Below are 144,179 nucleotides of genomic sequence, written 5' to 3' on the forward strand. Positions count from 1 at the left end.
CAATTGCAATGCTTTTCTTCTAAGGCCTTAAGCCGTAAAAAAAGAATTGTTTCTTGTCTGGTATTTGGCCTTCAGCCGAGTTTCAGTCTTTCTAAATTAAAAGTTGAAAAATTTTGTCTAGGCCTTAAGCAGTAAGACATATTTTCTAGTTTGTATGTGACCTTCAGCCGAGTTTTCCTGCTTAAATTAAAAATTGAAAATTTCTTTGCCTCGCATTTAAGCCATGAGATTGTTTGGGTTTCGTATGTGGTCTTCATCAGATGTGAAGCTTTTTAGGATAAAGCCATTAGCCTATTTTAGTTGAAATCTAGAAGCTCTTCCCTTTAGGCCTTAAGCCGTAAAATTGTTTTCTTCATGGTGTGTGGCCTTCAGCCAGTTTTAATCTCTGTTACATTAAAAAGTTGAAATACTTGTCTTGCCCTTATGTCATAAGATTGTTATCCTTTAGTATGAGGCCTTCAGCCGAGTTTTACACGAAATGTTTTAAGATAAGGTTCAAATGGCTCTGAGCACTATGGGACTTAACTTCTGAGGTCATCAGCCCCTAGAACTTAGAAGTACTTAAACCTAACTAACCTAAGGACATCACACACATCCATGACCCAGGCTGGATTCGGACCTGCGGACTGAAGCACCTAGAACCGCTCGGCCACTCCGGCCGGCCTTTAAGATAAGGTCTTCAGCCTTTTCAAATTGCAAGCTCTTCTACCTAGGCCTTAAGCCGTTAAATTGTTTTGATGATATGCGGCCTTTAGCAGAGTTTTCAGCCTTTTTAGATTAAATATTGAAAATCTTTGTCTTGGCCTTAAGCCGTAACACTGTTCTTGATTAACGTGAGGACTTCAGTCGAGTTCTATGGGAAACATTCAAGCTAAGGCTTTCAGCCTATTTATATTGAAGATAAAAAATTTTATCCTAAAGAAGTGAAACCTGGAGCTCCTGTACCTCAATTCCTTGCTTAGGCCTTGTGCCTTGGATTTTCGATGTGGACTTCAGCCTATTTAAATTAAATCAAAGGAGGTCTTTCGTTAAAGTTTTGAGAGTTTTTGATTCTTGCTTGTGTGATTGTGTGTTTTAACAAATAAAGTTTATTGTTGAGTGCAAGTGACTGTAACTTACTTTGGCCCCTTTCCACAAACATAACCTCATCCGCTCTGTCCTGCTAGCTCAGGGATTTCAATACTAAAGCCAGTATTTGACATAAACGGTCACACTGCAGAAACAGAAATATAAAAGAAGTGTTCGTACAACATCCGTCAGATATGAATTTGTATGTCTGTGTAGACGAAGAGCACGTTTCGTGATAGCAAACCACGTGCAACGAATCTATTTTTCTCCTACTGCGTTTTCCCATATGAAAAAAGAAAAATAATTTTTATAATTCGTAAATAAAAACAGTTTTTAATAGAAGACCAAATTTCGTGCCCTTTACAGATACATAGGACAAACCCGTGACTATAGCGAACACCCGCCAGAAATTACAACATACGACAGAAGTAAAGCCCGGTATTTGAACATAAATCGGGGCTCACATTAAGAATAGCAGGCTATTAATTTGACTGCTGCACTAAAGCCTCTGAGCGTAAAAAGATAAATTCCCTCGTACACGGGAGTTAAACGCGCTGTGCACACCACACACTCTCAACAAAATAATGAACTAAAGTCATGTACGAGCTCGCACCTAAACATTTGTTACCAACTATCGAAACCAGAAATTCGTAGGGTGACGAAATCACCCGAGCAGGACGCATTAAGGTCCCTTACCTTATGTATGATTTTTCCGTATGTGTTTTAATTTCAACGCAGTCGTCTTGTGAATCCAGGAGGTGCTTAAGAATAACGCAGCACTCAGCTAAAAAGCATATCAGACGCTCTTGTTTGACACTATATGTATGAACGCAAAATAAAGTTTCTAGTGATACCAATGTAATCGTTTATTTTAGAACCACTTCACACTATTACAGACAAGGAATAGTGATGCATGCTCACCGTAAGACAAGTTATCAATTCACCGACGGCAACGTTGCACTGGACTTCCATAGAAATTAGTCTTTTTTCTTATTCTCCCTAGCAGATGTCTTTCCCTTGTTTGTTCAGTCTGTCATGTCAACACACTCTAGTGGTTATGTTCTTCACATAAAATCACTCAAAAATGCACATCAGGAACGCCATTTTAAAATAAAAATTAGAGATAATATTGAATGTGGTGCGACTGGAGCGCGCAACATTATAATCCTTTGTCGGGTTGTGTAGCGCGGTGTTCTTAGAGCAAAGGTCAACGAGCTGCCAGTGGATAGACTCACGTAGTGGATAACATTACCCGGGGAACAAGTGCGAGTAATAAGCACTAGGAACAGACAGAACACAGAGGTGGCGTTAGTTCACGTGACAAGCCACAGACACATTTGAAATTTAATCCAGACTCATGACACGCATTTGCGGTGATGAGAATCAACTGTTGCACGCGTTTAACTACGTGCTCGGTTTCCATGTGCTCTTTACTTTATCTGTAAACAAGCTTTATTTTTTGCTGTAGAAAATTTGTTTTGTAGCTCTAGAAAATTACTGAACTCTGCTGAAGTAAATGGTGTGGCCACAGCAGGCCTTGAGAAACTGACAGCGGTGATGGCAACATAGCAATTTTTTTCTTCTACAAATTATTCTGCTCAATTTGTAACCCAACATTACACAATAATGAGCTGTTAATTTAGTTATTAAGATTCCTATCACTCGTTACTTTACACTACTACAGACAAGGAATCGTGATGCATGCTCACCGTAAGTCAAGTTATTAGTTCATCTACGATAACGGTGTACTACTCTTGCATAGAAATTACAGCCTTAGTTCTTATTTTCCCCAGCGGATTTCTTTCCCTCCCACATTCATGATATGGGATATTTGGATGCCTCGTCATTGAGCACAATAATGGCGGAGCATTTACGAAGCTGACTAAATCCTATTACTCATTTGGACTTACTGCTCGATTTTTCTTCAATGAAATCTGTGAAATGCGGACGTATATTAAGTGAAAACAAATCTACCAAAATTCGGCCTAAGGAACAATTTCTGTTTCTTTTTGTCATTAGCTTAATTTTACAATATGCGCGTATGTAGAACTATTTGCATATTATCCATGTGAGAGCAGCTTGTCATCTATGTGTGCGTCTTAATTAATCATGAGAAAAAAGGAAACAGTTCTGCAAAAGCAAAATGTAAGTAGTAGCAAATACATAGACGGAAAAAAAATCGCAGCACCAAGAAGTAGTTGTGCGACACAAACCAAAGTTGGCAGGCGTGTTTCTACATCTGAAAGATGATATCTCTTCGAATTTCGAGCCAGTCGCGTTAGAGTGACGCTAGTAGGGCCACTACGAGGATACAAATCAGGTTGGCTTTAAATACACTCTGTAACAGACGTGAGCGTTAGTTACCTTTCAGACTGGACGTGGTGAGCTGGTGTTAGTCAAGAGAGACTTCAAAGTTACAAAGACGCCATTATCAACACCTCATCGACTTTGAACTAGGTTATGTAATAGGGCTACGAGAAGCTCGATGCACCTCTTTGGTTAGTCTTCCCGCAACATTTTCTGTGTGTTCCTTCCTATTAAAGTTGTTCGTAATTGAAATAGCTAGGTATTTAGTTGAATTTACGGCTTTTAGATTAGACTGATTTATCGTGTAACCGAAATTTAACGAGTTCCTTTTAGCACTCATGTGGATGACCTCACGCTTTTCGTTTTTAGGGTCAACTGCCAATTTTCGCTCCATTCAGATATCTTTTCTAAATCGTTTTGCAATTTGTTTTGATCTTCTGATGACTTTATTAGTCGATAAACGACAGCGTCATCTGCAAACAACCTAAGACGGCTGCTCAGATTGTCTCCCAAATCGTTTATGTAGATAAGGAACAGCAAAGGGCCTTTAACACTACCTTGGGGAACGTCAGAAATCACTTCTGTTTTACTCGATGACTTTCCGTCAATTACTACGAACTGTGACCTCTCTGACAGGAAATCACACACCCAGTCACATAACTGAGATGATATTCCACGAGCCTTCCGGAAATCCAGAAATACGGAATAGAGCTGGAATCCCTTGTCAATAACACTCCATACTTCATGTAAATAAACAGCAAGTTGTGTTTAAGAGGAACGATGTTTTCCAAACCCTTGTTGACTGTGTGTCAATAGACTGTTTTCTTCGAGGTAATTCATAATGTTTGAACGCTACGTATGTTCCTGAATCCTACTGCATATCGAGGTCAACGATATGGGCCTGTAATTTAGTGGATTACTCCTACTAACTTTCATGAATATTGGTGTGACATGTGCAACTTTTCAGTCTTTGAGTACGGATCTTTTGTTGAGAGAACGGTTGTATATGATTGTTAAGTACGGAGCTAATGCATCAGCATACTCCGAAAGGAAACTAATTGGTATAAAATCTGGACCAGAAGACTTGCTTTTATTGAGTGATTCAAGTTGCTTCAGTACTCCGAGGATATTTACTTCTACATTACCCCTGTTGGCAGCTATTCTCGATTCCAGTTCTGGAATATTTATTCGTTCTTCTTTTGTGAAGGCATTTCAGAAGGCTGTGTTTAGTAACTCTGCTTTGACAGCACTGTCTTCGATAGTATCTCCACTGCTATCGCGCAGAGAAGGCATTGATTGTTTCTTGTCGCTAGTATACTTCACATACGACCAGAATCTCTTTGCTTTGGATTTTCTGCCAGATCTCGAGACAACGTTTCGTTATAGAAACTCTTACAGGCATCTCGGATTGAACTCCGCGCTAAATTTCGAGCTTCTGTAAAAGATCGCCAATCTTGGGGATTTTGCGTCTATTTAAATTTGGCATGTTTGTTTCGTTGTTTCTGCAACAGTGTTCTAACCAGTTTTGTGTACCAAGGAGGATCAGCTCCGTCGTTTGTTAATTTATTTAGTATAAATCTCTCAAATAAATGTGTGTGAAATCTTATGGGACTTAACTGCTAAGGTCATCAGTCATAAGCTTACACAATATTTAACCTAAATTATCCTAAGGACAAATAACACACCCATGCCCGTCTAACCTCCGCCAGGACCAGCCTCCCAGTCCATGACTGCAGCGCCTGAAACCACTCGGCTAATCCCGCGCGGCATAAATCTCTCAATTGCTGCCGATAATATTTCTTTGAATTCAAGCCACATCTGGTCTACACTTACATTATTAATTTGGAATGAGTGGAGATTGTCTCTCGGGAAGGCGTCAAGCGAATTTTTATCTGCTTTTTTGGATAGCTATATTTTTCGCTTATTTTTGGAGTATTTGGGGATTACAATATTCAGTCTCGCTACGACAAGCCTGCGTTCACTAATCCCTGTATCGGTTTTGATGCTCGTTGCTAACTCAGGATTATTAGTTGCTAAGAGGTCAAGTGTGTTTTCACAACCGTTTACTATTCACGTAGGCTCATGAACTAATTGCTCGAAATAATTTTCAGAGAATGCGTTTAGCACAATTTCTGAAGACATTTTTAAACATGTATTTTCGCCAACATATCGAGGGTAAATTAAAGTCACCACCAACTGTTATCGTATAATCCAGGTAAGTGTTTGAAATCAAACTCAAGTTTTCTTTGAAGCTTTCATCAGCTGTATCATCTGAATTGGGAGGTCAGTAAAAGGATCCTATTATTATTTTATTCCGGTTGCCAACAATGACCTCTGCCCATACTAACTCACAGGAATTATCTACTTCAATTTCGCGACAAGTTAAACTACTTCTAACAGCAAAAAACACGCCACCGCCAACCGTGTTTAGCCTGTTGTTGCTGTGGTCTTCAGTCCAGAGACTGGTTTGATACAGCTCTCCATGCTAATTTATCCTGCGCAAGCTTCTTCATCTCCCAGTAAATACTGCAACCTACATCCTTCTGAATCGCTTAGTGTATTCATCTCTTGGTCTCCTTCTGCGATTTTTACCCTCCACGCTGCCCTCCAATACTAAATTGGTGATCCCTCGATGTCACAGAACATGTCCTACCAACCGATCACTTCGTCTAGTCAAGTTGTGTCACAAGCTCCTCTTCTCCCCAATTCTATTCAATACCTCCTCATTAGTTATGTGATCAACCCATCTAATCTTCAGCATTCTTCTGTAGCACCACATTTCGAAAGCTTCTATTCTGTTCTTGTCTAAGCTACTTACCGTCCACGTTTCACTTCCACACATGGCTACACTCCATACAAATACTTTGAGAAACGACTTCCTGACACTTAAATCAATACTCGATGTTAACAAATTTCTCTTCTTCAGAAACGCTTTCCTTGCCATTGCCAGTCTACATTTTATATCCTCTCTACTTCGACCATCATCAGTTATTTTGCTCCCCAAATAGCAAAACTCCTTTACTACTTTAAGTGTCTCATTTCTTAATCTAATTCCCTCAGCATCACCCGACTTAATTCGACTGCATTCCATTATCCTCGTTTTGCTTTTGTTGATGTTCATCCTATATCATCCTTTTAAGACACTGTCCATTCCGTTCAAGTGCTCTTCCAAGTCCTTTGCTGTCTCTGGCAGAATTACAATGTCATCGGCGAACCTTAAAGTTTTTATTTCTGCTCCATGGATTTTGATACTTACTCCGAATTTTTGTTTTGTTTCCTTTACTGCTTGCTCAATATACAGATTGAATAACATCGGGGAGAGGCTACAACCCTGTCTCACTCCCTTCCCAACCACTGCTTCCCTTTCATGCCCATCGACTCTTGTAACTGCCATCTGGTTTCTGTACAAATTGTAAATAGCCTTTCGCTCCCCAACTTCAGGATTTCAAAGAGAGTATCCCAGTCAACATTGTCAAAAGCTTTCTCGTGATTGGGTAGCTCAGTTGGTAGAGCTCTTGCCCGCGAAAGGCAAAGGTCCCGAGTTCGAGCCTCGATCCGGCACACAGTTTTAATCTGCCAGTAAGTTTCATATCAGCGCACACTCCGCTGTAGAGTGAAAATCTCATTCTAGAGCACTGTCTTGTCTGTGTAGTAGTTGGTGGTGGAGACAGGACGGAGAAAATAAAAAGTCCGGTGTCCGTACAGAGTTAGAGAGGACAAGGCGCTGCAGAGTTTGCAGTACAATCTAAGGAACGCTTCACAGTCAATAAGGTCGCATCCCACCACTCCGCAAAAGACTGCTGAGAAGTGTACGATTTAACAGAGAGTACAGGAGGAAAATGTGCACCTAAGGTTCTCCCCCAGTTACTGGCTAAATTATAGGAACTATAGTTCCTCCGCAAGCAGATTCGAGTCTGCTACCTTGGACTAAGTGGACATACGCTGAGTAAAGAACTTCTACACTGCACACGAACATAGCAGCTACGCTCTCTGCAGGAACATGCTGCAGGTCAGTCACAGTCTGTGACTGAGAATGGCTTTGCTGGGTCAATATTTTATCACTTGTACATGTGAAGTAACAGTAGCTAGATTACAGACATGGGTTAGTTGCTGAAAATACACAAATTTATAAATAACTATCGTATCACATGATCCTAATTCACCGGTAGAACGAGAACTATTAAACAAATGGCAGTCAGAATTTAAAAGACTGTAGTAAACATTCTAAAACGTTTCAATTATTTCAAACAATGTAAATGTTTTTACAGATAAGTATGTCTCTCAGAGGGAAACAATTCGACGACATAAAATTGTGACGACCGGTGCTAATGTACATTCAGCTGTCACGGTGGAAACACTTCCGGCTTCTTTTCTTAGACAGCGGTCGTTCGTCTTGCTTTTCCTGGTGTCCTAATTAGTGTGTCTGGATGTTGTGCTGCGTAATATGAATCAAGTGCTTGGCTGCTGTTTCACGAGAGTTGGATTCCATTCATGAGTTCTACTAATTAGAAACTGTAACCTTTTACAGCAGGTGCGACACAAATGTAGAACCAGAGACACGGCACTGGGTTCAGAGCCATCACGCTTTTTTGCCACGGTGTCCTCGAAAACATAGTCTGTACTACACGTGAGTGAGCGGCTTGGGAGAATCGCTTTGCAACGTTGTTGACGGGAAACTGCAACCAGTAAAAGTTTTTTATATATTTACAGAGAAATCTGCTAGGCTATGACTTTCACTTACCTTTTTGTAGAGGGTATAAGTTACACGTTGAAATGCTGCAATTCTTTCCTAGTGGCAATTCACATCTGTTGCAGAAATTACTAATTGGGGCTGATATGGTCTACAGTCTACTCGATGAAAAGACAAATATCGAATACCCGGTGGTGAGAATATTTTCGTTAGCGGTATTGGGTGAGGTATGTTTGTATGGTCAGACCTGGTGTTAAACCACAAACTACTCTCGATGGAAGCATATAGGAGGCAGCTGGGCGTGACCCGCTCGTCGAATGGGAACGCAAAGTCCGCCTGCTGATGCTAAGCGTCGGAATTCGATTTTACGGTCTCAATCTGCTGTTGTCATTGTTAATACGAAGAGGATCATTATCAAACTTTGTGAGGACACATTTTAGAGCGGTGAGTTGGGAAAGCTATTTGTTACAGTACGGGGTAATTTGCATACATTTTCACTATTTTAACTTCTGTGATAAAGCGGAACACTTACAGCGGTCCTTACGATGTTATTTATTCTATGGCTGCCAGTTTCGGTGCTCCAGTGCACTATCTTCAGACCTTAACTGAAGCTGAGGAGAGTAATTCCAATCGGACACACAATTCCATCTGTGGCCAACATCTATGAACTGGTTTTAGCATATTGCCTGTAACAACGATGTTGTGTCTCCAACAATCAATAGCAAACTGACTACCAGCTGACAGATGTCTGTTAAAAAGCAGTTCATAGATGTTGGCCACTGACAGAATTGTGTGTACGATTTGAATTAACCCGTTCATTGTCAGTTAACCATTTCTCTGAATCACCACAGATATCGCCAGGTGAGTATTTACTGTGAAGTACTCACTCAGTCATAGCAACTTTGCTACACATTTTGTATCATTTAAAGGTTATTCATACACTGAAGAGCCAAATAAACTGGTACATCTGCCTAATATCGTGTAGGGCCCCCGCGAGCACCCACAAGAGTCACAGCACTACATGGCATGGACTGGACTAATATCTGAAGTAGTACTGGAGGGAATCATGAATCTTGCAGGGCTGCCCATAAATCCGTAGGAGTGCGATGGGGTGGAGATCTCTACTGAACAGCAAAAGACATCCCAGATATGCTCAGTGTTCATGTCTGGAGAGTTTGGTGGCAAGCGGAAGTGTTTAAACTCAGAAGTGTTCCTGCAGACACTTCCAAACTTTACAGAAGCTCTCCTGCGAACCTTGCAGAACTAGCACTCCTGAAAGAAAGGATATTGCGGAGACACGGCTTAGCCATAGGTAGGAGACGAGATACTGGCAGAAGTAAAGCTGTGAGTACCGGGCGTGAGTCGTGCTTCGGTAGCTCAGATGGTAGAGCACTTGCCCGCGAAAGGCAAAGGTCCCGAGTTCGAGTCTGGGTCGGGAACACAGTTTTAATCTGCCAGGAAGTTTCATATCAGCGCACACTCCGCTGCAGAGTGAAAATCTCATTCTAAGAACAGTAAAAATAATAAAATAACGTGGATACTTCCCTAGCATCGTGTCTTCTGAAAATATACATCCACATCTCCGTGAGCAGATAAAATAGGCTAAATAGAATGGCATATGTTTTCTTTGGGTTTTGGCAGCATCTCACTAATGTCCTATGCGTACAACAGCCCGTATATCTTCATGAAAGCCACATAGAAACACAATCTTAAAGAGATGGGACTGCAACGAAAGTAGCCATGCTATTTTACTACTTTTATTGCTCTTAATTATGTTTTATATCGGTCGCTCTTAGAGGTACCTTGTATAGTAATTCTGAAGACAAAGGACTGACCTTCGAAACGAGTAATTCTAGTGCCTTTTACGTTGTAGAGCCGCTATTTTAACACTGATAATTATTATTTATTTTTGTTGTGGTTCCAAACTTTACTGGTATACAACATTTACGAGTATACAATATTGGAGAACATTTTATTAAATTATACTGAAATCATAAGTTGTCCTCACCAATAAGACTTTCAGGGTCGCTTCGCGGGATGTATTAATTACCTCGATTCTCAGAAGATTACAGGTTTGTTCACTCATGTCCGCTGTTGGTACTGATCATACGTCAAACCGTGGCTCTGGCAACAATGAGGCATGAATGTGGAGACGAGTAGGTCGTCTTTGGCGGCTCTAATGGAACCGTCCATAGCTGAAGTCTGCAGCAATATGTCCAGAAAGCAAGTATCGAACGGTATCTTTCTATGAAAAGTTCCTGGTGGGCGTTCATAGAAAAAATGTCAGATTCTCTCCATAAGACAGGATCCGAAGTCGGTTTCAGTAATGTCCAGCCCAATCCGTTCTGACTGAGCAGCTTCTGTGCCTAGCGGTGGTAATCCTAAAATATCCTACAAAAAGATTTCTTTCTGTTGAACGTTTTTGAGTCAGTGAATTCTCCTATGGCAGTTCAGGAAATGCGACATGATGATCATCATAATCTTTTACAAACACCGCTTGTCAGAACGTTTCAGTATCCTATGTGAAGCACGGCCAGCTGACGATTCGTCACGGGCAGTTGCCTGTCACTTCCTATATTCAGTACCTTCCTCCCTTCCCCCAACCTTCTATCGCGACAAGTACCGTCACACTCCTGAGTCACAGTCTGACAGGTAAAACCCGAGGTCTTTTATAATGCATCCCTCACCCTCACTTTCCTATGACAAGATCAATAAGAAACAATTTACTGTCTGCCATGCTCTTCTGGGCGTCCCGCAATGTAGTAACATGCGAAATTATTCATCTTGGTGATGTATTATGAAGTAAGCTTTTTAAGCGTCTCAGACTTCCCCAACCATCAGGTATTTTCCCGCATCATTAAGCAGTAAATAAATTCATGACAAGTCTTGATAAGAGGCAACACACTTTCTACACCAGTGCTGTCAGCGGGAGCAAATGATGGCCAATGAGAGCGCCCACGTGGCGATACAAATACACTATATATTGCAATAAGCAGGGACAATACAGTAACAAGTTTCTGGGAGAGCACATAAATCTGTCAGAAAGTACACATATGGGCCCCACCATTATGAATACCTCCTTAAGAGAGTGTTGGTTCTCCTCGCAAAGCAACACAGAGCACTTCCGAGTTGATCATTGCACCACGAGGGAGGGTCTCGAACAGAATAACCATCAGAGTCCCAAACTTTACTGGCTGAGTATGCGGTTTTGTTTTCTTTGCAGGTGAAGCGTACACCATTGAGTAGCCCAACTGATACACGAGTGTGTCAGCAACCAACTCAGATGTCCAGCTGAGCAGCGAAGTGTTTGATTGTGATCCACCGATCTCCGCGAATGAGAGTGTCCACACATTACAACATGCCACGTCTCCGTAGACATTCCCCAAGAACCTATGAATATGTGGGGTACTGCGGTTTTCCTCCATGAAAAAACTTAATGGCAGCTCTCTGGTTGGAACACACTTCCGTTGTAGACGCCATTTTGCAGGCTACGTATAGCGTCGTTACCTATCGGAACTTCATGAAACTATAACGGCTGAAGCGGGAATATTCCACGATGTCTCGCAACGGATTCCACAGTTTTTCGACAGAAATTGTCCGAGTAGCACAACTTATTGGACGACCCTCGGGGTTTCCTTTCTGCGACGCGTTCCCCCAGCAGCACCAAGCAGCAGTCTATCTTACAGTGGACAGCGGTCATAGGGCGCAGCATACTGGCTCTGTTCGGCCATTCACCCTCCGCCAACGGTGTCATCCGGATGAGGTGTGGAGGAGCACGGACTCAGTACACAGCTCTCCCGGACTTAGGTTCCCAGAACTTGGAGCCGCTGCTGCATGCTCAAGTAGCCCCGCAAATAGCATCACGATGCTGAGTGCATCCCATTCCAAATCCTTCACCAATGAAAAGTTCTTGACGCTACCGGGAAGCATATCTACGGAGTCGGACAATGTTTCTGCTCCTCATGAGGAGAAGGCCTCCGACACGGCCAACCGATTCGGCTCGCATTTGGCATGTTGCTTCTATACAACCTAAATCGAGTCTCTCAGATATCGTAGTTCATCAGCCCCTCGTTTTTGAGAAATCCACCGCTAAACTTCATGTCCTGCAACCGACTCGTAATTAACGGGAACGATTGATAAGTGAAAACTGAGCATTTTTCATCATAATGGAGTCTGCAAACACTTATTTTCCTAGCAATCGAGGAAAGAAACTTTTACGGCTACCGCTTATGTACCCATAAGGTAAACGCCATTCAATGGAAGCGCCACTGGCGTAGCGACCAAGTCTTCTGACCGCAGAGCAGATAACAATTATTCGATTTCCCTGTGCATTCTGAAGGTATTTCTAGCATTCGTATTTTTTCCATTTCGAAAATGATAAAAATTGGAAGATTTATAAGTGTAAGTAAATCAATAAGGAATAACAACAACGTAGGCAAATAAATTTCTCAGACGAATTTGATTGGTAAATCATTAAAACTTCAATCCTGGTAACTTTACAATAGCTCTCTGTTACACGTAATCAATTTCCTTCGAACATCTAGATGGGTGATATTGTCATATAAACATCTGAAGCAAATATGCTCCCGGCACCAAGAAAATCTAATGAGTGCAACATTTCGATACTACATCGTTCCTTCCTAATATTCAGCGGAAAACAGACTTCGTTTACATTTAAAAAAATTTCTTTTTCGGGAATTAATTTTGATACATACTGGCCACGGTTGTGCAATTCTCCCAGGGGTTTCCAGAAGTAGACTGTCATTTTAAAGCCTCGAATAAAGTTTTTAACTTTGCGATAAAAACCTACATCATATGGCTGGCACGCAGGTGTGCAGTTTGGGGGTATTGCATCCGCCGTGAAAGTCAGATGACTCGTCATTTACGAGTATAAACTTTTTATAATACGTGACAGTATTAGTTTGTCTACCACCGGAATCTAGTCTCAGACAAAATTTGTTAGGAGCAATGTATGGTTTCAAAATTTTCTCTAGATATGTTTTGAAAACGAAATTTTTCATTTTTCTTTAATTGGAACGATTGACGTAAACGCTTTTAACGTGTCGGTTAAACGATCGGCATTTACTATACCCGCTAAATCAAATTAATAACTAATTTCTTATAAGCACTTACAAACTTTATGCAATAATTTTCCAGACGCTGTTATTGAATATTGCGCCGTGTACGAAAGCATTATTTTACATTCACTACCAACCGCGAGAAGAGTTCGTTTCTCCTCCTTATATGAAAACATGCGTCGAATATTAGTCTTTGCAAATATCTTCAAATGGCTCTGTGCACTATGGGACTTAACTTCTAAGGTCATCAGACCCCTAGAACTTAGAACTACTTAAACCTAACTAACCTAAGGACATCACACATATCCATGCCCGAGGCAGGATTCGAACCTGTGACCGTAGCGGTCGCGCGGTCCCAGACTGTAGCGCCTAGAACCGCTCGGCCACCCAGGCCGGCCCAACAACCTTCCTCGGAATTGTTTTCATACAATAAGGCTTAAAATTTTAATTATTTAATAATCTAAGTCGTTTGAGAATTTTGTTTGCCTGCCTTCGCATTATTCATTATTGATACACTTAACTTTTCAGTACTCCTATTCCTACCAGTTTCGATGCGGAAAACACAAATAAAAAAACTGCAAAATCCGTCTGAGGACAGAACACATGTTCCCTGCTTCCTCGGCAGCGGTCCTTGTCCTTATGCCAGCGGGGCTTTTATTGAACAGCGTTTAACGTATGTGTTCATAAGTTTATTTCCTTGATTTCTATGAAAATATGCGTTTGAAGACCCCATCCCATAAATGATGTTAAAAAAAACTCATTTTTCAATTATCCGTCAGTTCCGTCAATTTTCGAGTATATGGCACGTCACGAGCTTTAGGGTTGTTTTTCTCAGAAACGGGAGGATGTTGAGCTTCAGTGTCTCCGAGACTTTCATTTTAGGTTGTACTCAAGCGACCTGCCAAATATGATCCGAATTAGTTGGTCGTGTCTACGGCTCTCCCATTGTCAGGCTAAATATTCATTTCGCCACGACACCGTATCATATTTCGATCGTTCCGTGTAGTTACAATTAAAGTTTCCGCCCCAACAGCTGAATGGTCAGCGTGACGGATTGCAGTCCTATGAGGCCCGGGTTCGATTCCCTGCTGAGTCGGGATTTTCTCCGCTCAGGGACTGGGTGTTGTCTTCATTATCATTTCCTCCCCATCCGGCGCGCAGGCCGCTCAATGTTGCGTCGAATGTAATAAGACCTGCACCAAGGCGGCCGGACCTGCCCCGTAAGGGGCCTCTCGGGCAATGACGCCAAACGCTCATTTCCATAATTAAAGTGCAGCTACTCTAAGAGGTAGTGAGTAGGCTGTATCATCGTATGGAAGCGAAAATTGATAGATATTGTAATCCGTAAATGTAGAACCGACTTACGCTCTAAACAAAAATACTTTGTTTGGCCACAGATGCAAATCTGGCGCTGTACAGCATCTCGTCAACGTCTCTGGTGCTCATATTGAACAAACTGTGTACGTGGTGGTTAATAACAACATCAACATTATGCGTTTCTCACTTGTTTGACAGTTTTTGCCCACGGTTCTCTCCTAATCCATTACATATGGAAACATTTATATACGTCTTTCTTACATCCACAGCGCCAGATTTGCAACTGGTTGCCAAAACTTGAACTAATACTTTTTCCAGTGTAAATCGGTTCAGCATTAATGCATTAGAATATATACGAAGTTTCGCTGGCATACGATAATTACAGCCCACATTGAATGTCTGTGAGTAGTTGCACTTTAATTATAACCATCCACTACCTTGCCACGGATGCTCCAACATGAGTTGTTATTATCGTTATTGTCGTTACTCCAGAAGAAATATGAGCGATACAATTTTTTAGCGAATGATCAGAAAAAAATTCCTGGGCTACAGCACAGTAGTTGCAAACTGGTATAACAGCAGTGCTAACGTCACTGCACGGCGGCTGACACATCGTATGTTATTCTACAGGTTAGTTAAGTACTGCACCTCGATTGGTCGAAAGCGCATTGTATCACAGCAGCATTTGTTAAGCCAAGTATGTAATACAATCCTGTGAAAGACGAGTAAAATTACTGCTCCACTGGATGTATGCCTCCATTGCTGGCTGAAGTGCCTCATCGTTGCTACTTTTCCTGTGACATTGAAAACTGTAATAAACTGACATATCCATTGGTTTGCCATGGGCGATGGTGAATGATCCCCAACAGCACGCAATATCACAGGGCACCTAGCGGGACACAGCTTGTGGATCTCGCGGCGGGCGTGCGCCTGCCGCAGCAGCAACGGCAGCCCGCAGCACACGCCAACCGCCGTGCTTTGCTTAACGCGGGTGTACCAGTTAGCTTCTACTCGACATGACACGGGTGATGTTTGTCTACAAATGAGGCGCCTGCCGCGCCTTTTACGTAAGCTGCACTAAAAAAGGCACTCCTGTGATCCAGATACTGTCTTTTCCAATGCAACACCATGTACGGACAAACGAAACTAATATTTTATGCTATACATGATTACAATTTGGAAAACAGCCATCAGAAATGGTATTTTCTGAGTATGTAGACAAGTAAAAGAACAGTAATTGACCTCGGGAAGCCTTTAGTAACGAGAAAAGTAGCTGGACGTAATGAAGAAGGGAATATATGAATGTACTCAACGCTTTCAGACATTCGTACAAAGAATAAAAATAAATAAAAAATAAAATTAAAAAGACAACAGAAACATCTGTTTCTCAAACTTCGTTACAGCAACCGACAATGAGTGGTAGATAAACACTGAAAAATTTCAGTCATTTGTTTCATCATTGACATTAACATTGCTATTCTTGTTCATGTCTACAATCCAAGAACTGTTTTGATACAGGTCTCCACGTTTGTGTAACCTACATTTACATCTACAACTACATCTAAATCTTCATCTGAATCTATATTCTGCAAACCACTGCGATATGCGTGGCAGAGCGTATTTGCCATTACATCAAGTATGAGGAGTTCTTCTAGTTGTAGTTCGGTACTGAGCATCAGAATAATAACTGCTTAAATGACTGTGCAACAACCTTAGCATTCCATTCAGTGTGGTTTGTCCTCGTGGACTTTCTGGCATTCGTTGGCAGCTTCAGAGACGTTTTTGAGGTTGAGAGGAGATACTAAATATTACGTATTGTATAAAATTGAGGGATGGCAGAAAGTTGGGGGACCTAAGAGAGGTCTACGGAATGGAGAAAGAAAATATTTTATTGTAGATGCTGTGTGGGACAGGTGAATATGATACACCAGAGGCAAGAGAAATTGCTAACAAGTTTCATAGAATTAAGAAACTCAGTGCTAAAACTTATGAGCTAACCAACAAAGTCATAGTACATGTTTCAGAGCAGAGGGTATCCGATATCTTCTTACAGTGGTCACTAGGCGAAGTGTCGCGGAAAGTGAGATCCGAGTTTCCAAAGACCCTTTGTGATATTATAGCAATCCCAACGGTTTTAGCAGAAGTTGACGCCTTTACCCGACCGAGGGACAGGAAGGAAATTTTCAATACAAAAACCACTTACTATCGGTGTTCATGACCGGATCGTATATGGCGGGAAAGAAAGTAACCGTAATGCAGGACACTCTAAACGGGAGTGTCGTCAAGAATCCATAGAGGGCGAAGTAGGTGTGTGTTAAGTGATAAGCAGAACCTGGGCTCCGTTTATACTGGACACGAAATGACAGGTGTCAGTGGAGAGAATAAACATCGTGGAGGCTACGAAGCTGGACCCGCCTCATTGCAGGTTGACTGGGGTACGCGGGAATAATGTACATACGCTGCAATCAGCGGTTTTGAATGTTTGGACAGAAAAAGAGGAACTTCTAGGCTTGTGTGTAAGCCCTGCCACGAGCAGTCGTATTACTCTGACTGGACTTTCTGCCTAAGCATCACACCAAAATTGAGCTCTGTTGACGCTCTGTGTAGCTCAGTGGGACATCGTTCTATTTAGGACAAACTAACAGAAGTGCCGGAATGCCGTAAGGTTTACACAATGACCAAGGGAACCGCTTAAACGGCAAGTACTGCCACTGAAAGCCGATAAGCAAGACATCACTGTCTCAAGGAACAGGCAACCAATTTTTCTGTGAATATTTTAAGTCTAATGGAGCCACTAGAGGAAACTGAGGATCTCGACAAGGAGTTGTGTTCGTGCACTCGAGGGAGGTAAGCGCACCAGATGTAGACGAAACTCGGGTGGGGAGCCTCGGAACTATGGACGTCGACTTAACTTAAGAAAAAACTGTTCATAGCAAATGTAAAAGTTTTATGGGAAGAAGATTGGTCAGATGAGATTTGGGCCCTAAGTTGAAGCAAGCCACCACTTTAGTGGGAGCAGGTAGAAAGGACATGGAAGAATTGCTGGTAAAGGCAAAGTCCCGTGATACGAGACTCGTTTTATGAGGGCAGACTTTGAAATCGCTCGTCATTGCAACATTCCCACCTGAGCCATTTTCATTTATCGGTGACTCCAGCAACACAGCACAGAATTCCTAGTGGGAATGAATTACCCGTATTTTGGATATCTTACCAGGTATCCTCACCTCCAACTTATGATAGAGGAGTTTATCAAGAAGCAGTTATGAGATGGGGAGACTGAAGAAAGTACTAGTCCGTCGAGTGAATTGGTAGTAATTATATCAAAAAAGAGAGTTTGCGAAACGGTGGCCTGTTGCTTCTTTTATGATTTCTGGTACCTGAATAAGTGGAGAATTACAGGCGCGTACCGTACCCTCATCATACAGAAATACGAAATGGAAATCTCTACCAACAATAGCGTACATCATTCACAGGAGCTGATGGTTGCGTGCTGTTGTACCTATATCCTGGATGGCCAGGGCCTCTAATGGCCTCTACTCTTTCTATTTCTGAAGGTAACTGCGGTGTTTCTAACACTTGTAGTATCACGAAGATCCAATTATTATTCTTCATCATGTATAAACCAGCATCTCTCTCGCAGAAGCGCTACATCTACGCTGTCTATGACGCGGAATCTGTCACTAGGACTATCTCATCGCCAAATGCCTCACGTACTCCTCAGAGAGTTTATACGGTACGGCTATTTGCCCGAATTTAGCACTGTAGCAATTTTCGGAGCTGCCGAAGACGAAAATCACAGTACTCAGATTAGGCAGCGAATTGTCCTCAACATTACCTTCGAGCCAGAAATCAATACGTTCCGTCATGCACGTTTTATTCACTGTTATTCACAGCTGTGGAAGTTCTGTAGCTTCCTGAAGTCAGAGGGCCGGCCGCTGAGCTATTGCGGTAATACGTGACTCGTTTTATGAGGGCAGACTTTGAAATCGCATGTCATTGCAATATTCTCACCTGAGCTATTTTCATCGCGTACATTCTAGAATCTCTGAGAAGACCACTATTCACATACACAGTATATCGTGCCCCTCGATAAGAACGGAAGTATAGTGTCGAAAATCTAGACATCCGAAGACGGGAAAAATCACTCTAAATGAGTAACAGCAAAAATACTCCTAAAAGTATTTGTAAGATAATGATTGGTGGTAGTTAACTTACAGAATGCTTCAACAAAATACAGACCGGTGTTCGATATGATGAACAAAAATATGTCAAATGTAACTCAATTGAAAACAAAAATGTAAACTTTCGTAACGGTTGGCTTTGAACTTAAAATTCATTTTTGTTACGTACAGCGTCTTTCTTTCCAGAATATCTGGATTTTGTTGAGGCCTTTTTCTAGGAACTGGGAAACTGGTTGGAAACAGTGGCGCGCTGCCCTACTTTCACAAATTTAAGAAGATTTTCACTCGCTTTTATCGGCATAAATCGACGTTCACCTCTGTATCTACATCTATACTCTGCAAACCACTGTGAAGTGCACGGCAGAGGTTACATTCCATTGTACCAGTTGTTAGAGCTTTTCCCCGTTCCATTCACGTATGGAGTGTGGAAAGAATGATTGATCAGATGTCTCTATGCGTGCTGTAATTAATCCTCCTCTCTTCGCCATCCCTATGGGAACGATATATAAGGAGTTCTAATATATTCCTAGACTGAACACTTAAAGTTGGTTCTAAAAACGTTCTATGTTTTTACTGGATAGTTTGCTTCTACCTGCAAGAATGTGCCAGTTTAGTTCTTTCAGCACCTTCGTGACACTCTCCCTTGCGACAAAAAGCTGTGAACATTGTTGCTACCCTTCTTTATATTCGTTTAGTTTTCCCTGTTGGTCCTATTTGATAAGGATCCCAGGTACGTGAGCAATATTTTTGGATGGGTCACTTGAAAGCTTGAGACCTGCAGATTGACTGTTTTTCCTATTTTTCTACTCGTGAACCGCATTCTGACAACTGCTTCACCTACGACTGAGCCTATGTGATCGTGATATTTCACATTCTTACAAATTGTTACACCCAGATGTTCATGAATTCACAAATTCTAGTTGTGAATCACTGATATTATAGTCACAGGATACTACGGTTTTTCGTTTGGCGAAGTGCACAGTTTTACGTTTATGAACATTTGGAGCACGTATACAGTCTTTGCGCCACTCTGAATTCTTATCAATATCTGACTGACTATTTTTGCATCTTCTTCCTGTCAGTATTTAATTATACACTGAAAAAAAAAATCGCACAACCCCGCCCCCCAAAAAATTAATGTAGAGCAACGCAATTTAGGGAATACATTTGTCTAGGTAACATATTTAAGTGATTAAAACTGCAGGATCGCGAGTTATGTAAGACTGAAATACGCGACTGCAAATGTGAAGTACCGCTACATTAATAACCAGTGAAACCACCAGAATGTTGAATGCAAGCTTGCAAACATGCATCCATTATGTTGTACAGATGCTGGATGTCAGTTTGTGGGATGGAGTTCCATGCCAGTTGCACTTAGTCTGTCAATACGAGTCGGCCGGTGTGGCCGAGCGGTTCTAGGCGCTTCAGTCTGGAACCGCGCGACCGCTACGGTCGCAGGTTCGAATACTGCCTCGGACATGGATGTGTGTGATGTCCTTAGGTTAGTTAGGTTTAAGTAGTTCTAAGTTCTAGGGGACTGATGACCGCAGACGTTAAGTCCCATAGTGCTCAGAGCCATTTGAACCATTTTCTGTCAATACAGGTACAGTCAACGCTGTTTGCGGATGATGCTGGGGTTGTCGTCCGATGATGTCCCATATGTGCTCGACTGGAGACAGTTTTGGTGAACTGGCACGCCGAGCCAACGTGTCGACACTCTTTAGAGCATGGTGGTTCAAATGGCTCAAATGGCTCTGAGCAGTATGGGACTTAACATCTGAGGTCATCAGTCCCCTAGAACTACTTAAACCTAACTAACCTAAGGACATGACATACATCCATGCCCGAGGCAGGATTCAAACCTGCGACCGTAGCGGTACGTCGTTGAAGGGCAGGGTGTCTGTTTTGTTTTCTGATGGGAGCTGGTTCTGCCTCGGTGCCAGTGACGGCCACGGAGGCCAGGTGAGGGCCTGCAACCAACCTGTCTGCGTGCTAGACACACTGGACGTACACCTGGAGTTGTGGTCTGGGGTGTGATTTCGTATGATAGCACTAGCACTATCGTGGTTATCCCACGCAGCCTGACTGCAAACTTGTACATCAGTCTGGTGATTCGAGCTTTTGTGCTGCCATTCGTGAACAGCATTCCACGTACGTTTTCCGACAGGATAACGCTCGCCCACTCTAGAGAGCGTTTGGCTCGGACCTGTTCTTGAAGTAAACAATTTGTAAAAGTTCGTTGTGTCTTCATAGTGCTAACTTCTGCTCAGATTGCTGTTGCAGATGCAGTGCGATGCGACAGAGCTATACGCGGAACCAGATGGTCTTCCCTCACGGTAGTGCCAAGTGGCCGTCCGTTCTCCACCACTGCTATCAGAAGCCATATACAGTGCCTATATTCCTGCTAAGTCTTTCGGAAATATCAGAGAAGGAACCTCCACCTTATCGTAGCACTATTACACGACCTTGCTCAAACTCAGTGAGGTGTTGATAATAGCGTCTTTCTTGCCTCAAAGGCATTCTGGACTAACAACTTCTCATCACGTCCAATCTAAAAGGTAACAAACTCTCACGACCATTACAGCGAGTATTTACAGCAAATCTGATTTGCATCCTAATAGTGGCTGGCACTTTCAACACTGCCCTCTTTACACCCGGCACTTGGTTCTGAACTGGCATATTTAATGGATGTTTGAAACTATATTGCAAAGAACAGAAAAATGATATGAATATGGCTCTTGCGTCATTTAAAAGGAAAAAGTAAGAGCTTTACATAAAAGTGTGTTTATTTTACAATATAAAATACAAATGGTTGTAATCATTAAAGAAGAAACCAAAAAATATCGTCGATAAAAAGTTTTACATGATCTCTCTCTTGAGTAATGCCATTATTACTGTATCTAAATTTAAAAGAAATTGTCACTGGACTGTCTAACTGCACGTACCTGTAAACTAGTGTATTTTAATAGTTCAGATGAAGTTAGCCTTTGTGTGAAAATCCTGGAAACACTGTTGGTCGCAAAGGCCAACGCCACAGTCTTTGCACCACCATCTACTTTCCTTCCTGATGCGCTTACCTGTCTCTTTCTTCCCCCTGTCTGAAGATACTTTGCAGTACCTATTAGTATTCACCTTGTTAGCAGTGGCTGGCACCTTCACTGGGAAGTGCTTTGCAAATGTCCTCTCAATTTGTGAGGATGAAGCGGCTTGTTGCTGAAAAATATTTCCGCACTTCTCAGCCAATTTCTTCCCCACTTTGTGAATAAAGTCTATTGGGATACATTATTCCTAGTCTTCTCTTTATATAAAATATAACTGTTGACAGTTGACACGATAACCAAGTGGAAAAACAGCTTTTTCCACCACTTCAAAGTTTTTCGGGCAAACGGATAATAGCTGGAGAACTGATCTGCTCTGTCAACCCCAGCTTTATTCTTATTGTAATCAATAACAACGTCTGGCTTTACAATTTCTGCCGTTCCACATTTGTCCCTCACTTGAATACTAGTGCTGTTAGTCTTATGCTTTGTGGAAAGACAAAAAACAATCTCGTTTTGACTTCCACTTCACTGCCAGGGGATGGAGTTTCCTTTGAAAAACTGTCTTTTTTTTTCAATTTTAATGTTCTGAATATTCGTCGGAAACCTTTCCAGTTTATCATTACAGTTCCCACTCCAAGAGCTTTATTTTCTCACAACATGTCCAAAAGAGATGGACTGGTGTAGTACCTATCCATATAAATGCAATGTCCTGTGCCAAACTACTGTGAACACAACCTTTTTATAAGGCCCTGGATACTATTGTCAACACTGCCTGCAGAACCTGTATATACATCACAGTTTAGCATATAACCAGTTGATGAATCGCAGAGAGTATACAATTTTATTCCATATTTATTGGGTTTGTTTTCATGTATACCCTCAAGCTTGTTCTACCACGAAAGGGACACATTGCCACATCTATTGTCAGATTCATGACTGGACGAAAACTAATTTTGATTTATTCACAAAGAAATCAAATAAAGGCCTGACTTTGTTAAGTGGCTCGTCCTTTTCTTCGCCTCTGCTAATGAACGTAGCATTGTCATTCATGTGTAACATCGACAATGTAGCGCAAAATCGATCGCGACTCAACAATTTACTCGCAAATCCAGTCTGCGGCAACGGGTTTGTTGACCAATAATCACTGATTTTTGGCAATTTGACGACGCACATACGCAAAATAATACTGAGAGGCCAGTAAATCTGTTGCAATTTACTGCAGACCACTTATGCCAATCAGAGTTTATTTTCAGGTTACCTTTGCGTTTCATTGTCGTAATAACGTTACCAGCGTACAGATTCGTGTCACTTTTGATGAGCCGAATAAGGTCGTCATCAAAGAAATAACTAAAATATTGAAACTTCTCATTGGCATCTGCTCTTTGTGCTCAGTGGGCCACACACGACCAGGTACCACAGATGGTGACTGATGGTCTGTACCAATGTCTGCATAGAGAAAAACAATGCTAAGATTGGTACTAAAAGGTACTAAATTCAAGTGAAGTAATGAACATTACTCACAATACAAAATGCGGTAATGAACTCTTCACTTTATGAACGATTGTGACTTATAAATACCAGAATCATCACTTGTACTTTCGTCTGGAGATTACAAATCCTCTTTGTCAGAATCGTCAGTTTCAGATCCTGTATCTCCATAAAGAATATCTAAGATATCTGCCTCCGTCAACTCGTTGGGCGATATTTTCACAATCGTGGGGTACGAAGTGTAGACAACCTCCTAGATGGTGTACCCCGGGCAACGCTGTAACATGGTACAGAGGCGAAAAGTCTACACATCCACGGCGGCCGGACGCGACAATGCCTCCCGGCCCACACAGAGGCAAAAATTCACAATCGTAAACACGTGTGAATGAACTGCAGGCAACTTCGTCTTTCCAGTGCTCCCAGCCGCTCGCAGGATGAGATAGTCGATAAGTGCGGAAGAAGAATGAAATACGTCCACATTAATTGACGAAACTGCTTCGGCGACGCGCTAAACGCGCTTACGGAGCCTAATAAAGGCTCGCCGGTACGGTATACGGGCGCCGTCGCCAACGTCAGGGCGGCCGCGCCCGTATGGCGTACAGGCACCGTGCTGTAAGTGCTAGAAATCTGAACAGGTATCGTCTTTCAGATGTAGAAAGACAACTAACAACTTTATGTAGTACAACTCCTCCTTGTTGTTGCGACTTATGTTCCGTCAGTGCAGAAACTGCATCACCTGCGAAAAGTCTAAGATCACCATTAATATTGTGTGTAATGTCACTAATGTACAGCAAGAGTCCCTACACACTTCCCTGGTGCACACTACGTTACTTCTACATCTAGCGGTGACACCATCCAAGGTAACTTGCTGCGTGTTCCCTACTAACAGATCCTCAATCCAGTTAAAAATTTTGCTCTATTGCGCTTAAGACTGTACTTTCGATAATTAGCTTAGATCTGGCACTGACAAAAATGTTTCTTTAAAATAGAGAAATACTGGATGTATTTGATCGCCTTGATCCATGGCTTTCAATAAGCAATGTGAGAAAACTGCGAGTTGACTTTCATATGATCGATATTTTCAGAATGCGTGTTAATTGGCTTAAGGTGGTCATTCTGTTGGAGAGACAGGTAAATATCGTCATAGCGGCGTTCCGTGGAATCACCGCGCTAATCAGGAATCATTTTATATGTAAAATACAGAGATAGGTACTGGTTTACTCACATAGTAAGTTTAAAATAGCTGAGTTTCTTAGTCTTTTTACCAAAAATAGTAATTATCATCTTTCTAAAACGCATTTTAACGCAAACTTTTTGTTGTTGTTGCGGTCTTCAGTCTGAAAACTGGTTTGATACAGCTCTCCACGCTACTGAATTCTGTGCAAGCCCCCTTCATCTCCGAATACCTACTGCAACCTACATCCTTCCGAATCTGCTCACTGTACTCATCCCTTGGTCTCCCTCTACGATTTTACCACTCGCTCTCCACCGCTACACACACATACGCAGTTTCCTCCCGTATTAAATTGATGACCCTTTGCTCTTTCAGAATGTGTCCTAGCAACCGTGCCCTTCTTTCAATCAAGTTGTGATACAAATTTCTTTTTCTTCGTAATGCTGTTAAGTACCTCCTCATTATTTACGCGACCCACACATCTAATCTTCAGCATTATTCTGCAGCACCACATTACAAACGACGCTACCCTTAAAAATGTAACACTGATTCACACAGTAATAAACTAAAGTAATTTCCATTCAGTCATGTACAACGTATTTAACCTCTGGATCATCTACCTAAGAAAAATCTGATGGTACTATAGCCAGTCCAGTTTCCGTTACGGATTTTCTTGTATGCAAATCCTTTGTAGCTGAAGTGTTCTCGCTATATGCTTGACATTCTTTTGAACTGTTACACTGTTTGGAGAGAAATGTTTAACTCTCGACTGTGTGGTCTTCTTTGCCAGTTGATTATACAACTTTTTTGTAGCATTTAATAGACTGTGCAACTTCTGTTTTCACCATTGCTCTCCTTATTTCTTCAGGTAGATATTCAAAACTGTCAGTGCAGCGCCTGTCATTACGAAGGCATCGTCGTTGGCAGGTCTGTAACAGGCTGAAGTTCCTCGACTTCTGTTTCTTCTTTATTATTGTTCTCGCTGAAAACTATAAAATTTTCCAATAATTTTTGTAAATATCATTTGAAGAACAGCGATGTACATTGAATATTAAAAAAATTAAAACAGTCATCATCGCCATAAAAATATTTTTGAAATGATGACGGGGTTTCAGTCATTTTAAGCCCAGCTTCAGGCCAACTTCAGACTTGTCATCTAACAAACTGAAACAGAGTTAAAAATGATTAAATGAAAATATACCCAATGATGGCACGTCAAGATTGTGAACGTAGCAGATACCGTATGTTGAGAAACGAACGTCAACTGATGGATAGCGTGGTAAGCTACGGGGTAACTAGGAGAGGCTCTACCCACTGCCTTCCCCATGACGTCAACAGCAACCAGTAGGGCGCACACTGAGTAAAGACGTTACAAAAGTAACGTACATAAAAGTAATAGCACAAAATTGTAAAAAAAGAATAAAATATGTGATAAATAACATCATAAAATAATTGCTCGAGGGAGAAGTTAACAGAAGCAAAGTTAGTGACAGTAAACCAATAGCAATTCTAAGAACGAGGACTGCCCTCTACGTGCACTTCGTGAACTCGGCGTCCCTTTGTTTTGCGTGGCACTATCACAGCACAGGCCTACATTGATGTTTTAAGCACCTTCTTGCTTCCCACTGTTGAAGAACAATTCTGATATGGCGATTGCATCTTTCAACGCGATCTATCCATGGCCTGTGGAGGAGTGGTTACACGACAGTAACATCCCTGTAATGGAATACTTTTGGGACGTTTTGGAACCCCGACTTCGTACCAAGCCTCACCGACCGACATCGATACCTCTCCTCCGTGCAGCACTCTGAAGAATGGGCTGCCATTCCCCAAGAAACCTTCTTCCAGCACCTGATTGAACGTATGCCTGCGATAGTGGAAGCTGTCATCAAGGCTAAGAGTGGGCCAACACTATATTGAATTCCAGCATTACTGATGGAGGGCGCCACGAACTTTTAAGTCATTTTCAGCCAGGTGTCCGGATACTTTTGATAAGATAATGTACATCCTCTTTTAATTATTCTTACGTTTATATGTTTCAGTTTGTTAAATGTTACTCGAAGTCTGTAAATGTACTTATATTCCAGAGATCGGCCTTGTACGAAACAGAAACATGGACGATAATCAGTTCAGACGTGAAGGGAACAGAAGCTTCTGAAATGTGATGGTACAGAAGAGGTGGAGATCTGATGAGTAGGTTGAGAAACTAATCAGGTGGTTCTGAATCTAGTTAGGGAAAGAAGAAATTTGTGGGACAACTCCACGAAAAGAAGGGATCGATTGATAGAACATATCTTAAGGCAACAAGGACTTGTCAATTAGCTAATCAGCGGATGTGTGTAGGAGTGGGGAAGGTGGGGGCGGGATGTAAAAATTGTACACAGAAAGAGAGAGAGAGATAGAGAGAGAGAGGGGGGGGGGGGAGAGAGGGACTGAGACCAACGATGAATACAGTAAACGGGCTGAAATGGGCGTATGTTGCAGTAGTTATTCGTAGATGAAGACACTTGCACGGGCTTGAGCAGCTTGGAGAACTGTTTCAAACCGGTCTTCGGACTAAAGGCCACAACAACAAAAACACTACTAAGTAATTTACAAGAAAATGTTTCCCCAGAATGTCAAGTTTAGGGTGTTTTTGTGGAGGGATGCAAAATATTTAAGCAGTGGTTGTAAGGATAATTTTAAACTGAAATGCCCATTCAAACATGGCCAAGTTTTCTGTTACTGTGGAGATGCAGCTGCTCGAAGATGATGGACACGTCCCCAAGAGCAGAGCCTGAGACATCCAGTGTAATTCTACAGCGACTACGTTTTCGTTGATAATTCCTCACCGCTGATAAATTCATCGATAGAGTTCATGAGCGGCTGTTTTAAAAATCCCTTAGTTCACATTAGAGAAGTGAGAAATATACACGGTGTGGGTAATTTGTCAGTGTTGCTTCTCAGTAAATACATGTTGCGCTGTGGTAAACAATTGTTCAATTAGATGTGTTGTCTTACCGATACAGGGCTCAAGGGTGGAGAAATGCTGCTAAACGAGGTGCAATTGACCGAGAAACTGTACATTCTTTTATCCAGATACCATGTACATTAAATCTTGCTTTGTCTGGCCTGGCCACTGGTTTCTAAAGTCACCACGCCTTAGTATATTTTTGTCTTATCGATCGTTAGAAAGAGAAGTCAAAAACAAAAACGAAACATAAGATAAGGAACAGTAGCATACTGAAAGGTGCAATCCTCATAAAAGTACGCCAGCAAATCCCCAGTGCAACTACACGAAATATTACAAAGGATAAAAAAAGTAAAATTAAACACATGGTGTGATTTCTTTTTAAACTTCATATAGACGTTGTGAGTTATTGGCACGTTTTTACATAAATTTAATGCAACAAAATTTTATTTAGGTGCTCTTGAAAATTCCATGGAGATTTTTTACCCAATTCAGACGAAGCACCTAAAACTAGACATAGGTTTGCTTGTGCTTTTCAGAAGTTTCTATTCTTCTTCAAATACAATGTATAAATCATGTTTAAGATTTATCAATCGTCACTACGAAATTCTTTGGCAATGAAATTTAGTTATTAAATTGTGTCAAAGTTGAAGCGAGAACGTTGTAAGTACTAATCAACATCAAGTCGCTGTTTTCTCTCTGTTCTGTCATCATGTTAAATTATCTACTTTGGGTGTTTCACTTCCAGTTATCACTTCGAAAAAATCTTCAAGTTAAAGATCAATTCTAAAGAAAATCGCATTCAGTAACTGTGAAAATCATTGTATTTCGCACTCCTTAGCCATCCATCCCAAGTTTCCGTTCGTGGATACAATCAATGGCCGATATGAAATCGTTTACGGTGAATCACAACTCGTAATTGGAAACATGTTTTATATTTTCTGAAATTCGTTTTGAACTGCCATGTGTTGCGTGTTTACTGTAGGAGAGTTAGACTTGCAGGACCCGCGCGCGGCAGCAGGTTTCTCCGCATGCAATCAGCGTCCTCCCCTCGCAGTTTGTTCCCCCTAATGTCGCACACGTGGCCAGCGCAACTGAGCCCGCACCGGTGCGCGGTTTCTCTCACTCGCAGGCCTTGTTGGATGAGGCGCTGCAGGCTCTCTGTAAGAGATTTACGGAGTAGTCGCAGAAACCTAAAACTGTCAGCGAGAGCCCGATAAAGTAAGGAAGTTGTTATATTGTCGTGAGGCATGCTTCATCGAAAATAGTGAATTATTGAAGGAAGCTCAGTAGCTAGTTTAACTAGACAAACGTAGACAACAGTGAGGAATAAGAATAAGGGATTGCAAACATAGCAGCATTTCTAGTAACTACAGCGAACTCCGAAGATTAACAGTATGTACGGCATGTAGCACAGAAGGGAAGTAATCAGTCTCTTGAGAAACTAGTTTAAGCAACTGACGAACTCAGTGGGAAAATAATGTCACAAAACTGTGGGCGAACTTGCTCAGAAAAGTAACTTCAAAACTCAACTACCAGAGAGGAAGATAGAATTGCAGGATACAGACAGTGAAAGAATAATAGTATTCCATTTGCGAATTGGTTACAGAAGTGTATAAAAAGATGAAACTTATAACGAGAGCCTAAAAGTGCTATGTCTTCAAGTTCGTCTTGGTTAGAATTCCTTGTTTCCGTATCGTGTCGCTATGGTTCCGGGCGTTGTTCCCGAGGTGTGTTGTCGAATTCCTCTAATTGTCCTTTCTGCTAACTAGGGTACTTCAGAAGACGATGTGATGCCACAGACGTGCCTGTGATTCTTCTTCTAACTGAACTTCTGGTTATGGACACTAACACAATTAAGATGTAAAGAGCATAAATAAAATTGCTCCTCCTTGAGCATCACCTCCTCAGCATCCGACGAAAATAATAAGTAAACAAATAAAAAAAAACGATAAATCTTCTTCTGAGACGTTTCCAGTTATTATAAATGTCAGATACATATCGCACTACTGCGTATAAGGACTTCCACTGTAATATCGAAATTTTACTATCATAATCTAGTGTATTGTGAAACGAACCTCAGTCTGGTGGCAACGTACAAATAAGAAAGTTTTGGAACACTTTTTTTTATATTTCGAGTGTTTCTTCAGATTGTAACTTCGTTCCTCAATATAAAGGATAGGTTGACAGGTTTTTGCATTACGATGTAGTAAGCACAGTGTCCAAGGAGCCAGACACTGTTTTTCGCCATTGCAAACAAATGGCAGTCTGACAATAAGACATCTTCAACATTAATCGCTTGCCTTGTCGTTCTGTTGATACTTGCGAGCTTTTTTTTTTCTCGTGCCGTTCCAGATCAGTATCCTCTCACTACAAACCAAAGTATGCTCCATGGTATCGACAAATTGGCAATGGTTCCAGTAGGGATGAGAGCGTAGGTGAATGATCATTTCATTAACAATATCATATCTTGCTGAAATATATTTGACGTGAGGATGGGGTTGATGATGTTAGTCCAGATCTGTTTCCAGTTTTTATCAGGATCTTTCTTTTCAGTTTGATTCCGCTGCTGTCCTTTTATCATTCTAAGATAAACTGAAGAAGTTGCGAACTGTTGACATGGCTGGGGCAGATAGTTGATTTCCACATAGTATTTGCTGACGTGTCTCAAGGAGGCACTGACGTGTCCTACGTTCATTGGTGCCCCAACATCCTCAGGTTATAATGTGACGAATATGCTCTTTAACACTCCAGTCTGATTGCTGCTGGTTATTCTTGATTTTCCATTGAGAAAGGTAGCGAGTCACTGCGTCCAAACATCATTCGTACCTAAGCCGCCAGCCTGTCAAGCCAATGTTATTGTTTGAACAGAGGTTCTGAAGATATTTCCTCTCCACACATACCAATGTAGTGCAACAAGGATACTTTGAGCAATAACACGGGATATCGGTACTGAGGCAGCAATGTGGTGGACTGTATTGCACACACATGTGTACGCTTGCGTCCGGGAACGAAGAAGGATACAAGAATCTACCAGTCCTAGTCCATCGGTTAAAAGATGTAAGTCCTTACAAAATCTAAAATTCGGGCACTTATCTCCTCGATGCAACACGCAATTAAAATTTCCATCTAAAATTATGTTAACTCTGGCATTTGTTATTTCTCCTCTAATAAAGTCGCTTTTGGTACGTATGCCATAGGATCGAGTTGGGGCACACTGACTGAAGAGCCAAAGAAACAGCCTAATATTATGTAGGGCCCCCGTGAGCACGCAGAAGTGGCCTGGACTCCACTAATGTCTGAATTGTCCAAGTTAGTCGTAATGCGCAATGGACATGAATGGAATCACGTGAGCAGATGGGATGATTACGTACGTGTCACCTGTCACAGTCGTATCTAGACGTATATCAGTGGTCCCATATCACTTCAACTGCACACTCCCACGCCAAAACAGAGACTCCACCAGCTTCAACAGTCCCCTGTCGACATGGAGGGTCCATGGATTCGTGTGGTTGTCTCCATAAACCAACACGTCCATTGGCTCGATACAATTTGAAATGAGACTCTTCCGACCAGGGAATATGTTTCCAGTCATCAACAGACCAAAGTCGGTGTTGAAGGGCCCAGGTGAGGCGTAAAGCTTTGTGTCGTGGAGTCATCACGGGTACATGAGTGGGCCTCCTCCTCCGGAAGCCCGTATCGTTGACGTTTCGGTGAATAGTTCGCACTCTGACGCTTGTTGATGGCCCAGCAATGAAATCTGCAGCAATTTGCCGAAGGTTTGCACTTTTGTCACGCTGAACTATTCTCTTCAGTCGTCGTTGGTTCTGTTCTTGCAGGAAGTTTTTCCAGCTGCAGCGATGTCGAAAATGTGATGTTTTATCGGATTCCTAATATCCTCAGTACACTCGTAGAATGGTCGTACGGGAAAATCCTCACTTCATAGCTACCTCGGAGATGCTATGCCCCAACGCTCGTGCGCGGACTATAACACCACCTTCAAACTCACTTAAATCTTGATAACCTGCCATTGTATCAGCAGTAACCGATCTAGCAACAGACACTTATTGCCTTATTTAGACGTTGCCGACCGCAGCGCTGTATTCTGCCTGTTTTTATATATCTGTATTTGAATGCACATGCCTATACCAGTTGGCGCTTCAGTGTGGCTAAAAGCAAATCATGCAACTTCACCGCAATTTCTCATCCAGTGTCAAGTATAATTTCAACTTCAGATTGTATGCCTACTTTATATATTGTGGCCGTCCCACATTCGTACCCTAGCTTCAAAATGGATTCATATCCGTTGATAATTGCTGTTTTATTTAAAACCACTTCCTGAAGCATGTCTAAATCGATGTCTGCAGTACACAAGTAATGGTTCAAATGGATCTGAGCACTATGGGACTTATCTTCTGAGGTCATCAGTCCCCTAGATCTTAGAACTACTTCAACCGAACTAACCTAAGGACATCACACACATCCATACCCGAGGCAGGATTCGAACCTGCAACCGTAATGGTCACGAGGTTCCAGACTGTAGCACCTAGAACCGCTCGGCCACGCCGGACGGCGTACAAGTAATCCCGTAGACTTTTGCACTTTATGTCACATCCAGTGCTGTTATGTTGATTATTGCTATCTTGTACGTTTGCGTCATCTTAGAGGATTCTACTACTGATCAACGTCCCCAGACTACGAAGTGTTTGTCTCGGACACATTTACTTAGGTTCCTCTGAACGACTGTCGACATTCATGGAGATTTGTTGCACTTGTGGTTGACATTGACTTTTCTCCTTTCTTCTAGTGTCAACCTCTTACGGAGTGTTTTTCTTAAGGATCTTCTTCGTGTGTGCCAGTTTATCTTCTTCGTGCGTGCCAGTTTCCTTCTGAGCTCTCGCGTTGTTTCTGCGCTCTGCTTCCGAACTGCTCGTTTATTTTTTGAGGCGTCTCTCTTGGAATGGCTTTGCCGCCAGGTATTGAATCACAATGCGACGAGGTACTTGCGCTCCTCTCTCGAATTTTCTCCTTGCTGGGAGCCGAAACTAACAACACAGACGTTACTTTCGTTGTGGCGGGAACCATACTTCCGACTGAACCTGGGTATGGAGCCGGTCAGCATGAAGCTCTTCTCGGAGTTACACCTGTTTATTAGCAGTCCTGTCAGGCGGATTTTCCTGCTGCTGGTCGTCGTGATCCACCGTCTCTTCCTGTTTACTGGTTTCCTCAGCGCAGGTTTCCCGCTGTTGAGCGGTGTTGTTGACATGCGGGCCAAGTTCCGTAGCGGCCGCTGTTGCAACTCGACAACGGCGGGTCTGCTAGCACCTGAGCATACGTCACCCTGTCCGCCGCGTCGCTGCCTTCCGTACAGGGGAGGATGCGAGGGTCTCTGAGTTGTGATTTAATGTGTGGACACTGGGCTTTCATATACTCAGTGGCCCCACAGATAACACACTTTCGGGATTAACCTTCATATACTACTAGTGCCTTCAATGCCTATTCGTATTAATGTTGACATTCCTCGCGCCATTGTTAACACTGAAGCGTCGTGATACCTGCCACTTTTCACAATGTGTCTCTATTAGCGACTCGAACGATTCAAGAGTATGTTTGATTGTTCGAACTCATTTTCGAATGGTAAATTAAATATGGGAACTGTCGCACCCTAACCCAGTATAAGTAATGCTGACATTCAGTACTTCCCCTTCCGAAATACGAAAATTCCGAGGAACCTTTTGTTTTCATCATGACTTTGTGACACAATTCATCGGCTGTTAGACAAATATACAAAGAATTCCCTAAGAAATCTTACTGTAAACCTTTAACTTCGCCTTCTTGTAAACTTAAATCACTGAAAAGCGACTCGTCAATATCAAGCGCGTTAGGTCGTTCACAGCCAAAAGGAAAGACAACTTTTAGGTTGTGGCACATTATACACTTGTAGAACTGCATTCACTGATTCCACTGTACCGTGAATATCAGGAATCCCGTAAAACATCAAATGTCCGTCATCGCTGCGGCCGGAAAAAGATCCTGCAAGAAAGGTACCAACAACTACTGAAGAGAAGCGTTCAACGTGAGAGACGTGCAACCCCTCCGCAAACTGATGCATTTTTCAGTGCTGGGCCATCAAAAACTGTCAGCGGCCGAACCATTCAACGAAATATCGTCGGCGGCCGGCGGTAAGGAGACAGCCTGACGGCCGGCCGGGGTGGCCGAGCGGTTGTAGGCGCTACAGTCTGGAGCCACGCGACCGCTACGGTGGCATGGATGTGTGTCATGTCCTTAGTAAAATTAGTTAGGTTTAAGTAGTTCTAAGTTCTAGGGGACTGATGACCTCAGATGTTAAGCCCAATAGTGCTCGGAGGCATTTTTTGAACAGCCTCCGAATCCAAGGACCCTGTATGACAGTAGCAGACTGTTCAGAAGAGATCTCCACCCCCTTGTACTCTTACAGATTGATGGACAGTCGTGCAAGACTGTATTCCATCACTACTTCAGAAATTTGTCGAGTCCATGCCTCGTCATGTTGCGACGCTTCTGCGTGCTCGCGGTGGTCCTACACGACATTAGGAAGGTGTAACACTTTCTTTGGATCTTCAGTGTAAATGCTTTCACCCAGTCTCGCTTCGAGCTCAGCATCTTTCTGTAACTGTCACCATCTAAATACGCCTTTCTCCCGCCGTCGCCTTTTTCTTCCATTGATTTGCAGCGTACTCCGCTGCCACTGTCTCATCTCTCAAGTATACTGCCTCCTTTTGTGTTTATTTCCTACTGCGACTGTCTGTACCATACCCCGGCAGATCAAGAATCTTGGGGGGGGGGGGGGGTCAAGTCATTTTATCCCCTTTACCCACGTGTTTTAAAATTCGTTCCGAAATGTGCCCTCTCTTATGCCTGCGTGTTACAGTTCACTGATCTAGGGGGTCCAGACTCTACTAACATATGTATAGTTTTCATTCATCTGCGTATTTCATTTCCACTGTCTCTCACTCTTTTGCTCCCACTGCTTCTATTTCATCATTTTTCTCTTTTACTACCACTGTCTCTCACTGGCCATCAATATCTCCTCTCTCTTTGGCTCCGAATGTTATTGGCTTCATCCATCTCTTTCTCTCTCTTTCACTGCCATTTTCTGCCAGTACCACTGTCTTATCTCTCCCTCTTTCCCGTAGGCACTGACTCGTCTCTCTTTCACCGTCGCTGTTTCTCTGTTACTCTGTTTCAGTATCAAAAAGGGTGGGCCAAAATTTTTGGTGGGGAAGGCAGAATGAGGATTGAGACAACTGGTTGCTCACATTTCTGTCAGAGTTTTTTGAAGAGGAATATACGTGCCTTTTTTATATTCCGACAGGGGCGTTTTTCCACTTTTCCTAGGTACAGAGTGTGCTGGTTATGTAAAACGTTTTTTATAGGTCAGTAAAGTTTTATGAGATTATTTATCTGCTTCGACACATTCATATACTTCAACACAAAAAACAACTAATAAGCACAGTGTAACGTCACAATAGGTTTCATTACATAGTTAAAATCAGTGTTATGTTGCTATCAGCTGATAAACATTATCAGCGTAAATTAATGAACAGTGAAATAATCTTAGCCCCAAATTACATGTATGTAGAAACAATTATGGATCAAAGTCTTATTTTCGTTACAATATGCACGTCCTGTGTCCCTATTTACATTTCCCCACCTCTCCTTAAAGACGTGGTCAGGTGTGAATGTTTTGAGTGTGGTAGCAGACAAACCAGAGATGTAGTGGGTCTCAGAAGCTTCTACCAACTTTAACACAGTCAGTGAAAGGCAAAGAGCAGGAACAGGATGGTTCGACCAGAGGTGAGAAAGTCTAAAAAAAACGTTTTGTTACCAGAGGTTGGCCATGGGTCTCCCCAACCACCTCGAGCTGCTCGGGAGAAAGAGCCGCGAAACGGTTACGGGGAGTTTTTTTGGAAGACAGGTAAGCGACCAGACGCTCCTTCAGAGCGATGCGTCGAAATCAGGACAAAGGTATTTGAATGTTTAAATACGTTTAATGTTAACAATTTATTTATCAGAGGCTTTTTCACGATTGATTAGTTAAGAACCATTTACTGATTTTTGTTCAATTTATCCGATATAAGAATACTCTTCTCTGTTCGAGATTTCCGTTACGACCCGCCACGTAGTGCATAGTTTCAAACTGCAACCGCCGAGAAAGCTAATAGAGGGAGTTGTAGCCAGTTTTTGCGATTGCTGAACATTTATGCTAGCGTGTGTCGATGTTTAACAACTTATAGAAAATTTAGTGACGAGTGTACCTTTTCTAAGATGAATCGTTTCGTATTCTAGCACTTCGCGCTGGAGATACCAGCCACGAGTCCTGCTCGATGCCAGCCACTGTACATAGAAAATCTGCACAGAGAAATAGTTCGATATTTGCATTTCAGCGATAACTCAGTGCATGTGCATGTATCAGCATAGTAGTAGTGATCACGTGCTCTCCAAGATTTTCCTTCTCCCCACAGGACGATGCAAATCAAAGGCAACACGGCTTGTAATTCAAAGGAGAAATAATCTGTGTGCATATTTAAATAATCTTTGTCCATAGTTAAATGAAAATTCAAAGCAGAATTACTGAAATGTGTATTCAAAAGATTGTTAAGAAGTAACTTCGTAAATTTGTCCAATCTTGGTTAAAATAAAATTAACTTTGTTTTTCGAAGTAATTTCCGTTCTCGGCTTGCTCATTTAAACCGTACCTAAGTTAAGAAAATCATATCAATCACGCTGCCCCTTTACTAAAATTATTGGCACAAGACTACATTCGTGCAGGTTGTAGTTTTCTCTGACCATCCCCAAAATTACAATTGCGTTATCCGTTGCGACTTCAAATTCAGTCGATAAGATTGTATTCTGAACTTTGATGGGCCTAAACATCAATTCTAAAGCGGGCAGAATGGTCAGGGAAGGTTATGCTGCCGAGAGAGAAAACGTGTGCATAAGATTCTTCCCCACGGCAGGCTTATATAAAAATGAATAAAAGTAATTCCTGCTGATAAAATTAAGCAAACTCCCTTCTCAGCCTGCCACAGAGAGGGAGAATTAACGACATTTACGATCTAAATACCAGTCGTTAGGAGCTTGCAACGGATAATATAAGATTAACACATTTTTTTCTGGATACTTTGCTTATTGCTCGCAATTCATCGAAAACACTCTGCTTATGATTTGTATCTTAAAAGAGTAAAAATGTTATCACAAATATTTTACTGAATCGGCGCTCATTCCAGTTTTAAATACGTTTTGGGGATGGTTTTACTTTGTTTTCAGTCATGCCAGATCCTTTTTAGCCCATTTTTTGTCACTTCAATACCACTTTGGACATAACTGTACAGGCATGAAGTCTTCATTACACAGAGGCAGCGCGTCATAAAGTTCTTATTGGCAAAAAATGCTGACTAACAATATAGGTTGGTTACCTCAGAACTCTTGCAATGACCCTAGAACCCTTACCATATATTCATTACGTGAATAAATATTGCATTTATGCCTCAGAATGGATTTCATGTACGTATTTTACTACCATAAGTACGGTAATTTTGAACTTCTGCATATTGATAACGGATAATTACTTCGAAAAATGTTACACAGTTCATCTAGACAATCATCTTAATTTCTATGATTTGCCTTGAATAAAAATTATAGAAGTGGCCCTCACCACAATTGGTACCTTTCGTAACCCAAAAGCATGGTTTCACGGGATTTCACAGTAACCTCCCATGAAAAAATGATGCTTTTTGAAGCAACCTAAGTTTAACCCTACTCCACACCTAATGCAAAGAGACCAATCCGTTTCCACAATTTGCCTGGGCTGGAGAGAATTGGCAACGTTTTAGTTTTGACCCAGTGCTGTAGGATAGCTGCAGTGTGTCATTTATTCCGATATGTATATACAAGCTGTTTCAGAATTCATGTTGAAACCATCTAGAAGTTGTAGAGCGGACTACATCAAGTTTTACATAGGATCCCGTGTCGGGAAACATCATCAAACGACGCTACAGGGCGTCAAAGTCATAGGGCCGTCTCCTAAAAATGTATTTATATACAAGATGATTCCGTGATGATATAGAGTTTCTAAAATGTATCAGTTTGAGGTAAGGATCCCTATACCGGCAACGAACAAGTCGAAATTTATATGCGAAAACACTTCTGATACCTCTGACAGTGTATTGATACTGTTGTTACTGAAATTGTGAGGAAGATAACTTTCAGAGCTGGTAGTATGGAGCAGAACAAGGAAAATATGTCCAGTAAACATGAGTACTTGAATGCATATCTGCGGAGCTATGAGCACTTTTTCATCTTCGCTATTGTGGACCACATCACTTCTACTGAACAAGTGCTCATAACTCTTAATATATGTATTCTAGAGCCTATGTTTATTGGACATTTTTTCTTGTCTTGGTCTATACTACCACCTGTGGAAGTTCTCTACCCTACAATCTTAGCAATAACAGTTCCGATACATGTACTTTCAGGGATATCAGAAGGGTTCTTGCTTATAACTTCCGACTCGTTCGTTTCCGGCACAGGGACTCTTACCTCAATTTGATACATTTAACCGTCTCCATCCTGTTGTAACTTTCATCACATCACTACGAAATCATTCTCTACCTACTACAATTACAGGTGCCGTCGCCAGTAACAGCGACGCTCTGTAGCGTCATTGGATGACGTTTCCGTTCCTATGAAAAACTTGATTTATTTAGTCTCCTCTGCAACCTTTAAATGTGTAACATGAATTGTGAAAGACACTGTAAATGATCGCCAGGCCAAGGGCTGCCCTAAACAACTGAACCCTTAACTCTGATCAATTGAAGGATATGGTAATTCACTCAGAAATCGCACTCAGACAGGTCTCTCTGCCTCGAAAACTACCGATCTTGTATGAACAGGCCACACCTTTCGAAATGAGAATAACTTTAAGCATATGCAAGACTACCATTAACAAAGAGGCAAATCTATACAACGACCTGAGTTGTGGGACAACTTTAAATATAGTTAATTTGCATTAGGCATGCTAATGCAGTATTCGTTCATTTTCTGTTATTCAGCAGCTATTTATGATTTTCGGAGACAAACTTTCAAGAAATATATTCTGTATTCCACAAATTTTGTTTATTCCTGTTCCTGTTTATTATTAATCAGTGTAGCTACATAATTTGAGCGTCAATGATTTGACTCAAAATTTGCTCCTGCCAGATACATTATAATGCAAATGGTAAAACAACCCAGGTACAGCAATCCACTCTTACAAAATGCGATGCCCATCTGCCTCACAAAATTTAATGGGTATCGTAATATTCAGTAAAAGAACATAGTAAACATCCCTCTCTTCCTCCAAGGATAACTGAGGACTTTGCACATCCGAAGCCACCGCATACGAATGTTATCTAATCATCAAGCTAATGTCCAATTTCCTCTTTTGGTGCCGACTCTAGATTCTTAACACTTGGGTGTAACTAATTTGTTTCGTCTGTGAATGGGAGTCTCAAATGGTACATAGCAACCGAGTAAAATTAACAATTCTGCAGAGAGCCTGTAAAGTTATATTCCGAGTGAATGGCTTTCTCAGTGTAACTTGATCTGTGTTATAAGTCTATTAAAATTCGCTATAGCGTTTGACTGAGATACAACAAGCTGTGAAATAGCTCCTTTGCTATTTTATTTCCGTCACATATGTGCTAGTAAAGAGCGTTTCTCAATAGCGCACGAAGCGACGAGTGTAAAGTACTGCGTATTCCCTTCATCACCTATAATTCGGAAAAAAGTAAAGCTTAATCTGTCATATTAACTTAGTGGTGTTAGAACTACAGATTAAGGACAGCTAATTAAATCTTTTTTAATATCTGTCTATTTGTTTTATGCCGGTTCCGCTTTCGGGTGTTCAGCTTTAGCGAAGGGAGATGCCCCTTCAAAGTATTTTGTTTGTCGCTTTCATCTGCAAGAATTTTACGAGGAAGTCAGTATTCAAGAACACGTCCAATACCTTTCATTGTTAGGGAAAAATTTTGCCTCCGTTAACAGCTGAAAGTATATCAAAAGGATAAAACTACCATTGTTTCCGCTCTTGTAAGGGTGTCATAGAAAGAAAATTTTCGAACTTCATACAAACGTCTTTTATTACAATAAAGAGAGATGGAAGTTCCCCGTCATAATATACGATTAGCTACTGAAAGACGTAGATTCAGAGAGAAAGTTAAATAACTGCAGTAGATTTATAAAAGACTTTAAAAATTACTGCTATTCCTGCGAACATGCCCTGTCAACACTTGAAATGTTTTCCCGACACAATCATAGTTTTTAGCAGGTTTCCATTTGTATGATGTTGCTAAGTGAACACAATATTTCCGTGGATAATCTGTTTGGCCTCGTTACGTGCTGTGGAAATGCTATGAACTCGAGGACTGTTTATTATCATCGATTTCTGCATTCGTTCCCTCCGGGATTAGCGAATTTCACGCCTTATGGCTGAATACATTTGTCACGTTTTTTTTATATCAACTGGGAACTAAAATTCGACTACTTCCTTAATGATTGGATACCAGCAAGTTGAGGTATGCAGTTTCACTATGGCATTATCATAATTGTCCATCTCCATAGCTGTGTAGTCAGCCCAGCTGACTGCCAGGTTGTGGACCCGGTTTCGATTCGCGTTACTGCCTAGTCCAGTCAACTTATGTTCAAAACAGTTTTTTTACAACAAAACTGCTGAAGTTTCTCGCTCAGTCGTTCTGTACGTTTTTCGAGGTACCGAATTGTAGGAGGTCGAAAAACGCAAAAAACCTCTACGTTTTCGCACTTTTTCAAGTTTTCGGATACATTTCGAAAACTGTGTGTTCTTCGAAGGTGACCACTTGATATAAATTTAAAGCAGACTAAATTTCCTATAGAAAGCACTAGTCCTTTTATTTTCTGACAAGCGGTATCAGCCCTAGAGCACTCCGAAAATCAGCGACTATATAACCATTCTGTGGAAACGTCAAAACGACCCATAGCCACCCGCTAAAACTAAAAAAAATTACATGTCAACAAAGGCAGCACACCACCTGAAAGTACATTATGTTTCCTACAAGAGACTTCTGTAACATTAGACTTTCTGATAATGGGGGAGGGCGCAAATCGAAAACTACGCAAGATACCGTGTGCGCCCTCGCATCTGTCTATTTCTCATAGGCGTTATACATTCGGCGTATTACACTTAAAAGAGGCTGTTTTGAGTGAATTGATGGCAAAGCATTTTTTGATTAAAATATCATACAATTGCAATTTTTTTCAGTTAAAGAACAGTAACTTACTTTTCAGCATGGACCTTCCGTAGCCACTGCTTTGCCTGGACTTTCCATGCCCAAGACCCTTCACCTGGAGCCCAAGAAACATTGCCTGGGCCACCAAGATCCAAACGAAGGTAAGTAACAATACTGCACATGTGATATCGGTATAGGCATTGCCTGATATATTAATAGTTTACTAACAACGTGTCTGTATTGTATCAGAAAATGCCTTCCTTCTTTTCCGGGTATTAGACGTTCACTTATTTCATGATACATGTACATTACTACATATAGGTTTCATATTCATCTCTCTCTTCAGTGTGATGTACCTTGAGATAATTCTGGCTTTAGTAGCCATCATGTCCAGCCCCAAGATTCTTCCGTCAGAGAAGTAGACGTTGCAGCATTATGAATGCGATGCAATCAGTGGTGTGATGTACCAGTAGCAGATGGTACCTTTCTCGTGGAAAAGACAGCCAGAATTACGATTGGCTGATACGCTCAGAACTTGCACATCAAAATGCTAACTTTCTTTCTACAACATTTTAATAAACTTGCTTAACATTCTGGAATACATACCTCTAAATAGCAAGGCATCGACTACTTATTTCGAAAGTCAGAATTACATGTTAAACTAAAAAATAGAAGCTAAATGAAAAGACAGATGAAACTCTTCGGGTACCTTCGGAGCTCCCACTACAGCAGGCTCCAAAGCGAAGTAGTGGTACTGCCTAAACAGATTTGAAGGGGTCGTCATGATGGACAGACGAGTTGGCGACCGAGAACAGTTATATTTCAGTTTTATGTAAATTAATTAAAATATTAGATCGGAAAGGGCAGACATGGGGCAGTCGGCTGAATATCAGACGTAAATATTAACCAGACCAGTGTAACATTTAGTAAAGTGTAATCGGTTCATTCCAAGCCACTTTTATTAAAAGTAATGTACTGAAAATATACCGCCTATGGCACATACACAGGTGGGAGGGTTGTAGGGTGTAGGGCGCAAACGGTATTTTTCGTAATTTTCGCTTTTCTCCCTCCCCCCTTAGGACAGAATTGAATGTTACAGACTTGCAGGAGATTTAATACACCTCTTGTAGGAAATTTAATCTACTTCCAGGTGTTGTAGGGACCTTGCTATAACATATGTATATACGTAGCGGGAGTGGGTGTTTTCCACATTTCCGCAGAAGGGCCAAAAGATCGTCACGTTTCAGCGCTATCTAGGGCCGCTGCTGCTTGTCAGAAAATAATATCTGCTTTTTATAAGAAATTTTATCTCCTTTAATTTGGTGTAGAGCGGTCCTTTTCGAAAAACAAATAGTTTTCGAGATATAAGCGAAAAACTGAAAAGTACGAAAATTTTGATATCTTTTGCGTTTTTTGTTGTGAAAATGACTTCTTACAAGGCAGGAAACTTGAAATTCGGATTCTTCACTCTAAAAAACATACAGAAACTTTGAGTAAAATACTTCCATGAGATTTTTGTGAGATAACCACCATTTGTCTAGACCATACCAGACACAGATTTTTCCTTAGAGTCAGAACTGGAACGGAGCGCACTTTGCCTCGTGAGACCAACTGCAGGGCTGCTCGACCTTGCAGTAGCGTCCCCAAGGTCTACGAAGCCGACTACGACCGGGAGAGTGGTGTGCTGAGCACACGCCCCTTCACACCACACCCGATGACGCCACTGGCAAAGGGCAGCATAGGGGTCTGCGGGTCCCATTGGTTCTTCTAGGGCCAGAACGCTGAACTATACCTTTTCTACCACAATTCACTTTCATCTTATTACTTTAGGACATGGTGTAGAAAACATCTGAGGATGGTCATTATTGACTGAAACCGGTCATCGTCAAAAGAAGTGATATTTTGATCAAAGACTGGAATAAAAAACATTTGATAATTCAGTTTGTAGTTAAATCATATTTAGTGGCTGGTTGGTTGGTTTGTTGCTTAAAGGGACTAAACTATTAAACGTCGTCAGTCCCTCATCATTAGTAATCAACATATATCGACTTTAAGGCTGTACGCCGTTGATGTTCAGGGTAGTGCTTATGAACGGTTCGAATGGTTTTTCACCCGTGCAAAGTATCCTACGATCATCGAACGCTCCGTCTTCAGCGAATTATGGTGCCAGAAAATAAAATCTCTGTAACGTCTTTGCACAATGATCCATAAAGATATCGATTACAATGAAACGGATGTAATCCAGGTTTGCAGAGTTCCTTATAAAAATATCTATTATATCACTGTTTCATCAAACAGCATCATCAGCGAACTCTCAAAATAATGATAGACAGCCAGTCGCCTTGCAAGGAAGAAAAGAAAATTGTATTTCATAAGAAAGCAGATTTTTGGTGTAAAGCGAATGGAGCAATGATTGAGGTACTGGACTCGTTTTCAAGAGAAAGACTGGAACTGTCGTGTGGCCGTCCATGAGTTTGTTTTCCCAGTCTCCTCAAAATCACTTAAGGCAAATGCCAGATTGGTTTCTCTAACAAGAACACGACCAATCATACCTCTCACTGTCAAAATTGAGCTTTTGCTCTCTAATAACCTCATCGTCCATGTGACATAAGCTCCAAATCTTCTTTCCTTCAGGAAGTTAGAATGAGGTTGTAACTTAGCTCGTGCAGAAGGGACAAATGTTCCCGATTCAATCTTTCATTAGTACTGAAGTATTTTGTGAAACGCAACCTGAGTTTCATCTCTGGCAACACTTTTAGGGTGTAAAAAAATGCAAAGTGATAACACAATTCGGAACGCTTTCTTCATTGCCTCAGGCACTGCTGTTTAAGGAAATTACACTCTACGACGGAATAAACCACCACGATGGAATCATCTGAACAGGTCGAAACTCGCTAAACATGACGTACACATATAAACGGACATATTATTTCAGAAAAACTGGATTATTGATTCGAGAGAAAGGGTTTTAGAAATTGAGCAAGTCAATAATGTGTTGATTCACCTCTGGCCCTCATGCAAGCAGTCGCTGGCCATGGCACTGATTGACAGTTGTTGGATGACCTCCTGGGGGATATCGTGACAAATTATGTCCAACTAGCGCTTTAGATCATCAAATCCCCGAGCTGGTTGGAGAGCACTGCCAATAATGCATCAAATGTTCTCAAAAGGAGAGAGGTTCGGCAACTTGTTTGGCCAAGGTAGGGTTTGGTAAGCACGAAGGCGAGCAGTAAGACCTCTCGTCGTGATAACAAAAGGGCCCTACTATGAAATGAGATGGCAACACAGACCATCACTCCTGGATGTCGAGCTGTATGGCGGGCGTCAGGTTGCTATCCCACCACTGTCCAGGGCGTCGCCAGATCTGTCTTCAGGCTGGAAGCTCATTGACTAAAGTAGAACTGTCTTCAGTTCGAACTGAGCTCTAATGACAGCCGAAAATATGTCTGGAGGCCCCCTCGGCAGGGATGGATACCAACTTGTCTTCCGCCATATGGTCCAACAATCAGGAGGGCTGCTATTTCTTCTCACAGTAGGAACCCTTTGGTTGTCGTCCATCACACCCTTACAGCCCAGCGGTAAGTCGGCGACCTTGTACGCCCCATTTTGTTGTCCTTCATGGCAAACCGTCCTGTGCCTACATTTCAGCAAGATAATGCGCGCCTGTACACGACAAGAGTTTCTACTGTTTGTCTTCTTGCTTGCCAAATCCTACCTTGACCAACAAGGTCGTCGGATCTTTTGCCAATTGAGAACGTTTGGAGCTTTATGGGCAGGGCCCTCCAACCATTTCGGTATTTTGACGCTCTAAGGCACCAGTTTGTCAGAATTTGGCATGATATCCATTAGGACATTCAACAGCTCTGTCAGTCAATGTCAAGCCGAATAACTGCTTGCATACCGATTTTCGTCCCATTCAGATAATTCCATTGTGGTTCTGAGAGTACTGTACAGTGTGTTTCACAATTCCTGTCAAACGTTTCTAGGGATTGTAGTGGGGACATAGCAGATAAAGTTTTGATAAATAACCCATGTCCAGAAATTTACCTTTTTGATGTAAAATAGGGTTGGAGATCTGATGAGTTTCAAATTTTCGGCTTCACAGTGCGCAAGTAGTGAGCTCTGACTTGTGCGCTTTATAAGAGCTACTCCTACTGCTGTTCGTTGCACATGGTGTATCTGTGACGCTTGTTTTCGTACACGCGGTCCACAATCCCTGATGGAGGTCTGAGAGGCACCACAGTCAACCCTACTACTTGCGAAGGAACCAGTTTCTCACAGCCGTCGTTGTAGTCGGACGAAAAGAGTATTGTGCAGCTCTACCGTTACTTACCGTACTTTGGTGAGGGAGAGATACGATCTGAAACCTATTTTATATCCAAACGGTACATTGCTGGACATGGTTTCTTTAACAAAACTTTATGTACTAACTCCCCTCTTCGATCACAGAAGCCTGTAATAGAAATTGTGAAACCCCCTGTATATAAATGTTCTTGGAAGTAACTTCACCCTAAGAGAAACGACGTGTTTTGTTGGTTCCCTTGGTTGTTCCTGAACTCTTTACAGTATGATACGTCATTGGTATGATTGGAGGATAAGCTTCTCTACAATGCGTTGTTAAACATTTGCTTGAAGGTACGCAGGAAACGAAATCGAAACTGTATTCATTCTAGCTTGAATTCCAACACACTCACAGTTTAGTTGTAGGCTGCCTGCAGAACAGGTATCCCACGCAAATCAAATATTACAACGGTGAACACAGCAGCAGTTCATTACATATATCACGTACAGTATTTACACAGTACGAAGGAGACAACATCCTAACTAAAGTGGAAGTTTATATTTGAAGGGGGATTATTATCCATACCGGAGTGGAGTAGACGCTCTGGCTGTGAGATTTCGATGGACACAGATGTTTGCTGACTGGCATATACTCCAACGGAAGGGTACGTCACCTCCAAAGCAGGGTACTGGTGGGAGTAGACAATGGCTTCAGTTTCCCAAAAGCATCTTTTAATTGGTCAATTTTACTTTAGCCCGTTACCGATAGATTAAGTAAATATAACATAGTGAGAGTTCCTGGCAGAAATTCTCAGAGGCATCTTACAGGGAAGCGTGATGTTTTGCAGTTCCGCTTTAATGTTTCTCTTTTACTTTAACTTCCAACTGCAGTTATCGTAGTAGATCGTCGCATATACATTTCACGGCAAAGTTGACCATGCGGCGCCAAGTCCGAACAATCAACTCCTTGCATGGTTGAGTAATACTAACACATAGCATGAGGGGTACAATTTTGTCTGCCTCGGAGCCTTGAGCACGATTGATTTGGATGACCATTTTCCTTATCTATTCTCCCAGTTCCATGACGCCCACTCGACGACGTATGAAATGTAAACTAGCAAAATCCGCTTCGTTTATAAATGATGTATTCTTGTTGTTTTACTTAATGTGTAAATTACTTTTCTATGGTTAACACACTTATGTGTACTCATTAAACTACATAAAGTTGTGCAACACAGACTTTTTCTGTCTTTTTGTAGTTTAGATATTCGCTGTCCTTTTTTTCTAACAACAGTGCTAGACCGTTGTTAATGTGTTCAGTTGTGAGGGCTATCTTCTGCGTTATTCATTTACATTGCACATCTGATCTCACGGGGTCGGTATCGATCGCCAGTAAAGTCCACTCGGAATCAGGTGGCAACCGGCTCCACAACCGGTTCCTTGCAGAATTTTCTTGTCGTGTAACGAAGTCGCGCCTGGCAGGAGAAGAGAGACCACCTTTCGTCTGACTGTGACGCAGCTTGCAGAGCGCGGTAATGTAAGCGTTCTCTGGCGTGGGCGTGCGGGCCCCGCATAGCAGCGGCTGACCTGCGAGAACTCCGTCCTTTACACAGCAGCTCCACAGGCAGCCCCTGCTCTCTTCTTACTTTGGGCAGCCTTCAGCGCTCTGCAGCTTCCGATCTGAGCACCACCCTCGACTGTGGCGTACGTCGGATTATTATTAATAATATCTAACTTATTACACTTGCCACACACATTTACATAACGTAAAGATAGAAACATATTTGTTGGTCTTAAGTAGGAAATATAAAACATTATGTATTACACAAAATCAGCTTACGTAAAGATAACTGAACGACTGTTTGAGGAAATATGTCCCAAAAGTACTTTGCCTATCTTCACCAAAGTTCTCTTTTACAGAGATGAATAAAAAAGAAAATATATTTGGCCGTGGGTCTATCATGGAGGTAAGAGCTACCCTAAGAGATAAAACAATCCGTGACATGGGAGGTGAACATAGAGATAGAGGGGGAGGATGTGGACAAAGAGAAGGGGGATGTAGGAGGCGGACAGAGACGGGAACTGGACAAAGAGAAGGGAGGAGGAGGAGGAGGAGGAGGAGGAGGAGACGGACACGGAGGGTGAAGAAGAAGGACAGAGAGGTGGAAGGAGGAGATGGACAGAGAAAGGGATAGGAGAGATAGACAGACGGAGAGGGCAAGGAGGAGACACAGAGAGAGAGATGAGGGAGTAGGAGATAGGAAGGAGAACATGGAGAGAGAGAGAGAGAGAGAGAGAGAGAGAGAGAGAGTATGCATAGAGATGGAGGGGCGGAGATGTGTGCAGCATGTGTCAATACATGTGACATCGCGTACATGAGGGAAGGACAGTCAGTTACACGATAAAAATTACTAAAATATTTTATTGCAATTACTGTATATAATTATAAATAATAAAACAATATTTAATTACATAGTGAATTAATTACATAATAGTAATGGGAACTACAAAATATTTAAATACAAACATTTATATTGTGGCTTTTCCCTGTCTTTCACTGTCAAACTTCACATTTCATTGAAAAGGGAGCTAAAAAATAATACTAAACACGTCGTTGTTTCGCACATAAGAACACAGTTATCAGATAGCAAATGCAGCCAAGAGAAGCAGTTAGTGTTGAAGCGTACAACAGAATATCGTGAAACAGGAAAAAAAAGCATCACACTGCGTTGTATCAAAGTTACAGTAGTTATAAGGGTGACATTGTTTATATGGGTTGATAGCAATATAAATATTTTTGGCAGTGTATTGCTTTTATTTGTTACTCATATGCTGCTCACATTGATTTTAAATGTAAATTTAATTAATAACTGTAATTTTGAGCATACAATTTAATATAGGACGTTGATATAAAACTTATGATATACATCTTAAGGGTTGTTAAAGAAATACTAAAAGCGAATCTGAGGATAGCCATATATCTTCCGCGCAATTATCAACCGCGCAAACAACTCAGTGAAATGGTTCTGTCACGAACACAACGAAATCTGAAGTGGCAGTCATGTTTAAGTTAAAATCTGTTCATCGACAGTTTCTGGATATCTGAGTTTACATTATTTAGAAATTACGTTGTGAATATCCGCAAACAGATGTGAGTATTATTAACACTACGTCCGTGTACTGTGTTATCGGACCTGGGCGCAGGTGCGCGATTCTCGTGACGAATGTGAAGTTCAGTCCATTTGTAGTGTAAGTAGGCTGTTTAGGTTTTCTTATTGGTAACGCCACGTAGCGCTCTGTATGAAAAATCGCTGGCTGTGCTGTGTGCAGTCTGTGGCTAGTTTGCATTGTTGTCTGCCATTGTAGTGTTGGACAGATGGCTGTTAACAGCGCTTAGCGTTGCACAGTTGGAGGTGAGCCGCCAGCAGTGGTGGATGTGGGGAGAGGGATGGCGGAGTTTTGAAATTTGTAAGACTGGATGTCATGAACTGCTATATACATTATGACCTTTGGACACTATTGAGGTAAATACACTTTTTGTTCCCTATCAAAATCTTTCATTTGCTAACTGTGCCTATCAGTAGTTAGTGCCTTCAGTAGTTTGAATCTTTTATTTAGCTGGCAGTAGTGGTGCTCGCTGTATTGCAGTAGTTCGAGTAACGAAGATTTTTGTGAGGTAAGTGATTTGTGAAGGGTATAGGTTAATGTTAGTCAGGGCCATTATTTTGTAGGGATTGTTGAAAGTCAGATTGCGTTGCGCTAAATAATATTGTGTGTCAGTTTAAGCACAGTCATGTATAATTTTTCTACGGGGACGTTTCAGTAACAGCAATGACATCTGTCAGATACACATCACTGGTAATTTTATCACCATTAGGTTAGTATTGCTTAGTGCTCTTAGCATTATATTATATAATTTGACAGTCCATGTACTTTTAAATAACACAATAACGTCATGCCACAATTTACTCGCCGGCTATTGTGACCGAGCGGTTCTAGGCGCTTTAGTACCGAACCGCATTGCTGCTACGGCTGCTTCGGGCATGGATGTGTATGATGTGCCTAGGTTAGTTAGGTTTAAGTAGTTCTACGTTCTAGGGGACTGATGACCTCAGATGTTAAGTCCTGTAGTGCTCAGAGTCATTTGAGCTATCAATTTAGTCAATGTGTTCATTTGTTTTGACGCTTGAAAATGAACATTGTTGAACCACTTCACACACATTAAGTTAGCATCCCCTCACTGACAAATTTAAAAACGAAAGCGTTGTCTTCCGCGCCCATTGTCATTGTCCATAAAATTCTTCTGGGTTTGCGACCGCCATGTGTCAATGTGTAAAACTTCCGAAGTTTCGGTCAATATTGCAAATGGCCTTCCTCAGAGTGTTTCTGTAAAGTTTTACACATCCAGAAAGCGGACAGACAACTAAAAGAATTTTACTGAAATTTAACGATGTTTCATCGAATATGTAACTCTGTTATTTAGTTTACACATCAAACAAAAGATTATACGTAAGGTAAGACTATCGCGTATTTCACTTCCAGATTACCTTAAGTATCCGATTAGATAAAAGATAGCATAAACCTTTTAGTGATGCATCTCCTAAAGTGAAAAGTTGTTACAGGAAAGAAAAATCAACAGACGCGTTGCGTCAAACTGGCACAAAATTCCAAGCTTTCCGCAGTATTCCCTACTGTCTTTTCCAGGAAAACAACGGTCTGCCAAAGAGATCAGGAAACTTTGAAGCGGTGTTCTTTGACATCGGAGATTACGCTTGGACTAACAGTTAAAAGTTACGCCACCTCATTGCGATGTAAAATACGGTGCCCGCTCTTCTGTAGTGTTTCAGTAGCAATTGTCCAAATTAAGGCGTTACTGAATACGAAGCCGGCAAGTTTTTTAAACTTCTAAAAGCACATTCTAATGTCCGCGACTTCCCTGACTAATACTACGTAATTCTGAATATGAGATACACTCCACTACTGCTCAAACTAGACATGCTTACCCGTAAAGCTATGACTAGGCACCGCAGGTTTGTCTTTACTGTTACACTTGTGGCGTTAGAGTTGAACGTTACGCAACGCTAGAAAATGCTTTAAAAAATGCTCTTGTGTAATACACTGAAGCGCCAAAAATCTGACATAGGCATGCCTATTCAAATACAGATATATGCCTATTCAGATATGTGTAAACTGGCAGAATACAGCGCTGCCGTCGGCAAGACCTCTATAAAACAAAAAGTCTCTGGCGCAGTTGTTAGATCGGCTACTGCTGCTACAATGGCAGATTATCAAGATTTGAGTGAGTCTGAACGTCGTGTTATAGTCTGCGTACGAGCGATGGAACACAGCATCTCCGAAGTAGCTGTGAAGTGGGGATTTCCCCGTACGACCATTTCTCGAGTGTAACTTGAATGTCAGGAATCCCGTAAAACATAAAATCTCTGATATCGCTGCAGCCAGAAAAAGATCCTGCAAAAACGTGACCAACGACGACTAAAGAGAATAGTTCAGCGTGACAAAACTGCTAACCTACCGCAAATTGTGCAAATTTCAATGCTGGGCCATCAAAAAGTGTGAGCGTGCGAACCATTCAACGAAACATCATCGATAGGGCTTTCGGAGCCGAGGGCCCGCTCCCCTACCCTCGCTTGGGCCGTCAATACCGACATTGGCCTTTGATGACTGGAAACATGTTGCGTGGTCGGACGAGTCCCGTTTCAAGTTGTATCGAGCGGATTGGCGTGTAGTGTTATGAAGACAACCTCATAAATCTATGGAACCTCTATGACAGCAGGGGACTGTTCAAGCTGGTGGAGGCTCTGTAATGGCGTAGAGCGTGTGAGTGATATGGGACCCCTGATATGTCTAGATATGACTGACAGGCAACTCGAAGGTAAGCATCCTGTCTGATCATCTGTATCCACTCATACCCATTCTGCATTCTGACAGACTTTGGCAATTCCAGTAGGACAATGCGACACCCACCGTCCAGAATTGGTATAGAGTGGCTCCAAGAACACTGTTCTGAGTTTAAGCACTTCCGCTGGCCACCAAACTCCCCAGACATGAATATTATTGAGCATACCTTCAATGCCTTACAACGTGCTGTTCAGAAGAGATCGCCACCCCCTCGTACTCTTACGGATTTATGGACAGCCCTGTAGGATTCATGGTATGAGTTCTCTCCAGCACTACTTCAGATATTAGTCGACTCCATGCCACGTCGTCTTGCGGCATTCTGCGTGCTCGCGGGGGCCCTACACGATGTTAGGCTGGTCTACCTGTTTCTCTGGCTCTTTATTGTAGCTACCACATTCATGCTGAATATTATGAATGCTGGGCGATGTTGTGAAAAGTCAGGAATTTTGTCCTAAATTGAAGAGAAAGATTCGTTAAGAATATTTCAAACAATGAAAACACTAAAAGAACGGGTTCGTTTCTTGCTTGGTTACGATGTAGTGCGCCGAGGTATAGTATCTTTGATGATAAAAACATGAAGTAAAGTACAATGTAATTAGTTGTGAATGCAGTGAAGACTAGAAGTGGCGTGGATACGAGAACGTGAGCACCGATAGACAATTGTCCGTCTCTCTCTCTATATGTGTGTGTCCCTCTTTATTTTCTTCGGTGTGGCAGCAGTGCCAAAATTATCATTATATTGTACCTCATTCATAAACTGTATTTGTGCGTAGAGGTAGCGTAACAGAGCTGTAGACGGGCGGTAGATGACAGGAATCAACGACAGCTGCGGAGGTATGCACAGGCGAACTGAGGTGCAACTGCTGAACAGTTGACCGCTCAGGTGAACCTAGGGACTAGCAACATTGTCTCCTCAATTGTCGTCCAGCAAGGTCCCTGCGTTTGGGCCTCCATACCAGGGGTCTAGTTCATGCACCTTTGCTGACTGCTGCTCGTCAACGACGAAGACTAGAATTTGCAGGCCAGTACCACAACTGGACGTCCACTGAGTAACAACAGGTCTCCTTCCCAGCTGAATCACAATTTTATTCCGTCGGACAGATGGCCATTGGCGTGTACGGCGTGTAACGTCTGAGGAAAAATGCGATCGACGCCCACCAACGCCCTTTTAATAGAAGCAGGGGAGATGCTCTTAAGCATTAGGCGCCAAATGTTATCGGACAAATTCTACATTCAAGGCATGGCCATTATGGACAGTTCCGTCTATCAAAGTAGAGACTGCATTTATCGACTGTGGATTGCATCCCACAGAAGGAATAAAGTGCCAGCCGTTTGTTCCAGCTTTGACACTTGGTCACCTGTCATACATTCTACACGGCGTTCAGCGCATCTACCTGTTTTTTAATATGATCTTCAAACGCTCTGCTCCCAGATCCCAGTCCATCATTTAAGTACGACCTGGCTGGACAGTACTAATGTCAACGTTGGCTTCAATAGTCTCGTTCAAGCACAATGGCCAGGTTTTCTCTGTGTATATACCGATGGCTCCAAAATTCCGCAAGAAGAGTGTACAGGATGCGCTTTTTTCTGCCCTCAAATCCAGATCCGAAAAACCTTCAAACTGCCTACGAGAACTTCCATTTTTACGGCGGAGACAGTGGCAGTTTTGGAAGCACTTAAGTGTCTCTAGCACTTCCTTCCCCAAGATATTGATAGTATCTGACTCACAAAGCGTTCTTAAAAACATTCAGTACAGTCGATGGAACAAAACAAACTGTTATATCTTGGATGTGATATCTGAATAAATTCGCAGCACACGCACGGGCCGGACGATCCATTTGTTGTGTGTACCGTCCCACTCTGGTATCCTCTATAATGATGAAGTTGATGCATTAACCAAACAAGCGGCAACCTTAGGCACCGTCCTGGATCTGCACCTTCCTTATACAGACTACTTACGCGAAGTCAAGGATCACGGAAGACAGCAATGACAGTAGATGTGGAACGTTTCTCAACAGTCAAAAGTCGGTTATTACGCAGTGCTACAACCTCGGATTCCTCCACAGCCGTGGTTCATGAGGACACATCTGGACCGATCCACGATTTCTACCATCATAAGACTCCGCTTCAATCATGCCTCTGCATCTACATCGGATCAACGTTTACAGTTCACGAGTATGTGAGTGTGACCCTGAGTCGGAAGCTGATGTCAACCACATCTTATTTATGTGCCCCAAATTTGACCGTGAACGGTTGGTCTTTCTGAAGACATTGCTGAGTATGGGCTACCATCTTCCTCAATCAGCTTCTTCTCTTTTCTGTACTAAAGACGTTCGTATATATAAAGTGATAGTTAACTTCATCAAGAGTACTGGTTACAATCTGTACGTTTTAATGGTGTACGTAAATTTTAAATATGTTTTGCTGATGGAGATATTTCAGAATTGGTGTGAATTGTGAGCCAAGGCACTTTTAATTATTTTCCAATTCAATTCTATTTTTAAATCATTATGTACAAAACTGTAACAGTTAAGCTTTTTATTCTTATAAATATGCATTTCTGTATTTGTTTATTCAATTATGTGTACATTGTCACTATGTGTTGCCGATAGCTAAATTGAGTACACACTCAAAGGCCAAATAAAAAAATAAAAAAATCCTGCAACAATCGTCGGAAGGATCCAGGCCGGAGGAGATAGCGTTGTGACCTGGGAAATATTTTCATGGCATTCCCTGGGTGATCTCGTCATTCTGGCGGTACAGTGGATACAGTATGCTTATGTCTTTAGGAACCATGATCAGCCCTGCAAGCAGTTTGTCTTTCCTCGGCGCGATGGCATCTACCAGCAGGACAGTGCAACATGTGACGCACCTCGCAGCAGCATAGGCCCCCACTCGAGACGTCTAGTGCAGTTGGCCGCTGCACTGGGGTTGCTATGGCTCCACATACCTGTCGGCACCTTCCGGAATCTCATTGACTCTTTCTCTACGGGCCTCACTACAGACCGCTCTGCAAAAGGTAATTGTTGAGGCCTTTGACAGATGGACACATTAATAAGACTGGATAGTATATAAGCATTTCTTAATTTTGTAGAGTTTCGTGTCATGGAATGTTGGTTCTTCTACTAATAATGAGTCATTGGATTATGTAACATCAGCAGGGGGATATAACATACCTCTTTAGTGCGCGAAAAACAGTAGAAATGGTGTACACTACTCACCAAAGAGCAAAGAGGCTAATGTATTCTTAATGATGCATACCGTTAGCACTTACTAAGAAACTTTTAAATGGCCAGTTTCTTTTAGTTTCTGAAACAACTAAACACTCTAAAGTATCTGTTGAAAATGAGTATATGTGACCTCGTGGCAAAATATATTTCACGTGGTCCGTTTCTGCATTGCGTAGAACATGGTATCGCTGTTTCAAAATGGTCCGCCCAGATCATTAATGTTTCACGTAGTTCCATGCAAGTCATGAGAACTGATGAGCACTAAGTAGCGACTACCAACAGGACAAAGTTGTGTCTGCCGATAGCAAAACGTTGTCGCCTTCGTGATAGATTGGTGACATTTCGGTTGCATCTCGTAGGAAAGTCTCATCTCTGAATGTTAGTGTGGTGATGGAATGGTAGAAACAATCGTTATTGTTGTCATAGTTTAAAAAAAAGACAGAATACGTATCACAAAAATGCTATTAAACCAGACCAAAGTAGCTGCGTTTCACATATATGTTTTTCAAGATGTGATTAGTCATAAAAAAGAAAGATATAAGGTATACTGTACTGAGCTACAATTAAGTGGCATACATTTGTTTCTGTAGGCTTTGATGCACAAGAAATATCTGCATTAGTTCAAACACGAGGCTAAAAAAATTTGCACTACTCATGGAGTGAATAAATATATGTTCTCGTAGCCACAGCATTTGTATAATAAGCATTATAATCGCTCAACGCCAGTGTGTAAACAGAATCACATTTACAGAGAAAAGGTGCCCAAGTGACTTAATAATGACGAAGTAATGAGACATTTCAAGTGACATGTCGTCGAAAGACGCGCTCGGACATATTTTTTCACAGTATTTTTTTTTGTTGGGTTGGTTGTTTTATATTTCGGGCTTGTAGTACTCAGATTACTATGATATGCTAGGAAAAAACCCAAGGTATCACTGGGTGATTCCGTCTTGATGTTACAAACTTTCAGGGATGATAGAGAAGGGTAAATGTATCGATTTGAGGTAAGGGACCTGGCCTGGTAACGACCGAGTCGAAAGTTGTAAGCGGGAATCATTCTGATACCTCTAACAGTGTAAAGCACGTACCTGCAAGACAATAGGGTAGGCAACGTTCAGAGGAGGTAGTATGACCGAAAACAAGAAAAAAATCTAGTTAACATGGGCTCTAAAACGCATATTTTATGAGCTCTGGGCATTTGTTTAGCAGAAGAGATGTGTTTGGCAGTAGCGAAGATGAAAAAGTGCTCATCTCTCTTAAGGTATGCTTTAGAGCCGATGTTTACTGGATTTTCTTTCCCTTGTTTTGCTCGATACTACCACCTCTGAAAGTTACTTACCCTACAATCTTAGTAACAACAGTACCGCTACATGTATTCCGTTGTCAGAGGTATCAGAACGATTTTCGCTTACATCTTCCGACTTGGTCGTTTCCGAACCACGGCCCTTTCCTCAAACTGATTCATTTACCCTTCTCTATCATGCCCTGAAAGTTTGTAACATCACGAAACTACCCTGCATAATAAGAATGTGTATGCACACACGACTAAGGCCACGTTCATGTCTGATTTTACAATGGAGCAGAAAAGATATTTCGAAAGAATGAGTCGTCTGGTAACGCATATCGGATGAATTATTGTTCTATGATTTTCGTGTGGTACATATCGTCATATAAATACACCACAACAGAGATTCATGATTGAACAGGAGTTTAAGTAGCAAAAAGATCTTTGAATATCATCAAGCCAGGCGACTGGTGCAGGATCGGAACTGTAACTTGTGGTCTCATAGAGATAGAACTGGATTGGTGCTGTTCTAACTCCTTCGACAATATTTGTGGACTTGGGCCACAATGCAATTAAGTATATGATCTTCATGTCTAAAGTTCATTCTGTCCAAAAGTTCTTACAGTAAACTAGCACCTATTTTCTGAGGCTGTTAAAAAGTTTGCGAAGAGAGTTTATGGTGTCGACAAGAAGAAAATGGTAAACTGCTCTATGATTTTAATGCCACTGCGACGCGTCGATAACAGCCCAGCGATACTAAAACATGTATACGTTTAAACAACAGGGAACACTCTTGGTATAGACAGCGTTAGCGATAACAGTATTTGGCTGTCGGATACGATTCGTTGCTTTATTGTTGTATGCACTGTGATACATGAAATATATTACCCTGCAGGAAAAGGTGTATGTGGTGAAACTCAGATTACGAACTTCCAGCATAGCAGAGTAGCTTGGGTAAGCAACTTATGTTAAGCAATAGAACGAAAAACCAGTACAAATAGCAAATACTTTATTATTCATTCGATGGCTAGTTTTGATTCGAGACCCATTTTTGAAACAACGTAATAAAATCGAAAATGGCATTTCCGATCTGTATGCACTTGAATGTACATTGCACACTTTGTTGACATCTTCGGAAAGGCCATTTCGACTTTATTATCTTGATTTGAAAATGGGCGCCGGCCGGAGTGGCCGAGCGGTTCTAGGCGCTTCAGTCTGGAACCGCGCGGCCACTGCGGTCGCAGGTTCGAATCCTGCCCCGGGCAAGGATGTGTGTGGTGTCCTTAGGTTAGTTAGGTTTAAACAGTTCTAAGTTATAAGGGACTGATGACCTCAGATGTTAAGTCGCATAGAGCTCAGAGCCATTTGAAAATGGGCCTCTGCTCGAGACTATTCATCGAATGTAAACTTGGACTAGTTCTTCGTTCTGTTTAACTCAGATTGGTTCAACTTCGGATTAGTTTTCACTGTCTATTATATATTTTCAAGGGAGAAAGGGCATACTTGTGTATGTGGTAAATTTCAAGGGATCCAAAAATATCAGAAAAATGAAAAAAAAAAACAAAAAGTTGCAAGGCATTATCAGTAGCGCGGTTTGGTTTCCAGAGAACGTTGTGTCGATTTTCAAAATACTGCTCAAGTTCTTGGCAGGTCCTTCCATTGTTTTGTGGTGTATAAACTGTGTTTGCAAGGAAAAAAGCAAAGAAACTGCGTTTCGTTACAGATTACTATCTTTTATTTTGCAATAGGTGAACTTTTGTGAATGAAAACACATCTTGGTAATTTTTCACCGTTAAGAATGAACTGTTACTTTAAGAGTAACATTTCTCAGCAATGTGTTACGCTTAATTTGACTTAGAGCTTTGTATAATTACTCAATGCATTTTACATTTCTGTCCAGTAATAGTTTTAAATATGAGGAATGTCTTTTCGAAGGGCGTTTAACAGCCCATCCTTGCTTTTTTTTTCATTTGTATGATTCGGCAGCTAACCATGACCATGTGTCACCAACTGGAGGTAAAACATAAATATTATAGAACTATATTTAGTTTACGTATCGGCAGCCCAGTGCCAGGGGCATGCCCGCTGGGGTTAGCTCGGTGGGCTAGGCCAACAACATAGGTTTGTAACATGCTGGCACACCTGTAACGCTGCAGGTAGTGTAGATTAGTTTAAGTATAGAGAAAGTAGCATAAACATAACACAAATAACAGCTGTAGGGAACTAGTCACAATTAACTATCAACCAAGAAACACGTAGCATAGAGTTATAGTAAAACAGAAATGCCTGTAGTGGTGGAATAGCAGAAGTACTAACATACCTGTAATATTAGTAAATTAAGCTGTATTAGCTGTAATACGACTGTAAATTTAGAACCCCCTAATGTAGTTAGGTAGTGGGTTGATATGTATCACTGTAGTTATCTTCTGAATAAAGAATTAAAAAAAAATAACGGTATCGCTCTATTGGCAACCATTATGGAAACGTTGATTTTTTGTAATATTCTCTGTAAATTTTATACCATGTAGTGTTTTTGTTGAGTTGCAGTTATCGTGACATTAATTGTCGGGAAACATATGAACGTAAGAAGGATCTACGTGCTTTAATCATACGTTATTTATGATACGAGAAAGTTATTGTAGGAAGTACAGGTTGTTCGGCAATTCCAATTACAGATTTCTAGAATTTGAAGCGGGGAATGAGTCCAAGATATTTTTAATAGGAACTCTTGTCCACAGACGTAATGTTTCCGTTCTGCGTCGATTTCCATTCAAATGTTTGTTCATCTACTTCTGCTCGAGAAATGGAATTAGGCGTGAGGAAGCACAGTTCGAAAGGAAACTTAACGAGACATCCATTTATGACAGTTTATGCAAAGTTTTTACGAGGTTTGGTAGCACAAGTTCTGGACGCTGCACTGGAAACTGAAGAGACGCCAGGGGCGATAGAGAATGTGTAATAGGCTTGGCACAATGTCTGTAGCACCCTCGGTGGTCGCCACGCAGAGCCGCTATTGTAATGCATCAGTACTGTTCTGTACGTACAATATACTTGTCTCTTTTTCGTTTTGGGATAAAGCAAACAAGCAATGTTTAAGTGTTAATACGAGCAAATATCCTTAAGGGGGGTAGGACGTCAAACGGGCCGACTTTGAGAAGGAGAGGCATCACAGGACATTTTAACTTCCAGTGTCTATACTTTTAGAAATTAATTCATAAAACTTTGTCAGCATCACCAGGAAGGATTCGGGATTCACACTCATTGCAGTGGAAGTCCGAATACATAGCAAAATAAATTTTTTTACCTAAAAATTTCATCATTTTTTCACTTACTAATGGCTGCATTTGTTGCTATAGGTACACTTTTCTTCATAAGTTAGAGAGATTCTTCGATGAATTTTGCACAGCATACATACCATACTCACAGGTGTATGAAGCTATAGAATTTATTTAATTTATGAAAAAACGAATGAGCTGTTGTATTATGTTTAGAAAAAACACAAATTTTATACTTAATTACCTCTATTTTTACCATAGTTTTAATGGATTTTGAAAATTCTAGAGTTTCAGACACCTTTAAGTGTGGTTTTTATGCTGTGCAAAATTCATTAAAGAGTCTCTCTTACTTATGGAGAAAAGTGTACCTATAACAACAAATACTGCCATTAGTAAGTGAAGAAAATGACCAAATTTCACAAGCAAAAATAAAATATTTTGTTATGTTTTCGAATTTTCACTGCTATGAGTGTGAATTCTGAATCCTTCCTGGTCATGCTTACAAAGTTTTATGAGTTTATTTGTAAAAGTATAGGCAGTGGAGACTAAAATGTCCTGTGATGCCTCTCCTGCTTCAAGTCGGCCGGTTTGACGTCCTACCACCCCTTAAGTGATAAATGGATGTTTAATTACGTTTCCTTTCGATATGTAAACTAATATCTATGCCGCGTCACGCCTAATCCCGTCGCTCAAGCAAAAGTAGATGACAAACATCTCAATTGCAACCGTCGTAGGATGAAAACACGGGTTCCTAGTCAAAATATTACGTACTCCTATTACGAGTCCTAGAAGTTTGTAACGAGAATTTCCGAATAGTCTGTGCATTCGAATTGCGTAACCTCCCGCCGCGAGGGCTCGTGTGTTGACGAAAAACTATGTGCCATCAGTTAGCAGAAGCAGACTGCACGGCAGAGACAGTAATGGGAGCTACGGAGGAGATCTCTTTCCAGTGGAGGCTGTGCTGCTAGCGCGAGGCGAGGCGGCGCGCCCTCCTACCTCTTTCCATGCACCGGGGGCGGCGGGCGCTCGCCGTCTGTCTGCAGAGGAGTCGCCGTCGCGTCTGCGGGCGGCCGCGCCGCGCCGCACCTGATAACTCTGCCCGCCCTCCCCCGCACCCCTCGCGACGCGCCACCCCTCGCCGCGCCCCCGAACACGGCGCTAATCCAATTATTTTGCCAGCAGCACGTGCGCGTCTGCGGCGCTCCCGCGGGGTGGCGTACCGGGCGACTGGTTGTCGGTGGCGTCGACCGGCGGGGTGGTGGTGGGGGGGGGGGGTCGCGTCGGCAGGGCCGGGGGTGCGCGGGAGGGCCGGCGGCCGCGATTGATTGCAGCTCACGTCGCCGCCCCCTCCCCTGCCTCCGCCACGGCGCGCGGGCAACAGGTCTCTCTGCCCCCGAACGGGCTGGCTCCGCGCGCCGGCTCAATTTGCTCCGAAATGAGTGCGGCTGCCGGACCGGCCCTCCGAGCGCCAGGTGTGGTTACCGGGAAATTTCCACTCGGCCGCCAAGTTAACACTGCGTCCCGTGTTGTCACCCCACACTGTTGTTACTGTAGCCACCGGTCTCAATACTGGGTTCCCACGTGTTTCCACAACAGTGTGTCTTGGACAACAATGAGACACATGCAGGAAGAGAGCCAATCGAGTTCTGGAACGTACGAACAGGGATGTGTAGCCATGTTTTTTTGAGGTGGAACCCCTCCACGCCCACACCGGCATGATGGCCAACTCAAAAGGTCTACTGCCACCTCTGCATAAAGGGTTAGTTTTTACTAAAGTGAGGTGTCGCAGGATGTGGGTACTGCGATGTTTGCGTACGTCTGGCTAAGGTTAGCCATTTATACGAGCTCATCTGGAGATAGATTGGGTCGAAAATCGAAGGAAGGGTAGCGGTTTTAAGGACAGAGGGAAAAAGTCCCAAGGGAAAAAAAAATCCTCTGCGATAGTTAGGTCGGGTAGTAAGAGCAGTAGCGGATGTCTTGCTGACTGTGATAGGTCATGCAAGGGTAGGTTATGTTAGAAGCGGGTATCACGCAATCGGAAACTTTGTCATGCCAAGTTTCGCCATAAGAGATCAGTCCTAGACGGTGCTGCAGCACAGAGTGCTGCAATTTGAGATGTGAGAGCTCCTACCGCGCTGTCAGTGATGACATCGCACGGGCTAGGGCCCCGGTCGTCCATCGGCGTCTGGTGGGCGTGCGTCGAAGCCAAGTGCTCGGAGATGAGCGACCGCGTAGCGGTACCACTCCTCGCTTGTTGGCCGTGCAGAGAGGCTCAATGAGGGCCGTGGCTGCGTCTTGGCCGTGTTATATAGATGACGTAGCCCAAGTCCTTGAGCGTCCTTACCGCCCTGGTTACCCACTCGTCGCAGCAGAGCTGCTCGGAGCCGATGGGCTTTGGTGTCGGTCCGGTGCGTTCCGTCTTCTTCCTCCTCGGTGTGTCCTGCCGCAGGGTGCTCTGCCGGGGGAGCGGCGGCAGACGTCTCTTCTCCGCCTGCTGCGTCTGCCCGGATGTCTCGGGCCATCTGCGAGCGCAGATGCCGCAGCATGTTGCATGCTTCCGTCGTCCCTGCGGTCAGGGTGGCCATGAAGGCCGCCCTGTCCTCTTCCATGACGGCTTCGAAGGCCGCAGTCGCCTCCTCCGCCGCGGCCGCCAGCATGGCGCGCATCTCCTGTACTTGCGGCGCCTGCTCAGCCGCCGGTCCCCCGCCCCACTCTCACTGGTGCGATATTCCGGCCGCCTGTTGGCAGTGGGAGCAGTCTTCTCGCCTTCCCGCTCCGTCTTCTTACGGCGGCGCTTGCGGCGCCTTCGTCGTCATCTCTCAGGTTGTGCCTTTTCGTCAGCGCAGCCACCACCGGTAAAAGCCGGGCAGCCACGCCAGTTGGTCACGTGCCGCTTCTCTTCGTCTGTCACATGCGCGGGTGTAGTGCGCGCCAGCACACTTCACGCATCGCGGTGAGTTGCGGCAGTATTTGGCCACATGCCCCTCGGCACCTGTACCACTGTGGCTTAGGGTCCGTGCCCAGAGGGAGAGCTTCTGCTGTCACACGGAAGCCTTGAAGCTTCCTTAACCCGAAGATGTCGCCGCCGTCCGTCGCATTTCCCACTACGACGATGAACAGCGGCGGCCTCTTCCTGTTCGTCCGGGTGTGCAGCTTGATAGTTGAACCCCGGAATCCGGCACGTGTCAGCCCTTCCTGGACTGTCTCCCCGTCGATAATCCAAGGCCGCCCCCTACACCTACATCTACATTTATACTCTGCAAGCCACCCAACGGTGTGTGGCTCAGGGCACTTTACGTGCCACTGTCATTACCTCCCTTTTCTGTTCCAGTCGCGTATGGTTCGCGTGAAGAACGACTGTCGGAAATCCTCCGTGCGCGCTCGAACCTCCCTAATTTTACATACATGATCTCCTCGGGAGGTATAAGTAGGGGGAAGCAATGTATTCGATACCCCATCCAAAAACGCACGTTCTCGAAACCTGTCGAGCAACCTATACCGCGATGCAGAAGGCCTCTCTTGCAGAGTCTGCCACTTGAGTTTGCTAAACATCTCCGTAACGCTATCACGGTCACCAAACAACCCCGTGACGAAACGCGCCGCTCTTCTTTGGATCTTCTCTATCTCCTCCGTCAACCCGATCTGGTACGGATCCCACACTGATGAGCAATACTCAAGAATAGGTCGAACGAGTGTTTTGTAAGCTATCTCCGTTGTTGATGGACTACGTTTTCTAAGGACTCTCCCAATGAATCTCAACCTGGTACCCACCTTACGAACAATTAATTTTATATGATCATTCCACTTCAAATCGTTCCGTACGCATACTCCCAGATATTTTACAGAAGTAACTGCTACCAGTGTTTGTTCCGCTATCATATAATCATACAATAAAGGATCCTTCTTTCTATGTATTCGCAATACATTACATTTGTCTATGTTAAGGGTCAGTTGCCACTCCCTGCACCAAGTGCCTATCCGCTGCAGATCTTCCTGCATTTCGCTACAATTTTCTAATGCTGCAACTTCTCTGTATACTACAGCATCATCCGCGAAAAGCCGCATGGAACTTCCGACACTATCTACTAGGTCATTTATATATATTGTGAAAAGCAATGGTCCCATAACACTCCCCTGTGGAGTCATGCTGACTCCAGTGGACGGCCAGCATCGGTTGGTTGGTGCTCTGTTGAGGGTACATGGCCCTTGATCAGGGCCTCGGATTGCTTCTCGCGCTGTCTTGGCGCCGTCGTCTTCTGCACGCTGGGTGGATCCACGATGTGGGCGGCCACAGCGCTCTTCAGTGCTCGGTGGTCGGTGGTCGGCCGGACTCGCTGCCTGCAGTTGGATGATAGCGCCTGAGTCAAGTGAATCGAGGCCAACCTCTTCGCTGCAGCAGCTGCCTATCATATCTCTGTCCACGACCCTCTACTGCACTGGATGTACAGAGGGGGGACAGGTACATGATGTTCTTCACGCTTGCGGTCCGCAATCCTATTGGGTCGGGGCGTCGGTGGGTTCTTCTCAAGGACTGTCTTCTTCTGTGCGTTTCTGCCCATACTGTGACGCTAGATAACACGACAAATTTGCAGAGTGGTAATAACGACACACGACAATTTGCACTAGCGTTGCGTCACAGTCAGAACACGGCTTCGCAGCTCTTCACGCCTAGAGCAGGTAGCGCGCTTCACCAGAGATGCGCGCGCCTCCGCTGCTCAGCTGCAACTAGCCCGTGGAGCAATGTTGACTCCAGTGGCACGGCCAGCGTCGATAGGTTGCTGCTGTGTTGAGCGTACATGGCTCGAACAGCCTGATCGCCGCACTCCCAAAGCTTCTCAAGTTTGGTGACCGGGGGAGTACGGTAAATCCATCCTGGTTCTCCACAAACCGTGCACACACACTGCAAGTTGTGTGACACTTTGCATTGTCCTCCTGGTAGGTGCTATTGTGGTAAGAACAAACAGCGTGTAGCAGTGGACATGGTTCCCCAAGGACAGATGCATACTTTTATTAATCCACTGTGCGTCCCGGAATGAAGAGACCACCAACAGAACGGCACAAAATTCTCTGAACCACAATGCTCCCTCCTCTACCCTGCAGCCTTCCCATGATCCAACGGCCATCTGTCGTTGTTGTTGTTGTTGTGGTCTTCACTCCTGGGACTGGTTTGATGCAGCTCCCCTTGCTACTCTATCCTGTGCAAGCTGCTTCATCTCCCAATACTTATTGCAACCTACTGAATCTGCTTAGTGGGTATTCATCTCTTGGTCTCCCTCTACGATTTTTATGCTCCACAATGCCCTCCAATGCTAAATTGGTGATCCCTTGATGCCCCAGAACATGTCCTACCAACCAGTCCCTTCTTGTCAAGTTGTGCCACAAACTCCTCTTCTTACCAATTCTATTCGATGTTTCTGTGATGTACTCATTTTAACAACCTCCAGCTTAATTTTTAGCTTATAATTTGAAACTACATGCAAATCATCAAATGCATTTGATATGGTGAAGGATATTTACCATGGTAGCAACTGCACTGAGCAGGGCACTGGCATGTACTGTGCTCTAGTAGAGGATGGTTTTAATACAATACTTATGTTTATTTTTAAGAGATCTCCACAAAGGAAATTGGGTATAATCATTTAAAAGGCATATTCCAGTTAATTTAACACTGTTTAGACAAAGCACTCCCAACGATCCATAAACTGAAATCAAAAAACTGTTTAAAAAATCGTGACCATCTGGGTTACAGTTGAACTGTTGTTGTGGTCTTTATTTCAGAGACTGGTTTGTTACAGCTCTCCATGCTACTCTATCCTGTGCAAGCTGCTTCATCTCCCAGTACATACTGCAACCTACATTATTCTGAATCTGCTTAGTGTATTCCTCTCTTGATCTCCCTCAACGCTGCCCTCCAATACTAAATGCGTAATTCCTTGATGCCTCAGAACATGTCCCACCAACCGATCACTTCTTCTAGTCAAGTTGTGCCACAAACTTCTCTTCTCCCCAATCCTATTCAATACTTCCTCATTAGTTATGTGATCTACCCATCTAACCTTCAGCATTCTTCTGCAGCACCATATTTAGAAAGCTTCTAATCTCTTCTTGTCCAAACTACTTACCGTCCATGTTTCACTTCCATTCATGGCTACACTCCATACAAATACTTTCAGAAACGACTTCCTGATACTTAAATCTATACTCGATGTTAACAAATTAATCTTCTTCAGAAACGCTCCTCCTCCAAGACGGCCGGTTTGACGTCCTACATTTTATATCTGCTCTACTTCGATCGTCATCAGTTATTTTGCTCCCCAAATAGCAAAACTCCTTTACTATTTTAAGTGTCTCATTTCTTAATCCAACTCCCTTAGCAACACCCGATTTAATTCGACTACATTCCATGTGTCTGATGAAACAGAAAACGAGATTCATCTCTAAAGGTCATCTGTCGCCACTCAGTGGACATCCAGTTGAGGTATTGGTATGCAAATTCCAGCCTTCATCACTGATGCGCAGCAGTCATCATACGTGCATGAACTAGACTCCTGCTCGGACATTAATAAGCACCAACGTTTGCTGAATGGTTGTTGAGGAGACACTGTTGGTAACTCCTTGGTTCATCTGGGAAGTCAGCTGCTCAAAAGTTGCACATCTATTCGCCCATACACATTTTCACAATCTTTGTTCATCCGTCATCAACGGCCTCTCGTGCACCACAATTCCATTGGCACTGATTTAAGATAGCGACACTTTTCCATGCACGATATACTTTAAAACACAAAGATAAAGTCTTAGATATTTCGGATATCCTTCCACATTTGATCATGCTCTTTTAGATGTAGCATAAATCCCTCTGTTTTCGCTTTACATCAATGAATGCAGTGTTTTCTGCATCCTCCTGACACACTTTATAAACTCTGTTTTCTAGTGCTGCCACCTCATGGTTACTGCACATTGACATCGAACATAGGTAGTGTCACATTAATGTTACTGGACATGTATTTGACAAAACTGAGCATGGAGCTGACAGGAGCAAATTAATTTTTATCAAATTGAATTATTGTATGTGCCAACACTTCTCTACTCCACTTGCAGGGTCGATTACAATCAGTTCGTATTTCTTTTTTAATCCCTGTGCAACAGCAAAATTCGGACTTTGGAAAGGGGGGGGGGGGCTTAGACCATCATTTCCATATGCAAATCCTAGCTGAATTTAGTGCTAAACACACTGCTAGCCCCGGCACCTCGCACATTCTAGAGTGTGGGAGATGACGTGGCAGGTCATTTACCGCCATTTTTGTCTCACGATGAACGAGTTGTGTGTTATAACCAGAGTTAAGTTCATATACAATTCTGTGTGTGACTTGGATAGCTGTCTACCTGCGTCTGTTAACAGCAAACCTCCCCATACCACAGTCAGCAGAGAACTTCCAACGCATATGTGATGAATCATGTGTACCAAACCAACGGAAAACCTTTTTCGGCACTCTCCTCTAGATGACAAGGATGTACACTCCTGGAAATTGAAATAAGAACACCGTGAATTCATTGTCCCAGGAAGGGGAAACTTTATTGACACATTCCTGGGGTCAGATACATCACATGATCACACTGACAGAACCACAGGCACATAGACACAGGCAACAGAGCATGCACAATGTCGGCACTAGTACAGTGTATATCCACCTTTCGCAGCAATGCAGGCTGCTATTCTCCCATGGAGACGATCGTAGAGATGCTGGATGTAGTCCTGTGGAAAGGCTTGCCATGCCATTTCCACCTGGCGCCTCAGTCGGACCAGCGTTCGTGCTGGACGTGCAGACCGCGTGAGACGACGCTTCATCCAGTCCCAAACATGCTCAATGGGGGACAGATCTGGAGATCTTGCTGGCCAGGGTAGTTGACTTACACCTTCTAGAGCACGTTGGGTGCCACGAGATACATGCGGACGTGCATTGTCCTGTTGGAACAGCAAGTTCCCTTGCCGGTCTAGGAATGGTAGAACGATGGGTTCGATGACGGTTTGGATGTACCGTGCACTATTGAGTGTCCCCTCGACGATCACCAGAGGTGTACGGCCAGTGTAGGAGATCGCTCCCCACACCATGATGCCGGGTGTTGGCCCTGTGTGCCTCGGTCGTATGCAGTCCTGATTGTGGCGCTCACCTGCACGGCGTCAAACACGCATACGACCATCATTGGCACCAAGACAGAAGCGACTCTCATCGCTGAAGACGACACGTCCCCATTCGTCCCTCCATTCACGCCTGTCCCGACACCACTGGAGGCGGGCTGCACGATGTTGGGGCGTGAGCGGAAGACGGCCTAACGGTGTGCGGGACCGTAGCCCAGCTTCATGGAGACGGTTGCGAATGGTCCTCGCCGATACCCCAGGAGCAACAGTGTCCCTAATTTGCTGGGAAGTGGCGGTGCGGTCCCCTACGGCACTGCGTAGGATCCTACGGTCTTGTCGTGCATCCGTGCGTCGCTGCGGTCCGGTTCCAGGTCGACGGGCACGTGCACCTTCCGCCGACCACTGGCGACAACATCGATGTACTGTGGAGACCTCACGCCCCACGTGTTGAGCAATTCGGCGGTACGTCCACCCGGCCTCCCGCATGCCCACTATACGCCCTCGCTCAAAGTCCGTCAACTGCACATACGGTTCACGTCCACGCTGTCGCGGCATGCTACCAGTGTTAAAGACTGCGATGGAGCTCCGTATGCCACGGCAAACTGGCTGACACTGACGGCGGCGGTGCACAAATGCTGCGCAGCTAGCGCCATTCGACGGCCAACACCGCGGTTCCTGGTGTGTCCGCTGTGCCGTGCGTGTGATCATTGCTTGTACAGCCCTCTCGCAGTGTCCGGAGCAAGTATGGTGGGTCTGACACACCGGTGTCAATGTGTTCTTTTTTCCATTTCCAGGAGTGTATGTGAAGTACTCCATAACCCTGCCACATCTTGGACATATATCAAGTCTTCAGTTTCATAACTGCAGTGATTGTAAGATAGTGACAGGGGTTTGTTAGGTACTGCAATCCATGTGTATAGATGTGCTTGACAGATGTGTGTGGAAGGGATTGTGTTCTGTTCGCCGAGTTAGAGCAGCACGGCGTGTAAATTTACATGACAAACACCGTTGCTAGGCATTCGTCTCTTGCCTCATGAGAGATCGTTGTTTCATCCATTTTCCGTAGCTGACGATCATTTTATAGGAGTGATGCGAACATGGCACAATTTCTGAACTGTAATCAGATGTGGACAGTGGGCTCTATGTACCTCTGGAAAGCTATACAGTGAGTGGATAGCAAACAATTTATATTTCTTTTTCTCCTTTGATGTGGAAGGTATTAGTTTTATCATATTAACGTTTCGCACCATAGTGAGGGGGATGAGTGGGATAGAAAACTTGAACGGTGAATGTATGTCATGTGTTGCAAATATATTTCCTACAGTGGAGTATTATATATCGAAATCCATACTGATTTAATATTATAGCATGCTTAAATGCAGAGCCGTGTAAGCTCTGGAGTGTGAGTTTATATTCCACAATAATTTCTCTCTTCCCAATACGTCGTTGGTATAAAATCTAAACACTACAATAATTCTACAGAATTAAGAGCACTAGAGATTTACGTAAAATGTCTAAAATACCTTCCATCTGGAGCTCCATTATGCATAAATTACAGTTTTCTTCTTTTTCTCGATCGTCTGTTTTTTTTTCTTTTTTTATCATCAATCTTCTGACTGGTTTGACATGGTCCACCACGAATTCCTCTCCTCTGCTAACGCCTTCACCTCAGAGCAGCACTTGCAACCTACGACCTCAATTATCTACTGAATGTATTCCAATCTCTGTCTTCCTCTACAGTTTTTGCACTCTACAGCTGCCTCTTGAACCATGGGAGTCATTCCCTGATGTCTTAACAATGTCCTATCATCCTGTCCCTTCTCATTATCAGTGTTTTCCACATATTCCTTTCCTCTCCGATTCTGCGTAGAACTTCCTGATTCCTTACCTTATCAGTCCACCTAATTTTCAACATTCGTCTTAGCACTACATCTCAAATGCTTCGATTCTCTTCTGTTCCGGTTTTCCCACAGTCCATGTTTCATGTACTCCAGACGAACATTCTCAGAAATTTCTTCCTCAAATTAAGGCCGATATTTGATACTGGTAGACTTCTATTGGCCAGGAATTCCTTTTTTGCAATAGCTATTCTGCTATTGATGAGATTACATGAAACTACACCGCAAAAAAACAGATAAAATAACATGTTTATGAACCCTAAAGAAGTCAAGTCGTAAGTTTAACTAAACTGAATCAACAATATAACAGAAGAATCAGCTTAATTTTTCAAGGAACTACTCAACAGAATAGAAAGAGTGACCTATGAGGAAACTCTTCAGCTTCGATTTGAAATGGCATGGATTCCTGCTAAGACTTTTGAATTCTTGTGGTGTGGATGCAGCAGCAAACTGCATACCTTTCTGCACAACAGTTAAGGAGGTGTGATCCAAATGCAAATTTGATTTCTGCCTAATGTTAACTGAGTAAAAGCTGTTAATTCTTGGGACTAAGCTGATATTGTTAACAAGAAACGATAGTAAAGAATATTTAAATGTTGAGAGAGAAATGTCAAAACACTCAGACTATTGAACAAGGGTCGAAAAGAGGTTCACAAAGTTAAACCACTTATTGGCCGAACTGCCCGTTCCTGAGCAAAATATATTCTTTTCGAATGGGAAGAGTTACGCTGAAATGTAATAACATACAACATAAGCGAATGAAAATAAGCAGAGTAGACTAATTTTCGTGTCAAACGATCACTTACTTCAGATATTGTTCGAAATGGCAGCATTAAGTCTTTGAACAAGATCCTGAACGTGAGCTTTCCATGATAGTTTACTATCTATCTGAAGACCTAGACATTTGAACTGTTCAGTTTCACTTATCAAATGACCATTCTGTGAAATTAAAACATCGGGTTTTGTTGAATTGTGTGTTAGAAACTGTAAAAACTGAGTCTTACTGTGATTTAGCATTAGTTTATTTTCTACAAGCCATTAACTTATGTCATGAACTGCACTATTTGAAACCGAGCCAATGTTGCACACAACATCATTTACTACCAAGTTAGTGTCATCAGCAAACAGCAATATTTTTGGGTTACTCGTAATACTAGAGGGCATATCATTTACATAAATAAGGAACAGGAGTGGCCACAACACTGATCCCTGGGGCACCCTCAATTTAACTGTACCCCACATCACAGCCATTCTCAACACTGAATAATGACCTTTTGCTGCCTGTTGTTAAGTTAACAGGTGAACCAATTGTGAGCTACTCCCTGTATTCCATAATGGTCCAACTTCTGGAGAAATATTTTGTGATCAACACATTCAAACGCCTTAGTTAAATCAAAAAATATGCCTAGTGTTCGAGACCTTTTGTTTAATCCATCCAGTACCTCACAGAGAAAAAGAGAATATAGCATTTTGAGTTGTTAAACGATTTCTAAAGCCGAACTTTACACTGATAGGAAATTATATGATATAAAATGATCAATTATCTTTACATATACGGCCTTTTCAATAACTTTAGCAAACACTAATACGGAGAAATAGATCTAAAATTGACATGTGTAATAATCAGGTCTACTGCCGGGTTTGTGTCGTTCTGGTACAATATTTCGGCCACGTAACTCGTTGACTTCAAGTGCTACCTGAGACTGCCGTGTTGGAGGATCTTGTCCAGTATTTATGCCCAGAGAACGCTGGGTGCTCTCTTTGCCGTCCGCGCCCGCCTGGCGCTGCTTGTAATGTGTGGTCTCTTCCGCGGTGTACCAGCAGAGAACGCTGGGTGCTCTCTTTGCCGTCCACGCCCGCCTGGCGCTGCTGGTACACCGCGGAAGAGACCACACATTACAAGCAGCGCCAGGCGGGCGCGGACGGCAAAGAGAGCACCCAGCGTTCTGGGCATAAATACTGGACAAGATCCTCCAACACGGGAGTCTCAGGTAGCACCTGAAGAAGGCAACGAGTTACGTGGCCGAAATATTGTACCAGAGCGACACAAACATCCGGTAGTAGACCCGATTATAACACATGTCAAGATCTCGCTGGGAAAGCCTGAAGAGTTGCAGGTCTAAAATTGTGTACATTATTCCTTTCTCCCTTTTTATAAAGTGACTATACTACTACTTTAACTGTTCAGGAAACCGACCATTCTTAAAGGAAAAATTACAAATATGGCTAAGTTCAGGGCTAACATATACAGCACAATACTTTAATATTCTGCTGGCAGTCCACTATATCCATGAGATTCCTTAGTCTTCAGTGATTTAATTACTGACTCAATCTCCCCCTTGTCGGTGTGACAGGAATATTTCAGACAATCGGAAAGGTACCTTCCAAAAAAGTTATATGATTCCCTGTAGAAACTAAGTTTTTATTTAATTCACCAGCAGTGCTCAGAAAATGATCGTTAAATACTGTACATACATCTGACTTATCAGCAACAGGAATATTTTTACTGTGAAATTACTATATATTGTCGACCTTGTGCTGCTAACCAGAAACTTCTTTCACAACTGACCACATGGTTTTAATTTTATCCTGTAAATTAGCTATTCTATTTGTGTACCACATACTCTTTGCATTCCTAATAACATTTTAAGCGCCTTACAATACTGTTTGTAATGGACTACTGTAGCTAGATTGTGACTACTTCTAACATTTTTATATAATTCCTGCTTTGTTCTACATAATATCCTTACCTCACTAGTCAGCCACCCAAGCTTCCTTTTATTGTTAGTACCCAGTTTAGAGCGTTCTAGTGGAAAACAACTCTCAAAGTGCATAAGAAATGTGCTAAGGAAAGCATTATATTTGTCATTTGTTATTTGCGTTATAAACATCCTGCCACTTTTGTTCCTCAAGGAGTTTTAAAAACTGTATTGTCATTGGGTTAGCTTCCTTACATAGTTTGTAATTATATGTGACTGTTTGAGTACAAAACACTTTTAGTGTTAAAATTTCTGCATCATGGTCTGAAAGACCATTAACCCTTTTACTAACAGAATGCCCACCCAGTAATGAAGAATGAATAAAAATATTTTCTATGATTGTGCTGCTGTTCCCCTGCAGCCTTGTTGGGAAAAATACAATATGCATCAGGTCATATGAGTTTAGGAGATCTAACATCCTCTCTCTTGCACAACCATATACAAAATTAATATTGAAGCCACCACATATAATTTCTGGTACGCCCTATAAAGTGAACCAAGATCCCCTCTAGCTTGAGCAGAAATGCTCTTAAGTCAGAGTTAGGGGGCCTATAAACAACAATTAGAAGTTTAGTTTCACTAAATTCAACTGCCCCTGCATAGTATTGTAATATCTCTTTACATTTGAACTACATAGATATGAGGAAAAATTACAATATTCAAATATTTGTTCAGTGCAGTGCTGTGTACGTCTATGGACTCAGGGCACTGTTTTTTACGTACATAGCCACTCCCTGATACCGCAAGGAACTCCGTGTAAAACAGCCAGCTAATCTGTATCCTAGAAAAGGAAACCTCTGAATTGTTAAATTATTTAAGTGGTGCTCCGATATACCAATAATGTCAGAGTCAAAATCTATAAACAGTTCACTAACTTTATCTCTAACACCTCTTATATTTTGATGAAATATGCCAATTACTTCTGTACTTGGATACCTGGCTTTGAAGATGATTCCTTAGTTAGAGGGACTTCCTTTAAGCAGGTATACCTATCAGCTAACTTTAATCTAAAAAAGGTGCAGCTCTAACACCAGCTACTACAGGAAATTTTCCCCTACCACCCACTACCCTGTCACCTATAAGCTTTGTCAGCCTCCCCTTTCCATACATACTGAGGTACAGGCCATGCCTAGTGAAACCTGATGTACTGATAACACCACCTGGCACCACAGAAATGTGACCCATGCCCTCTGCCATCAGTGTCTTCTGCAGCCCCACGTTAACACGCCTAACAGTCACATTAAGATGAGGTCAATCATGACGCTGAAACAGTTGCACGAAATGCACATTAGTGCCACCAGTTGGAGCAGACATCTGTACCAGGTCAACATCTACATTATAGTCCCTGTCCCTATCACGACTATCCCCGCTCCACCCACAATCACAACCTGAACCTCTTTCGTAAAATTCCTACATAGCTCCCCTATGCTGATGCCGAGCCAATCCTGCACTAGGCATCACAACACTGGTGACCTGGTACTCGCTCCCCAACACTTCCTGCCACTGCTGGCCCACGCATCGACCATGCGAACCATCTAGCAGCAGAACCTTCCAATTTCTGTTAGACTCTGCAACTGACTTAGGTCTTTCTAGCTGCTGACGACCGCTGCATGTTCCCTACGTCTACAGCTACAAGAGGATACTCTCCACCCACCTCTGACAGTTGATCAAATCCGTTGCACATATGCGAAATAAAACCGCCTGAATACCTTCTCCTCCTCCTATCTGCCTTCTTGCCAACTGCCAGGTCCCATTCCCCAGCACCCTTCACCCTCCTCAACCGCTGCATGTTCCCTACGTCTGCAGCTACAAGAGGATACCCGCTGCATGTTCCCTACGTCTACAGCTACAAGAGGATACTCTCCACCCACCTCTGACAGTTGATCAAATCCGTTGCATATATGCGAAATAAAACCGCCTGAATACCTTCTCCTCCTCCTATCTGCCTTCTTGCCAACTGCCAGTTCCCATTCCCCAGCACCCTTCACCCTCCTCAATCTATCTAGTTTCTCCTTTGTGTATTGTAACTGCACATGAAGGGCACAGATCTTACGCTGCTGCTCCTCTATCAACTTATTTCTACTACAGATTCTGCATTCCCAGGAGAGGATCTCGCTAGAATGCCGACTGGCTTTCCCACTGCATCCCCAACCCCCTCCCCCATGAAAATACAGGGTGTTTCAAAATGAATATATCGGTTTTAAGGCTTTGTAGCACATATTACATTCACCTTACAATTATATATAATAAACCAAATGAAAGAGAAACACAGTTTTTCTTACAATTATTCAGTGTAAACACCGATCACACATCGAGTTGATAGGCGAGTTGTTACGAAACCTTGATCAATGTGTCAGGAGCAACTGTTGCAATAACACTGTTTCTAAAGTTGGATACATCATCTGATATCGGCGGCACATACACACGATCGCGTCAAATCGTGTGTGAAAGTGGGGGTCACACTTAAAATGCTGTATCAACTGACCCCTTGCGCCCAATCCACCAGTCCGATACAACGTCTTTTAACCAGTTGCGCACTAAGTTATGACAGTGAGGCGGCGCACCATCTTGCTCCCAAATAAAGACGTGTTGTTCAGCTTCTTCCCATTGAGGCACGGGCCACAGCTGTAGCACATCAAGATGAAAAACGTAAGTTACACTTGATTCACCGAAAAAGAAGGCCCACAAACTTTCCGCGGGGATATTTCTTGGGGCTAAGCATGAAAGACTCTCACTCGTTCAACACGGTTTTCAGTCACTCTTTGTCATTCCATACTCTTCCCATTCCGCACAGGTGTACACACAAAGCTGTTTGAGTTGCTCTTTCATTTGGTGTATTATTTACAATTTTAAGTTAAACGTAATAAATGCTACAACGCCTTGAAACCGGTATTTTCATTTTGGAACACTCTGTACTTTGAACAAATTCCACGCCGTAACCCGCTACTCATAAACCTGCGACAAAGCCCACATTTCTCAGTTACTGTTACTGAAAAAAAATACTAAACGTCTACGTTACGTAAGTTCAGTTACACCAGTAGAACTATTTATAGAACTAACAACAGTGGTCCCGAAATTCTCTCTCTACTAAGAAAGTAACAACGTCTATTAATGATACCAAACCACAACTAATAGCAATACCAATAAAACTGCGTACAGTTTATTTGCTAAAACCAAAAATTCAAGCACCCGCTGGAATACTCAACGAAGTTAAAACAGTGAATGAAAATTCTACTGAAATATTTCACTATAAACAATAACAAACGTCAGTTGTAACTTCAGCCCAAATTTTACTAAACTACTTCAACGCATAGAAAACCGAAAGAAAAACCGTGAGAAAACTTTTGGAAAAGTTTATTAAATCTTTATTTCGTCACAAACAGCACGAGACACCGTTGAAAAATATTAAACTTAATAACTGTTTAACAGTGCACAAACGACTTTGTCAGAACTTAGGAACCGCTACAACTGCAACGGCACGCCGCGAAATGTAAAAACACTGATAATGTTTGGATGAACAATTGAAAACTACTAAATTTAATATTCGAATACAGTGCACAAACAATTTTGACAGTACTTAGCTTTATTTCTGGTACAGCTGGAACCGCACCACGCGAAATGTAAACAGACTGCTGAGGCGTGAGACTTGAATGAACGACGTAAGCACAATCAGGAATAACAGACCACTCGAGTCAATAACACAGAAAGACTGAGATGAATGAAAATCCACTAATAAGTTACTTTTACAGCAAATATTAACACATCCCCCAGGCTGTGGCTAAGCCATGTCTCCGCAATATCCTTTCTTTCAGGAGTGCTAGTTCTGCAAGTTTCGCAGGAGAGCTTCTGTAAAGTTTGGAAGGTAGGAGACGAGGTACTGGCAGAAGTAAAGCTGTGAGTACCGGGCGTGACTCGTGCTTCGGTAGCTCAGATGGCAGAGCACTTACCCGCGAAAGGCAAAGGTCCCGAGTTCGAGTCTCGGTCGGGCACACAGTTTTAATCTGCCAGGAAGTTTCAATATTAACACAAATAAACTTTAAAATAAGCAACGGAAGACTAAAACTTTATAAGAAATTGACGAGCAATTTCAACAGCAGTCCAGCACACGTGACGTCAAATCAAAGATTCTGGTCAGTTCCAAATTAAATCGGAGACGACTTTACTACGAGGTTTGGTTAAAGACAGAGGAAGAGTTACAAGACGCCTAGGGAGAGGCCATCTAGAGTTTTTGGTTCAAATGACTCTGAGCACTAGGCGACTTAACTTCTGAGGTCATCAGTCGCCTAGAACTTAGAACTAATTAAACCTAACTAACCTAAGGACATCACACACATCCATGCCCGAGACAGGATTCGAACCTGCTACCGTAGCGTCTATAGTTTCTCTCAGAGTCCTTAGCTGACAGGTTCAACGAAAGGATAGATCGTTTTGAAATTGGGGGTAGATCTTTCAATCTTCGACATTATTCTATGAATGCAAGAATACTTTATCGCTCCCATCCACATAGGGGGAGGAGTAAATTGTAGTAACATCTTAGCGAATTTAAAACAGGAACGTAGTTTTTGCTCCTCCTCTCTGCTGGTGGCTATTTCCTACACTAAGAAATAATATTAGTGTCACGTGGTGTGGGCAGTGTAACACGGTTCGCAAAATTTTCACGTGTACTTGACCCTCGCAAAGAAATGGAAGGGGTGGTTTAGCAATGACACAGGAATTGAGAACCCTTCTGTAACGACGGTGGCTGATGGCATCACGGGATCGACGTGATGAGACGTTTTGTTGGCATGACAAAACGTCGAGTGTAGTGGTTTTGACCTCTAGTAATTGAGTAAAATGCGTTGAAATAACGGAGAACATGGTAAAATCACGAAAATTAATGGAAAATATGCAAAATTGACGAAAATACGAAAAGAATGTGTAGAGGTGAGAATACTTATATGCTCGCTTGCGTGTATGAAAAGCCTTCAATTCCTCCACCGGTGGGATTGGCAACTGATGGTGCATACTAGCAATGCTCTATAGGTTTAAATCCTGCAGAATAGCCCCTTGTTTCACATGCAGTTAAGTATTATAAGTCATAAAAATGAAAACCGCAGTATACAATAATTTTCGGATAGCTGTTTGCAAGCACTCCACAATACCGCAAATTCTTCCAGTTTTCATCTGTCAATAAGCAGCACCGCTTCTGTCTTTTATTTCAACCATTCTGCGTGTAGTGAGAGCAGTTCAACTTACACCATGCGATATCCAGATTTCTGTGACAGCCGATTGATCGAAATGCGTTAATGCCAGTTCAGCACTTGACACTGATCTCAAAGTCACGGTGGTGTACAAGGTTGTAGTCTTACTATGCTTGGTTGCGTTACAGCGGAAAAACAATATATCATAGTGATTATGAAAGTAGAACATAAGAACCCTCGCTTGTGACTGATAGCCTGTCGGATATGGTCGTCCTACATTACTGGGCACCTGCTCCAATTGATCAATATGTGTAGCCTATATTTAATTTGCTCGATGTCAACACTCAGACCGTATCTGGTTTTGATATATCGGAAGAGAGAGAAGAGGTAATATTTTATCGAGTTCTCTATCAGTGGTTCATGGTGTGGGTTCCTGTAGTCATGTCCTAGTTCATGAACCAAGGGCAACTTATGGGTGACCAAGTAAGTGGTCCCGACAGTCGGGATACCAGTTACTTTGGAATAAGGCTGGGCATCTCGGACATATTATGAGTCGTGGTCACCTTTGTGCGCATACGGCAAAGACTACCAAAGCCACCGGTTAGTCCCTCAACCGTTAGGAGTAAAACCCAATGTGACTCGGGGCAAGTAAGGCTAGCAACCTGCTTCCCTGGTACTTTAAATATGATGCTGGCAACAATCAGAGCAAAATGCCTCGGACCTTTGGAGGTGACGGAGTCCCACCTCTAACTGACAAAGCAGGGACTCCTAAGATACGACTTGGCAAACAAATGGTATTCAGATGGGGAGCTATTAATATCAATGGGGGCTACTCTGGGAAGAAGGTAGAGCTGGCAGAGGGTGCAAGTAAGATGGCGCTGGACGTTTTAGCTGTTAGTGACATTCGGGTAAGAGGTGAGAAAGAAGAGGAAGTGGGAGAATACAAGGTCTACCTGTCTGGAGTCAAAGCAGGAATAGCACAATAGGGCGTAGGGCTTTACATCAGGAAATAAATGGAATTCAGCGTAGTTGCAATATGGTATGAAAACGAACGACTGATGTGGATAGAATTGACAGTGTCTAGCAAGAAAATGAAGATTGTGTCAGTATGTTCGCATTGTGAAGGGACAGATCAAGATAGATGGATAGTTTTTCTGAGGCACTCAGTGATGTAGTTGTTAGAGTAAAGGACAAGGACAGTGTTCTGCTCATGGGTGATTTTAACGCCAGGATTGGAAATCGAACAGAAGGGTATGAAAAGGTTATGGGTAAATTTGGAGAGGATATGGAGGCCAACAGGGACGGGAAACAACTCCTGGATTTCTGTGCCAGTATGGGCTTAGTAATCACAAACTCCTTTTTTAAACATAAGAACATTCATCAGTATGCTTGGGAAGGCAGAGAAACCAGATCTGTCATTGACTATATAATAATAGATCAGGAATTCAGGAAGACTGTGAGGGACACACATGTATTCAGGGGATTCTTTGATGACACTGATCATTATTTAATCTGCAGTGAAATTGGGATTGTGAGGCTGAAAGTCCAGGAGGTCAGGTCCATATGTAGGAGGATAAGAGTGGAGAAACTTCAGGATAAGGAAATCAGGCACAAGTACATAACAGTGATCTCAGAAAGGTACCAGTTAGTTGAATGTAGTCAATTACAGTCATTGCAAAAGGAATGGACAAGGTACAGGGACACAGTACTAGAAGTGGCTAAAGAATGTCTTGGAGCAGTAGTGTGTAAAAGTAGGATGAAGAAAACAGCTTGGTGGAATGACACAGTCAAGGAGGCCTGTAAAAGAAAAAAGAAGGCGCATCAAAAATGGCTACATACTAGAACTCAGGTAGACAGAGAAAGTTATGTTGAAGAAAGAAACAAAGCCAAACAGATAATTGTAGCATCCGAGAAGAACTCTTGGGAAGACTTTGGAAACAGGTTGGAAACTATGGGTCAAGCTGCTGGAAAACCATTCTGGAGTGTAATTAGCAGTCTCCGAAACGGAGGTAAGAAGGAAATGACAAGTATTTTGGACAGATCAGGAAAACTGCTGGTGAATCCTGTGGATGCCTTGGGCAGATGGAGGGAATATTTTGAAGAGTTGCTCAATGTAGGTGAAAATACGATCAGTAATGTTTCAGATTTCGAGGTAGAATGGGATAGGAATGATGATGGAAATAGGATCGCATTTGAGGAAGTGGAGAAAATGGTCAAGAGATTGCAGTGCAATAAAGCAGCTGGGGTGGATGAAATTAAGTCGGAATTCATCAAATACAGTGAAATCTCAGGTCTTAAATGGCTACACAGGATAATTGAAATGGCATGGGAGTCGGGACGGGTTCCATCAGACTGGACAAAAGCAGTAATCACACCAATCCTTAAACATGGAAACATGAAAGATTGTAACAACTACAGAGGTATCTCTTTAATCAGCGCTGTGGGTAAAATCTTCTCAGGCATTGTTGAAAGGAAAGTGTGAGTATTAGTTGAGGACCAATTGGATGAAAATCAGTGTGGGTTTAGGCCTCTTAGAGATTGTCAGGACCAGATCTTCAGCTTACGGCAAATAATGGAGAAGTGTTATGAGTGGAACAGAGAATTGTATCCTTGCTTTATAGATCTAGAATAGGCATATGACCGGGTTCCTAGGAGGAAGTAATTGTCTGTTCTACGAGATTATGGAATAGGAGGCAAACTTTTGTAAGCAATTAAAGGTCTTTACATGGATAGTCAGGCAGCAGTTGGAGTTGACGGTAAATTGAGTTCATGGTTCAGAGTAGTTTCAGGGGTAAGACAAGGCTGCAACCTGTCTCCACTGTTGTTTATATTATTTATGGATCATACGTTGAAAACAATAGACTGGATGGGTGAGAACACAAAATAAGCAGTCTTGCATATGCGGATGACTTAGTTGTGATGGCAGATTCGATTGAAAGTTTACAAAGTAATATTTCAGAGCTAGATCAGAAATGGAAGGACTATGGTATGAAGATGAGCATCTCCAAAACGAAAGTAATGTCAGTGGGAAAGAAATATAAACAGATTGAGTGCCAAATAGGAGGAACAAAGTTAGAACAGGTGGACAGTCTCAAGTACTTAGGATGCATATTCTCACAGGATGGCAACATAGAGAAAGAACTGGAAGCGAGGTGTAGCAAAGTTAATGCAGTGAGCGTTCAGCTACGATCTACTCTCTTCTGCAAGAAGGAAGTCAGAACCAAGACTAAGTTATCTGTGCACCGTTCAATCTTTCGACCAACTTTGTTGTATGGGAGCGAAAGCTGGGTGGATTCAGGTTACCTTATCAACAAGGTTGTGGTTACGGATATGAAAGTAGCTAGGATGATTGCAGGTACTAGCACATGGGAACAATGGTGTCCACAATGAGGAAATCAAAGAAAAACTGGGAATGAACTCTATAGATGTAGCAGTCAGGATGAACAGGCTTAGATGGTGGGGTCATGTTACACGCATGGGAGAAGCAAGTTTACCCAAGAGACTCATGGGTTCAGCAGTAGAGGGTAGGAGGAGTCGGGGCAGACCAGCGAGAAGGTACCTGGATTCGGTTAAGAATGATTTTGAAGTAATAGGTTTAACATTAGAAGAGGCACCAATGTTATCACTGAATAGGGGATCGTGGAGGAATTTTATAAGGGGCTATGCTCCAGATTGAACGCTGAAAGGCATAATCAGTCTTAGATGATGATGTACTTTACCAGGTCCATTAGCGAAGGTTTTACAGTTCATAGTTTTATTCCGCTGGATGTTACAAAGACAGCGCAGAGAGAGAGAGAGAGAGAGAGAGAGAGAGAGAGAGAAACTGTGTTGTCAACGAAGACCCACACGCCATTACAGTATCGTATTTCTAATGCACTAATCATCGGAATATGATAAAAGAGATCAGAACATGTAATGGGTGATATTTATAGACCTTCATTCATTATCGATGAATTATATGTGTTATGCTACTGAATTTCTTTGTGCAGTCCACGTATACTCTGAATGGTTTTGAATTTCCTCCTGTACGTTAGTGTGCTAGTGATAACCCTTTACCTAGTCAGTGACAAGTGAAGGACTAGACATCCTTCTAACTATTGGAACAGTGCTGTCTGAATGTGAAGGGATGTCGAGAGAATTAGCAAGTATGTATAACTTGGCGGGCGACATCTCATACTTGTGGAAATGATATAGATTCAAATGCTGTATATCGAAGACTGGAAGATTCGTGAGAATACGGCAGGTAAGCTATATTCCGACAAAGGGGAGTTGAGATATGAGCTCTATACCGTTTCTTCTAAGAGTTGTGGGCAAACACATTCATCTTTCGAAGTGACAGCAATGAGGAAATTAGGAGTTTATATGAATATTTTTACCGAGAGATAATCATCAGCATAAGTTCCGCCTTTTGTTTTCTCGATAAATAAGATACAAGATTGTTCCAGAGTTTTGTATGTCTGCAAATGGATAGAGTGACATCTTAACTGGTAGACTAAATTTACATTTACTGTATATTCTTACTTCGGAAAACCATCATGCGGTGTTTGAGGTAGGGTACGCTGTATCACTACTGGTCATTCCCTTTCCTGTTACACTTGCAAATACAGAGAGTGAAAAAGATTGTATATATGTGCCCTTACGAGGGCTAATTTCTGTTACCTCGTCTTTGCGGTCCTTCCGCGAAATGTATGTTGGCGGCGTAGAATCCTCCTGCAGTCAGCATCAGATGTCAGTTGTCAATAGTGTTCCTCGAAAGGGACATCGTCTTCCCTCTAGAGACTCCCATTTGAGCTACGTGGTGACTTTAATCCGAGTACTGGAAAAGTTACTCGCCATAAAAAGTGACTCTCATGATCATTTTAATTAATTAGCCCTTTTTTGAGTCATTAGCCTTCTGACTGGTTTGATGCGGCCCACCAAGAATTCCTCTTGCAACCTACATCTTCAATTGTTTTCTGGATGTTTGTATTCCATTCTCTGTCTTCCTCTACAGTTTTTGACCTCTACGACACCCTCTAGTACCATGGAAGTCATTCCCTGATCACAGATGTCCTATCGTCCTGTCCCTTCTCCTTATCAGTGTTTTCCACATATTCCTTTCCTCTCCAATTCTGCGCAGAACCTCCTCATTCCTTACCTTATAAGTCCACCTAATTTTCAATATTCGTCTGTAGCACCACATCTGAAATTCTTCGTTTCTCTCCTGTTCCGTATTTCCCACAGTAATTGCCTATCAATTTGATATCAGTGACGTGCTACCTGGTTATGGTAACACGAAAATAAATGGAGTTGGAGCGGAAATGATGCGTTTTTTCGTTGTGGCGACATCTTTTAACGAAATGTTAATCCACCACCTAGAAGGGAGAGAAGACCATCACAATAAAATCAGCTACGTTATCGAATTTATAAAATGATAGGTAGTATAAAATTGATACTTACAACTTCTCTGTGCTGTTACTTTAAGAGACTTAGTACGTGACGAAGCATTTGGTTACTTTAAGAGAGTTAGAAGGTGAGGATGCATCCTGTGACAGAGTTAGATCTTAGCACTCCATCATGAGCCAAAAATGAATTTAAATTCTAGTCTTGTGATGCAGGTCATAATAGACATTAAACGAATTTGAACAATTTTTTTTACATGACGAGTGAATACTTGGAGGAAATATAGCTTAAGCCACATTATTATAGGATTTCCACAATAAGTAACATTGCTTTAGCAATGTGAAAAAATGTGTATGCCCAGATTTCTTCTGTCTTCGAAAATAATTCATATAAAAGGGAGAAATCTACCTTTCGCGTCAGAGATTCGAGGTGTATTGTCAACAATATTCCTGTCTCAAATTGCGTAAAGTGGATTTTTTAAACTGGGAAGTACCTATGTCGGGGTGGAATTCCAATTAGAGCTATTCGTCCAAGATGCAGCTGCTTCTTTCACAGTCCATTGTGGCTGTGGCATTAGTGGGCGCGACTCGCGACTGGAGAGTAGTCGAGTACAAAGAAAAGATTCCATCTACCAGCTTGTCGGATCTTTCCCGCACCCATGGGGACAAGTGCTGATGGCAGCCCTAGCAGCGCCCTGTGGATATCTGAATAGTGAACTAGCCAGTAGGCTGGTAAATCGGCGAGAGAACTGGACGTGTGTGTTGTGTGAGAACATTCAATATGGCGAATGTTTGCACTGGTCAATTATTCTCACTCATGTAAATTGATCTGCTGATTGCTGGGCGGCCACGGTGAGACTCTCTCCAGCCCCTGAGTATCTGGTACGACAGGCGTGCGAATACTGGGAGATTGGTACTTAACTCTTGACATGCACGACACAGCTGTTTCTCTGCAGTGCAGCGCGTGGTTGTGAGCCCATTGGTTGGTTGGATATTTTTCACCAGATATGTTCAGTAGAAATGTTGTGATGGAGGAGGCTACTTTTTATGTCAAACGTTGGTGCATACGAGACCTTGGATATATTTATCACTACGATCAATTTGTTTCCGAAATTTAATTATTTGATATACAAAATGTTTGGGTGAGACTCTCAAACCATTAAGAAGTAATATCATCGGAAGCTGGCACTGAGTGATCTATTTGACTCTTTTAAATTTATATACAATTAGGTAATTTGATAGGATTGTGCAGATGCTTTATTTCCCCCTATTTTTGATATCGCAATTGTGTCAGCTTTCCTTTTGCCCCCAGCATTAGCCAACAGGAATGTAATATTCTGAGGAGAGCTGAAAACCTCTGTCTGCCTGTTTGGAGACGTTGGTTCACACATACAAAAAGAAAGTAGCTTGTGGAAAGAGACAGGAAGAGAGTCTGGAATTTTCCGTCAGCAGAAATTTGCCACTTGATGCTTTGTTTGGTATTGCGAGATCAAAGGGTGTCACATCTAGTCCGTGGTCAGTGACATTTATTATAATTATCTGTAATTAGGACATTGGGCGTTTTTTATCTCCTTGGCAGTGTCCAGACGACAGACAAATGCGCTGGAGGCCTCAAACAGCGGCTACTACACAGCACTTTATTCCATCCCTTGGTCCTTACAGTTATTACATCATGGGAAGTGAGGGCGGAGGGAAGGGTGCAGACGTGAGCTCTACACAAGAGGGGGAGCCCTGTCTCCCGCAAACTGATGAAATAAAGAATATGCATCAATATATTATTGAGATTGATTTGAATTTCGTGTCATGAGATTCTACCTCTCCCACACAGAAAGAATCCTTTTACCATCAATTTGCAGATGGAGGAAGGGAAGGGGAGGGGAATGAGGGATGCAGGATTTTCCAGAGGGGGTGGGGTGGTTTAATCTATCGATTTCATTAATTTTTCAATTAATTTTGCCAGCTGGAGTGGCCAAGCGATTCTAGGCATTACAGTCTGGAACCGCGCGACAGCTACAGTCGCAGATTCGAATCCGGCCTCGGGCATGGATGTGTGTGATGTCCTTAGATTAGTCAGGTTTAAGTACTTCTAAGTTCTAGGGGACTGATGACCTCAGAAGTTAAGTCCCATAGTGCTCAGAGCCATTTCAACCATCAATTAATTTGACATCAAAAGTGTGCTTGTATCAGCGATGGGGAGGAGGAGAGTTAGGAATTTTCCAGGTGGGTAGGGGAGGAGGAGACGGAGGAGGAGGAGTGGAAGGTTTCTCAGAAGGCTGGATTATCCCCAGGAGGTCATAAATCAATTAGCATAACAACAGGTTAAATGAAGGGCGAAGGGGATGGATTGGGATTTTTCCAGAAGGCTGGATTATCTCCAGAGTGTCATAAATCAGACATAAATCAGTCGTAAATAAGTATTAAATTAGTATTACAATAGGTTAATGGGAGGAGGAGGGGGGTTTCTCAGAAGGACTGATTATTCCCAGGGAGTCATAAATCAATCGAGATGTCCCCTGAATGTATGTATGCCCCTAATTTATGCAACCTACACTAACGAATTGTCCTCCTCTCTCCCAATTAGCCTACCATTCATATGGCTAAAGATATCTAACTTACAATTAAAAGCGACATACATTATTACTTCACACTGCAGCCATGGTGAGTGATTGCTGACAGCTGCTGTCACTTGCTGTTAACATCATTAAATTCTTTGAAGCTGCAGAAGAGAAAAGATTAATGATACTGACCAGAGAAGGTGGGGCAAAGTGTAAAAGCTGCTTAGGTTTACAGAAGAAAGGATATGATGATAAATGGCATGGAATATGAGTACCTACCCCAAAGAACAAGAAGAAAACTGCACACAATACATATCCTACTGATGAAATGGATAAATGCGTTATTAAGTATCTATTTCTACAATATTATCAACAACATAAAGCAATACTTATTTTGAAAAAATCACTGCTATTATTACATAGTTTTGGACTTCTAGACTAGCATGGGAACACTGAGAACACTTTAAACTTTCTGGGAAGTAAAAAGAGTGTGCCACGCTCAGACCCGAACCTGGGGTCGTTGTCTTTTGCAGACAAATGCTCCACCGATTGAAGTACCAAAGCATGATTCACAACCTGGTCTCACAGCTTTCCAAGCTGTGAGGGCAGGTCGTGACTCTGATACCTCAGCTGGTGGAGCACTTGCCTGCAAAAAACAAAGAGCCCAGTTCCCTGTTTCTGTCTGGTACACGGTTTTAGTCTGCCATTAAGTTTCAGATCAGAACACATTCCGCTGTGGAGCGACAATTGATTCTGTAAAATGGAAAAAAATGTTCTATCTCTGAGATCTGGCTCTAAAGGTGCAGAACAAACGAGTCACCATATGTGAACGAGGTTCATTGGTTCATAAAACTTGTACAAGAACAAGCAACATAAAAATTAGACTCCCATTGTCTTATTCAGTCGAAACATAGATTCACAGACATTACACTGTGAATATATGTTGTTGCAGTGTTCTGACTTCTGGTCCTGCTAATAGTGACCAAAGGAAATTTGACGAACAGACATCCTGCTTTCTCTTGTGTTAAGTCTCGTGCTTCAGTATTGTCATGCCATTTTTCAGTGGGACAATCCTCTCCACACATGCCTTGTGACTGTATGAACTGTATCCACGTTTTAGGGTATTCTTGTGGCCAGAAAGATACCAGATCTATTCTTGATATAACATATGTGGGGCAAGCTTGGACAACAATTATGTCCACTAGCTTGGACATCAATTATGTATCATTGCCAGTATGGAGAATATCAAGAACCAGTAGTCATGGTTGTGGTCCAGCTTGCCTCAGGAGGGGAAACAACAACTTTATGATAGCCTTCCCAGCCCAATCAGAACTGCCAAGGCCTTTGTAAATTGCTTTCCATTTTTTAATCACTGAAATAACATCACATACTCTCTCAATATCTGAAGATTTTATTTCATGTTTTTATCTTCATTTTTTTCGAGTTAGGCATTCAAATAACTGATGTTTGATATGGTTATAGAGTAAATGATTGGATGTCGTTAACTTATAATGATTTTCAAAACAATCTTTCATTATTACAACACATCGACGTCCTGTAGAGGGGCAGCAGCCTTTTCAGTATTTGCAGGGGCAACAGTCTTGGATGATTGACTGATGTGGCCTTGTAACACTAACCAAAACGGCCTTGTTGTGATGGTACTGCGAACGGCTGAAAGCAAGGGGAAACTACAGCCGTAATTTTACCCGAGGGCATGCAGCTTTACTGTATGATTAAATGATGATGGCGTCCTCTTGGGTAAAATATTCCAGAGGTAAAATAGTACCCCATTCGGATCTCCAGGCGGGGACTACTCAAGAGGACGTCGTTATCAGGACAAAGAAAAATGACGTTCTACGAGTCGGAGAGTGGAATGTCAGATCCCTTAATCGGGCAGGTAGATTAGAAAATTTAAAAAGGGAAGTGGATAGGTTAAAGTTAGATATAGTGGGAATTAATGAAGTTCGGTGGCAGGAGGAACAAGACTTTTGGTCAGGTGAATACAGGGTTATAAATACAAAATCAAATAGTGGTAATGGAGCAGTAGGTTTAATAACAAATAAAAAATGGGAGTGCGGTAAGCTACTACAAACAGCATAGTGCACGCATTATTGTGGCCAAGATACACACGAAGCCCACGCCTACTGCAGTAGTACAAGTTTATACGCCAACTAGCTCTGCAGATGATGAAGAAATTAATGAAATATTTGATGAGATAAAATAAATTATTCAGGAAGTGAAGGGAGACGAAAATTTAATAGTCACGGGTGACTGGAATTCGATAGTAGGAAAAGGGAGAGAAAGAAAAGTAGTAGGTGAATATGGATTGCGGTTAACAAATGAAAGAGGAAGCAGCCTGGTAGAATTTTGCACAGAGCACAACTTAATCATAGGTAACACTTGGTTCAAGAATCATGAAAGAAGATTGTGTACATGGAAGAACCCTGGAGATACTAGAAGGTATCAGATAGATTATATAATGGTAAGACAGAGCTTTAGGAACCAGGTTTTAAATTGTAAGTCATTTCCGGGGGCAGGTGCGGACTCTGACCACAATTTATTGGTTATGAACTGTAGAATAAAACTGAAGAAACTGCAAAAAGGTAGGAATTTAAGGAGATGGGACCTGGATGAATATTAAACCAGAGGTTGTACAGAGCATTATGGAACAATTGACAGGAGTGGGGAAAGAAATACAATAGAAGAAGAATAGGTAGCTTTGAGGGATGAAGTACTCAAGGCAGCAGAGGATCAAGTAGGTAAACGAGGGCTAGTAGAAATCCTTGGGTAACAGAAGAAATATTAAATTTAATTGATGAAAGGAGAAAATACAAAAGTGCAGTAAATGAAGCAGGCAAAAAGTAATACAAAGGTCTCAAAAATAAGATCGACAGGAACCACTTGTATGAATATCAAGAGCTCAGATGGAAACCCAGTTCTAAGCAAAGAAGGAAAAGAAGAAAGGTGGAAGGAATATATATATAGGGTCTATACAAGGGCGATGTACTTGAGGACAGTATTATGAAAATGGAAGAGGATGTAGATGAAGATGAAATGGGAGATACGATACTGCGTGAAGAGTTTGACAGAGCACTGAAAGACCTTAGTCGAAACAAGGCCTGGGAGTAGACAACATTCCATTAGAATTACTGACGGCCTTGGGAGAGCCAGTCCTGACAAAACTCTACCATCTGGTGAGCAAGATGTATGAGACAGGCGAAATACCCTCAGACTTCAAGAAGAATATAATAATTCCAATTCTAAAGAAAGCAGGTGTTTACAGATGTGAAAATTACCGAATTATCAGTTTAATAAGTCACAGCTGCAAAATACTAACGCGAATTCTTTACAGGCGAATGGAAAAACTGGTAGAAGCTGACCTCGGAGAAGATCAGTTTGGATCCCGTAGAAATATTGGAACACGTGAGGCAATATTGACCCTACGGAAAGGGTCCTGTAGGAAAGGCAAACCTACGTTTCTAGCACTTATAGACTTAGGGAAAGCCTTTGACAATGTTGACTGGAATACTCTCTTTCAAATTCTAAAGGCGTTAGGGGCAAAAAAAAAAAGGGAGCAAAAGGCTATTTACAATTTGTACAGAAACCAGATGGCAGTTATAAGAGTCGAGGGGCATGAAAGAGAATCATTGGTTGGGAAGGGAGTGAGACAGGGTTGTAGTCTCTCCCCGATGTTATTCAATCCGTGTATTGAGCAAGCAATGAAGGAAACAAAAGAAAAATTCGGAGTAGGTATTAAAATCCAGGGAGAAGAACTAAAAACTTTGAGGTTCGCCGATGACATTGTTATTCTGTCAGAGACAGCAAAGAACTTGGAAGAGCAGTTGAACGGAATGGACAGTGTTTTGAAAGGAGGACATAAGATGAACATCAACAAAAACAAAACGAGGATATTGGAATGTAGTCGAATTAAGTAGGGCGATGCAGAGGGAATTAGATTAGGAAATGAGACACTTAAAGTAGTAAAGGTGTTTTGCTGTTTGGGGAGCAAAATAACAGACGATGGTCGAAGTAGAGAGGATATAAAATGTTGACTGGCCATGGCAAGGAACGTGTTTCTGAAGAAGAGAAATTTGTTAACTTCGAGTATAGATGTAAGTGTCAGGAAGTCGTTTCTGAAAGTATTTGTATGGAGTGTAGCCATGAATGGAAGTGAAACATGGACGGTAAGTAGTTTGGACAAGAAGAGAATAGAAGCTTTCTAAATATGGTGCTGCAGACGAATTCTGAAGGTTAGATGGGTAGATCACATAACTAATGAGGAAGTATTGAATAGGATTGGGGAGAAGAGAAGTTTGTGGCACAACTTGACTAGAAGAAGTGATCGGTTGGTGGGACATGTTCTGAGGCATCAAGGGATCACCAATTTAGTATGGGAGGGCAGCATGGAGGGTAAAAATCCTAGAGGGAGACCAAGAGATGAATACACTAAGCAGATTCAGAAAGATGTATGTTGCAGTGGTTACTGGGAGATGAAGCTTGCACAGGATAGAGTAGCATAGAAAGCTGCATCAAACCAGTCTGAGGACTGAAGACCACAACAATAACAACAGCGAAGTCATCTCTCGACTGGTGGATTTTACATCCTTTTACCCATTTTAATTTTCCGTTTCCTTCTGTTTTATTTAATTTTGTTTTTTATTTTATTTTTATTTTTTTAATTCCAGAAGTGCCTTATCCTCCGGACGTTGGCGGCCGTCCTAGCCTCTGTACATCCCTATTATTGTTGCTGGATCGTTTCCTTAATTGTGCATCTATGACGACGGGTCCTACAAGGAGTGTTAAGGAAGGTAGGACGATATATTTGCTCAGCAAGGGTGACAGGATACAAATTTCAGAATATCTCAGCAGTCGGCATAAAATATTCGGTAATGAGGGCTATGACGTGGAAAACAAATGGAAAAAAATTCAAAGCCATCGTTCAATATGCCCTGGACAAGTATGTTTCGATTAAGGTTTTAAGTTATGGAAAAGATCCACCATGGTTTAATAGCCGTGACAGAAAAGCGTTACGTAAACAAAGAGAACTTCATCTCAGATTCAAGAGACGTAAGAACCTAGCTGACAAACAAAAGCTGAACGAAGCGAAAATGAGCATAAGGAGAGCAGTGAGAGAAGCGTTCAATGATTTTGATAGTAAGATGTTGTCAACCGCCCTCAGTAAAAGCGCTAAGAGAGTTTGGTCGTATGTAAAATCAGTGAATTGGTCAAAATTATCTATTCATTCTCTCAGTGACCGCATCGGCGCCGAAACAGAAGATAACAGAGAGAAGGCCGAAATACTGGATTCGGTCTTCCGAAGCTGTTTCACCGCAGAAGATCCTAACACTGTCCCTAATCGTCGCACGAACATTGAAATCGCAGATATTGAGATAACCGATCATGGAATTGAAAAGCGGCTACAATTGATTAGTAGTGGAAAGGCTAGAGGACCAGATGAGATGCCTATAATATTCTATAAATATTATGCAAAGAACTTGCTCCCCTTCTAGCAGTAATTTACGGTAGATCGCTTGAGCAACGAAAGGTACCTAACGACTGTTAAAAAGCGAAGGTCATTCCCGTTTTTAAGAAAGGTCTTAAGACAGATCCCCATTATAGACCTATATTGTTGACGTCAATCTGTTGTAGAATTATGGAAATGTTTTATGCTCAAATATTATGTTTTTGGGAAATGAGCATGTCCTCTAACAATCAACACGGATTCCGCAAACAGAGATCCTGTGAAACTCAACTCGTTCTGTTCCTCCATGACATCTACAGTGCAGTGGACAACTGCGCTCAGGTTGATGCCGTGTTCGTTGATTTCAGTGAGTCTTTTGACACCGTCCCACTTTGCTGTTTAATGAAAAAAATACGATCTGACGAGTATCGGGGCAGACCTGCGTTTGGGTTCAAGACTTTTTTGCAAATAGAACAAAGCCGAGAGATGTAAGTATAATATCCGGAGTACCACAGGAAAGTATGATAAGACCGCTGCTGTTTAAAATATGTACGAGGGTTGACTGAAAAGTAATGTCTCCATCTTCTTAACCTTCAACAGTTGGCAGCATTGGTATGCGGCAGGTCCTCACTTGTTCCGTAGCCTCTTTTCTACAGCTCCAGTTGGCGGGAAGCCTTAGCATTGAACGGTTGTGTTATTACAGTGTAAACTATCGAACCGTGTGCAGACGGTTGGTCAATGCGATTTAAGCAATGTGCAGTCAATAAATTCTTAACAGCAGAAGGTGTCACCCCAAAGGAGATTCATGAGAGAATGAAAGCAGTTTATGGTGACTGTGCTGATGTGAGTACTGAGCGTCGTTGGGCGAGTGTGTTTAAAGATGCTGAGGCGAGAACACCTGACCTGCTTGACAAACAGAGTGTTGGAAGTCCTGTGATAGCAACCACCGAGTTAAACAAGCAAAATGTTGACACATTGATTCAGAGCGTTACATCACAAGGCAGCGAACTCTGAAACGACGACTAACAAGGGTCCTAAAGGAAAAGGGAAACTTTTTCCTACAGCATGACAATGCCAAACCACACACTTCACGTGCCACCACAGCAGAACTTCAGAGACTAAATCTCACCACCGTACGGCATCCTTCACACATTCCAGATTAAGCACCGTCTGACTTCCTATCTGTTCGCGATTATGAAAGACGATCTGCGGGGACATCATTATGCTTCTGATGAAGACGTTGAGAGAACTGTGAGACTGTGGTTGCGGAAACAGAGTGTCGATTTCTTCCGTGACGCCTTCAGAAAACTTGTTCATCGTTGGTAGAAATGTATCCAACTGGCTAGTGATTATGTGGAAAAGTGAATATTGGTAATTGAAGGTCACATTCTAAGGATTATTTCTGCGTTTGATTTATTAAACTATTCCCATCTAAACCCAATTAACGAAGGTGGAGGCATTACTTTTCATTTAACCCTGGTATAAATGATCTAGTAGAAAACGTCGGATACTCTTCAAGGCTATTCGCAGGTGATTCAGTTGTCCATACCAAAGTAGCAACGCCAGAAGATAGTAAGAATTTGCAGACCGGCCTGCAGTGAATTGATGAATGGTGCAGACTCTGGCAGTTGACCCTGAACGTAAATAAATGTACATATTCCGCATATACAGGAAAAGAAATCTACTACTGTGCAGCTACACTATTGATGGCAAACAGCTGGAGATAGCGTCTGCCGTAAAATATCTAGGCGTTATTATCCAGAGCGACCTTAAGAGGAATGGCCATATAAAACAGATAGTGTGAAAAGCAGACACCAAACTCACATTCACTGGAAGAATCTTATGGACATGTAACTCATCCACAAAATAAGTGGCTTATAAGGCACTTGTTCTCCCAATTCTTGAATGATGTTCATTTATCTGGGATCCCTGTCAGGTCGGACCGACAGAGGAGATAGAAAACATCCAACGAAGAGCGGCGGGTTTCGTCATAGGATCGTTTAGCTGGGTAGAGAGCCGTTATAAGAGAGGCGTTTTGCAGCACAGAGAGACTTACTATTGAAATTTCGGGACAGCACATTTCAGGAGGAGTCTGACAACATATACTCCTGGAAATGGAAAAAAGAACCCATTGACACCGGTGTGTCAGACCCACCATACTTGCTCCGGACACTGCGAGACGGCTGTACAAGCAATGCACGGCACAGCGGACACACCAGGAACCGCGGTGTTGGCCGTCGAATGGCGCTAGCTGCGCAGCATTTGTGCACAGCCGCCGTCAGTGTCAGCCAGTTTGCCGTGGCATACGGAGCTCCATCGCAGTCTTTAACACTGGTAGCATGCCGCGACAGTGTGGACGTGAACCGTATGTGCAGTTGACGGATTTTGAGTGAGGGTGTATAGTGGGCATGCGGGAGGCCGGGTGGAAGTACCGCCGAATTGCTCAACACGTGGGGCGTGAGGTCTCCACAGTACATCGATGTTGTCGCCTTTGGTCGGTGGAAGGTGCAAGTGCCCGTCGACCTCTGACCGGACCGCAGCGACGCACGGATGCACGCCAAGACCGTAGGATTCTACGCAGTGCCATAGGGGACCGCACCGCCACTTCCCAGCAAATGAGGGACACTGTTGCTCCTGGGGTATCGGCGAGGACCATTCGCAACCGTCTCCATGAAGCTGGGCTACGTCCCGCACACCGTTAGGCCGTCTTCCGCTCACGCCCCAACATCATGCAGCCCGCCTCCAGTGGTGTCGCGACAGGCGTGAATGGAGGGACGAATGGAGACGTGTCGTCTTCAGCGATGAGAGTCGCTTCTGCCTTGGTGCCAATGATGGTCGTATGCGTGTTTGGCGCCGTGCAGGTGAGCGCCACAATCAGGACTGCATACGACCGAGGCATACAGGGCCAACACCCGGCATCATGGTGTAGGGAGCGATCTCCTACACTGGCCGTACACCTCTGGTGATCGTCGAGGGGACACTGAATAGTGCACGGTACATCCAAACCGTCATCGAACCCATCGTTCTACCATCCCTAGACCGGCAATGGAACTTGCTGTTCCAACAGGACAATGCACGTCCGCATGTATCCCGTGCCACCCAACGTGCTCTAGAAGGTGTAAGTCAACTACCCTGGCCAGCAAGATCTCCGGATCTGTCCCCCATTGAGCATGTTTGGGACTGGATGAAGCGTCGTGTCACGCGGTCTGCACGTCCAGCACGAACGCTGGTCCAACTGAGGCGCCAGGTGGAAATGGCATGGCAAGCCGTTCCACAGGACTACATCCAGCATCTCTACGATCGTCTCCATGGGAGAATAGCAGCCTGCATTGCTGCGAAAGGTGAATATACACTGTACTAGTGCCAACATTGTGCATGCTCTGTTGCCTGTGTGGTTCTGTCAGTGTGATCATGTGATGTATTTGACCCCATGAATGTGTCAATAAAGTTTCCCCTTCCTGGGACAATGAATTCACGGTGTTCTTATTTCAATTTCCAGGAGTGTATATTGGCAAGGAAAGACCTCCTATGGACACAACCCACAGACCAACTCTTCCTCATAGATATTGGCAATTGGGCCACAAGAGGGATAGTCGATACTACACCTGAGCCAGTGCTGCCAGACATAATAGTGTACTAATTCAATGGTACCGAAAGTATCCTCCATAACACGCCATTAGGAGGCTTGTGGAGTATAATGTAGATGTAGATGAAGGAGTGAGCAGCCCTCTGCCTCATCGTATGCGTCTCCCACATTCCTTGTGACTAAAAGCTAGAACGGGGAGTTCCACTCAGTGGTGCACTATAGTGTAGTAAACCAAATAGTTGTGTTGGAGCCACGTGGATTGGCCGCGTCGTTTGAGGCGCCATGTCACGGATTGCGCGTCTCCCCCTGCCGGAGGTTCGAGTCCTCCCTCGGGCTTGGGTGTGTGTGTGTTGTCCTTAGCATAAGTTAGTTTAAGTAGTATGCAAGTCTAGGGACCGATGACCTCAGCGGTTTGGTCCCTTTGGAATTCACACGCATTTGAACGTTTGGTTGTGTTGGAGCCCTTGCTTTTACATGATACTTATAACTGTTTCAAGTGGTTTGCGTGGGCCATATTTTTCACTGTTCTTGATCTAAACCAAGTGTATTATCAAATCCCGTTATCTGAAGATTATAAACATATCACTATATTTTGCTTGGTCTGGAATCTCTATGAATGTAATAGAGTCCCTCTCGGTTTGTCCGTAGGTGCTAGTGTGCTATTTTGCCCTGTATTTTAGATTGTGTCTTGGGCAACCTCAAATTTATTTGCGTCTACACTTATCTGGATGATGTAATGGTTTATAGCACCACTTCCACTGAGCGTCTGATGCACCTAGAGGCAGTTTTAAGGAGGCAAGATTGACGGTCAATCCATCAAAGATGACTTTGGCGCATCAGCATATCATCTTCCTAGGGCATTCAGTTTCAGGTGATGAAATTTCCTTAGATCAGGATTGCACTGAGGGTTTACGTAGGAGTCTTGCACCCAAGAATAAGAAGGCTGTGACTAGCTTCATCGGCACGGCAAATTTCTTTTGTAAGATCACTTTGTAAGATGACTTTGGCGCATCAGCATATCATCTTCCTAGGGCATTCAGTTTCAGGTGATGAAATTTCCTTAGACCAGGATTGCACTGAGGGTTTACGTAGGAGTCTTGCACCCAAGAATAAGAAGGCTGTGACTAGCTTCATCGGCACGGCAAATTTCTTTTGTAAGTTTGTCCCTAACTTCGCTCACTTAACTGGCCGCTTAATGATTTTCGCAAGAAGGTGGTGGTGTTTCTCTGGGACGAGATTCACCAGGCGCCCTTTGACGCTATTAAAGAAACCTTGAGTAGTCCGTCGGTCGAGCTTCCGTTTGTTGTCCAGATGCTTCGACTTTTAGGTAGCAGCCATTCTTCAACAGCAGAATGGATAACGACGCCCTTTAGCTTATACCTCAGGGAAGTTGTTGCAGGTTGAAACCAAATATTCAGTTTACGAATGGGAAGCGTTAGTGATCCTCTTTGCTCTGGAGACATTAAAGTTCTATCTCGAACATAGAACGTTTCTTTTAGAAACAGACAATTAGGTCCTCAGTTGGATCTTAGCCCGCCCTTGGAATACGGGTCGAATAGCGCACTGGGCCATCCGTATCTCGGCCTTACGTTTTCAAGTTAACCACATTAGAAGCCACGAAAATTAGGTGCCCAGTGCTCTAAGCCGAATACTTGAAGGAGAGGCCAAGGAGCTCAGGTAGCAGGTGGAATCTGTGGAGGACTGAGTCACAGGGGTATTAATGAGGGATACTGAACTCTTCACCAACTTGAAGGAGTATCAAGATCTTCGCCCAGGAATCGCCCCGATTAAACAGAAGTTGTTACAAGGGCAGCAAGTAGTTGGATACAATCTGCAAAAGGGTCTTCTCTGTCTGTGCTCCCTGCCGCCGTTGGATAAGCAGCCGCTGCAGCAAGTCGTATAACCCTAGCTTACTTATTTGTTAGATAGTTTAATTAATTTCTTTGCGTGTTTTTGGGTACTTGCATTGTTTAATTCATATATTTCGGGCGTATTATAGTATTTGACAGTTGTAGCATCGCGCTTTAGTGTTTACTTCGTAGATTCTTATTTAAATTGCGTGTGAGTTTCGTATAGGAGGTGCAATTTCGAGTTTTAGTTACTGTAATCGTAAATTCAGCAGATTGTAGCGCAGTCGTTAGGCATTTGTACAGGTTAGTTGATACATTCTTTGTGTGTTCCGCTTGCGTTATCTAGGCACGGACTCGTGTTTCAGTAACTGTTGTTAAACATCAATTAGAATGGACAGGGACTGCGATTGCTGTGTTCGGATGAGGGCTGACTTGGCATCCCTTCGCTCACAGCTGCAATCGGCGCTGACTTCGGTCGCGCAGCTTGAGGCTGTTGCCAATGGGCACCACTGTGGGGAGCCGGACTCGGGTATCACGGGGATGTCAACCTCATCCCGTCTGTCCCCAGATCGGTCTGCCGCTGTGGTTGCCCCGGTTGCTGCCCGCAGTGGGGCTGAGCCCTCGCCTGTGGTTGATTGGGAGGTCGTTCCAAGGCGTACCAGGCGGCGAAAGGCGTCCCCGGAGGCTGATCAGAAAGCCTCCCCGGTGCGTCTGACAAACCGGTTTCAGGCACTGTCTCTGGCTGAGCCAGATGCAGCTGCCTGCCCTGTTTCAGAGGATCATTCTCAGCCTTCAAGGTCCGGGCAATCGCAGAGGGTGGGCTTACTGGTAGTTGGGAGCTCCAATGTTAGGCGCGTAATGGGGCCCCTTAGGGATATGGCGGCTAAGGAGGGGAAGAAATCCAGTGTGCACTCCGTGTGCATTCCGGGAGGAGTCATTCCTGATGTGGAAAGGGTCCTTCCGGATGCCATGAAGAGCACAGGGTGCAGCCAGCTGCAGGTGGTGGCACATGTCGGCACTAATGACGTGTGTCGCTTTGGATCTGAGGAAATTCTCTCTGGATTCCAGCGGCTATCTGATTTGGTGAAGGCTGCCGGTCTTGCTTACGAGATGAAGGCAGAGCTCACCATCTGCAGCATCGTTGACAGAACCGACTGCGGACCTTTGGTGCAGAGCCGGGTGGAGGGTCTGAATCAGAGGCTCAGACGGTTTTGCGACCGTATTGGCTGCAGATTCCTTGACTTGCGCCATAGGGTGGTGGGGTTTCGGGTTCCGCTGAATAGGTCAGGAGTTCACTACACTCAGCTGGCGGCTACACGAGTAGCGGAGGCTGTGTGGCATGGACTGGGCGGTTTTTTAGGTTAGAAGACCTCGGGAAAGTGCGGGATGGGCTGCAATGTCAAAGGGTGCTTGGCAATTACAGGACGTGCTTGGATCAAGGAACAGTCGGAATTATAGTTGTAAACTGTTGTAGTTGCGCTGGAAAAGTCCCTGAGCTTCAAGCGCTAATAGAAAGCACAGAAGCTGATATCGTTATAGGTACAGAAAGCTGGCTAAAGCCTGAAATAAGTTCTGCAGAAATTTTTACGAAGTCTCAGACGGTGTTCAGGAAAGATAGATTAGGCAGAATTGGTGGTGGAGTGTTGGTGTCTGTCAGTAGTGGTTTATCTTGTAGTGAAGTCGAAGTAGATACTCCGTGCGAATTGGTGTGGGTGGAGGTTATACTTAACAGTCGAATTATAATAATTGGCTCCTTCTACCGACCCCCAGACTCCGATGATACAGTTGCGGAACAGTTCAGAGAAAGTTTGAGTCTCGTAACAAATAAATACCCCACTCATACGGTTATAGTTGGTGGGGACTTCAACCTACCCTCGGTATGTTGGCAAAAATACTTGTTCAAAACCGGTGGTAAGCAGAAAACGTCTTCCGAGATTGTCCTAAATGCATTCTCCGAAAATTATTTAGAGCAGTTAGTCCACGAACCCACGCGAATTGTAAATGGTTGCGAAAACACACTTGACCTCTTGGCCACAAACAATCCAGAGCTGATAGAGAGCATCATGACTGATACAGGGATTAGTGATCACAAGGTCATTGTAGCTAGGCTAAATACCATTTCTTCCAAATCCATCAGAAACAAACGCAAAATAATTTTATTTAAAAAAGCGGATAAAGTGCCACTAGAAGCCTTCCTAAAAGACAATTTCCATTCCTTCCGAACTGACTATGCGAATGTAGACGTGATGTGGCTCAAATTCAAAGATATAGTAGCAACAGCAATTGAGAGATTCATACCTCATAAATTGGTAAGAGATGGAACGGATCCCCCGTGGTACACAAAAAAGGTCCGAACGCTGTTGCAGAGGCAACGGAAAAAGCATGCGAAGTTCAGAAGAACGCGAAATCCTGAAGATGGGCTAAAATTTACAGACGCGCCAAATTTGGCACGTACTTCGATGCGAGATGCCTTTAATAGGTTCCACAACGAAACATTGTCTCGAAATTTGGTAGAAAATCCGAAGAAATTCTGGTCGTATGTAAAGTACACAAGCGGCAAGACGCAGTCAATACCTTCGCTGCGCAGTGCCGATGGTACTGTTATCGACGACTGTGCCGCTAAAGCGGAGTTATTGAACGCAGTTTTCCGAAATTCCTTCACCAGGGAAGACGAATGGAATATTCCAGAATTTGAAACACGAACATCTGCTAGCATGAGTTTCTTAGAAGTAGATACCTTAGGGGTTGCGAAGCAACTCAAATCGCTTGATACGGGCAAGTCTTCAGGTCCAGATTGTATACCGATTAGGTTCCTTTCAGATTACGCTGATACTATAGCTCCCTACTTAGCACTCATATACAACCGCTCGCTCACCGATAGATCTGTACCTACAGATTGGAAAATTGCGCAGGTCGCACCAGTGTTCAAGAAGGGTAGTAGGAGTAATCCATTTAACTACAGACCTATATCATTGACGTCGGTTTGCAGTAGGGTTTTGGAGCATATACTGTATTCAAACATTATGAATCACCTCGAAGAGAACGATCTATTGACACGTAATCAGCATGGCTTCAGAAAACATCGCTCTTGTGCAACGCAGGTAGCTCTTTATTCGCACGAAGTAATGGCCGCTATCGACAGGGGATCTCAAGTTGATTCCGTATTTATAGATTTCCGGAAAGCTTTTGACACCGTTCCTCACAAGCGACTTCTAATCAAGCTGCGGAGCTATGGGGTATCGTCTCAGTTGTGCGACTGGATTCGTGATTTCCTGTCAGGAAGGTCGCAGTTCGTAGTAATAGATGGCAAATCATCGAGTAAAACTGAAGTGATATCAGGTGTTCCCCAGGGAAGCGTCCTGGGACCTCTACTGTTCCTGATCTATATAAATGACCTGGGTGACAATCTGAGCAGTTCTCTTAGACTGTTCGCAGATGATGCTGTAATTTACCGTCTAGTAAGGTCATCCGAAGACCAGTATCAGCTGCAAAGCGATTTAGAAAAGATTGCTGTATGGTGTGTCAGGTGGCAGTTGACGCTAAATAACGAAAAGTGTGAGATGATCCACATGAGTTCCAAAAGAACTCCGTTGGAATTCGATTACTCGATAAATAGTACAATTCTCAAGGCTGTCAATTCAACTAAGTACCTGGGTGTTAAAATTACGAACAACTTCAGTTGGAAGGACCACATAGATAATATTGTCGGGAAGGCGAGCCAACGGTTGCGTTTCATTGGCAGGACACTTAGAAGATGCAACAAGTCCACTAAAGAGACAGCTTACACTACACTCGTTCGTCCTCTGTTAGAATATTGCTGCGCGGTGTGGGATCCTTACCAGGTGGGATTGACGGAGGACATCGAGAGGGTGCAAAGAAGGGCAGCTCGTTTTGTATTATCGCGTTATAGAGGAGAGAGTGTGGCAGATATGATACACGAGTTGGGATGGAAGTCATTACAACATAGACGTTTTTCGTCGCGGCGAGAGCTTTTTACGAAATTTCAGTCACCAACTTTCTCTTCCGAATGCGAAAATATTTTGTTGAGCCCAACCTACATAGGTAGGAATGATCATCAAAATAAAATAAGAGAAATCAGAGCTCGAACAGAAAGGTTTAGGTGTTCGTTTTTCCCGCTCGCTGTTCGGGAGTGGAATAGTAGAGAGATAGTATGATTGTGGTTCGATGAACCCTCTGCCAAGCACTTAAATGTGAATTGCAGAGTAGTCATGTAGATGCATGTAGATGTCATTGCCGAAGTGGTACACATAAGCCTAAGATCTCATTATCCAAAGGGCTTGTGGCCTTTCTTTTCCTTTACTTACATAATGCTCTAAAGGGTGGCCATTTTGGGGTTCACAAGACCATCGAAAAGATTAGGGATTAGGTTACCTGACCACCCTTCATACGGATGTCTGAGATTTGATGAGAGAGTGTGAGCGCCATAAACAGGCCAAATCAAACACCAGGTGGAATTATCCGGTGGATAAGCTTCTCATTCAATATATAGGACCCCTTCCTCGGAATGATGCTGGCAGTATGTATGTTTTGGTGATGGTTGATGCTTTCTTGCGTTTCTTCTGCTTAATCCCAAGCCGAGGTGTCATGGCTCCACTGACCTTTCGCCATCTGTTGACCACTTTCTCCTGCTTTGGACCTCCTAGGTCACCGGTGACAACGCCTCAGCGTTTGTTTCCAAGATTTTTAAAAGATTCTCTTTTGAGAACATTGTTCAACATATCACCATCACTCGATGCTATCCTCAACCTTCGTTTGCATAGCGAGTTAATCGCAATTTAAAGGCAGCGCTCATCATTTTCCTCGGTAGGTCGTAGAAAATGGGATCTGTCAATTCCATGGCTAAATTTCGCCTTCAGCACATCAGCACGAGTCGGTTAAGACTTCTCTGACAACGATTATTTTGGGGTACCAAGTCAGTTCGCTACTTTGTGGTCAATTAATTTTCTGCTCCTGGAGCGGGTTGTTCCGGAAGTCTCAAAGAAAAATTGGCAGAGGGCGAGGCAAAATATCCAACGAGTAAACCAAAGGTTAGCCTAGCATCACTACAGAGGTTGTGCACCTTTAAGCCTGAAGTGTGTGGGGGGGGGGGGGGTGAGTATTCGTGCAAAACCACAGTGCAACATTGAAGGGAAAGGCGAGTTAGTTCAGTAAGTTGCCTCCATGTTTCCTTGGCCCCTGTGAAGATGTGTGACTTTGACCCTGGTGAATCTTCTCATGCATAAGCTTAGCATGCGGAAACTCTCTCATGTCCACGTCAGTTAGGTGAAGCTGGGTTAGTCACTGCCTGGGACGAGAACGTCGGGCGGAGTGGAAATTTGTGTTTTTCTAGATTTGGTGAGGGAGGTTGATCCGCTCCGGCTCTTTCGTGTTTGAATTGCCCGCCTCGTCATCCCGAGTTGGCGGCTACACGTTGACTTTCGCAGAGGGCGCTGCTGGTTTAGGGGGCGCTGCGACCACGTGGCGGTCTAATTAGGGATCAGAAGCGGGGGTGGACTGGGGCCACCACCGCCGTCCGGCTGGAGGCCGTCTGAGGTCTGAGCGAGAAGTGCAGACGTGATCCCAACGTGTCTTAAAGCGAATTTTCTACCAGCATTTAGCGCACAGGTTGGTGAGTGTGCGCTTGAGCTTACGATTTTCCCCTTGTGATTGAGTTATGGTTTTGCCTGGCGGTTTGTTCGCTAGCAAATATGTAAGCATGTGAATGTGAAATCTTAGTAGAGTCTGACCGATTCAGATTATTCAGAAACATTTGTTTCGTGGAAGCGTCGGTTGATTTCTCCTCGTAGCACGAACAGCCACACAGTAAGTGTGTGGCCTTATCCCATACTTGTCCTCTAAATTTCGTGTTATGGAGCTCTAGGAAGACGTTGATAAAATCTCCCTACCTTTCGGCCTTTGCTCAGCAGTGCTCATAGAATTTTAATGAGCGTATGTTTTCTCTGGCGTTTTCTTTTATTACTGTTGTTATAGATTATTCTGTGCTTCGTACTTGTAGTTTGTCTGCTTGGGTATCTTGTTGTGGCTTAAGTGAGGATGTGAGTGTGGCCTCGGCAAATAGTAGCCCCAAATATACACCACCGTTTAGTGTGTTAAGGTCACGAGTGTGGTGGCTAACTTGCTTGTTTTGGTTTTATTGGAGCCCACAGCCGACCTGGCACGCTTTGAATGGAAAACCGTTGTGGGATCCGTCTACAGAACAACGGTACAGCTCTGAAGGTTAGCTGTTTTTAAAATATAATCTGTATCTTCTGTTTTCTTGTAGGTTATTATTCGCCCGGTGAACCGGGCTAACTTTAAAAACTCAAGCTCACGTAGAGTAAATTCTAATGGTTACTTGCTTCAAACTGTGACGAGTGTAACTTGAAAATTAGAACTGTTGCTCTATTTGTAATTCAAGAGTGGTGTGGACTATTCCCTTCTATTATTAAGTGGCTCTTACTAGAGCGTAGCTGCGTCGACTAAACAGCCACCATGTCGATTTCATCTAAAAATTAGAATTTTTGCTCTATTTATAATTTAGGTGTGGCATGTACTGAGGTTTCAGAAGTGTTAACTTGTTTCGTTATCTCTTAGTAGAGCCATTGCGCTTATTTACTCTAAATATTAGAAATGATGCTCTACTTGTAATCCAAGTTGGCATGCCCTGAGCTTTCAGGAAGTTTGACTTTTTTCTGATCTGGTTTGATTCAGTTAGTCGACCCGTGGGTTGAATTTACGTTAAAACGTGTGCTACTACTCTGCTTAAAATATAAATGCGTTATTGTCCTCAGTGTCTAAGACATTATTTGTTTCAATTTGACCTTGCTGTAATTTGCTATTCAATAGATCGGTCCCTGTGCCGACCGCAACTTTAAAGCTTAGCCTCCATTTGAAAATTTAATTACCGCTGTGCCGTACCCTTTGAAAGACTGCCACTTAAAATCTAGAGCCGACCTTTGATCAGGAGTTTGGTATTTCTCTAAATGTTCCTTTATAAAAAAATACTTGATTAATAATTTATAATCTTGAAATTAAATTGAATCCCATTTGTGGCTAGTTTAGTTTTCAATGTAAATCTGTTTCTTGGGTAACTGTTTAGCGGTCCATGGTGCTGCATCTTTTTAAAAATTCTGTACGTTGCTGTTACTTTTTAAACGATTTTTGCATTTTTCCAAACAATTTGCCACCGAGTCGTATTTAAGTTCATCTAATTGAAATTTATTGGAACACTTTGCCGTACTTATGTAAGTGTTAATACTTAAAACCTGTAGCTGGTTTTGGTAAGAGGTTTTGTATTATTCTAACCGTTATTTTACTTAATTTTTTAAAATAAAGGTCCCATGTGGTCGGAAACTCCAGCGTTTAAAACGGTCCTGGTACTGATTGATTTGAATCCGGAATGAGATAGCTGGATGGCCTTAAGCCGACCCTTGTATGCTGTAGAGACTGTCTTATATCAAAAAACTTTTTCAATTCTTAATAGCGGTGCATAATTAAGAGCACCCTTTTGTTGAATTCCTCTTCACTTTTTATCATTGTTAGCTTCAAGTATATACATTGTTATAAAGTTAATAAAGTTTTGTACAATGGTGGACGACGTCTAACTGAACGTTGGCCATATACTGTGTTTTACAGTTAATAAAAATTTGTACAATTGTGAATGATGTCTAACTGAACCCTGGAACAACTCTTCCTCGATTTCCCTGGGTTGTTTTCCTCAGTTAAGGTAGCACGCCTCAATGTACTGTTCCATTTACAAAGTCACTCATCTATCATGTCAGCAGGCGAATTGTCGTGTGAGTCAGTTTTCATGTAACACAGAAGACATTGATCACAAGAAGTAATAATCAACGTTGCTTAGACTGATGCAAACAACGTCACTGGTCTACAGCCTACAGTGGCAGACAAAACGTCCATTTACAGCATAGGAGGCACTTGGATGTGGATTTACAATTATGAAGTACTATGTACATAGAATTTCAATTGCCTGCTCCTCATGACTTCAACAACGGCATAGTTTCCTCTCTTATTTTCAGTCCTTGTTCGTTACGGTGTCTACACCAACACATTCAATCATGACTACATCTACATAAGTTTTGTGTAATTTGACATTCATGTCACTTATAATATCCCAATCCTCCATATCTGTCCCCCAAATCACGACTCCTTTTTCTTCCCATCCGTTAATCCACTTCGCGCTCCACATCCATGACATATTTCCAAGTCGCCCCTATGCAAGTCACCCTTCCTCTCATATTACACTCAACCCTATATTCCAGATCACCTGCTCCAACTGTCCCGCATGTGCCACAACCAGGACCGGTTCCAGAACATTTTTCCACACAAGCGACTTTTTATATTTGGTGCCTGCTCTGCCCCCCCCCCCCCCCCCTGTAAGGAGAGCTTAGAGCAGTGGCAACTCTGCGCCCCTCTCAGCTTGGCGCCACACGAGGTGACTTGGATCGCTTGGATCGGCCCAGCATATAACTCGACAAAATCAGTATCTCTCTAGATATTATTATCTCCCGGTGAATGTCCCTCATTCTCAGCGCAATGCAGAGCAGTGTTGCGTTTAGTTCTTCACTGCCTCAACGCCGTGAGTTTTGAAAAAGACATTTGTGACTACATGCAGTTTTAAAATGGCTCTGAGCACTATGGGACTCAACTGCTGTGGTCATTAGTCCCCTAGAACTTAGAACTACTTAAACCTAACTAACCTAAGGACATCACACACATCCATGCCCGAGGCAGGATTCGAACCTGCGACCGTAGCAGTCGCACGGTTCCGGACTGCGCGCCTACATGCAGTTTTAATATTATCTTTTGGCTGAAGAGCTAGATACTGTACCGCTGCCAACTCACCCTCACCTACTAGAAGCAAGACGTAACAAAGAGAAAAACCCATGAAAGCAGACAGCTTCGCTAATTCAAATGCCTCCCCGCGAAATGCGAGGTAAACTGCGCAACTGGCGGCGCGTGTGATAGGAGGGGAGCAGTGCATTACGGAAGAGCCGCCGCACCGCTCACAAGTCACGAACCTGCGCACCGTTGAACGGCCATATGCTGTGCAACAGCAAGCACGTGTAAGCCAGGCTACAAACTGTTTTCTCAAGCTTCTGTTAGGCTCATAACGTCAAAGATAATGGCAATCCTCCGATTTATAGCACTTTCAGGTACTAGGTGTGAAGTTTAAATTGTGCACTACGGCAATAACATCAGCGCGTTTTTCGGAATAGAAGACGGTGTAATCAGCTCTGTTGCTATGTATCGAAAGTTAAACTCGAAAAATCTATTTCTACAACAAATAATTCACGGTTTTGATGTTTTTACTGTAAAATATCACTTCTGCAAACTGACCGTTGGCAACCATAGTTTACATTCACTCAAGAAAGGTATTGGCATAAAACATATTAATTTAGTCTCTTCAAACCTTTGGTAACTAACAGCACGAGTTTTCTAAATAAAAATACACACTAACTTATTCGAATATGTCCAGAAGGAAATGTAATGAATGGAACAGATCATTAGCTAATTTTTAAAAAAAAAAAACATAACAGTAGATATTTACGCGAGATATCAGAAGTACGGTAAGTGTCTACTGCATGATGATCACCTGAGAAGGATTAAATTTGACATTAAAATAAAACATACGGTCAGTGGGAAAATCGTGTTCAGTGTGAGCAGACTCAAGGACGCAGAAATCATTCAATAGTTTATTGATTTATTAGTAAACTGTTTAATGCAATGGCAGAAGTAGCATAAAATGGACCATAAATGAACAATGGACTGATCTTAAAGTAATAATAACAAATACATGACAATATGTTGTAGGCATAGAGACAGAAATCAGAAATTCATGGTTCTGTAAGGAGTGTGATGATAATATCAAAGATAGGAAACAAGCCAGAATACAGATGATTTAAAATTCAGAATATGAATCTTGCTGTTATTCTGGACGAGCAGAGGAAATCTCTGACTACAATTCAGGCAAAAAATGGCAGTACATAAGCAGTACTGCGAATGTATAGAGGTTGAGCACACAAGTGACACGAGACGCTTTTTAAAAATATAAAACACTCAGAAAGACACTGTTAACAACATTGGAGTATTTGTCAATGACAATGGACATTTAATAACAGAAGAAATTCACGCGGAGAATACATAGAAAAATTATTTCAAGAAATGTGAAAATAACTGCAGTACTAATATATCAATTAACAAATTGAATGCCAAGCTGCTGGTCGCCTAGTAGAGACTTCATCTGATGATAAAGTGTCTCTTGTCACTCAAATGAAAGAACGATAGGGCTACAGGTAATGAATGCTTTCAGGAAATCGGAGAACTGAAATTCTTCTTCAGAAAGTCAACATCAGCTACTACTTAAAATATGGAACTTGGAGCAGATGTCTAAAGAAGAGAAAGAACTTCTCAAACCCAGGATTTATACACAAAAAGACGATCCTACCACATGTACTAACTGTAGACGCATCTTATTAGCATATATGTTAGATAAAATCTTAAGTAATATGCTACTATCAAGATTAAAAGCATATGAATTTCAGAAAAGGCTTTCATAGCCTTAATAAAAAGAATCAAATGGCTCCAAGAATTATGGGACTTAACATATGAGGTCATCAGTCCCCTAGACGTAGAACTACTTAAAACTAACTAACCTAAGGACATCACACACATCCATGCCCGGGCAGGATTCGAACCTGCGACCGTAGCAGCAGCGCGGTTCCAGATTGAAGTGCCTAGCACCGCTCGGCCACAACGGCTGGCACTTCATATGATACTAGGTCAAAAATATTCTGAACATCTATAACGAAGGTTCAAGAGTTAGTTCTCTCCATACACGGGTGAGTAGCTATCTTCAGATAAACAGTGCAGCTGGATATTTCATTGAAGGATTTTCAGGACATAAGCGACTGCGTTTCTAAGCACTTAAAAAAGCAAGTCTTCTGGTGCAGACTGTATACCAATTAGGTTCCTTTCGGAGTATGCTGTTGCATTAGCTCCATACTTAACATATACAACCGTTCGCTCGACGAAAGATCCGTACCCAAAGACTGAAAAGTTGCACAGATCACACAAATATTCAAGAAAGGTAGTAGGCGCAATCCACTAGCCGGCCTCGGTAGCCGAGCGGTTCTAGGCGCTTCAGTCCAGAACCAAGCGGCTGCTACGGTCGCAGGTTCGAATCCTGCCTCGGGCACGGGAGTGTGTGATGTCCTGAGGTTAGTTAGGTTTAAGTAGTTCTAAGTTTAGGGGACTGATGACCTCAGTTGTTAAGTCCCATAGGGCTTAGAGCCATTGAACCAGTAATCCACTAAATTATAGGCCCACATCGTTAACGTCGATATGCAGCAGGATTTTGGGACATATATTGTGTTCGAACATTATGAATGACCCCCAAGAAAACGGTCTATTGACACACAGTTAACGAGGGGTTTAGGAAACGTCGTTCCTGTGAAACACAACTAGCTCTTTATTCACATAAAGTGTTGAGTGCTATTGACAAGGGATTTCATATCAATTCCATATTTCTGGATTTCCGGAAGGTTTTTGACACTGTACCACACAAGAGGCTCGTAGTGAAATTGCGTGCTTATGGGATATCGTCTCAGTTATGTGACTGGATTTGTGATTTCCTGTCAGATAGGTCACAGTTCATAGTAATTGACGGAAAGTCATCGAGTAAAACAGAAGTGATTTCTGGCATTCCCCAAGGTAGTGTCATAGACCCTTTGCTGTTCCTTATCTATATAAACGATTTGGGAGACAATCTGAGCACCCGTCTTCGGTTGTTTGCAGATGACGCTGTCGTTTATCGCGAAATAAAGTCATCAGAAGATCAAAACAAACTGCAAAACGATTTAGAAATAACATCTGAAAGGTGAGAAAAGTGTGAGGTCATGCACATGAGTGCTCGAAGGAACTCGTTAAACTTCGGTTACACGATACATCTGTCTAATCTAAAAGCTATAAATTCAAATAAATACCTAGGTATCACAATTACGAACAACTTAAATTGGAAGGTGCGAGGTGCTGGGGTTAACAGTGTATTTAACACTAAATTCTTCTCGAATCTTCATATGGAAATGATGCTCTAAGCCCCCTTTTCTATCTCCTACTTTTGCTGTTGCACATGGATTAAGAAGAAACGCGAAGTGACTGTAATCAACCCTGCAAGTGGAGTAGAAAAGAGTTTGTCACCTGCAATAATTTAATTTGATAGACATTAATTAAATAAAGGAAAGTTTCAGTAACGTAGTGAGAAATGAAAGGGTTGCTCTACCGATTAACAGAACGAAAATTCTGTCCAAAATAACAATTTGATTTATTATGGCTAAACTCAAAATCATAAAGAAAACACATGAAACATTTACATAAAATGGAATCAAATTGGATACTCAAATAAATGCTGTGAAGGTGAAGTTGTCCATAAACTAGATTGAGACATTTCTGACGAAGTGGTATGTGGAGGCAATTCCTTGCAACTCAGATCTTAAGAGAAACACCCAGCCAACTCAACATTAATTGCTGCTACGGTAGTGATAACTCAGACAATGAACACCCAAGACAGAACAAAGTTAGAAAAGAGGAATAGGCGCGCTCTGCTGAGCTCTGAATGTCACAGTGCAAATTCCCTAGTCTGGAGGTGCTGCGGACATACATTACCAAGCTGTCTTCTTAACTGCAAGGACACAATCTGGCGTACCGGAAGCGATGGCTGGTTGCTTCAACGTCTCGTCGTGGTGATGGTAATGTCGCGAGTATAGCCCGAAACAAATTGTCCTGGTCTGGTTGTTCCAGACTAAAGACTTCCTATCAATACAAATGCGCCTCTGAGGGAGACGAAGAAGGCTCGCCACACAATCACTGACGGTACAGTGATTGATTTTAACAAGTGAAGTCACACAGTAACTTCGATACAGTCAACTTTAGCCAAAACTGCCCAAGACAGACAACATAGGCCGCTTGTATGCAGAACGCTCAATTGCCAACTGTACTCGGAAAGTTACGTTGAAGTCGAAACTTCAGCAACTTCTTTAAACAGTTACAATCAAATAAAAGTATATTAGACAGCCAACGGAAGGCAGGCTGTCCAGAGCAGCGAGAGCTGTCTTGTAACCGACTCCGACCGAAAGGCGAGAGCCGACTCTCTCAAGAGCACCCGTACAAGCTGAACACAGAACATTCCCGCTCCCACGACAGTGGCCGTGGTTAAGCGTTCCAATCAGCAACTTGAAAACCGGCGGAGAATTCCACTCTATTGCCGAAGCACTACCATTCCACCAATGGAGATTCTTGGTGCCAATTTCTGCGCCGATTTTGCTACGTTACGGAGCTATGCCCTGAGCAAGCCAATCACTGTTACGATTTTGCAGAAAACGCAGGAATTTGCCCGACCAGACTGCCTGGGAACACAAGTCATTCCCACGCCTCTCTGGTAGCCCGCCAGAAAGTGTTTTCGCTAAGTTTCTGCGAAGTAACGGAATCTCTAGCCCAGCAGCTCCTTCAGGCCCCTGCGGGCGTGTCTCCGCCGCTATTAAGACGATGTCGGCGTCTGGAAAGCATTCACTCGACTCCCTCACACCCGTCGGCTTAACCCTTTCAAGATCAGCAGAGCTCGCCTGTCACTGGACCACCCGGGTGACGAGAGACGCTGCATGGGAAGTCTGCGTGTGAAGGAATAGCGACTTTTCACTGCATGCAATTAGAGAGGAAAATCGAATTAGAGTAAGATAGAAATATGAGAGGGGGCTCCTGCCGCCTCTCATAGCCCCTACGCCATTTTAGATTGTAATTGGTGAGCAGTTGGCTCACTTAGGAGCAAGGTAGTGAGTCAATCGCCCAAGAACAATCTTGAAAACTGATTCTGCACTCTATAATAAAAATCACTGCAACTGAAAAATGCAGTTCATAGAGGGAGGATTATTTATGATGTAGCCAACTTCACCTTCTTAATATGGAACTCTAACACTCACATCACACATCCATACCTAGGGAGCCCCTTCCAAACACCGATTCACACAGACATTCACACTCTAAAAATGGCCCGGGCACGTGAGCCAAATATGGAGCAGTTTATTCTTTAAAATCAGAGTTGGAGTGCTCCGCAAGATGTTACAACAATTTCAATCATTAAACTAACCTGATCTCAATCACACATGATAATATTTAAGTTAACAATCTCTTTTTGAGCTTTCAGAATCTAATTACAACCTCCGATTCATTCTGTCTCCCTGCAGCATGAATAACCTTTACAAAATGTTCCCTGAACTGATGGTCCATTCACAATGACAGTGGTGGTATCTGTTTCAGTTTATGGGGACTTCAGGCATACTGTTTGCATAAGCACAACAAAAAATACAGAATACAAAAAAAAACATGGTGTAGAGAACAATACAGTAATTTGTAATTTGTGCGCCCTACTCTATCACTTACGTACGAATTACAGTGCAAATTCACACGCACATACAAGGTATAACATACATTACAAAAAGAACACTAGAGAAAGAAATTTAAGAAAAAAACCAAGGTTCATGGGGTGTCAAGTTGTGCTTGCACATTGCACAATGTTCACGATTGTGCTGAGAATGAGGCACTAAATCACATTGTTAGAAATATTCGAAGCACTTCACAAATTCGTTAGTTTCTCTGAGGGGGTTGGTATGTTGAGTCATATGCATTGATGCACGTGGGTCCATGTCTTGGGCATCGGAGGGGGGCTTTTGGGATGGGGCCACAGTACTGACATCACACAGGTCTAAACGTCGGGTGTTGTTGCTACGTTGTTGCAAGAGCAGTAGGGTGTGCTGGAGCATCTGCAGTACTCTGTTGAGATTGTAGCCAGACTCACGCATATGATCACGGCAGTACGGTAGGAAGACATAGTGATAGGCTCTCCTCACGTCGATTAATTGTCTCTGAGGTCTATTAGTTGGGATACATCACTAGTCCATTTCTCTTCTCTTCCTGGACAGTACTTTACGTTTCCCAATGTTGCAGTTCGACGAGGGATGATGGCACGTGGAGTGACTCCACAAGTGTGTGAGGTCATCCAGACACGATCGAACTAGGAGCGACGATTGCTACAACTGCTCTCTATGTGAGAGGAGAAGTTAGAAATGAGACAATTCATTTGTTAGAGTTTGTGGCACGATACAGCTTTGTGTATGCAGATCGGCCAATGCTAGTGAGTTGTAAAAACTCAATCAGGTGATTATATAGCGTCCCTTTCTGTTCTGAGGCACATGAGGCGCAGGTTCTGACACCTTATGTGATCTTCGAGTACTCACGACAACGTGGTCTGCCGTAGGGAATCCCTCCAAACGGCTGCCGCGTCCGGAGAGCTAGCTGGCTGTTGCGTGCTGGTCACGAGTCAGTGTCAACGGCCAGCCACACTTTCGCTTGTGTCCCGGCGAGAGCTGTCTGCCGCCTAATGCCTCAGGTATACGGCCCGGTGACCCTCAGCTTGCAGGACCGGACACTGCCGCACCCTTCTCGCCAGGTGGCGCACTGACGCTCCCCTTCTTGCAGATAGCTAGAGGTCTGCGCGGATGCTGATATCCGCGGTATTTATTACTTGGCGGATTAAATCGCGACCGGCGCGGATATCCGCGGGTCATCTGCGGATAATGAGCAAGGCATCTGCCCAGTACGTATGTTGCAATGTTAGTTGAAAACTTCAAATCTGTTGACATTCTTGGACTCTTGCAGGGCCCGGGTAGAGCGGATGTCTGTTGTCCTCAGCCCCTGGCCACGACCGACGTAGCTGTACCCAAGAGACCTGCGCCTAATCCGTTTCCGCGACCGTGTCTTTCGTGTGGCCTGTGAAGTGCTCTCTGGGTGGCAAACCTGCCCACTGTCTACCATCAGATGGATAGAGCGTCTGCCATGTAAGCAGGAGATCCCGGGTTCGAGTCCCGGTAGGGGCTCACATTTTCATCTGTCCCCGTTGGCGAATGTCAACGCCTGTAAGCAACTAAGGGTGTTCATTTCATTGTAATTTCATTCTAACGAGCTCCATGGTCACCGATGGCATCTGTTCTTTCGGACATGTCCGAATGAACAGATACCATCTTAGTATATATAAAAAGTAGTTAAGTTGTGGCAGAAATGGCACCCTTACAATACCTATGTCATTACATACGATAATTCTAAGTACTGCTGTCTGTTACTGTTAATCACTCATTCAGAACTTAAATATCCGTGGATGTGGATAAGGAACTTGCGGATGCGGTGCGGATGTGGATTGCACTTTTCTTATCGGCGCAGACCTCTACAGATACCTCTTGTTTTTTGCTCCGGCCGGCCTCTGCATTGCCACGATTCCCGTCATCTGCACAGTTCTGACAAAATCTTAGGCCTAACTTTTTCCCATGACCTTCTATGTTATAATAAATTTACATAACGATACATTGATGGTCTCTCATTTCAGACACTCTTATTTTAATTTCATAGTTATCAATCTATGGCTATCATTATAACAAAACCTTGGTACATCTAATCTAGACATGGAAATAATCTATCTTGATATTTGTGTAGAGACCGATCTAACTACTGTACATGGTGTGTGACGCTATATCGGATGAACAACTAAATGTGCGGGCCTGCACTAATATTGCTATTAATTTTATAGATCGACAGTAGACATGCTCAAGAATTAACTACCATTTGCCAACGATCTATGTCTTTTAAATAAATTATGTTATTATGCAGGTCGAAGTTTTACTGTGTTATAAAGAACATGCAACTATTCTACTTTCGCTCGCCTGTCGTCCCTCCATCTCGGGTCTGTGGTTTGGTGACCTGAAAAATAGCATCCCAACAGGCGCGCGTCAAACACTTGTGGTACAAAACCCCCATAATATCAAGGATCTAGTTATAGTTAAACCCTAAAGTTTAATTTATCCTAGTATATGGTATTCTCTTTCTCTCTTTTTCCTTTTTTTACCTGATACAACACTCTTACATAATTCCTGTAACGCTGAGATGTCTCACTGCTCGCCGCTATTGACGACAGTGATGTGCGCGCCGTACGACGTGGCCTCCGAGTTCTCACTACGCCTCACTGAAACTCCGGAGACCGGGTGAGCCATGGCTATACAAGACAATACATTAATAGTTGCAACTTCTTTTTCTATGTGATGCGGTTTTCGCGATCAAAGCACACCTTTCCAGAGGCAATGTAATATGACCAAGCCAGGGCTGGTTCCTGTTGAAGATTCCGTCGCCCACCACACACCAGCTACATAGTATGTCACGGATCTCCAAGTATAATTCCTTGGTTATTCATCTGTGACAGTTACAAGCAGCACGATAAATCCCCAACCAGCCCATTGGCATGGTAGGCTTTATGCCCGCATTTCTACCGTCTAGGGCATCATTGGAGTCAAACGCTCACAGGTTCACACCGACTTGCAAGACAACGATGCTGGTGCATCACTGTAAAAACTATACTGCCCATATTCATCCTCGAAATCACGCAATATGCCACAATCTTGCAGTGCACAGACGCGTGCCTTCAAGCATTGGTATGAACGTCTCGCGAACTGGTTGTGGCTATGGAGCGTATCACGACTTCTCAGAACGCTTCTAAGAGCACGTTCTTGTATGCGCCCGTTTGTGCGACATTTCCTCACTCATCATTATCCCTCAACATGGGCACCAGACAGGAAAGGACAAAAACATTGCTCATGGAAAGGTAGTGTCTCCTACTCTATCGACATTGGAAGTCGTGAACATAAACAAAAAAGGATAGCAGCAGTAAATTCTTATGCGAGACAGCGCAGAGTGTTAATACTTTAGCAGTCTTAATCTATTAATGCAACTATTATTGTTCCCCGAAGAAAGGTTCATATATTTGCCTATTCTACTATGTACACCACTTACACTACTACTATAGCAAGGTTCGTGTATTTGCCCATTCTGCTATGTACACCGCTTACACTATTACTATTCCACGAGCTCTTTTATGTGAGAGATGTGGTGGAGTCCTATGGACTTCTTTCCTTTCAGCGTCTCCAATTCATAAGCATTGTGGTGAGCTGCTCTCCTTATACGGTACGGGCCATTGTAAACAGAATAGAATTTTTGGCATTTCATTTTTTGTTTGTTAGAGAGTCGGAAAGACTTCACGAGCACCCTTCGTCCAATTTGGAAGTGTCGTAGACGAGCTCCCCTGTCGGCACGTCTCTTCCAGACCTCTGCTGCAGCTCGTATCCTCTTGAGAGCCAAATCCACTATGGCTCGGTGCTGCGTACACGCCCTTGGTGGGGAGTTTACGATCTCGGTTATTAAGTCCTTAGGAATCCGGTTTTTCAGTACTGTACTGGGTGCCAATTTTGTTATCCTATGGGATGCCTCATTGACCACCTCCTGGAAGTCTTTAAGGAAAACGTCCCATGTCGTGTGCTGTTTGTTACAGTACAACCGGCACAAGTTTCCGAGTTCCTTAATAACCCGTACTGCAGCATTCGACCTGGGATGGTGTGAAGATATAAAAATGGGATCAATTTTACATTGACGCAACGTCTCCTTCCATGTTTTTGACTTAAACTGTGGCCCGTTATCAGAAATAAATTTACTCACATGGCCAACCTGTGGTAGGAAATCCCGGATTAGGGCTCGTGATACAGTTCGTCCTGTCGCCCTCCTCAGTGCCGTAAAGGTAACGTATTTGGACGTTAGTTCAACAAACACTAATACGTAAGTATATCCTCTTCTTGTTCTTGGCAAAGGCCCCATCAAATCTGTTGCGCTAATTGCCTTAATTTGGTCGGTACCATTGGGTTTAATGGTGCCTGCATGCTCACAGTGGTGCTTAACCTTTTGGCAGTCTTTATACACCGACAGTACCCTCCGAATTCAACGCTCCATGTTTCGAAAGTAACACATGGTCCTTAGCTTGAGATTGCACTTGCGTGGTCCGAAGTGTCCATAGCTGAGGTGAGTATGCCATATAACCTTGTTTATTAGGTGTTCAGGGATGCATACCCCCCATTCAGTGTCATTGGCATAATTTCGGTGGAAAATTATGCCTTTCCGCAAGAGGTAGAACTTCCTGACGGTGGCGTGTCTTCTGTCTATCCATTTCTGTTTCAATAACACTAGGGCAGGGTCCTTGTCTTGCTCCTTCTTGATGTCCTGCATACTACAGGTAGTAAAATTTTCAAAGGCAACTTTCTGCATATAGAAAAGGCAGTAGTGATTTTCCTCCAGATCTTCTTCCATGTTGTGCTCAAATCCGATCGGTGACCGTGATAAGGCGTCTGCAATAATTTTCTGACTGCCAGGGATATATTCTATCGAAAAATTGTACTGCTGCGGATATGATGCCCACCTAATGAGCCGCCTGTGGTTAAGCGTTGCAGTCATTAGGAACTCGAGTGCCTTCTGGTCTGTGTAGACCCTCGTCTTGCGACCAGACAGAAGGTATCTGAATTTTTCAAACGCCCAGACAATAGCCAGCGCCTCTAACTCGGTTACTGAGTAATTCCTCTCACTCTTGGCTAGTACTCTGCTACCAAACGCAATTGCCGGCCGCGGTGGCCGCGCGGTTCTGCCGCTGCAGTCCGGAACCGCGGGACTGCTACGGTCGCAGGTTCGAATCCTACCTCGGGCATGGATGTGTGTGATGTCCTTAGGTTACTTAGGTTTAAGTAGTTCTAAGTTCTAGGGGACTTATGACCTAAGAAGTTGAGTCCCATAGTGCTCACCATAGTGCTCAGAGCCATTTGAACCATTTGAACCAAACGCAATTGTCTTCCACACCATGTTTCCTTCATGTACATAGTCTTGAAACACCATGACACCCAGACCTGAGTATGAATTGTCCGTTACTATGCAAAGCTCTTCTGCTAAATTAGGGTGTGAGGGGATGGGTGTTTGTAATAATGCGAATTTTAATGCTTTCCATTCGGATTCGGCCGCCTCATCGCATTCCCCAGGAATCTTCTTTCCTGTAAGTTGATGCAACCTAGGATTGCTCTGAGTTTTGACAAGTATAAAGCGGCTGTAAAAATTTATGATCCCTAAGAACCTCCTTAACTGCTTCTTTGTCGTAGGAATGGGAAACTTTTCAATCGTTTCGATCTTTTCGGGATTTGGCGCAATGCCTTCACCCGTGATGATATGTCTTAGAAATCTGACAGAGAACGTCCCAAAATTCGATTTTTCGATATTGATAGTCACTCCGTATTCCTTGAATGTCGCAAGGAGTTCACCGAGGGGCGCATTGTGCTCGCCCCAAGATTTCTCCGCGATCAGCAAATCGTCCACGTAGCTGGTGACATGACGTTTCAAATTATCGCTTAGTATGCCGTCCAGCCCCGGAATGAATGCGGCAGACGAAGTGTTCAAACCAAATGGTAGACGATGAAACCGGTAACATCTTCCAAATGCTAAAAAGGCTGTGTACTGTCTGCAATTGGGATGGAGCTCGATGTGTTAGAAACTCGATTTTAGATCAACTGATGAGAAGATTGATATTCCATGGAAATTTTGTAAGAGTTCCTCTAATCGTTCCGGTCTGTCTGTTTCGGGTTCTATTATGGTCTTAATTTGTCGAGAGTCCAAGACTAAACGAATACTACCATCTGTCTTCTCGACTACTCTTAACGGGTTACTATAGGCTGAAGCCGTAGGTTCTATTATTCCTTCACTCAGCATTCGCGTAATTTCAGCTGCTACTTTCTGTCGATATGCAAAGGGGATTGGGTAGGGTGGCACACGAAACTGGTTGTGCGGATGTACACGGAATACATATTGGAAGTTCTTTATTGATCCTGTCTTGGGAATGAAAACCTCCGCATGTTCTATTAGTAATTTATGAAGTTCTTTGCGGTAGTCGCACCTTATATTCTTTATTGCTTCCGCTTTTTTCTCCTATTTTCTCCTTTATTTCTCCCATTATTCCGACTTCATTCTCATCCGTGTCCTCTCCCCTACCCGCAACGTCGACCTGATCTTCCTTTCTGTCTTCCTGACACGCATAGTTTATCCGTACCCAGTTAGACGATAGTTGAGCTGGGATCAGCTGATCGTCGAACTTAATGTGAACGGGATTTCCTTTCCTCAGAACCACTTCACCTCATCCTAGATCAACTATCGCTTCATGCTAATTTAGGAAGTCCGTTCCTATTATCATGTCGATCGCCAGATTTGGCACGGTCCAGAAATTAGACTCTATTTTGTGTCCTTGGCAGGAGAATTCCAGTCTTGTTTGCTGGGTGACCTCCGTACATTTACCCGCTAATGCCCCTTTTATTTTGGTTTTCTTAACCGATAGGATAGGCCAGTCCACCTCCTGAGAGCGCCTCTTGTATGCTGCCTGAGATATTGCTGTTATGTAGCTTCCACTATCTATTATCGCATTCATACACTTTTCAGCTATTGCTACTGTGATAAGAGGCTGCCGATCCTGTCGAGGAGTTGTTTTATGTTCTTCGAGCACGATTTCTGATAAATCTTCGTAATTTATCATCCGTAGTTGGCCAGGTCCGAGATTACGTGCGAAATTCCGGCGGCCTGTGTTCGCACCAATCTGGCGTCAATCCCTTGTTAAGCACCCTCTTCTCTGACGTGCATTAGGATTTGCGGGTTTCAATCTCCTGGTTCCACTGTTGTCCTTGGTTTCGCTCTCTCCTATTACGGTCGCTTTGCCGTTCCTCTCCTATCCCAGATTCCTTGTCTAGATTTACCCTGTTCCCTGACGTTCTGGTTTCCGTGTCTCTGGTTTCCATAACCTTGAATAGTGTAACCTTGACTTCCGTAACCCTGGTTTCCTAACTGACCAGTGCGATTATGCGATCTGTTGTCGTCTTCCCTTCCTGGCCGGTGGTATTTGTTACTTCGCCCCTTCTTCCTGTCCTTTGCGTCTTGTTTGTCAAAGACTACTTCGAGTTCGCTCAATAGACTCTTGAATGCTTCTATGTCAGATCCACACTTCCCGACAAGTGTCTGTTGGTACCTAACTGGCAATTTGGAAAAGCAAAATTTAATGATTTCTCCATTGCTAGATGGACTATCTAAATATTGATTCTTCTTGACTAAATCATCAAGAAATTTGGTTGCGCTCCTATGCCCGGACACTTCCAGTTCAGGACAAAATATTATTTCCTCTTTAATCCTGTCTTGCGTTTCCTTTGACCAGTAGGTCCGCAGGAATGCACCAACAAATTCCTGATAAGTCCGACACGTCGCTGCCACACCCCGCATCTTTTCCGCGGCTTGGCCTTCGATGTGTCCACACATGAATTATAATTTTGCCTGGGTTGGCCATGATGCAGGTAATGAATTTGCAAACTGCATCACCCAGCTCTTCGGATGCATCGACCCTCCATTTTCTTTGAACTTCTGGAATTATAGTATCGACAGGAAGTGATTGTGATCAAAATCCTGTCTCATCATCGCACTGGTGTTGTCACTCCTTTCCGATACTTGCACGTTTGCTGAGTGTCCTGTTCTATCTTGCTGATAACTGTGATGTGCTACCTCTGTATCACAGTGGAAGTGGCACTCAGAATTGACTCTCCTAAGTGGGCTACAATTATTGGAGCTATTACTCGCTGTTTCTGCGTGTGCATTGTTAGCACTCGGTCATTGGGCTAGAGCACGGCAGGCTTTTCCTCGGAGGCACAATTCTGTGTACTCCATCATTGGAATCCGAAGGCGCAGTGCTCGTGTGCCCGTTTTGCTCTAGTTTTACTATCCGACTCTCTACTTCTTCCATTCGTTTCGTGGTGTTCGCAACCGCGATATTGCCTTAAGTTTTTAAGAACGCTAGGGATTTTGAGTGGGCTTGTGTTGTACGTCGCAAGCGCCCTGTGAGTTTAGAAGTTGCTTCCGCGACTTTCATTGCCCCTACTGCTGCCGTTTCGGCCAGGCGTGCTACTTTTTGTGCAGTCATTGACATTTGCTTTACTTCTCCACATTCTTTCTTTATTGTTAGTAATTCCCCTCGAATTTCTTCTCCTATATGCGAAATTATTGCCTGAGTGTCCTTCTTACGCTGTTCGCCAGGTTCTTCCTTCTCCTTCTTACGTTGCTCGTCAGCTTCCTCTTTCATTGATCGTAGGAAGCTCAGTATTGGGTTTATGTCATCCTTTTGATCCTCTTCAAACGTGGGCGATGTAACTCTGGACACCTGGGCGCTAGAGCTCTGACGTGACCGAGCTGGCCCCTGTCTGCTCTCGTTCGTTTGACTATAAACTTCTGCCACCGTCTCGACCTGTGTGCCTGTCTCTGTTTCATCCTACACCTCACTATCATAACCACGGCCGCGACGTTGCTCTAAGAGCGCGTCCAAACCACCGTCCTCATCAATGACCCTGTCGTCCTGTCCTGCTGAAAATGCGCCCATCTCATCTCCGAACCTGTCCCCGTCAGTAAATTGCCCCTTATCCATTATGCTATCCTCTTTTGTTTTAGCTTTGCTGGATAATAGTCGTGCCTTACTTCTCGTGATCATTCATGAAAAACTAATTTATCTACAATGCACAATAAAAATAATCTACTCCATATATTTTTCCACATAGACATAAAATTTATACAACGCCGTTCCAACGCTGTAATTACAAGAACGATTTGTTGTGGTACAGAAACTAAACACAAACCCGATAAAATGTGATGTGGTGCAGACACCACATCAAAGAAACACATAAAACAATGAACAAACAAACAAATATACAACATGAAAACAAAAACAGTAATCATCCGATGCTAGTTAAAACTAATCGCGAAACTACAAGAAAAAGAACTTGGGTATTAATCATTAAAAAAAAATCGAATTACTCAGAGTAAGATAGAAATATGAGAGGGGGCTTCTGCCACCTCTCAAAGGAACATGTAGAAAATGTTGTGGGGAAGGCTAACCAAACACTGCATTTTATTGGCAGCACGCTTAGAAAATGTAACAGACCTACTGAGGAGACTGCCTACACTACGCTTGTTCGTCCTCTTTTAGAATACTGCTGTGCAGTGTGGGATCCTTACCAGTTAGGACTGATGGAGTACATCGAAAAAGTTCAAAGAAAGGCAGCAAGTTTTGTGTTAACGCGAAATATAGGAGAGAGTGCCGCAGAAACGATACAGGATTTAGGCTGGGCGTCATTTAAACAAAGGCGTTTTTCGTTGCGACGGAATCTTCTCACGAAATTCCAATCATCAACTTTCTCCTCCGAATGCGAAAATATTTTGTTGACACCGACCTACATAGGGAGAACGATTGCCACGATAAAATAAGGGAAATCAGAGCTCGTACGGAAAGATATGGGTGATCACTCTTTTCACACGCTATACGAGACTGGAATAATAGAGAATTGTGGAGGTGGTTTGATGAACCCTCTGCCAGGCACTTAAATGTGATTTGCAGAGTACCCATGTAGATGTAGATGTAAGCTTGAGGAAGCCACATTGCCACGTACGTGGTTAACTCTTGCAGGCACCGTTCGACCTGTGTCAGCACAGACAGTGGTGGCTGCAGTCTTCACACCATTGGTAGGTAAGTGGCTGATTTAAGCTTTGCCCCGAAAGTCTTAAGTTGGTCTGACATCTGTGCTAGCCACCATGCTTTGCCCAGTGCTGAACGTAGATGTCACCTACAGAGTGAAGTCAGTCAGCAAACGTGGCCTGACTACTGACTTACGGAGAACAGCAGAAGCCTCGGTGGTGTCGTGGCGGAGCACCTACCACAGCAATAGTCACACAGGGCATCGGCACCCGCGCCTCCTCCGTCTGTCCGCCAGGGCCCCACATCCTCTCCCTCTTGATGCGCGCAGCCACCCGCCATCAGCCCTAGAGTTACCAGCGTAAGTTAGATCACCCCACGTCCTTTAGTAGTGGGGGAAAGCAAAAAAGCGTTACATTTGAAAGTAACCAACTATAATCTCTCCCACCTGTCGTGATTTTTCTGTCCTCGTTTGAATTTACCTCTGGCTCTCTCGTCAGCCAACCAAACTTTTTTACTAGTGTTGCTTTTAATTCCAAAGGAAGCGAGTAAAATTCGTTGAATTTTAAAATATGTAATCATCCCAAAGCGTACAACTCCTCGTCCATCTGTCTCTCACACACTTAGCCGTCTCCGTCTCTACCAGAGCGGCACTCAACCTCAGGTAGAGGCAAGGATGATCACCAGTGGGTTTGAAACACGCCACTGATGGACCTTGTGCGATACACGTTTTCTGTCCCTTTTCCGTCCTGCACTTTTCTCTCGTGTCCAAAACTGTCTCTCTCCACCAAGTGGTGGGGAGGAATTTTTATTAAAAATTTGAACATGCCAATAATTCTCTCCTTTCGGCTACACGTTTTGTCGCCTCCCTCGCCCAAGGAACTCTTTCGAGCTCAGGAGGTAACAATCGTCTCATGCTGGAAGGGAGAAATTTTCGTCAAAGTCTGCCGTCGTCCTCCCATAAGGCTCGTCTTTGTCACGCTCGAAATACACTACTGGCCATTAAAACTGCTGCACCACGAAGATGACGTGCTACAGACGTGAAATTTAACCGACAGGAAGAAGATGATGTGATATGCAAATGATTAGCTTTTCAGAGCATTCACACAAGGTTGGCGCCGGTGGCGACACATACAACGTGCTGACATGAGGAAAGTTTCCAACCGATTTCTCATACACAAACAGCAGTTGACAGGCGTTGCCTGGTGAAACGTTGTTGTGATGCCTCGTGTAAGGAGGAGAAAAGCGTACCATCACGTTTCCGACTTTGATAAAAGTCGGATTGTGGCCTATCGCGATTGCAGTTTATCGTATCGCGACATTGCTGCTCGCGTTCGTCAAGATCCTGTGACTGTTAGCAGAATATGGAATCGGTGGGTTCAGGAGGGTAATACGGAACGCCTTGCTGGATCCCAGCGGCCTCGAATCACTAGCAGTCGAGATGACAGGCATCTTATCCGCATGGCTGTAACGGTCGTGCAGCCTCGTCTCGATCCATGAGTGAACAGATGGGGACGTTTGCAAGACAACAAGCATCTGTACGAACAGTTCGACGACATTTGCAGCAGCATGGACTATCAGCTCGGAGATCATGGCTGCCGTTACCCTTGACGCTGCATCACAGACAGGAGCGCCAGCGATGGTGTACTCAACAACGAACCTAAGTGCACGAATGGCAAAATGCCATTTTTTCGGATGAATCCATGTTCTGTTTACAGCATCATGATGGTCGCATCCGTGTTTGGCGACATCGCGGTGAACCCACGTTGGAAGCGTGTATTCGTCATCGCCATACTGGCGTATCACCCGGAGTGATGGTATGGGGTGCCATTGGTTACACGCCTCGGTCACCTCTTGTTCGCATTGACGGCACTTTGAACAGTGGACGTTACATTTCAGATGTGTTACGACCGTGGATCTATCCTTTATTCGATCCCTGCGAAACCCTACATTTCAGTGGGATAATACACGACCGCATGTTGCAGGTTCTGTACGGGCCTTTCTGGATACAGAAAGCCAGCACACTCTCCATAGCTCTCACCAATTGAAAACGTCTGGTCAATGGTGGCCGAGCAACTGGTTTATCACAATACGCCAGTCATTACTCTTGATGAACTGTGGTATCGTGTTGAAGCTGTATGGGCAGCTGTACCTGTACACGCCATCCAAGGTCTGTTTGAATCCGGATACTGATTTCTCAGAATCTATGCATCCAAATTGCGTGAAAATGTAATCACATGTCAGTTCTAGGATAATATATTTGTCCAATAAATACCCGTATATCATCTGCATTTCTTCTTGGTTTAGCAATTCTAATGACCAGTAGTGTTATTGATACTTTTGGGATGGGAGACCTTTCCTCTATGATATGAAAAACCAAACCGACGGTTCCTGCCTTACTGTATTTTTGCGTTCTGTGTGACTATGGTGCGTAAAAGCTACCCGTACAATCAACTAACTAAAGTCGTTCATGTTGTAGGGAATCAACGTAATCTGTGGAAGTAAAACACTTGCATGTTCTGTCTTTCTTAGAGAAGGCGCGAGTGCTGTCTTCCTCATGAATGTTCGAGCTTTGTCATCGGCACTGAGCGTTGTTATACTTTTCTCTTGCAGTGAAACATTCATTTCGTTCATTTTGGAGGAATTATCTACCAAATAAGCAAATATATATTGTCAATATTCGTCATTAATAAGGTCTGCTAATTTGGTGTTATTGTATAAAAGTAAAGCTAGGACTTCTAAATGCAATTCATACAATCGAGAGAGTGTATTCCCACGTGAGAGCCATCTCACTTATGTATGGGGAAGCAGGGAACAGTATCTTCAAACAGTATCGTGAAAAATCTTGATTTCAGCGACCGTGATTATATACAATTGATAATTTGGATTGATTCATCTAAACCTTTTTTGCACGTTGGGGTTGGGTTGTTTGAGGGAAGAGACCAGACAGCGAGGTCATCGGTCTCATCAGATTAGGGAAGAATGGGGAAGGAAGTCGGCCGTGCCCTTTCAAAGGTACCATCCCGGCATTTGCCTGGAGCGATTTAGGGAAATCACGGAAAACCTAAATCAAGATGGCCGGACGCGGGATTGAACCGTCGTCCTCCCGAATGCGAGTCCAGTGTTTCTTGCAGGAAACAGTCATTTGTTCCGTAATAAAGCATGTCTGTAGAGAGCACAATGACAATTGCTGCAAAGCTTCAAGCTCTCTTTTAATTTAGTTATCGCTCCGACCGTTGGACCTGTGAGCTTTTGCAACATCTGTGCACACATCGATGCAATTCAACCATGAAATTTTGTTGGTTTTTAAAAAGCTGTCCAACCAACTGAATATTTCAGCACCTGTTGTATTGGCAGCCAGTGGTTTTGCACAGTAAGAGGTCCTACTCGAAACATCCTTAGTATTGTGATTCTTCAATTTCTCCAGGCGTATTTTATGACGAAACAAATCTCGGGTGAACAGCCTGGTATGAGTGTGAACAGGACACAATATTTCGGCAATCGACCACGTTGCCATCATCAGGTGCGCACCTTACGATGGCAACGTGGTCGATTGTCGAAATATTGTGTCCTATTCACACTCATACCAGGCTGCTCACCCGAGGTTTATTTCGTCATCCTGAGTATTCATACCGGGCAAAAGCCAATAAAATCTTTAATCCCGCATCGTCAATAGATCCATCTTTTAGATCCATCTTTTTGGAAAAGGAAATGAATTATGTTTTATGCGAGAAACCAGAGATTTTTCCACCTTATTTCACAGTATTGTTTGACAGTGGCACTGCCTTTTCGTCTAGCATACAAGACACGATATCGTTAACACAAGGTTTCATGAGGATTCCCGCAATGGTTTGAGCTTTGCGTGTCATTGTCACTCGGTAACTTACCGGGAAAAATGTTTTTAATAATTTTCCACTAATTATTTTTGCAAGAGTTTACATACTGTGTTGTGGAGTAGGTAATTCAATGCTCCTCTTCTTGAGAAAATCAGTCTCTTCAGTCCGGGCGAGTACCCTCAAAATGACGGCGCTATTTGACTGGAACCATTGAACTGGACTCGCGCACAAATTACACATTTAGCCTTACCCTCTTCTGTCTCGATAAAGCCCGCTTCCAAATAGCTTTCGCTGTATTTACGCTTTTTACTTACTGCACTTCCACGGTACACTACAACGAATGGAGCACTTGCAGATTTTTCGAATAATAAGTTCGGCTGTGCCGATTCATGTGTCTGTTCTTCATTTGGCCGTCCTCCCTCATTAATTTCAACCGGGAGCTTTTCTTGCTGTGCTCGCTTCTTCAGTGATCCCAGTTTCAGTCACCGACCCATGCTGCAAGTAATAAAGTAGTCGAAAAACAAATGATGAAACAGGTAGTGCAATCACGAAGGAAGTTTAGCATTGCATGAGGTCTCAAAGCGCATGCGTGCCAGCGAGAGCTCTGATTGGTAGACTGAGTTCGCTCTATTTTGGGATATGCGCAAACGGCTCTGCGCATCAAACACCCTGAGTGCTACGGAAACAGTCTAGCAGGGAGGTCGCACTCGGCAACAGCAGCCGCTGCTCGGGAACACTACTTGACATAAACGTGTATGCATTTTCCAAATTAAAAAAAAATAATATTGATGAATTGGCTTTTACCTGTCCTTAATTAATGACTTTAGTCACTATTATACTAGTTTTGATCAAATGGGGCCACAGACCACTCATAACGGTCCGCAGGCCACACGTTGGGAAGCGCTCCAATAACCTAACATTAATGTGAAAAAAGTTAACGTCTGACAAATAAATCATTAACACAGTTATTAAATACACCGTCCTTCCAAATATGTAGTCATACCGAAACGTAAACGACGTGCACAGTAAATGTAATTTGGAAATAATACAGTTCACAGTCCAATATTATTGTCACAGTTCGCGGAACCATTATTCAAGTTCGACACAGTTCTTTTTTTTGGATTAATTACAAGTTGACAGTAAATCAGTAAAAATAGCCACTGAATTACCAAATGATTTCCCGGATGCAAAATTCAGACAAAACTCGACACATTGTATGAAATGTATTTTGTGCTACCTCGTCTGCAGTAATTTAGAGTATAGATTTTGCTCCCTAACTTTTCGTACACTGTCTTAAATAGCTCCCATCAGCCTCTATTTATAGTACTATAATAATTATAACTGGAGCTATCTATTGTTGCTTTCTGTATTTTCATGAGCTACAATTACAAGTTTACACTGCTGATTAGTTGAATGGTGGGGAAGATTCTTCTGAATGTGGACTTCTAGATACAACAGATGCTCCTGAAATATGCTACCTAGCTTTCCAAAATATGGTATTATTTTTTAGTAACAATGCTTTAACGAAAAATGCTAATTACTCTGAAAGTAAATGAGGGCAAAAGTTGCTAATATATTCCCAACATTTACTGTAGGGATACTTCATTTATTAATATGTATTTATTTTATCTATTTTATCTGAAAGTCAGTAATGAGATGAATGTTTACATATGAACAATGCTAACGAAGCTTACAATTACTGGCATTGGTAATTAGCTCAGTTTATGGGTAAATTAATTACACCAACATATTCTGATTAACTAAATGAATGTACTCGATCACATAGTGAAGCTGGCTAAGCCCTCGGCTAATATCTTTGGTATTATACGCATCATCATTAAAAATTACACTATTGAAAATATTTCCAACGAGAAAAAGAAAAACTTTGGGGGATCAAATGCAGAGCGGAGTGCATGAAAGGGAAGCGTTTTGAAAACGTTGAAAGGGTTCCTAACGGGTTTTCTGAAGCGTTGTTATGAAAAAGTTCGATAGATTCCCAGCAATTGTACTTGGGTTTTAATCTGATATTTAGCTACTATTAGGACAAACTCATGCTACCAATTTTTAGAACGCTAATATTCACTTATACAGATTTTCTGTTGGAGCTGACTGCGAGTAAGATATTGCTGTGCTGTGAAAATACGCAGTTTCGTTTTCTTTCCCGCAGTTAGTTTTATGAGAAAAAAGGAATGTTGTAATAATGGGTTATCGTCTTTTGAGTAGTATCCTATTATGCAATCTGAATCATCCGGAATTTTGCAGACCTATCCGTTCACGGGTCAAAGCTATGAGAAGTACTCTCATTGAAGCTGCTATCCTTACAGGTCCATCAGCTGAAGAGCTCTCTCCTGTACTCTTTACAGTAATTATCCCAACGGATTTACCCATTCTTTTTAAGTGACTTCATATGGCAATCGAAGTTTCGTTTTCAATACCAATAAACAGGGATCGAGGTCATAGACGGAGGAAAGGAGAGGAGAGGACCAGAGAGGGGAGGGGGAGAAAATAGAGGAGGAGGAGATCCATGGAAAGAGGGGAGTGGGGAAGAGGAAGAGATGAACAAAGACAGGAGGGCAGAGGACGATATGGACAAAAAAAAGAGGAGACAGAGAGAGGGTGAGGAAGGAGATTAGGACGTATATGGAACATCCATATATACTTAGCAATTGCGAAGCACTGCCGGGTTCACTGGTGTAGAAACATACTCAGCTCACCGGGGGTAGTTCTCAACCCACAGCAACCACTCGAGCAGAACACATTGTCTGCCTTATTCCCTTCAAACTGTCGGTGCTTCTTCGCAATCATAAATGCAAAGTACTAAATCGTGGCGTTCCCATGGTGGGAATACCCTAAATCACTGCGAAGAAATAAAATGCTTATTGCGGATCTACTTGCGGCAAACCTGCACGTTAATCATTGGACACCAAACTGTCGAGCTTCGTGTACATTGATCTTCACGTCCCATTGAAAAGACCCCTCCATAGCACCGTTACGATAGCAGGCAAAAATGTTCCTAAAGCACAAACATCACCCAACAACTGATTTAGAATTTTGATGGTATGGTAATGTATATTTCTTTTCACTCCTTGAATAATTTTATTGGTTACATGGCGTCAGCCACATGACTGCTTGCTACGCAGCGTTGCAATAATCATAGTTCTTGGTTGCACAATGCGGTGCACGCGGAAGAGCCCAAAAGACACAATTAGTCACCAATATATATCATCCATATTTCCCCTGTATTCACAATTAATACATACACAAGGTAAATACTTTCAAATTACATTATTTCTACCTGACGTAATCAGTCTTACTGTGACGCCATAACCCAGGGAGCAACATCACAGTCATTCTTTTCTTTAGCACAACATGCTATATGACTCAAAATTGACTCAAAATATTTAATGTTTTTCATCTCAAATGGGCTCTCTCTCTCTCTCTCTCTCTCTCTCTCTCTCTCTCTCTCTCTCTCTCTCTCTCTGCCCAGTAGCAACTACTCTAATCACGCAAATGGTGAAGGGCAGTATCTAGTATGCTACTGATCTTCGTTCAGGCGACCAATTTAGAATCTGGTTACACATCCGAGGAAGGGCAGTCCCCGAAAGGAAATGACCAAAATGGCTTCTCAACAGATGAAACTGCACCATGTACAGCCAGTTAGAGGTATCGGAACCCTGAGACAGCGTCGAGTACTGGATAGACTGGTGCCCTGTAAACGGGACCCAGTGAAATTTGCACCCAGAAAAGATCTATAAGGGTTCCAATAATCCCACCTCTCAAATCCGCAACTTGCCCAGCAGATAAGATCCGAGAGCCTGCGCCTGCCCGCCTTCATGTGGTGTCCTGATGAAGCGGACTAGAGATGCTCGAACAAGCACTGTAATGGCTAAATTTTTACAATAGGAAGCAGTTATAGCTCTTCTATTTTCTGTTGGATAAAGTATTTATAAATATTTTACTTCCGACGAGGTCTTAAAAAAATACACAATAAAAGATCAAACCAGGCGCTCCAGTCTGGTACCGCGCGACCGCTACGGTTGCAGGTTCGAATCCTGTCTCGGTCATGGATGTGTGTGATGTTCTTAGGCTAGTTAGGTTTAAGTAGTTCTACTTTCTAGGGGACTGATGACCTCATATGTTAAGTCCCATAGTGCTCAGAGCCATTTGAAGCATTTGAGGATCAAACCCGAATGACAATCATGGATTTTAAAAATCGTACATCTTCTACTCGACAGAGCATACTTTAAAACAAAATATGGTCTATCCTGTGGTTCTGCATATGGTACATGTAATGTGCATAAGATGCGTTATCTTTCTAACGAAAAGGTTCTTTTACACGTATACAGGATGAACCAGAACTTCACCGACTAAACTTCACAGGTTGTCCAGAGATATTTTCCGAGTATTATGTATGAGTTTGGTCTCCAGTAATTCTTTACAGAGTAATAACATATCCTTTGTTTTCTTACCCTTGATATCGGCACTGCATTGGAAACGTCTGCACAAAAGTGACCTTATTGATGGTATTCCCTGTGTATCTCGTTTGAATACTTACTCCTTACACTCATGGTACTTAATGTCGACAACAGTAAGTCCTCCTTAACCGTTTGTCCTCAAGACTGCATACAGTACTGCTCGGTCCAGCCTCGGGTTGGTTTTTCCAGCAGTGTTAGTACGCTAACAGTGATACACAACAGTCTGATTACTTTACTCACGAGTAATCGGCAGATATGAGCCTCGTTTATGGGTTCATCGAACTCAGTGGATAAAGGCGCGACAAAAATATGCTCAGCTGTTCCCCGTAGCGACGCAGCACCAAACAGCCGTTTTGCATCTTTACATAGCGCCCACGAATAACCTTTCGTGTTATTTCGTTTTGGTGATTGCATATTACAGTCTTTTTCACTGTTGAGAAAGTATTTTCACGGAAACAAAGATAATTTCGTAACGAAGCCCGTTAAGTCATAAGTACATTATTACTTTGTAACGCGCCACCAGATACCACGGGTCTTTATACGTAAATACTCAGAAAATAACCCTGAATGAAGTCTGAAATTTTGAAGGTGGAGTTCTGGTTCATTCTGTATGCGTGCAGACAAGAGTAGTACTTAGCTGTTTCCCTCACTCCTATGGCTACGTATGCGCGTTCTCTATATGTGACGTAAAACATGTAAAACAATTTTCTTTATAACAATAATTCTACATCTATATCGGCACTGCCCAAAACACTGTAAAGTGCATGGGAGAGTGTACTTCCCATTGTACCAATTATTAAGATTTCTTCCCGTTCCATTCACGTTTGGAGCGCGGGAAAATTACACTCCTGGAAATGGAAAAAAGAACGCATTGACACCGGTGTGTCAGACCCACCATACTTGCTCCGGACACTGCGAGAGGGCTGTACAAGTAATGATCACACGCACGGCACATCGGACACACCAGGAACCGCGGTATTGGCAGTCGAATGGCGCTAGCTGCGCACCATTTGTGCACCGCCGCCGTCAGTGTTAGCCAGTTTGCCGTGGCATACGGAGCTCCATCGCAGTCTTTAACACTGGTAGCATGCCGCGACAGCGTGGACGTGAACCGTATGTGCAGTTAACGGACTTTGAGCGAGGGCGTATAGTGGGCATGCGGGAGGCCGGGTGGACGTACCGCCGAATTGCTCAACACGTGGGGCGTGAGGTCTCCACAGTACATCGATGTTGTCGCCAGTGGTCGGCGGAAGGTGCACGTGCCCGTCGACCTGGGACCGGACCGCAGCGACGCACGGATACACGCCAAGACCGTAGGATCCTACGCAGTGCCGTAGGGGACCGCACCGCCACTTCCCAGCAAATTAGGGACACTGTTGCTCCTGGGGTATCGGCGAGGACCATTCGCAACCGTCTCCATGAAGCTGGGCTACGGTCCCGCACACCGTTAGGCCGTCTTCCGCTCATGCCCCAACATCTTGCAGCCCGCCTCCAGTGGTGTCGCGACAGGCGTGAATGGAGGGACGAATGGAGACGTGTCGTCTTCAGCGATGAGAGTCGCTTCTGCCTTGGTGCCAATGATGGTCGTATGCGTGTTTGGCGCCGTGCAGGTGAGCGCCACAATCAGGACTGCATACGACCGAGGTACACAGGGCCAACACCCGGCATCATGGTGTGGGGAGCGATCTCCTACACTGGCCGTACACCTCTGGTGATCGTCGAGGGGACACTGAATAGTGCACGGTACATCCAAACCGTCATCGAACCCATCGTTCTACCATTCCTAGACCGGCAAGGGAACTTGCTGTTCCAACAGGACAATGCACGTCCGCATGTATCCCGTGCCACCCAACGTGCTCTAGAAGGTGTAAGTCAACTACCCTGGCCAGCAAGATCTCCGGATCTGTCCCCCATTGAGCATGTTTGGCACTGGATGAAGCGTCGTCTCACGCGGTCTGCACGTCCAGCACGAACGCTGGTCCAACTGAGGCGCCAGGTGGAAATGGCATGGCAAGCCGTTCCATAGGACTACATCCAGCATCTCTACGATCGTCTCCATGGGAGAATAGCAGCCTGCATTGCTGCGAAAGGTGGATATACACTGTACTAGTGCCGACATTGTGCATGCTCTGTTGCCCGTGTCTATGTGCCTGTGGTTCTGTCAGTGTGATCATGTGATGTATCTGACCCCAGGAATGTGTCAATAAAGTTTCCCCTTCCTGGGACAATGAATTCACGGTGTTCTTATTTCAATTTCCAGGAGTGTAGTTGTTTAAAAGCCTCTGTGTGCGCTAATTAATCTAATCTTGTCCTTGCGATCCCTATGGGACCGTTACGTAGGGGGTTATGGCATATTCATAGATTCAAAATTTAAAGCTGGTTCTTGACACTTACTAACTAGGCTATCTTGGGGTAGTTTGCCTCCATCTTCAAGCGTCTGCCAGTTTAGTTTCATCAGCATCTCCGTCACAATTTCCCACTGATCACACACCCTGTCACCATTAGCGCTGCTTTCTCTTTTTCGTTGAATATCCCCTGTTAGTCCTAGTTGTCACGGGCCCCACACACTTGAGCAATATTCGAGGATGGGTCAGACGAGTGTTTTCAATGCAGTCCCCTTCGTTTACTGATTACATTTCTTAAGTAACCAAAGTTACTGCTTTAACTACGAGTGTGCCTACATGATCTTTCCATTTTTGTGAGTTGGTCGATTCCAATTGTGACTCGTTGATATTGTAGTCATAGGATACCTCGTATTTTCGTTTTGTGAAGAGTATCATTTTACACTTCTGAACAGTTAAAGCACGTTTTCAGTGTTTTCATCACTTAGAAATCTTATCAAGATATAATTGAATGTTTGTGCAGTTTTTTTGTCGGTCAGGTCCTCATTATACACTGAGGTAAAGGAAGTCGTGGTATAGAGGTATGCACATATATACATGGCGGTAGCATCGCGCACACAAGGTATAAAAGGATTTTACACTGGCTGAGCTGCCATTTGTACTCAGGCGCTTAATTGTCTGTGTGTGTGTGTGTGTGTGTGTGTGTGTGTGTGGAGGGGGGGGGGGGGGCTATATGTGTGTGTGAAAATTCGTGAGTGACCAAACTGCTGAGGTCATCTATCCCTAGGCTTAACCACTACTTAAACTAACTTATGCTAAGAACAACTCACACACCTATGCCCGAGGGAGGACTCTCCGCAAGGCTGGACGGGAATTAACAAACGCAACATGGTAGTTGGAGATATACCATGCGAATTTCCGTTTCGGAAATCATTACGGAATTCATTACCACGAAAATCGCAGTGGCTGACTGACTTCACTTAAAGACCGTGAGCAGTGGCGTTTGCGTAGAGTTGTCAGAGCTAACAGACCAACAACACTGTTCGAAATAACCACAGAAATCATTGTGGGACATAGAACGAACGTATCCATTAGGAGTCCGGCGAAATTTGGCATTAATGGGGTATGGCAGCAGATGACCGACGTGAGTGCCTTTGCTAACAAATGGTTCAAATGCTCTGAGCACTATGGGACTTAATATCTGAGATCATCAGTCCCCTAGAACTTGGAACTACTTAAACGGAACTAACCTAAGGATATCACACACATCCACGCCCGAGGCAGGATTCGAACCTGCGACCGTAACGATCGCGCGGTTCCAGACTGAAGCGCCTAGAACCGCTCGGTTACACCTGCCGCCTTTGCTAACAGCGCATCGTTTACAGTGCCTCTTCCCGTCTCATGACCATGTCGGTGGACCCGACACGATTGGAAGACTGTGGCGGTACAGATGAGTCCTGATTTCAGTTGGTAAGAACTGATGGTAGGTGCCGCAGATCTCACGAAACCAGCGACCCAAATTGTGCAAGCTGGTGGTAGCTCCATAATGGTGTGGGAGTAGTAGGGCGAAGAAAGTAGCAGTACGTCAAAGAGAAAACTATTAAATTTTGTCTGTGCAAGTTGTATTGATTGAGGGGTAAACATATTACTATGCTAATAGATTTCTGATACCTGGGGGACAGATTTATACTCCCTGCAGATAATCCGTCTTTCTGATAAACCTCCACACCTCCCACTCCTCCACTGTCACACTTCTGGAAAATCCCCAACCCCTCCCCTCTTCCAGTTGCCGATAAAAGCACACTTCTAATATCAAATTAATTGACTGATTCATTAAACTGATCAATTAATTAACCCTCCCCTTTGGGAAATCCTCCAACTCTCTCCTACCCTCCCCCACCCCCGTCCATGACTACTGAAGACAGGTCTTTTACTGTATGCAACCAGTGTGTAATTTGCACCTGAATGCTGTACAGCTGAGCACATGATAGGGTCAAGTAAGGGTTGAACATCATTCGTATGAAAATTTTTTATCAACATTTGCCAGCAAAATAATATTATTAATTAGGCCAAGAGGACACTTACATATAAAGACAAAACTGTTAATTTAAATAAAATTACTTAAAAACAATTAGTAATAATCGATCAGTAATTTATAGGATATTTCAGTGAGATAAAATTACTAAAGGTTATAATGTTAATTCAAATACTTGCTCTCAATTCTCCAAAAGTCACTCATGGGAACACCAAGTATGAAAATTTAAATTTACAACAAATGTGATTCTCTTTCCAAAATACACAAATCTTGTGTGCCACTGGTTACTATTGTCGAAATGTTTACAGCAAATTTTAATAAAAGAAGCAAGATAATATTCCACCAATTGAAATTACATACAATCTCTTCAATGGTTCTGAGCAAATAGTCTTCAGATAGGTAAATAACAATTATTTCTTCAATGTGTTTGACTAAAATACGACAAATAATTGTGGTTTACTTGAAAAAGGGTTCGCTAAAAGGGAACAAAAACAGTTTAAGCTCGTTGACAAGAAACCGCCACATGTTGGGCAATGTGGTTTGGACGAACGGACCCAAAATTACTTAGAGCAAGCCCAATACGTTGCTCACCACGCTCCTTTTCTAAGCAATAAGTGGGAAGGCGCCTCAAGGCACAAATATACGGCAATAACAGGATGAACAAAGAAATAATTTTTAAGTAAAAATACAAGTCATCTGATTTCATACCGGCATTGCAGACTAAACAGTTATACAAGTTGCTAAAAGATAAGGTAAATGGCAACGGCAACTCCCCCTCCTCCCCCCCCCCCCCTCCCACTACACCTGATAGTGAAGAGAACCGACATTCAGCTTGAAATCATACCACGAGACGGTAATGGTAAAAATTAGCCATTGTGGGATGGAAAACATAGGTGGAAGGAAGCCAATAATGGTTGGCTGATGAACCTCACCTACGTAAACACAAACTTCGCTTGGAAGTAAAACCCCTCCAAAGGACATGCAACAGGATTTGCGTCGATCCGGTACATAAGCTTGCTGACTCTAAATAAGTAACGGAAGTGACTTGGTGATTTAGTGCAAAATATACCAGACAAAACAATGCTTAGAATATCCTAAATAATGATGCATTAAACATTAAAGCTATTTACATAACGCCAACACTTTAAAACACGCTATTAAATAACAACTCTATGGCAGTTAACAAATGAAAACTATAACGTTTTGAGCCGGCCGGTGTGGCCGAGTGGTTCTAGGCGCTTCAGTCTGAAACCGCGTGACCGCTACGGTCGCAGGTTCGAATCCTGCCTCGGGAATGGATGTGTGTGATGTACTTAGGTTCGTTAGGCATAAACAGTTCCAAGTTCTAGGGGACCGATGACCTCAGAAGTTAAGTCCCATAGTGCTCAGAGCCATTTTTTAAAAAATATTTTGATACGAGCGACACGTTCCTCAAATAGTAAGGCCAGACGCAGTAACAGAACAACAACAACAGAAAACTGAACTGGATCCGGTATAGAAGCAGTAGGGCACAAACACGAGCAGGAAGCGAACCAATTGTCACTGTCACAGCAGAGAGCAAAATTAGTCTTTACGAATGCCACGTGGTCTCGGCACCGAAGCAACGCCCAACGACTCTTCCTCCTGAATTATCCTTCCATCTTGTAGGCGGATACTGGCAAAGTTAGGTCATTGGGCGGAAAATCCATTATGTTGGAAGTAGATGAACATAGCAGTCAGAATTTCAGACTACATATCAATTGCGCTATATCCTTAAACAACTTACAGGAGACAGGGCATGTTTTTGACTGGAGGGTCCTCGGAATGCCACTATCGGAAACAATAAATTAATTATAGGATTAAATTGATACTAGGATCCTTACGAGATAGCATTGACGGACGACATCGAAAAAGTGCAATGAAGGGTAGCTCGTTTTTTATTATCGCGAAATAAGGAAGAGAGTCATGAATATGATATGCAAGTTGGGGTGGCAATCCTTTAACGGAAGGAGTTCGTTGCGGCGAGGCCTCTTCATGAAATTTTGATATCCATCTGTCTCCGCGTATTGCGAAAATTTTTCGTTGTGAAATGATCATCGTAATAAAATAAAAGAAATCAGAGCTCGTACAGAAAGACTTAGGTGTTCGTCTTTTCTACATCTACATCAACATCCATACTCCGCAAGCCACCTGACGGTGTGTGGCGGAGGGTACCTTGAGTACCTGTATCGGTTCTCTCTTCTATTCCAGTCTTGTATTGTTTGTGGAAAGGAGGATTGTCGGTATGCCTCTGTGTGGGCTCTAATCTCTCTGATTTTATCCTCATGGTCTCTTCGCGAGATATGCGTAGGAGGGAGCAATATACTGCCTGACTCTTCGATGAAGGTATGTTCTCGAAACTTCAACAAAAGCCCGTAACGAGCTACTGAGCGTCTCTCCTACATTGTCTTCCACTGGAGTTTATCTATCAATTCCGTAACGCTTTCGCGATTACTAAATGATCCTGTACCGAAGCGCGCTGCTCTCCGTTGGATCTTCTCTATCTCTTCTATCAACCCTATCTGGTACGGATCCCACAATGCTGAGCAGTATTCAAGCAGTGGGCTAACAAGCGTACTGTAACCTACTTCCTTTGTTTTCGGATTGCATTTCCTTAGGATTCTTCCAATGAATCTCAGCCTGGCATCTGCTTTACCGACGATCAACTTTATATGATCATTCCATTTTAAATCACTCCTAACGCGTACTCCCAGATAATTTATGGAATTAACTGCTTGTAGTTGCCGACCTGCTATATTGTAGCTAAATGATAAGGGAACTTTCTTTCTATGTATTCACAGCACGTTACACTTGTCTACATTGAGACTCAATTGCCATTCCCTGCACCATGCGTCAATTCACTGCAGGTCCTCCTGCATTTCAGTACAATTTTCCATTGTTAAAACCTCTTGATATAGCACAGCATCATCCGCAAAAAGCCTCAGTGAACTTCTGATGTCATCCACAAGGTCATTTATGTATATTGTGAATAGCAACGGTCCTACAACACTCCCCTGCGGCACACCTGAAATCACTCTTACTTCGGAAGACTTCTCTCCATTGTGAATGACATGCTGCGTTCTGTTATCTAGAAACTCTTCAATTCAATCACACAATTGGCCTGATAATCCATATTCTCTTACTTTGTTCCTTAAACGACTGTGGGGAACTGTATAGAACGCCTTGCGGAAGTCAATAAACACGGCCTCTGCCTCTGAACCCGTGTCTAAGGCCCTCTGAGTCTCGTGGACGAATAGCACGAGCTGGGTTTCATACGATCGTCTTTTTCCAAAGCCATGCTCATTCCTACAAAGTAGATTTCTAGTATCCAGAAAAGTCATTATACTCGAACAAAATACGCTCTTCGTGAAACGATAGAGAAATAATGCAAAAGTGGTTCGATGAGCCGTCTTCTAGGCACTTAAGCGTGAACTGCAGAGTAGTCATTGCATAAGAGAAGAAAGAAACTAAGATACAAACGTTAAAACAAGTAGAAACAGAGTCATTTGTGTTTGGAAGAGGGATATCGGCAGTGGGATATTTCGTTCATGTTGGTCATTTGCGCAGAGGCGTCGACGCAGTTCGGACGAGGCCGCGCACCACCCCATGGCCGGATGAAAGGGCGAGCGAGGACTTGGGGCGCAGGCATGCTGGGTGCAAGTTTCGTAGATTTCTGGTGGGGTGCAAATTTCACTGGATGCGTTTTAGACATATGGAGATAGACCCCTCCAGAAGCGTGGTTAACCGCACTGCCAAATCTTTGATCCCACAAATTTCAGAACAGCAAAAGACGTGATTTCTCTGGTGGAATGACGGATGTGTTTCCACAATCATGGTCAGAAGAGTGGCATCGCGAACGTTCACCAGTCTATCAAACAATTTTTATGTCCTAAAGAAATACAGACAAACAGAGATAAAATCACAAAAAAGTTCAGATCGTCAGCAAAGAATTTCGCAGTCGTTCGTATAGCGGAAGCAAGAGTGTGAGCAGTGAAGAAAATAGAAGGCATTTAGAATGCGATAAATCGATCCACTCTGGCTAAAAGAGTATGGGAATCAATGGGGGAGATATACCGAATGAACGGTAGAATTACCGCCTTATTGAACAGACAATTGCAAGTTGCTTTTATGGCGTGACATCTACTGCGAGGCAAAACCCCACATTCTCAAGAAGCCTAGAAGACGGGGAGAAAAGAAGACTAAACTTGAGTCCACTAAGATAAAACATATGATTGCTCATCTTCGATGTAACAGAATATGCCTTCTCTGTGGCAACAAGCAAAGCGGTTAGCGCTGACAATATTCACTACGGATTGCTGAAGAAATGCAATCACAAATAAAAATAAATCCTCCTGGCACATTTCAATATCAAATTCGGATTATATACTAACTCCCAGAGCAAAGTTGTCATGATAGCTCTCCTAAAATTAGAGACGTATTTTAAATCGTCGGAGCTGCATTGTGATCTTACACTTGATTGTAAAGGCTCTTGAAAGAATGATCATTTGTGGATTCTGGAGAAAAAGGATCTTCTGAGATACTTAGTGTGCGTACAGAAGGTATCTGTCTAGTCTCGACAACCCAGTTTTACTCAAATGTAAACGACAACATGGAAGTCTTTTCTTCCTAACACGTCCTATTTTTGCAATTGAAGATAAGAATAACAATTCGATAATTGATCATTTAGGATCAGAAAGTTTTTTAAGTATTTATCCATTTAAAAAAGAAACTCGTCTCGTCAAGTGTTAAAGAAGGTGGACGCAAAATGACAAGGTATTAGAGCGCATGTCACCTAACTTGGACGGTGAAGCCAGGATGCGCAGATGCGCGGACACGTGCCAACCAGTAGCAGTAAGTCAGCCGTGGTGTGCGCTTCAGTTCGTTCCGTGCAGTGTGGAGCGAGTTTACGACTCGTTTCAGGATTATGCGAGGTGTTCTTCCGAAAGATATTTCGAGGCACTTTGATCAGTATGAGTGGCAACAGCAAATCTCAGCCGATGTTACACAAGCAGGCCGGAGAAACAGTGTTTCGTTAGACGGGAATCGGATGCGGCATCCATGTCTGGTCACAAAGCGCCTCCTGATGTTGCTAAGTGCCAAGAACGAAGAGCTGAGGTGTGCGGCATTGGCATCGCGGTTGAAGCCAACGCATCTGCTGCAGAGAACGGATCGCTTACATTTAAGTAGCCTGGTAAGCGCCTAAATCGAAAGAAATTTGTAAGCGAGCTCCAGGATTTCAGCAATAATGTATCACGGCCTAAAATATTCGACATGTATAGTAAAGGTGGATATCTTAAGGCAGATAAAGTGTGTTCATATAATATAGAAGCCGTCAGTTTCAACGGTAGCAAATCTACCATGCTCAGAATTTTAAGGGAAATGAGATTCAAATAATGGAAAACCGATGACGTAGAAGCGATCTTGTTACATTTTAACAGCACGCACTGTAATCGTGAGATCAATGTACGAGATAAAACAAGCTGGAAAATCACATTTATTACTTTGATGAAATTTTCTTGAGTCAGAACCATCCAAGACCAATGTGCTGGAAGACAAACGAGGATGTCGGAGGCCTAAGGTTCTGGAGCATTCAGATGACTGCCACTCTCAGGTGACTTACTTTGTCTTCAAGCAGTGGTTTGTACAACATCCACTTTCATGCTGGCATAGAATTTTGTTACTGTCATGGACAATGCAAGCGTGCACACTGTACAAGTGAATAAGGCTCCTATTTCAGATAACAGAAAGGATGGCATTATTTCGTGGTTGTCTTCTAATGCAATTCCTCCCATTGCATCACAGACCAGGGCGGAGTTACTTGTGCTCGTAAATCTATGCAGGCCTAAATACTCCACTTCAGATGACGATAGAAATAGGTCACAACACGTCGCAGTCAAATGTCTCACGTCTATTATAAGAACAGGAAAAAGTGAACGACATAAGAGCTAACTATGGACGGAAATTATGAAAATCTGAAACAAATCTTTTCGATCGACGATATTATTTACTACTTTCTCCTGTTTCGGATGATTGTTGTGATAATGTGTGAAGGACCGCTGATTTCGAGGATGTGTGGTCACCTCTGTTTGTTACTACAGTGTATGCCGAAATCAGCGAACGCAATGAACTGACAAGGCCTGCTGAGTTTAGTATTAGGAGTGCTGCTTGTAAAACAAATCACAAAAATTGAGGTCATCCCGCGATATTTTGTTCAAATCGCTAATTAACTGTGTCTTAGATATACTGCGTGTTGGTATGAACGAAATTCAAAGTTAAATCTAACTTTTTTCGTGTGGATCACCACCGAACGAAAATCTGGCTTCTCCTGACCAACTGACTGACCTCAATACAGTATTTAATATATTTTTTTCATTTCGGTGCAGCAGATAGTTTACTAAGCCCGTGCACTTGTGAATTCGACGGGCTGTCAAAGGCAACTTACTGCGTATATGAGGCTAGTTGTACGCGGGGCTGGACCACCGGCGTATATGTATTTTTGCGGAGCATACCTGTGCTTGCTTGTTTACAACATAAATGTTAAACATCAATAGTATTTTCAACGTAACGTTTTTCCTATGGTATATGAAAGCTACGTGTAATACTTGTTAAATAAATATTTTTTCAAGTGGTGTTTATTTCTGTGGAACAGGGTTCCAGGCTGCCGGTTTACGTCGTGTTCCACATGTGGCGAGAGAATCTAATGGTAGCAGATTTCAGCTGCAGCAAGTGTAAGTGAAATGGTACGGTAACTGGAAACGTAGTCCGTTATTGGAGTACACGAGACAGTACGATTCTTTTGGGCAAAATGTCTAAACTGCACACCGATTCCCGGTGAGGATTTGGTGGTACATGGAACAAATACTACACTGTGTCCAGCGGTAGTGGAATGGTGCCAACAATTTGACCAATGCAGCACAGACGTATGTGGTGGTGATGGAGAAGGAACGCCGTCGTCTCGGCATCGGCCACAAGTGACAATTTGCAGGCAATCGAGGAAATGATTCGCAGTAATCGCACGTTTTTCGACGTTTAAACAGAGGTTCTCGGTTGATTTCGGGACCAGTGAGCGGATTTCTATCATCGAGGAACTGAAGAATTGGTAGAACGTTTCGACTACTGTGCACAGATTTTGTGACTACGTTGAAAAATAATGCCATGTATCTGTGACCCTTTGATTTATGACGCTGTATTCCATAACGTATATTGTCATGCCAAAGTAACGAGCAACTTACCTTTTGAAATCCCCTCATATTACAAATTTTCTTATAGTATTCTCTGAAGAACTAATAAAAAAAACATTATGTGATACTTACATAAATGTATTAAAATACTACAGTTGTCAGTTCATAAATAAAATCCATCAATGGAATCCATGAACACATGTCATTACTGGGATGAGAAAGTATTTGAGTCCCGAGGTTCGATATATGATATTTTGGTGAATCACATTAGTTTTTTTAAATTTAATATTTTAATCGTATTTTGTCCCTGAGCAACGCACTGACTATCAATATAAATTTTTCATTCACAAAATCGAAGCACTGGGCACTAGAGTGTAAGTGAATGTTTCTTCAGAAACAAAACAACATTGGAAATGCTGATATTTGCCAGACTGCACCAACAAAAGTAAGCAGTTTTGGGGGTCTTGCGGGTAAAAATCGCAACACAAAAAAATAATTAATGTACAGAAATGAAATTTCAGTAATACATTTGTCTGGGGTGACATATGTATGTGATTAACACTGCAAGGCCGCAGGTCAATGTAAGAGGGAGATAAGCCATTGCAAGTTTGAAATTCTGGCACGTTAACAACCAGCGTAATGCAAACGTGTGTGCATTGTGTTATACAGGTGCCAGATGTCAGTTTGTGGGATGGAGTTTCATTCCTGTTGAACCAGCTCGGTCAATACAGGTACGATTAACGCTAGTAGTGGATGTCGCTCGAGTTGTCCGATGATGTTCCATACATGCTCGATTGCAGAGAAATCTGGCGATCGAGCAGACGAAAGGCAAATGTCGATAGTCAGTAGAGCATGCTGGGTTACAACAGCGGTATTTGGGCGAGAATTGTACTGTCCAGAAACGCCCACTGGAATGCTGTTCATGGATGGCAGCACAACAGCTCGAATCGCCAGGTTGATCTACAGTTTTGCAGTCAGCGCGACCGAGATAAACACGAGAGTGCTCCCGCTGTCATAAGAAATCGCATCCCACACAACAAATCCAGGTGTAGGTCCAGCGTGGCGAGCACGCAGACAGGTTGGATCAGCTGGCCTCCTTCTCACCAGCACACGGCCCTCAGTGGCACCGAGGCGAAACCAGCTTTCATCAGAAAACTCTACAGACCTCCACTCAGCTCTCTCTTGCCCTCCCGGTTGGCCGTGCGGTATAACGCACGGCTTTCCGGGCGGGAAGGAGCGCCTGGCCCCCGGCACAAATCCGCTGGCGGACTTGTGCCGAGGTCCGGTGAGCCGGCCATTCTGTGGGTGGTTTTTAGGCGGTTTTCCATCTGGCTCGGCGAATGCGGCTCGTTCCCCTTATTCCGCCTCAGCCGCGCAAACAAGTTGTCTACGTACGCTTACACCACCATTACTCTACCACACAAATATAGGGTTACACTCGTCTGGTGTGAGACATTCCCTGGGGAGTCCACCGGTGGCCGAACCGCACAATAACCCTGGGTTCGGTGTGGGACGGCGGAGGGGTGAAGTGGACTGCGGTAGTCGTCGTAGCGTTGTGGACCACTGTGGCTGCGGCGGGGACGGAGCCTCTCCGTCGTTTCTAGATCCCCGGTTAACATACAACAGCTCTCTCTTGGCTCCACTGGAATCGCAAATGGCGGTGGTACGGTTTCGGCGGAATGCACGCTGCAGGGCGTCTGGCTCGGAGTTGCCCTTGAAGTAAACGATTTGTAACAGTTCGTTGGCAACTGCTGCTCAAATTGCTGCTGCAGATGCAGTATGATGCGAGAAGGCCAGACGCTAAACACGATGGTGTCCCACGTTGATAGTGCCATGTAGCCTACCAGAGCCCGGTCTCCTTGCGACCGTACATTCTCGTAACTACCGCTACAAGCAATCATGTACTTCGGCTGCGTTCCTGCCAAATCTTTCTGCAATATCGCAGAAAGAACATCCGGCTTCTCGTAGCCATATTACACAATATCGTTCAAACTCAGTGAAGTGTTCATATGGCATGTTCGTCGCCTTAAAGGTATTCTTGCCTACCATCAAATCACCACATTCAATGTCAAGGGTAACTTACGCTCACGACCATTGCAGTGTATATTAAAAACAAATCTGATGAGCATCCTGATAGTGGCGATACTACCCTCATGCTCATAAATTAAGGATAATGCTGACACATGGTGAAACAACGCTCTGGTGGGCGGTTTGCGGGTTTAAATCACCTCGGGGTGTGACCAATGCGGTGCATTTGACCTGCAGTCGTCGCACAGTGGCGCTGACAGCAGTCCACATACGCAGAGGTGTGTTGGTGTATGTCAGAGTACGGTGCAGCGAGTAAGTATGGGGACGTTTACAGACGTGCTAATGGTGACTGTGTGTTGAAGAACACATAATGCTGACGTTATGAGGGGTAGAATACTAGGGCGACTAGAGCCTGGTCAAACACAGCAGGTCGTAGCACGAGCCCTCCCATGTGTTGCAAAGTGTGAGCTCAAGATTATGGCACCGATACCACCAGACAGGAAACGTGTCCAGGTGCTACAGTACGGCACGTCCACAGTGTACAACGCCACAAGCAGACCGATATCTCACCATCAGTGCCCGCAGACGGCCACGGAGTACTGCAGGTAGCCTTGCTCAGGACCTTACCGCAGCCACTGGAACGGTTGTTCCCAGACACACAGTCTACAGACGACTGAACAGACGTGGTTTATTCACCCGGAGACATGCAAGGTGCATTCCACTGACCCCTGCTTACAGGAGAGCCCGTAAAGCCTGGTGTCAAGAACACAGTACATGGCCATTGGAACAGTGGTCCCAGGTTATGTTCACAGACGAGTCCAGGTATTGTCTGAACATTGATTCTCACCGGGTTTTCATCTGGCTTGAACCAGGAACCAGATAGCAACCCCTTAGTGTCCTTGAAAGGGACCTATATAGAGGTCGTGGTTTGGTGGTGTGGGGTGGGATTATGATTGGTGCACGCTTACACGCCCGCATGTCTTTGACAAAGAAACTGTAACAGGTCAGGTGTATCGGGACGTCATTTAGCACCAGCATGTCCGCGTTTTCAGGGGTGCAGTGGGTCTCACCTTCCTCCTGATGGATGTTAACGCACGGCCCCACCGAGTTGCCATCGTGGAGGAGTACCTAGAAACAGAAGATATCAGGTGAATGGAGTGGTCTGTCTGTTCTCCAGACCTAAACTCCATCGAGCACGTCTGGGATGCTCTCGGTCGACGTATTGCTGCACGTATTCAAACCCCTACGACACTTCAGGAGCTCCGACAGGTACTGGTGCAACAATCGGAGGCTATACCCAAGCAGCTGCTCGACCACCTGATCCAGAGTATGCCAAACCGTTGTGAGCCTGTGTACGTGTTCATGGTGATCTTATCCCATACAAATGTCGGGAAACATGCACAGGAAACAGTGCCGTTTTGTAGCACATGTCTTTCGGGACGGTTTTCTCAACTTATCATCAATACCGTGGACTTACAGATCTGTGTCGTGTGTGTTCCCTATGTGCCTATGCTATACCGCCAGTTTTGTGTAGTGTCACGTTGTGTGGCACCACATTCTGCAATTATCCTTAATTTATGAGCATGAGTGTACTACCACATGTATGCGACTGGCACGAAATTTGAATGCACATCGTCGTTCAGATGTAGAAACACGACTACCAACTTTCTTTATGTCGCACAACTCTTTCTTGATGTTGCGATTTTTTCCTTCAGTGTCATTACTCGATTATCCAGTCTCTACGGAAAGCATATTTTATACGAAAATTACAAAACCTCGATAGCGATATTCAAAAAACGCCAAACTGGCACGCTTGGATATGCGAATGATTGAATATCATTGCAAACGCACGAAGTACAGAGAAGCGCCAAGAAACTGGTATAGGCATGCGTTTTCAAATGCAGACATATGTAAGCAGGCACAATACGGCGCTGCGGTCGCAACGCCTATGTAAGACAAGTGTATGGCGCAGTTGTCAGATCGGTTACTGCTGCATAATGGCAGGCTATCAAGATATAAGTGAGTTTGGACGCGGTGTTATAGTCAGTGCACAAGCGATGGGACACAGAATCTCCGAGATAGCGATGAAGTGGCGGTTTTCCAGTAGGACTATTTCACGAATGTACCGTGAATATCAGGAATCCGGTAAAATATCAAATCTCCGACATCGCTGCGGCCGGAGAAAGATCCTACAAGGACGGGACCAACAAAGAGAATCTTTCAACGCGACAGAAGTGCAACCCTTCTGCAAATTGCTGCAGATTCCAGTGCTGGGCCATCAGAAAGTGTCAACGTCCGAACCATTGAACGAAATATCATCGATATGGGGTTTCGGAGCCGAAGGACCGCTCGTGTAGCCTTTATGACTGCACGACACAAAGCTTTACGCCCCGCCTGGGCCCGTCAACACCGACATTGGCCTGTTGATGA

Source organism: Schistocerca gregaria, chromosome 1 (assembly GCF_023897955.1).
Source record: "Schistocerca gregaria isolate iqSchGreg1 chromosome 1, iqSchGreg1.2, whole genome shotgun sequence".
NCBI lineage: Eukaryota > Metazoa > Arthropoda > Insecta > Orthoptera > Acrididae > Schistocerca > Schistocerca gregaria.